Raw genomic sequence first — 144,179 nt, 5'->3', positions numbered from 1 at the left:
CAATAAGTTCCTTTGGTCCAGGCTTCAGCTGCCAAATTAAAATGAAAGGAAGAGAAGACAAATGATCTTTTTTTTTACAAGTAAAAGGAAAGACAGAGGAATCCTACCATTTAAAAAATATTTGAACCTATCTACAGTGTCAGAGCATATTATTACTACATACTATGTGCTCTCTTTTAATTGTAGTTCAGTTTTAACTCAATAGGTCACTGTACATTTAATGTTCACCATCAGTCCTTATGTCATTGTATGTCTAATTTTGGATTTCTAAAGCCTGTTCTCTAGTGGATTTCTAGGAAGGCCTTGTGGGAACTATGCTCCCTAAGTTCTGGAATGTGGAAAACAGTTCAGCTGTGGGTCTTAATGCTTGAAGTTAGTGAGGGATACAAAATCCTTGATTCAAATTTTCTTTCTTTGGGTATCTAAATATATATTTCTATTGTTTTATGCAAGTACTACTGATGAGCAAAGTCTGATGACAATCTGATTTTCTTTATAAGAGAATAAGCCATTTGATCTTTTTGACTAGATGCTCAATTAATTTTAGTAGAGTATATCTTAATGTTGGTTTTTCTGGGTCAGTATTCTTAGGTACATGATTGGCCCTTTCATTATGTGGTTTCAGATGTTTTTATTTTTATATCAGAAAAGTTTTCTCCAATTATTGTTATATTGGTTTAATTTCCTTTATTTTTCTTCTTTAGGACTCATTCATTATATGTATGTTGGATCTTCTTTAAGTATCGTTGATATTTGCCATTTTCTTTCTAATTTTTTGCCTTTTTCATTTGTTTTAGTTAAAAAATTGTACTTTTTATGTTCTCTTTCATTTACACAGCAGTTCTGTTGTGTTTATTAACTCTTTGTTCTAGTTTAATTCTTCTTTTTTGAATTGATTTTTCCATTTCTTTTTGTCTCCTGAGTTTTATCACCTAAGCTATGGGTAGATAATTTGGGGGGGGGGGTTAATTCTAATTTATGTTGTTCTTTTGTATTGTGAATAATTTTTAAAAGTCTTTTCAGCTTGTTTAGAAATAGTAGGTTATAGTGTTTACCTATTTTGTTGGCAGGTCTTTGTGGTGTGCTTTCATTGTGTTCAGAGATTTATCCTGTTCTTTTTTTTTTTAATGTAACTTTGTATCAGATTTCACTTCTATCATTTTCTTTTATTCATTTTTATGTGAAGTTAGTTAGCCTTTCTAAATACACAGAGATCTTCTCCAGTTTCTGTGTAATGTTTGAAAGTATGTCACCTTGCTATATAAGATCTCCTCACTCCTTTCTCCTTCCCCACTTTATCTAGAATTTCGCTTTTCTTTTTTTTCTATTGCCTCTCGTCTCTTCAGTTTGGATCCTGTTCCCAGCAGTTTCTCCTTGGTGTGACTTTGTTCTGGAGGAGAACTTTGACTGATTAGTTTTGAGAATTGTAGTGACTGGATGCCCTTAAGAGTTTATTGTGAACCCTTTCAATCATATGCTATTGTAGTGAGCAAAACCCATTCCTTTTTATTCACTTTTCTCATTTTCGCCTGCTCTGCTTCATAGAGAGTCCCTGTTGGCTATTTTGCAGTTATTTTGTTCTGTGGACTGGTAAAATGCCCTGTTACTGTCCTCTGCTTTTTCCTGCACAGATGATACTACCCACATAGATCTTGTAACTATTGGTGGCTTGTCCCCACCTTCTTGTATTTTGGGATTTTGTACATGAGGTTTTGATTTTGCTGTCTAATTGCTCTAATTTATGAGGTTTAAAATGTAAGCTGGGGCTTCCCTGGTGGCGCAGTGGTTGAGAGTCCGCCTGCCGACGCAGGGGACGCGGGTTCGTGCCCCGGTCCGGGAAGATCCCACATGCCGCGGAGCGGCTGGGCCCGTGAGCCATGGCCGCTGAGCCTGTGCGTCCGGAGCCTGTACTCCGCAACGGGAAAAACCGCAATAGTGAGAGGCCCGCGTACCGCTAAAAAAAAAAAAAAAAAAAAGTAAGCTGTTGTCTTCCCAGAATTTCCACAAAATTTTTCATATTAAAAAGTTGTGAACTACTACCCACTAGACCGTGCTGGCTTCTGCTCTCAAGGTTAATGTGATTGCATTAAATATGATCTAAACTATAGTTAAAAGTTAACTATATGTTATTCTTATATTGTTAATAACTACTAGATTGGTGTCTAATTAAGAGCCTTTCTGTACCATCTACAGCTAGATTGTTATAAAAACTGAATATCGTATGTCTTTGGTGACCTCTTGAATGCGTTAGCTAGGAAAAAGATATGGAAGAAATTTCTCATATGTAAAATATTAAGAATAATTATCGGGAGTTCCCTGGTGGTCTAGTGGTTAGGATTCAGCAGTTTCACTGCTGTGGCCTGGGTTTAGTCCTTTGTCGGGGAACTGAGATCCCACAAGCCGTGTGGCAATGACAATGCTGGATTTTAAAATATATATATATAACAGCTTTACTGAGATGTAACTCACATACCTTATAATTCATTCAATTAAAGTATACCATTCAGTGGGTTCACAGAGTTGTGCAACCATAACAGCAATTAATTTTAGAACATTTTCTTCATCACAGAAAGAAACCTCATACTCACTAGCAATGACTCCTCATTTCACCCCAATTCTATCCTTCCCTCCCCAGTAACCCTTGGCAACAACTGATCTTTCTGTCTCTGTAGATTTGCCTATTCTATACATTCCATATAAATGGAATCATACAATATGTGGTCTTTTGTGACTGGCTTTTTTCACTTAGCATGTTTTCAAGGTTCATCCATGTTGTAGCATATATCAATAGTTCATTTTTTAAATTGTCAAATAATATTCCATTATATGGACATATCACATTTTATTTATCTGTTCATAATTTGATGGACATTTCAATTGTTTCAACTTTTTTCTATTATTAGCAATACTCTTATGAACATTTGTGAACCAGTTTTTGTATACATGTATGTTTTCATTTCTCTTGGGTATACACCCAGGGATAAGATTGTTGGGTCAAATAGTAACTATATGTTTAATCTTTTAAAGAACTACCAGGTGATTTTTCAAAGTGGACATAGCATTTTACATTACCACCAGCAATGTATAAGGGTTCCCATTTTTCCATATTCTTGTCAACACTTGTTATTGTCCATCTTGTTGATGATAGTCATCCTAGTGGATGTAAAGTGGTATCTCGTTGTAGTTTTAATTTTCATTTGCCTAGTGGATATTGTTGTGCAACTTTTCATGTACTTATTAATCACTTGTATATCTATTTTGGAGAATGTCTATTCAGATCCTTTACCCATTTTTAATTGAGTTTTTGGTCCTTTTACTATTGAATTGTAAGAATCCTTTATATATTCTAGATATATGTCTCTTTCAGATATATGATTTTGTAAATATTTTTTCACATTCTGTGGATTGTCTTTTTACTTTATTGATGATATTCTCTGAGGGGCAAAAGTTTTCAATTTTGATAAGGTCCAGTTTCTCTGTTTTTTCTTTTGCCACTTTACTTAATTTGTCAAATCTAAGAATTTTGGACTAAATCAAAGTCACAAAGATCTACTCCTATAGTTTCTTCTAAGAGTTTTATAGTTTTAGCTCTTACATATAGGTGTGTGATCTATTTTGAGTTAATTTTTGTGTATGGTGTGAAGAAGGGGTCCAGATTCATTGTTTTTCATTTAGCTCTCCAGTTGTGCCAGCACCATTTGATGACCCACAAAATCTGATATGTAGTATGTTCATTTTTCTTCAATTCCACTTTCTTGTTTATATTATGATTGTTTCTCTGATACATGAGTTTTTCTAGACTCTTCTCCTTTCCAACCCATTTGTGATCTAGTTACATTTTTGTAATTGATTTCTCACTTAAATGCATTTTGCTCAGAGATTGTAGTATATTATAATACTAATTATTTGAGATTTGAAGAGGATAATATTATGGTCTAGTTATAATGTAGTCAATTTTCATTCCTTGTGTGCCTGTAAAGAATGAATATTCACATTTGTTGTATATAATTACTTTATGTTTCTTAGATCAAACTTGATAAATTAGAAGTTTATGTCATTTGTATCCTTAGTAATTATTTAATCGACCCAGTGTCAGTTTTGGATTAAAAGTGTGTTAAAATCTTTTACTGTCAAGGTGGGTTTCTCTGTTTTTTCCTTTTAGTTCTGTTGATTTTATTTTTTCAATGTTTAGTTTTAACTCATTGTGGGAAGTTTCAAGCATACCCAAAAGGAGAGAAAATAGTTTAATCAGTCCCTCCCACCCTCCCATCTTTAATCATTATGAATATACATGGCCATTCTTATTTCATATATTCTCTCTACCCTCTTCTGTGCCTCTCCAGTATTTTCTAGGAGATCCTAGACATATACTGTTGCTTTATGGACTCAGTTTAGATTTACTCACACATTACCACAGTGTTTGCTCCACAGTATTTGGACCTCATGATGTCCATTCCCTTTTACATCTCAGCCTGTCTGCAAGCATTTTCCTTTTGTTCAAAATATTTTAGTATTTTAAGTATCTTCTAGTGAAATCTTAGTGGTAAATTTTCTCAGTTTTTGTTTGCTTGAAAATGTTTTTATTTTAATCTTATCTAATTTTCAGAAAATTAATGCAGAACTCAAGTTGATAGTTATTCTCCCTAAGTATTTTGAAGATATTACTCACTTAGCTGCCATTGTTGCTGCTGAGAAATAAATAGGAAGTCTAATTTCTGTTTCTTTTTAGGTAATCTCATTGGCTACTTTAAGGACTATCTTTTTCTTTGGTATTCTGCAGTTTCACCATGATGTGACAAATAAAAGTATGTCATAAGTTATTGGATGATAGTAATTTTGAGTTACTAACATTAAACTTCTTAATATTCTACTTCTAAATGGTGATCAGTAGTCTGTCAACAGCTAAGTACATAAGGGAATGCTTGCTATTTATTTTAAAAGACCCTATGGTGTATCTTTCTGAAGTACACAATTTGTCAGCTTTAAAACTTTTTTCTCAAGACCATGTGTATGTAAACAGAGATAGAGATAGTATGCTTTCTGTATCTTTCCACAGCGCTATTGGAAATAATTATGAAAAATGGAAGCACTGCTGGAAATAGCCCTCATTGCCGAAAACCGTCAGGTAGTAGTGATCAAAGCAAGCCTAACTGCACAAAGGACAGCTACTCTGGTAGTGGTGAAAGTGGAAAAGGCTACACCAAAGACCAAGTAGATGGAGTTCTCAGGTAGGAATAAATAACTTATGTGTCCATTATAACTGATACTAATATAAGTTTAATGTCGTAACACCTAAAAAATGGGTTTGGATTATAATTCAGTAGCAGAACAGACATTGAGGAATTGAACTCTGGGTGTCTTATGCTTTATATTCTTTATAAAATCAGTCTGTAAATTACCAACTCTGGAAGTTTCCATCTTTTAAAGTAACTATAAGCCACAAAGCTACTTACAGAAAGAAAATTTTTGAGGCAAATTGTTTCAATTTTTGACACAGTACAGTGTTTAGATAACAATATTGAAAGAGGATAAAGAATTGTTTTGTCATATATATATGTATATATATGAAAGCAGGAGAATTTCATATGAGAAGAAGATTGAGGGCAACTGCAGCAGCATTTTCAATTTCCTACTTATATTAATGAAGGATAGTTTTTTTTTCTGTTTATATTCTTTCTTTAAGGCTATCTTTATACATATGCAAACACTATAACGTCCTCTCCTTTTAATATTTTTCTTACTCTGATCATTCTGTCTCAGTGTTTTAGTTTTACTTCATGATACACTTCTACTTAAAGCAGAAGAATTAGGTAGAATTGGAAAATTATGAACTGGGTTTTGGAGATTGACTTTATTAATTTTATAATTAAGAAAAGATTTTCTGGAAAGAAAATGAACTTCTGAATATGAAACACTAGAGAAAATACTGTTATGGTCTCCTGCTGTAGCTTAAGGAAACTGTATTGATGTTGTACTGAAATTGCTGTCTAAGGAAACTAAAGTATAAGGATGAAGGACTCTGAACAGTGATTAATCGGATAATTCAACATACAGAGTGAATAGTACAGTGAACTAGCTTAAGTGAAAAGTAGGTAAAGCTAGTTTTCTTTCTCTTTTGCCCTTTCTTACCTATTTCTCTTTTAATCTTATTTTCTTTCTTTTTTCACCCTTTTTTTCCCATTCTTATTTTTAGTTAATTCTTTTTTACTCACCATAATTTGGAATTGAAGTTATTTTTAAATCAAGTATCAATGTATTTATATTTTGCTTTTCTTCATATATATTCAGATGCTAAAGCTTGAATGTAACATTTTATCTGTGTGACCACAATAAGAAACAAAGACTCCATAATCATGGTAAAGGATATTTGGTTAGTCTGAATGGTAGTGAAGTACTTTGAGAATTATAAATAATCTTGCTAATGACTTTTATAACAGTAGTATTGTGTCAGAGGTGGCTGAATAAGTGAATAAATGAGAGACTTGCTTTTGAATTTCTTTAAGAAAAACCTTTAATTAAACAGTGTGCTAAAATGTGTTTCAGGAAACCACATCTCTCCAAAAACAAATTTTATTTTCTTGTAGAAATTACTTTTTACTGGGAGAACTTGTTCTCAGTAAAAGACCTAAATAGAGTGAATTGTGTGAAAGATGAAAGATGATAGTGGGTGCAGATCCCCTTTGTATATGGCCAGAATTGGACAGATGGAAATAAAATGTTGAGGGAGTTCCTGTCTTTTGGGTCTGTGTTCTCTATGAAATTGGAGTTGAAGTTATCCTCTGACAGTTAGAAGAAAAGAGATGAGATTGAAAGCTTGAGAAGAGTGGTAAAGGTATAGAATATTTGCAGAGGGGAAAGGCAGATGGAATGGGAGGATTGCTGGCTAGCACTGTGGACCCAGCCAAGTTTGATACTGAATTTTTATGGAGTACAAGTATTAGCTTAGTAGTATACCTGTATTAGAGATTGTTTCTCTTATCAATAATTTTAGCATACCTTTTTTAAATTAAATAAATGAAGTTTTTGTCCTTTGAGGATAAATATGATCAGAACATTCTTTAATAGAACCCCTAAGTTATTCAAAGTATTTCTCTTGGTACCTTATACTGAATAAGAGTTGCTTAGCTAATCATGTAACACTTACTCGTTATATTAGCCTTTGTAAGTGTCACTTTAGTGAGGTAACAGATCACCAGCAAACACTTACATGCTGTATGTTTTTGTTTTTGTTTTACCTATACACAGGGGATTTTTCTGAAGAAAGCCATGTTATCTTGGTTAGCACGATTATGCAAACAAGTTGCGCAGTGACAGTTTGGCTCAATGGGAGAAGCCATGCAATAATACTGCATCCATTGCATAAGTAAGAGCTAGGTTACAGTAAGACTGAAGAAAAAGTGTGTAACTTTGTAAAAACTCATATTCTGTGAAACTAAGCACTGTTTGTTGTCTTTACATTGAAATATATTGAAAAATTACAGAGCAAAAGGTGTCCTGGATCTAATTTAAAGAGACTTTTAATATCTCATAGAAAAAAAGCCCATCTTTTATTTTAAAAATTTACAAGATCAGTGAGAAATCATTAACTGGCCATCATTATATTTATCAATTAGGAACACTTCTGTATAACTGTTAAAATTATTTGAATTATGGGGATTTCATTAGGATTGGATTTAAGCTGTAGTTCTTTAAATGAAAAGAAAATAAACCATTGTGCTAAATTTATAAAATAAATAATCCTTTGTCTCAGGAGTAAAGAATTATTTTCCTAAACACCAATTAAATTTGAAGTTTATTTAAAAATCATCTATAATATATGAAAAAAAGAATAGAAAGAGACCCCTCCTTCCATGGCCAGAATGCTTTCTCACACATAAAGGAAGACATAAAAGTTGAGCCATGCATACATGTCCCCTGTTGAGCTCCCAGACATATCTTTCTGGCCTTTTTACACAATATTTTCTTCCAGGGCAGGTAATAGATTACCTCTTTTTTCTTTTCTTTTTTCTTTCTTCCTTCCTTCCTTCCTTCCTTCCTTCTTTCCTTCCTTCCTTCCTTCCTTCCTTCTTTCCTTCCTTCCTTCCTTCCTTCTTTTTTTATTCTTTGGTGAGGATGGTGAAGAAGGTTTGAATCTTTCAGTAAGGAGCGAACTATAAAAAAATGTGACAAAGCAGTTAGTTGGTGAACAGGAGTATAATGAACAATATATAGAATAAAATTAATTTGTGAATGGTAATTTCTCATTTAGGTGTGAAAAATTAAGTAAATGAGTATATTTGTAGCGTTACTTGAGATACGTACTCTACAGCTTGTCCATTGGTAATGTTGACTTTATACCTCTCTGCTAGCTTCTCAAAGAATTTCTTCTCTAATATTATTTTAATTACAGTTGAAAATTACAGATGAAAATTACAGATGAAAAATTCAGTGCAAGGAAGATATGGTAGAGCTAGATACAGCTAAGAGTTAGTGAAATAATTGTTTTTCCTACCTTTTTTCTCTTTGTGACAGTACTTAGCTTTATGACCCATCTCTAGAAGACTGGTGAATCTCTAGAAGGTGAATTCCAACCTAATTTCCCTATACTATCCAGCAGCCCTCTCCTAGACTGCCTTTTTCTATTGCCTAGCCTTTTGTGCTCAGGAAATAATCAACAAAATAATTTTATAGGATTAATCTGGTACATAAGGAAACATCTTACGCATTCAAAGCAAGTAGTAATGACTTTAGGATTGTTCAGTGTTTTGTTTATCACTGCCTTTTGTCTTTTGTGTTCAGATAGTGTCTGTCATATTTTTAGCTCTGGTCCTTGTCCCACAGTCTTCTATTCCAAATTGATTTTTTGGTGCCAACTATATTTTTCTTACAGCACTTAGTATCTTTGGTCCAAAAATGACTTTTAGATCTTCACCATTTCTGCCCTCAAATTGTACTAGTCATCCATCCATTCAACACATACAGTGAACAAGACACAATCCATGCCTTCAAGGGGCCTAATAGTCTGGAAAAGTAGGCGAACCTGTAAACTGATAGCTGTGGTACATTTAAGATAATTGCTGGGATAGGGCTAAGTTCAGAGAGCTTTGGGAGAATATAGGAGGGTCACCAAACTTAGTCTTGAGGAATCTGAGTTCTTGAGAAACGGAAGAGCTCAGCTGAGGTCTGAAGACATTGTAGAAACTAACTAAACAAGAAGAGAGGCAGAGAAGGCATGTTTGGGGCACCAAAACCAACAGAGAATCTGTTTAAACACTGATTAGAAGAGCAAATAGAAGGAAGTGGTTGGTCTGGAGTCTGAATGGGCTCCTTTTCTTCTTTATTCTGATTCTGAGACAGCAGGATTTTCAAGTCAGACAAACTGAGGATTGAAGCTTCACTTGTGAGGCCTTTCCTAATCACCCTATTTAAAATAGCAGGCCTCTCTTTCCATTCACTCTTTCCCTTTGCCACTTCATTTTTCTCTAAATATATTATCACCATATGATGTCATATGATGTACTTCGTATTTTACTTCTATATTTGTTAATTGCTTGTCTCTCTCCCAATTGTAAATTTAATGTGAGGAGGGAATTTTTGACTGCTTCATTTACCACTATAGTGTCTGAAACAGCATCTAGCAGAAAGTGGATATTCAGTAAATTTTTGTTGAAGAAATAAATTCTGGTTTCCATCTGTTACTTGGTTATATGACATTTGGCAATTTACATAACCACTCGAAGCCTTGATTTCCTCATTGGTTAAATAGGAATAGTATCTACCTAATGAGTAAATGAGATAATTTGTATAAAATAATCAGCATAATAAGATTCTACGATTCTTTACGTGAAATTTTTGTGGACCAGATGTAGTTTGGAACTCGAGATCTTCATATTTTCGAAAAGTAATAAGGAGCATATGTTATAGATTACATAATGTCTTAGCAGGGTCTGGTAAGCAGCCCTAACCTAATAGTGCCATTCCTGCAGCAAAAGGTACAAATATTACACTTAAATGTGATAAATGAAGACTCTATAGCAGCTTCACATCAGTTCAGTTTTGCCTTTGAAATTTTGCTTCTGACAGTTTCCAAGTAAGGTTTTTGCAGTCAAGTTAGTTATAGAGTAACTTCCATTTTTCAGAACTTTATGGATGTTGGAACATGGATATGGGGTTGTGGATATGTGCCTGACACACAGTAGGTGTTCTGTACATGTCGTTCTTCTCTTTTTTTCTATCACATAGTTTCTTAACATATCTAGGAGAATGAGTCTCTACACAGGCAGTGATCGTTCTCTGTTTTGTTCTCTAACAGATCTCAAGTGCCCTGGGATGTAGTTCATGCTCAATAAATATTATTGACTAAATAAAGGAAATGTCATGTTTATGAAATGATATTGACTTGTGTTCATATTTATTAAGTATCTAAAGTAGAAAAATCTAATTTTAATTATTACTCTGAAGAAGACTGCCTAACAGATTTTTGTTGTGATTATTAAAAAATTCTATAATATTTTCAGTGTGTTCTTTTTTTCCCCTTGTTCATATAACAAATGATGAATGCTTTCATTATGAAAGGAGAGCTAAGGTTCATTTATTCCATAAATATTTACTGAGAACCCATCATGTACCAAGCACTGTGATGGCTAATAGGTTTAGTAGCGAAATAAGATCAATCTTGTCTCTTTTCTCTGAAAATTTCAAGTCAGCCTTTGCAGTTCTTTAGCTGTCAAGGAACAATTGTGCCTCAGATCCTTTTACTTCTTACTACTTCTGTCATCAGGGCTCTCATACATGGAACACATTTAAAGTTATATAGTACTCAACAAAAAATATTTAAAATGTAGCTGTATCTTAGTGAAGAAAAATTTTTAGGCCATGGGACAATGTTAGCATACAAAAGGATTAGTATTCTCTGCTCCATTCAGAGTATTTCTTTTCCTAACATACTTCAAAGACTCTGGGCTTAAATATATTTAGGATTATAAACATGTTTTTAGGGTTATAAACCCATATTTAGGGTTATAAACATGTAAGTAATCATTAAGAGTATGTTCATCATAATGAAAATCAGGTGTAACAAATATTTTTGAGTCCATGATGTATTTTATTATGAGATTTTATCTTTCATAGAGACTGACACAAATGAATTTTCTTTATCATTGCCTAGCTGAATTAACTTGCCTTGACATTGAAGCCATAGGGTACTGTAATTGCCTACATGCACTAAACTGTTGCTTTGATATTTGGTTAGGTTACATTATGCAACAATAAAACTCTTGGAATGCAATGCACATTAATCTTTAGCTGTGACATACTTGCGAGGAGTTTTGGAATTTATTTATGCACTTAAGAGTACTATAAAATTGTTCTTACTCTCTCCTTTTAGTTACAGTGTGTGCTCTGTCCTTCATCCACATTTGTTATGAGCTTTGCTTTACTTCTCTGTAGTTGTGATAAATTGCACCAAGGACATTCTTATGGTCAATTCTTCTTAGATTGGGAGAGGTTGGAAAAATGGTCTGTGATTGAAAAAAAGAATGGAGCAATAACCCTTAATGGATAAACTATAACTTGATGTCGAGAAAACAGTCCACAGACAGTTCTTTATACTATTCTAGTAAATTAAAAAATAGAGGTATTACTCGAAGCTCTTCGTTGAAGTTTACTTACAATGTAACACATTCTCTTGTTCACAGCATAAACAAATGTAAAAATTACTATGAAGTACTTGGAGTTACCAAAGATGCTGGTGATGAAGATTTGAAAAAAGCTTATAGAAAGCTTGCTTTGAAGTTTCATCCAGACAAAAACCATGCACCTGGAGCAACAGATGCTTTTAAAAGTAAAGTAAACCTTTTAAAGCAATTTTCTAAGCCCTTTTCAGAATCCGTTTTACAGTGTTTTAGAATATTAAATTCTGCCTTTAGACTGGTGCATTTAGAGGCCAGCATAAGCAAGCCTCCTCAAAATCCTTTAAAACTTCACTGTTAACTTGTTATACCAAGAGCCAAACAAATGCTGTTTGGCTTCACAAAAGCAACATGTCAGCTTTGGCAAAGGTCTAAGTAACTTTTCTAGATACCCGTGCATGCCTTCTAGTTTACTACACACAAGTAGTGTGATGATTATGCATGAGCTTCTAGCATGTTACCAGCTGGTTCTAAAAGAACTAAAAGCAATATATTTTTTATGAGTTTTTAAGATATTAGAGACTGTCTAGAATTGAGAAATTACTTGGAATCACTATTTGTCCAGTATTCTTCTATTTCTGTTAACTCTGGCCACTTTTTGCATATTTTATATGTAGTTCTAACTACTGTGATTTTTTTTTCAAGAATGTTTCTTTTCTCTTGGCTAATATTTTCTTCATTTTCTTTCTTATTATTTCAGTTTTTTTGCCAATTTAGTAAATAAGTGTGAGAGAACTGATTTTATAATTCATGTTTATTACAATTTATTCATAATAGTTAATTTCTGATTCATAGGAAAATGCTTAAATTTGCGATTATTTGTTCTCGTGAATTTGGCATTCATAAAACCAATGTATGATGTTTACAGTGAAATGCTGGGGTCTTGGAATAACAGGAAGGAGATAATCATTTTAAATGTTCCTAAAAGATAGACGACTCAATTGTCATTCATAAAAATACTGTTAACATTGTTTGCAAAACAGTTTTATTTTTTAAAAGAAGTTGGCAAGCAAAATACATTTGGAGATTATTAATATTTTCCAGCAGAAGCAGCTGCCAAAGTGGTGCTGGTGAAAGTAGACCGTCTCTGTGACAGTGAGAGCCTTCTCTGTCTCCTTAGATTAGAAGTGGTGTGTTGAAAGCATAGGAAAAGCTGCTTTACTCAAAAACACTAACTTTAGCACATATTCCTCCCCCAAAGTTAAAAACCTTTTTTTCACTTTCTGAATTAAAATCGTTTAATTTAAAATTTTTTGTGTTTTTAAGATGTCTAAACACATTCGGCAGTGAGTTATTTGCATGTTTGTGATCTGTTAGATGATTTCAGTATTAATTCTTCATTAATGTTAAGGACATTTAACTGCTTCTTTCTCCCATTTCTGTACTGAAGTCATGTTAGCATTATCGGTCTTAGAATAACAGTAAGTGAACCTACCAATATTTTACAGCCTGTGTTGTGTTTTGAAGAGGTGAGCAACATATATGTCACCCCACACAGACACTTAGAGGAGTTTAACAAAGGTGATTGTTCTTTGGTGTGGTACATTTCAGAGTCTAATACTACACTTTGCAAAACTAGAAACTTAATATTTATCAACATGCTTGGCGGTGATTCATCTCTAGAGGAAGGGCGCACATTATTCAATACATAGGGGGTTATTTGTAAGTCAGAATGCCAATTTATTAACTCCAAAGAGGATCATAATAGGGTGGTGGCTGATGAACCCATATATCATTGAGTGGAAACTACATAGAAAACCAAGATTGTTGGGACTTCCCTGGCAGTCCAGTGGTTAAGACTCCACGCTTCCACTGCAGGGGGCCCGGGTTCGATCCCTGGTCTGTGAATTCCACGTGCCGCGTGGCATGGCTAAAAAAAATAAAGAAAAAAAACCCAGATTGTAAGCCAGAGATGCTTGGTGAGCAAAGGTAGTTAATTAGAAAATATTACTGTTAGTGTGTCAGCACACAGAAATGGCAGGTTTCATTCATTCAACACATAGGACCTTTTCATTACCTTCTGAATCGTCTTATTTTATTTTTAAGCATTTGATCTAAATTTCTGTGTTTGGGATACCAAGCTGTTTATTCTAAGTAAAGACTATAGCTTTTTGTTTATATGAGAGGTAAGTATAGATTTATTGCTCTGTAATTGCCAAAATACTTTTTACAGAAAATGGAAACCACTTGTTTTTTATATCTTTCAAGAATAGAAAAAGAGGAGATAATTGGTTACGGAATTAAATTAGATAGAAGAGATATTTTCATTTGTGTGTTTTGTAAAACTTTAAAAATAAAAGTTTACTATCAAAGAGAGTAGACTAGGGGCTTCCCTGGTGGCACAGTGGTTGAGAGTCCGCCTGCCAATGCGGGGGACACAGGTTCGTGCTCCGGTCCAGGAGGATCCCACATGCTGCGGAGCGGCTGGGCCCGTGAGCCATGGCCGCTGAGCCTGCGCGTCCGGAGCCTGTGCTCCGCAACGGGAGAGGCCACAGCAGTGAGAGGCCCGCGTACCACAAAAAAAAAAAAAAAAAAGAGAGTAGACTAAATGAACTCTTAACTTCATGTAGCTCTTTCTTTGTTCTTTAGTTAGGTTTGTGAGTTTCTCAAAGCAGAGAATATTTTATTTACATATAGACAGTGACTTGCATAGTATATATAAACGTACCTTAAAAAAATATTTGAATCAAATGGATCCCTTTTCTTCTGTCTGATGTGGATATCTTCAAAACATGTCCAGTCTACCTTGGCCTTCAAAGACTCCCAAGTATTTCACAGTCTATTTGAATAGTACATGTGCCTGTTTACATATACTTGAATATAATGACAAGGGCATTGATTAGCTGTTTATATGTTTGCTTGATAAATAATAATGGATCAGATGCTACTGCCTGTGTTAGGTTTGGTAGTTCAATATTCTTAACATCTAGAGTGAATCTATAAGAACAGAGATATCAGTTCTACCCTATGGGCTAATTCTGAGAGATATACAGTAAGAAAATATGAGATACCCTCTTACTCAAAGAATGTGTAATTTTTGAAGAGGAGACAAGACTCACACAGAACATTTGGAATAATGGTAATACCTAACATTTGACAAGCATTTTATAGTTTTTTCATTCTTATTTTTAAAAATTTAATGCTTATTAACAATCTTCTGAAATAGATGGGAACCAGTGTCATTCTTTCACAAATAAGAAAATTGAGGCTCAGAGAGATTAACTGATTTACCCAGGATCTCCCAGAAGACTGAATGTAATTAAATTCAAAACATAGAATAAAGATGTCTGAAGAAAAGTCAGAAAGATAAAGTAGAATTATAATGAGTAATTGGAGAAGCCGTCATATAATTGGTGAGAATTAAGAGTTTACACAAGATGTGTATGATTTCTATGGTTAGTGAAGAGAGAAGATGACAGAAACTTGGATATGAGAATGAGGGAAGTGATATAAAAGTCAGTGACGGGCTTCCCTGGTGGCGCAGTGGTTGAGAGTCCGCCTGCCGATGCAGGGGACACGGGTTCGTGCCCCGGTCCGGGAAGATCCCACATGCCGTGGAGCGGCTGGGCCCGTGAGCCATGGCCGCTGAGCCTGCGCGTCTGGAGCCTGTGCTCCGCAATGGGAGAGGCCACAGCAGTGAGAGGCCCGTGTACCGCAAAAAAAAAAAAAAAAAAAAAAAGTCAGTGACAACGTCCACTTTCAGGAAGATGGAAGAGATATACTTTTCCCTCTTCCTCACACTAAAGTGCAATTGGATATTAGTTATAAAATAAAACAAACATAAGAAAACTGAAACATAGAGGGAAGAAGGTAGACCAGCTAAGGACCTTGGGACCCAAAGAACAACATGGCAGTGTGTTGCTTGGGTTGCATTTTGCCTTTTATGTCTTAGACTGGGTGCCGGAGAAGCAGATAACCCAGAAACACCAATGAGCACAGACAAACAATTCCCAAGAAAGGCCTGCTGTCTCTAGCCAGACAACCCGGAAAGGGGCAACATAGCAAGACAGAAAACTTTTAAGCAGTAGCCGTTCTACCGCAGCCAAATACCACAGAAAAAACTGTGGCCCCACCCACACCCACACCAGCGGAGGCTGAGAACCTATACTGTCACCCTCTCCAGGCTGTAATGAGATGCTCTACCCTCCCAACTGGGGTGGTAACATAGAAGATTGAGTAGGGAGCTGTCACTTCCACTGCTACCAGCAGTAACAAGGTATCCCTTCCTCTCCCCCACCACCCGGGGTAGTGTTATAAGTGGCCTGGAATTTCACTGCCATCCAGAGGTAAGCAAAGCCATATCATTGTGGTGTCATTAAAGCCACCTGGGGAGCAATAATGAGGCACCCCTCCTCTTTCCAGCCAAAGAGATATCAGTGGAGGCTTGATTGGGGACTGGAAATCCCATCCCTGCCCATCAGTGATGAGGAGCCTCTTCTTTCAGACGTCATCAGAGGCCAAGGGGGAAACCTCAACTTCTGCTCCCACCTTGGAGTAACAAGATGGTATCCTCACTTCCTGTACCAAACAGGACAATTAAAACAGAAGCTTTAGAAAGGTCGACAGCTTTATAAGATAATACCTCAAATGATCACAAATCAATTGAAAACCACTTACCATACTAAACATTAGGAACACTTCAAATCAAATTTAAAAAGTCAATCAACAGAAATGCACATGAAGAAGACAGAAGAGTTAGAATTGCCTACCAAAGGCTTTAAAGCATCCATCATAAAAATGCTTCAATGAGCAATTACAGATATGCTTGAAAGATTTAGAATAAAAGTCTCAGCAAAGAAATAGAAAGTCAGAGCAAATAAACAAAAGGTATAAAGAATCAAATAGAAATTCTGTAAATTAAAAGTGCAAAACCAAAATGAAACTAGCAATGAATAGCATAAACAGCAGAATAACAGAGGAAAAAAAAATCAGTGAACTGGAAAATAGAAAAATGGACATTATTCAGTCTGAACAGTGGAGAAAATAGACTGAAAGAGAAAAAAGGAACATAACCTCACATACAAGTGAGACTATAACAAAAGATTTCACATTCTTATATGTTTCCTAGAAGAAGAGGAGAAAGAGGGCATAGCTGAAAAAGTACTAAAAAAAAATAAAGGTTGAAAACTTCAAATACCTGACAAAAGATATAAACTTCCATAATTTAAAAAGTTGAGTGAACTCCAAAAAGATAAGCCCAGTGAAATCCACACCAAGACACATCATAGTCAAATTTCTGAAAACTGAAGATAAAGAAAAAACCTTGAAAGCAGCAAAAGAGAAGTGACACCTTACCTATAGGGGCAAAGCAATTCAAATGACAGTGGATTTCACATCTGAAATCATGCAGGCCAGGAAGAAGTGGCACAGTTTTCAATACTGAAAGAAAAGAAACTATCAACCCAGAATTCTATACCCAGCAAAAATATCTTTCAGGAATGAAGGGGAAATCAAGATATTTTCAGATGAAGGAAAAGTAATAGAATTTGTCATTAGCAGACAAAGAATAGCTAAAGGAAAATTTCTAAACAAAAGGAAATAATAAAAAAAAGGAATCTGAAATATCAAGAAGGAAGAAAGGACAGCATAAGCAAAAATATGGGTAAATGCAATATACTTTGCTTCTCTTGAATTTCTAAATTATGTTTGACATTTGAAGCAAAAATTTTAATCTGATGTGGTTCTCAATGTATGTAGAGAAAATACATAAGGCAGTTACATTATAAATGGGGAAGAACAAAGGAAAGTAAAGAGAAGTAGAAGTAAGGATTTCACAGTACACTTGAACTAGCAAAGTGATGATATTAGTAGGCTGTGGTAAGTTATGTATATATAATGTAATATCTAGAACAACCACTGAAAAACTGTACAAAGAGATAGAGTCAGAAAACACTAGATAAATCAAAATGGAATTCCAAAAAGCATATTCACATAACTCCCAGGAAGTCAGGGAAAAGAAAACAGAACAGAAAACAAAAAATAAAATGGTAGACATAAGCTCTAACTTATCAGTAGTTACATATAAATGTAAATGATCTGAATATATCAATTAAAAGACAGATCGGCCGAGTGAATTAAAAATATATGACTCGACTATATGTTACCTATAAGAAACTCACTGCATTTATAACAATATAGACAGGCTGAAAGTAAAGAACTGAAAAATGATATATCATGTAAACATTAATCAAAAGAAAGTGGAATGGCTGTATTAATACTAGAAAAAGTAGAATTTAGACTAAAAAAATTACCACAGATATTATGTTATGATAAAGGGACAATCCTTCAAGGGGATATAACAATATAAATGTGTATGCACCAAAAAACAGATGCAAAATATGTAAGTCAAAAACTAATATGACTGGAAAGAGAAATAGGTAAATTCACAATTATAGTTGGAAACTTTAGCAGCTCTCTCTCAACACTTGATAGAACAAAAAGACAGAAAATCAGCAAGAATATAAAAGAATTAAACACCACTATTACCCAAGAAGATTTAATCAACATTTATAGAACACTCCACCCAACAGCAGACTCTAAAATCTTTTCAAGTGCTCAGAACATACTCCAAGTTAGACCATGTCCTGGATCATAAAATAAATTTCTACCAAGTTAAAAAACTGAAATCATACAGAGTGTGTTCTTTGACCACAATGAAATCAAAATAGAGTCAATAACAGAAAGATAATTGGAAAATGTTCAATCACTTGGAAACTGAACACCACACTTCCAAATAATCTATGGGTAAAAGAAATCTCAAAGAGAATTTCTAAAAAATACATTAAACTGAATAAAAATTCAACATATCAAAAATTCGAGGGAACCAGCTAAAGCAACACTAAGAGGAAACATAACACTTAGTGCACGTGTTAGAAGAGAGGAACAGCCTTAGTCATCTAGGCTTCTCCTCATGAAACTAGAAAAAGAAAAGCAAAGTAAACCTAAAGCAAGAAGAAGGAAGGAAATAAAGGTGAGAGTGGAGATCAGTAAAATTGAAAACAGAAAAACAATAGTGAAAATCAGTAAAATTGAAAACAGTGAAACAAAAGAACTAGTTGTTTGAAAAGATCAATAAAATTGACAGACAGACAAAGGGAAAAAAGAAGACAATTTACTATTATCAAAAATAGTATCAGAAACAAGGATACAAACTCTGCAAACATCAAAAGGGTAAGAGAATACTATGAACAGCTCCACACACATAAATTTACAACCAATTTTTTGAAAATTGAAAATGATCAGAACTCACTCACTTTGAAGTAGGTAATATGAACAGCCCTATAACTGTTAAGTAAACTTGTAGTTAGGAAACTCCCAAAAGGAAATCTCCAGGCTCAGATGTCTTTATTGGAGAATTCTATGAAACTTTTCAAGAAGAGTTAAAACCAGTTCTACAGTCTCTTCCTGAAAATAGAAGAGAAGGAAATATTTCCCAGTCCATTTCACAAAATTATTATTACGCTGCTATCAAAACCAGTCAAAGGCACTGCAAAAAAAGAAAACTACAGGCTAATATCCTTCATGGAATAAACCCAAATATCCTTAATAAAATATTAGAATTCAACAATCTTTTAAGGGCTTCCCTGGTGGTGCAGTGGGTAAGAATCTGCCTGCCAATGCAGGGGACACGGGTTCAAACCCTGGTCTGGGAAGATCCCACATGCCACGGAGCAACTAAGCCTGTGCGCCACAACTACCGAGCCTGTGCTCTAGAGCCCGCGAGCCACAACTACTGAGCCTGCGCGCCTAGAGCCCGTGCTGCACAACAAGAGAAGCCACCGCAGTGAGAAGCCCGCGCACCGCAACGAAGAGTAGCCCCCGCTTGCTGCAACTAGAGAAAGACAGCGCACAGCAACAAAGACCCAATGCAGCCAAAAATAAATAAATTTTTTAAAAAAACAAAACAAACAATCTTTTAAAAAAATTATACATCCTGACCAAGTAGAGTTTATTCCAAGGATGCAAAGCTGGTTCACTATTTGAATATCAATCAGTGTGATCCACTGTGTTAATAGGCTAAATAAGAAAAATCTTATTTTATCAGTCAGTGCAGTAAAAGCATTTGAAAAATTTCTCCACTCATTCATGGTAAAACTGACAGGAAATAAAACACTGATAGAAAAATAGTAATTCCAAAGGAAACTGCCTCAAATTGATAAAAGAGCAACTATGGAAAACCTACAGTTAACAGTATACTTAACAGTGAAAGACTTAATTCTTTCCCCCTAACACTGGGAACAAACAAGAATGTCCCCTTTCACCACTCTTAATCAACATAGTGTTGGAAATTCTAGTCAGTGCATTAAGGTGAGAGAAGGAAATAAAAGGCACACAGATTGGAAAGGAAGAGATCAAACTGTCCCTATTTGCAAATAACATGATCATGTATAAAATACCCATGGAATGTACCAAAAAAAAAAAAAACTCCTAGAACTAATAAGTGAATCCTGCAAGATTTCAGGGTACAAGATAAACATACAAAAATTAATTTCTATTTAGCATATTTCTATATACTAGTAGTGAACATGTAGACACTGAAATTAAAAATACATTACTGTTTACAATCACACACACACAAGAAATACTTAGCTGTAAATTTAACAAAACTTGTATAAGATTTGTATGTTGAAAGCTATACAATACTAATGAAAGAAATCAGAGTATCTAAATAAATGGAACGATATATCATGTTCATGGATTGAAGGACATGGTAGTAAAGATGTCAAGACTCCCCAAGTTGATAAACACATTTAATACAGTTCCTGTCAAAATCCTAACAAGACTTCTTTGTAGATAAGAGCAAGTTTATTCTAAAACTCATATGGAAATACAAAGAACCTGAATAAATAAAAATGGTTCATTAAAGGTAAGGAGTAGGAGTAATTAGTGTACCTGATTTTAGGACTTACTTTATAGCTACAGTTAGCAAAACAGTGTAATATTGGGAGAGGGATAGACACATAGATCCATGGAACAGGGCAGGGAACCCATACAGTATGACAAAGGTGCAAAATAATTCAGTGGAGAAGAGATAGCCTTTTCAGCAAATGGTTTTGGAGCAATTGGACATTCATAGGTAAAACAACAACAACAAAATTTAACCTTGACCTAAATCTCATGCTTTATATAAGAATGAATTTGACATGAATCTTGAATATAAATATAAAACAACACTTTAACTTTTAGCAAAAAATCATGGAAGCAAAACTTTAGAATCTTAGGCTATGCAGTGACTTCTTAGACTTAACCTAGACAGTTTATAAAACAAAAAGTGGATAAGTTGGACTTCATCAAAAAATTTTTTGTTTGCTCCACAAAGATGCTATGAAGTAACAGAAAAGACAAGCAACAAGATAGGAGAAAATATTTGCCAAGCACATATCTGACAATGGACTAGTGTCTAGGTTATATAAAGAACTCCCCAAACCCCCAATCAAAAAAGCAGACAACCCAATTAGAAATTGGTTAAGAGACATGAAGAGACATTCCACAAAAGATTATATACACATGGTAAATAAGCATGTGAAAAGGTTTTTTAATACATTCATTAGCCATTAGGGATAATGCAAAGTAAAACCAAAATGAGATATCACTACACACCTATCAGAATGGTTAAAGTAAAAATTAGTAAGAACACCAAATACTGGTATGGATACAGAGTAACTGGATCACTTATACGTTGCTGATGGGATATGAAATGACACAGTCACTCTGTAAAACAGTTTAGCAGTTTCTCACAAAACTAAGTATTCAACTAATAGACAGCCCAGCAATTGCATTTCTGGGAATTTATCCCAGAAATAAAAATTTATGTTTACACGTACATGAATGTACATAGCAGTTTGTTGTTGTTGTTGTTGTTTTTTGCGGTATGTGGGCCTCTCACTGTTGTGGCTTCTCCCGTTGTGGAGCATAGGCTCCGGACACGCAGGCTCAGTGGCCATGGCTCACGGGCCCAGCCGCTCCGCGGCATGTGGGATTTTCCCGGACCGGGGCACGAACCTGTGTCCCCTGCATCGGCAGGCGGACTCTCAACCACTGCGCCACCAGGGAGGCCCACAGTTTTGTTTGTTTTTTTTAATTAATTTATTTTTGGCTGCGTTGGGTCCTCGTTGTTGTGCGCAGGCGTTCTCTAGTTGTGGCGAGCGGGGGCTACTCTTCATTGCGGTGGCTTCTTTTGTTGCGGAGCATGGGCTCTAGGTGTGTGGGCTTCAGTAGTTGCAGCACATGGGCTCAATAGTTGTGGCTCACGGGCTCTAGAGCGCAGGCTCAGTAGCTGTGGCACACGGGCTTAGTTGCTTCACGGCATGTGGGATCTTCCCGGACCAGGGCTTGAACCCGAGTCCCCTGCATTGGCAGGCGGATTCTTAACCACTGCACCACCAGGGAAGTCCCTATGTAGCAGTTTTATTTGTAATAACCCAAAACTAGAAACAGCCCAGATGATGTTCACTGGGTTATTAGTGAAACAAACATCCATACCATGGAAAACAATAAAAAAGGAATGAATGGCTTACATAACAGCTTGGATCCATCTCCAAAGAATTATGCTGATTGAAAAAAGCCAATCTGGGAGGTGTCATTCTATTTATATACTGTATTATTCCATTGATATAACATTCTTGAAATGCCAAGATTTTAGAAATAGAGAATAGAGTGGTTAGTTGTTGTGGGGATTTGAAGAGGGGATGGAGGGGAAGGAAGTGGGTGTGGTTTAAAAGGCAACCTGAGACGGTGATGGAAATGTTCTATATCCTGATTATATCAATGTCAGTATCCTATCTGTGATATTTTATATATAATTTTATAAGATATTATCATTGGGGAAATTAGGTAACAGGTAGAAGGAGTCTCTTTGTAATATTTTTTACAACTTCATGTGAATCTAAAGTTAACCTCAAGATATAAAAAGTGTGATTAAGGAAAAATGAATAAAGCAGAAGGTATCTTTTAGTGAAGTAAATAACACTGAGATGGAAATGTATCTTGTGAGGCTTTTGAATACCAAAATAAATTTTGGGTTTAATTTGTAAGATAATAAGGACCTGAAAAAAAAATCTTGATTATAGGTATAGCACAAAGTAAGTGAATAGAAAATTAGTCACAGTAGATAGAATAAATTGTCTTACATATACAATTATGAATTATGACAATCTTTCACAAATATTTTATAAAACATCATAATGTTTGGAAGTCATTTTTTTAAAAAGCAAAGCTTTAAAGATAGAATTGGGTTGCCAATATATTATTAATATAAAAAGTAATAGCATTGTGAACCTGAAATAGTCCTTTTAGTGCATAGAGGTTAAATCCTAAAACTAATATTATTACTAGAAGTACAACTTTGGCAGATATTGAAAGATATACTTCTTTTTTAGGTATGTGTTAATACCTTGATGGTGTTTGTAAGTACATTGCTGGGGTCTCTGATTATGCTTCTCCATTGGAGCAGCATTATAAATGATTGCTATATTTCTGAGTCACAGATCTATTTGCAAATCTGAAGAAGGTTTTGGACCATCTCCTGAGATAAATGGACCATCCACCTAATTTTTCATACCATAGGGTTCACAGACCACCTGGAAGCTATCTCTGAATCAGAAGAAAGGGTCTAGAGTATCTGTATATGATTAATTTCAGTGTGCTATGTAGTCCTCCAGAAACAGCTACCTAATGAGCATGTATTTGCTTGCACAGTGCCTATGGCAGCCACCACATGGGATCTCAAACATATTTTTAAAATAATCCCATATGCAAGAGGTTTATGATCCAGTTTAAGAAGTAAGCTGTTCTTATAAAATGATTAATTATTAGATGTTTCAGAATGTGAATAGAGTAATTCTTGCATTTAGATTAAAGCATTACAGCTTTTGTAAATTACCTCGAGAAGACATTTTGGTAATTAATGTGCTCTTTTGGACATGGGAGTATGAGGTAGGCAATAGAATTCTTTATGAATATCATGAAAGTAGCAAAGTGAGATAGGAGGACTAGAGATATGGATATATGGATTCATTCAAAACAAATTCAGTCTCTATGCTCTACCATGGGGATATTGCAGTGAAAACTTAGATACAGTCCCTACCCTCATGGAGTTGACAGTTTAAGAGAAATAAAATTGTTCAGGAATAAAATGAAGAATAGCTTACTCTGGGCTGGAGTGTGCAAAAAAAGGTTTATGGTGTAGGTTGCATAGAGTTTACTTACTATCCTAAAATAAATTTGATCTTGAACAAGTTTCCTAACCTTTTTGAACCTCAGGGGGCTCATCTGTAAAGTTGAGATACTAATGGATAAAGTAATAAGATATTGGGGTCAGAGCCTGGTAGTTGGTGGCTACTGCTATTATTATTGGTTTGAAGGGCAGTAATGAATGACTAGATTGGGATACTCAAGAAAAGAAGCAGGAAGTTAGGGGAGCACAATGGTAAGAAAGCAAGATGAGCATTCCTTTATGTTCAAGGCAGTAGGGAGACTTGCCTGGATAATATAAAAAATTGTATTGGGAGGTAATATGTGTAATTGTAAGTAATGTATAATACCTTTAAAAGAAATTGTTACTGTCTTATTATTTTTTTGATTAACCTCAAGTCATTTTTTGTTGTTGTTTGACAAGTAGCCTTTATATGGGGCAGCCTTTTATAATATAAAAGCTTTGCTTATCAACTTTTGCTCATTACTTTTTCAGAGATTGGAAATGCTTATGCGGTTTTAAGCAATCCAGAAAAACGAAAGCAGTATGACCTCACAGGCAATGAAGGACAAGCATGTAATCAGCAGAACAATGGTAGATTTAATTTCCATAGAGGTTGTGAAGCTGATATAACTCCAGAAGACTTGTTTAATATATTCTTTGGTGGTGGATTTCCTTCAGGTATTTTAATGTTAGTTATAAATATTTGTACTTTATGAAGCTAGAGATCATCACCTCCAGTTAGGCTATTTAGAGATTTATGTACCTTCTCCCTGACATTTTCTTATAGTATTATGATCCTGTGATGGTTTTTCATGAAGATAGGAGAAAATTGTTAGACTTATTACCTTTATTGTAAGTCTGTCTTTTTCCTAGAACATACTTTATTTTTTAAAAGATGTTGTGTATTTTACATAGAGCTGAAGAAAGGATCTGTAACTAGGAAATCCAGTGGCAATGCATTAGTTAAGTGCCAATACAATTGTAGGAAGTAACCTGTACCTTGAAAGACTATTTGACATTGGTTCTTTGAAGATCTTTGTAGATTTCATTAATAATATTGTAGATTGTTAATATGGATGTATGTGGAGGTACTGTCCATTGAAATGTCTGAATCATAAGTTACATATAAAGTAAGTGGGTTTTAAAAAATTACATTAAGATAGAAATAATTTCTTGAACTACGCTATCAAAGTAAAATACTGTAGAAGTACTACTAAATGAATAGATTTTTAGTACCAGCATAAGTAGTACTGTGTTTTACTTACATTTACTGTAAGTTGCTTGTGTGGAAATTAATTTTCTTTAAGAGTAGCTTCTCTAAGGTGTTTAAAATTATAGCTCCAGTCTTGTTTACAGCAGTAACAAAAGGTGCTAAGTTAAACATCCCATTCAAAATTAGGATAGTCTTTATGAATGTAGCAATATAATTTGGCCTGGTAGTCCTGTCTGGATATTATTGAGAAAGATTGTGATCATTGATAAGGCATTTTGTAAAGCATCCTTGAAAGAAAGAGGATGTGTAAATACAAATTAATGACTGAAAATATAACCTGCATTTTGACATACTAGGATACATAATTACCTCTCACAAAAAAATTATTCAGACTAATAATTTTGACTAAAAATATGCTGGGAACAATTAGAAATCTTTCAGACAATAGTGAATTTTTCTGATAGTTGATTTGCAGTTCTTTTGCTTGTTATAACATAGTTTACTTTATCAGTGATAGCCATTTCTGGTTGGTCACCTTTTTTTTTTTTTTGCGGTACACGGGCCTCTCACTGTTGTGGCCTCTCCCGCTGCAGAGCACAGGCTCCGGACGCGCAGGCTCAGCGGCCATGGCTCACGGGCCCAGCCGCTCCGCGGCACGTGGGATCCTCCCGGACCGGGGCACGAACCCGTGTCCCCTGCATCGGCAGGCGGACTCTCAACCACTGCGCCACCAGGGAAGCCCCTGGTCACCTTTTTTGAAAACAACTTGAATATCCATCAACAAGAAAATGTTTGAAAATTGTGGTCCACTTGTACCATAGTATATTATACAGCTGTTTTTTAAAAAATGAATTAGAGCACGAGCTTTTGATTTCTAGAAGTACTTGTGATTCATTGATAAATGCAGAAAGCAGAGTTTCAGATTAATGATCCAAGGTTTGTAAAATCAACCAACCACAGCAAAAGTCCTCTCTGTATGCAGTATTAGGAAGGACCTCTCATTCAAGTTTTCATCAAGAAAGAGCTTCTCCTTAGTTTAAGGGAAGCAAAGAAGAATCATTCCTGGTTTTGTCCACCCTTCACTCACAAGAGGAGAGGGCAATAAGCATTCATTACTCAAACATGCATTGTTTTAGTAATTAAAAATAAATAAAAATATAAAGGAAAATATGATTTTTCTGATGATAATTGTTCTCCCTAATTTAACCTTGCTTTTAATTTTCTAGGTAGTGTACATTCATTTTCAAATGGACGAGCTGGCTATAGCAGTCAACATCAGCATCAACATAGTGGACATGAAAGAGAAGAAGAAAGAGGAGATGTATGTTTATGATATGATTAGAAATCAGAAAATGGCAAATTTCAGCTCAGGAAAAGCATAGAGTTGTCTGAAAATAGGGCAAGTTGTTTTAAAAGGAAGTGATGAGTTTTCTTTTACCAGAGGTGTTCAATAGAGACTAGAGAATCCTTAGGGATATTGGGGGAGCAGGGGTAGAAGTCAAGGTGAGGGGTGGTTGGGCAATATGACACCTTCACATTTGGTATTCTATGATTCTAATGAAGGTAAACTTGCAGTGTGCATGTTCTGAACGTAAATTCTTATTGTTGGTTCTAAATAATTTAGAATTAATACTGAAAAAATTAAATTAGAAGTAACTTGCCTTATTCTAATGCAGTTATACCTAATTGCATATAGCTGTTAAATTACGTGAGGGAGAAAGGTAAATGGAAAGGGCACTGGACCAGAAATTAAAAGGTCTGGTCCCCAGCTGTGCCACTCTCATCAGTGTCCATGTTCCACCCTCAAATCCATGATAAAAATAGTTTTGCAACCTGCTGCGTATTGATAGAGTCTCTGTACGAAGAAAAAGAGGGAGACAGAGAACTTCCTCATCTGTAAAATGAGATCGGGTTATACCAATGTTTTCCAAATCATGATCAGGATCTCTAGGTGAGGCACCTAAAAAGTTGTATTTTTAAGAATCACCCCAGGACATTGGTATGATCAGGCAGATTTGGAAGCACTGAACCGATTATCTCAAATGTCCTTTCTTCCTCTAAAAATGTTTGACAATTGTTGGATTATTGACAACTAAAGTTATATTACAATTTGTTATTCTTTGATGATTTTTTTGTAGGGAGGTTTTTCTGTGTTTATCCAGCTGATGCCCATTATTGTATTGATCCTCGTGTCATTATTAAGCCAATTGATGGTCTCTAATCCTCCTTATTCCTTATATCCCAGATCGTAAGTAGCTCAGTGAAGTTTTACAAAAAAAGAACTCTTGTTTCTTACCTAACTAACTTTAAAGGGCCTTGTGCTCTTTTAAACTTTGAAGTGCCAAATATTCTATTACTACATGTGTACCTGATTTTAAAATGTCTAGTTTTAAAGGTAGTTTACTTATGCAATAAGTTTGTATTATGTTAGTTTACATTTCTGTTCTATTGTGGATAATGACAGAAGTGTTACTTTGTTGAACAGACAAAACACAGAAGTGTTACATCTGTCGAACTTGATGGCAATTTAATGTAATAGGTAATGTGTTGACATCAAAGACAAAAAGCTTTAGAAGACAAAACGACTTTAAAGACAAAAGTAGAGTTGTGATTGATCTCACATAGGATTTGTGTCGTTAAAGAGGATATGACTTCACTCTTCTGTTTATAAAATATTGATTAAATAAAAGCAAATATTACTTTTTTGTTATGTGAGGTATTTTTCCACAATATACTTTATATATAAGCGATCAGGACATATAGCAAATTGAATGCAGCATACCTTCCAAAAAACTTTAGTGTAATACAATGAATATAATGGAAACTTTGTAAAATCATATTGCTAGTGATTATATAGTATTAAAAACAGATTGGTCTAAAAATAAGAAGTGATTTATTTTTTCCAAATAAGTTTTTTATTAACTAAAAATCGAGAGAACTTATAGGAACATAATGTATTAAAATATGATTACTTTTTTATGACATAAATGGTGGTTTTAGGTAATTTGAGATATTAAATATTTGATTACCAGTATTGACTTTTTAATTATTTTTATTAGCTTGATTTGTAGAAGCAGATCAGAATGTACAATTTTAATTAAAAAAATAATGATCAAGCATTTCTTTTACAGTGGATCAGGGCAAACGATTAAAATGCAGACAGAAAACTTGGGTGTCGTTTATTATGTCAACAAAGACTTTAAAAATGAATATAAAGGAATGTTATTACAAAAGGTAGAAAAGAGTGTGGAAGAAGATTATGTGACTAATATTCGAAATAATTGCTGGAAAGAAAGGCAACAAAGTAAGTTTATCAAATATTTAACATTTAAAAACTTATTCAGAGTCTTTGGAATTGATTACTGTAGATTTCCCTACTCAAGGAATGTTCTAGAATTGCCTGGCACATACTCGGAGCCCAGTACTTAAATGAGACAATATGTTTTAATGTACATGTGGTCTTATAACAATATTTGGCACATGGCAAGAACTTAATAAATGGTATTTATGTTATTGTTCTTAATAAATATTTGATGGAATAAGTAGATAATATCAAATTTCATTGTATTTAAGATGTTGTCAGTTGTAACATGCAACATTATTTTATGTACCACTAAGAAAGAAAAAAATCCTGGTATAAACTATGTCATCAGTTTTAATATGTATCCTGTTTCAGAATTAAATTTGAAAGTCTTCATCAATTTAGCTTCAACAGGTAACACTTAATGTACAATGAGTTTTGTTGACATTCCACTTTCCTTTAGTTATTTTGTAGGTAGAGAAGTTCTTGTGAACACTTAATTTGTTTAGCCTCTTCCAGCCTCAGCTTCCTTAATTTAAGCAGTTATATCTATAAAAAGATTGACTATTGACCATAAGAATCTGCTGAGATACTCCATGTGAACTGTTATTATAGTTTTTTGTTTTTCTTACTGTTCCAGATAATAATATAGACCATATAGTGTAGACATTGGAATTAAACAGGCTAAAGTTGAATCCTAGGTCTGAAATTTTTAGCTGAGTGATTAAGGCCGAATATTCTAACCTCTATGAATTTATTCCCTCGTGTATAAAATGGATGATGATGATGATGATGAGTGGGTACAGGAAGTAACTATAATTTATATAATGCCTATTTTTTCAGTCATTGTCCCAAGCCCTTTATATATATTAACTCATTTAAGCTCCACAATGACACTGTGAGGCGATTATACCCACTCTACATATGAGGAAACTGAGGCATAGAGAGATTAATTAGTAACTTGCCCAAGGTCATTGAGGTGATCTGTGATTCAAAACCAATTTGCTTTCATAATCTAGGCACTGTGCTTCACAGTCTTCTCTCTAATACCTAACTTTATGGGCTTGTTGTGAAAATTAAATCAGGCAATAGTTGAAGTGTTTCACATGTAGTAAATACTCAGAAAATGGGAGCAATTATCACCTCTTATCCACTAGAGAAAATTTGATAAAACATAACCATTGTATACTTCTAAGAGAGTTCTTATCTCTGGCATTGGTTTCTTCATCTATATACTGATAGTTAGAGGAGAAACCTCCTTGGTTTCTAAGTCTCTGAGTCTGTGAATCAGTATGTTCTCAAAGTGGAGAAGGTTACATAAGACCAGTGGTTTTTCAGCTGGGAATGATTTGCCCCTGCCTCCCAGGGGACATTTGGTAATGTCTGGAAACTGTGAGCGTCAACACAGGGTTGGGGTTTGGAAGGGATTGCTACTGGCATCTGATGGGTTAAGGCCAGGGATGCTGCCTAACATTCTAGGATGCACAGGACAACCTCCACACCAAGAATTATCTAGCCCCAAATGTCAGTATTGCTGAGGTTGGGAAACCGTGCATTAGCCAAAGGTCTTAAGGGAAGTATTTCCCAAATTTTACTTATTTAATTTTATTTCACCTAATTTTTTGATCTGTAGCACCTTGCACAATTGTTGGTACAACATAGGCAGAGTAAATTTTTGATGGATATATGAACAGTTGGATGAATGATTAATGAATTCATATGAGTGAATGTATGAAGGACCTGCTTATTTTGTGCTAAAAGAATGATGAGCACATTAGATATCTCATTTTCAAATACAAGTCCTAGTCCCCAGCCAAATACGGGTGATTTGGGGGTTATGCATACTTACATTCTATTACCTTAAATAAAAATTGGGAATTGACTGCATAAACAGAAAGAAAGAAGGAAAGATATTCATGTTTATGAAGGAGTGTAATGTTATGTTTAAAGTGCCGGCTCTGGGACTGCCTTGCAAGATCCTGTCTTCACCAACGCATTACCTAGTTACTTAACCTCTCTAAATCTTAGTTATCTTGTCATTAAAATATGGACCATAACAGATAATATATGGTAACACTTAGTGTAATGTCTTGTACCCATAAGTACATAAGTATTCTATATTATTATTTTTTATTATTATTATTTTTTACTCCATCCCTAGCATAAGCCAAGTAGTTTTTCTGGCATAATTTAGTTTAATCTTTTAACAATCCAACAAGATCAATATCAATAGTTTCACAAAATGTGAAGAATTGGTCAATCAAGGTGAGGGGTTTTAGAGTGTTTATTGTGGTACTCAACTTGTGTATGTTTAAAATTTTCAATATACAGTTCAACAAATTCAGTGGAGTGGGGCTTACTCTTTTGTTGCAGTGCGCGGGCTTCTTGTTGCGGAGCACCGGCTCCAGGCGTGCTGGCTTCAGTAGTTGCAGCACTTGGGCTTAGTAGTTGCGGCACGTGGGCCCTAGCGCACGAGGGCTTCAGTAGTTGTGGCACACGGGCTCTGTAGTTGTGGCACACAGGCTTAGTTGCTCTGCAGCACATGGGATCTTCCCAGACCAGGGCTCAAACTTGTGAACCCTGCATTGGCAGGCGGATTCTTAACCACTGCACCACCAGGGAAGTCCCTCTGTGTTTGTTTCACATGGTAGGATTCCAAATGGCTTTTAGGTCTAGTACTTGGATTTCTTTAAAACAAACAAACAGTTAATAGAAATATATTGAAGGACTTATATGAAAACATCTTTGAGTTTAAACAACTAGTTGATCTAATTACTATTTACTTAGAAAATTTTTTGGTTGTTGTTAACAGAAACAGATATGCAGTATGCAGCAAAAGTATACCATGATGAACGACTCCGAAGGAAGGCAGATGCCTTGAGCATGGACAACTGTAAAGAATTGGAGCGGCTGACCAGTATTTATAAAGGAGGATGAACTGGAATTTTATTTATACCTTTTAGAGTACTCTCTATTTTTTCTGTAAGTAAGTTTAGTTTCATCATGAGAGCTAAAGAAAAAGATTTGATGTTGAAAACTAAACTGAACAGTTGGTCCCTGAAATCTTGGACTGTTTATGACCTACTGGCTCCTTTAAATAGTAAGAAACTGAAAACTAAAATTAATATTTTAGTTATGCTTCTGCAATTATTTTCACTTTAAAAGCTTATATGATTCCTAACTAAAAATGTCTTGAGAAAGGATTATCACACCTGTAGCCATTTCTGGTTTTAGATTCTCAATTTTTTTCCCTTGTCATGTAAATATTTATGGAATGATCATTTTCTGTATATACAGGTTATTGCCTTTTTATTTAAATTCTTTTGGTGTTTAGCTCCATGAGACACTTTAGTTTAAAGTGATGGAATAAATGTTTTATGACGAAATTACATTTTCCTTGTCAGATGTCCAGTGTGTGGAGGTTGCAATGAAACTTTATCAAAAAGAAAAGAAAAAACAAAAGTTGTTTAACTTCATGTAAAATCTTGTAGCATTATCAGCGTAGAGGGAATCGATATTTTTAATATTGCCATTATATTCTAAATTATATATTGAGATAAATGAACTGGTGTAAAGTATCAGTTTGCTATTTATTTAGTTTTATGAATTGCTAAGCCATGCATAGAAATGAAATGCTATACTGATAGATTTTAAAGAAAATATGAGGAAATGGCTATATAAACATTAACCAAAAAGGGTCTTCAACAGTAAATTGCAGTTATGTCATTTGCAATTCCAGTAACTAAAAGGCCCCCAAATGCTCATATATATACATCTTTGAAGGCTGCTAAAATTTATGAAGAAAAGGGCCTACCTGTTTTACCCCCCATGGAAATTTGCAGTTTCTTCTTAGTGATCAGGATCCTTAGTAAACAGGATCCGAAACTAAATGAGTTCTTAATATTGTCTAAGTAATAGGAAAAATTACTACTGAAATGAAGCTTTGTGCCTTTTAACCTGATTGCCAACTCGTAAACATATAGGTAGATTAACATGAGACTTACTTGATCAGAGCATGATCTGTTTGGCCATATACAGCAGTGAGCAGAAACATAGCAGTAGGTAGAATAGTGATTTATAGCAAGTTATCCTTACAAAAATTTGAGCTAAAATCTATTCACCATTGAGTAATTCAATTAATCCTATAGGAATAAGCTCCTTATAATTAAATCCGTAATATAAATTGGAAAAATCAGCTGGAAATTGAAGTTTTTGGTGCCTGTATGTTGGATGTGAAACTATTTGATTTCTAGTCTTCTATGTTTTTTTTTCTTTCTTCTATGTTTAACAGTTGTATTTTAATGATTTTGCTTTCATACTCATTTAACAGAACATGAGCACATCTTTGGTTAGGTTTTTTTGTGTGTGAGAGAATGCTAGTTAGAGTGCAGTGTTCTTTTATTTAAAGATTTTTTTCTGAATGTAATTTATATACCATCTGTTGAATAGAACTTCTGAAATGACCATTCTTTTTTAAATGTTCTCTTGTATCCCCTTTTCCAGGTAAATCAATAGAAATGCTTGATTGAATTAGTTGTTTAACTAAACAGCATACTATCCTAGGAAAACTGGACAGCTTAACCAACTTTCTTTAGAAATGCAACCTTAAAAAGAAAAAATATCGTGCTTAAAAGAAAATACAATTTAAAATATTTTCTTCAGCCTATAGAATTAGTTTCTTAAAAACAAGGTCATAGCATTCTAACTAACTTTGAAAGTTTATATGCATCAGAAAACTTATACAAATATAAATGAAAAAATTTCATCCATTATTTTTCCAGTTTTAATGGGATATTTACACTATTGTGATTGATGCTTATGTGAATTGAACTCTTGTTGACTGATTCTTTTTCCCTTAATCCTGACTTTAAGGGGATAGGTGAAGTTATCAAGTTAAGTGAAGTTATATATTGTGAAGTCATACATGGCTTTTGGACAGTACTATATTTCAGTTGCATTACATTTCATTTCATAAAATGCATTTGATAAAATTTTCAAACAACTGTGGGAAATGACTGGTCGAGTGCCTGACAATTTAAGCCACATGTAAAGTATGCAAGTAAAAAGTAAGTCCTTAATGTTACCTATATCATGGTGTAAAGGCCCGTCTAAGTGTCTTAGAATTTTGGGTTAATTCTACAAAGTAAAAAGACTTCTACTGTCTTTTTGTTTTTAATCAAAGTGTATGATTTACAGTGTCAGCTATCTTGAGATGTAAGATTTTCACATTTGCTGCTCTTCTAACAAAAATTCCATTTTGCCATCTTATTTTTAGCTACCTGAGCTTTCCAATTTAATTTGATAACTTGTCCTCTTCATTTTAATCATTGCCTAAAAGCCCTCAATCTTTGAGTATTGATTTACTAGCTTTTCTAACTGGTATTTTAGAAGTTTGGCAGCAATTATATTTATTAGTGCTTTACATTTTTATCCCTTTTTAAACACATACACAAACGTCATTGTCTTTGCGAGGATTTGGGGGAAAGTAAATAGTACCTTTTATCCTCCTCTTTTAATTCCTTTGTTTCCAAATAGGTGCTAGTCATTTGTAAGTTTTGGAATTTATTGTGATCAAATCTGAGAATTTAATTCTCAACAATGAGAAATAATAAGTGAAAACAATATGTTTTGGGAACAGACTGCATTTGAATGCTTAAATAAGTATTTGTTTCATAATCATTACATTCTTATATATGATAATTACAAAGATTTGGTAGAGAAGAGTAAGCCCTTAAGGTATATATATGCCAGTGCATTAAACCACTTTGCTTTTATGCCAGCTCAGGTGTTATTAGGAACAGGAAGATAGAATTCCAGCCCTTTGCTTTAATTGCACTTTCATGCTTAAGTGTTCTTCCTGTTAAATCTTTAGTTATACTAGTATGTAAAATTGTTACTGAGAGAAATGGTTAACCTCTTGATTTCCCTTTGTTGATTTGTAATATTTTTAAATGCAGCTGTTATTTAACAGATGTGACATGTTAGTATTACTTAATAATGCATTCTAACGTATTTCATTTAAAAAATATCCCACCTGTGAAATATTTCTAGATGTTGGCCTGAGGACCAAATGAGCCGTCTTTTTAGTTAAGTAAGAATTATGTCAAAAGACCAAATGATTCAAAAGGAGAATTTGTGCACTTATTTAGCTTTCCCATATGAAGCTTGTGTTCAGTATTACTCTTACTATTATCTGTCCTCATACTGAGTGAACCAACTGAAAAGGCATTCATAATCTTTTTTTTTTTTTTTTTTATGTGGTACGCGGGCCTCCCACTGTTGTGGCCTCTCCCGTTGCGGAGCACAGGCTCCGGACGCGCAGGCTCCGCGGCATGTGGGATCCTCCCGGACCGGGGCATGAACCCATGTCCCCTGCATCGTCAGGCGGACTCTTAACCACTGCACCACTAGGGAAGCCCCATAATCTTTTTTCTTAACTGAACAGAAAATCTTCTGAAAATGAACAATAAATCTTAATTTTAATCTGTACTAGATAGCTGAAAAACCTTGTCTCTTGGCCATATTGGACTACTGCCCAAAGTCCATAAAATTCTCCATAAACCCATGAAAAAGAAAAGAGAGTAGTCTCACAATAACTTCAAAGTTTTTTTAATTCTAATTTTTAAGTTCAAAGAAGAAGTGGGTAGAATGATGATCTTCAATAATTCTTGCACATTCCTTTAATAATCTGGCAGGCAATACAGTCCTCGAATTCAGGCTTCCTCTTTGTTTTATTACTATTAAATAGACAGTTTCGTATAAATGGAAACATTTTCCCTCAAAACACTAGTTCAAAACATATTCCTTATATTAAGGATTATGTAACCACATTTTTTGTAACTTCCTGTATGTAACTTTCCTGTTGATATGTGATTCCTTTTCATTTATTTAATTTTATTATCTGCTGGTTTGGGGGCCAATAGATTTGTGAATATTCTGTGGATGTGTCCATGTATACGTGTGTGTGTGTGTGTGTGTGTGTGTATATATATATATATATATATATATATATACACACACGTATATATATATATTTTTTCCAGCTAATACCTCAAATATGTGATTGTTTAATATATACCACATTATATTTGCACAGAGCAGGGCTTCCATTAGCAGTGGATTTTCTTATTTCTAACTTTGAAAATCAGTCCACAGAATTTCATTGGTGTGGATTCTTTCTGTTGATCTTTCCCATATTTTAACAGAGATTCCTATTATAAGGCCCATACTTCAAATATAATTGTATCTTTCTATAGCAATCTGGAAGTATGTAGGGGTAAGAAGTGTTTCTTGGACTGTTTTAGTAAGTTACCATAAAAAATTGGAATTACTCGTTGCCAAGCTGTCTGGTAACTGCATAACAGATGACATCTGGCATGAATGTGAATGTCTCATTCACTTCAGTCCATGAGTTGGGACATTCTAATCTGATATTCTACTTTGCCATTTAAAAGCACCACTGAAATAATAGAGATTTTTAATGACATCGGAGTATTTTAAGCATCAGTTTAAAAATGAACTGCTTTGGACTGTATATGGATGGATGACTATATCAATGAGAAGAAAGAAACTCACACATAAATAATATTTTTATAATTTATTTGTATTAAGAAATGCTTCTTACCTTTTTTGTTTAATTTTTGGGTTGTTACATAAGACTTTCTTTCCATATGAAGTTTAGATCATGTTTTTTAAAAGCTGCAGGTAATTTTCAAGGTGTGATGGAATTTTACTGGAAGCCTTGTGTAAGTTAAATGAAGTGAAATTGGTAAAGGAGATCTTAACTTTATTTGTCTATAGTGCATTCAAGATTATACAATTAGATTTCAAAATGAAATGTCAATGAAATGTCTGATTTGTAAAATATTTAATGTTATATCAGACTTATATAAAATAAAATTTTCTGTGTGAGAACTCTGTTAAAGAAAATGCATTTGATTTTTAATGAGTGTTCTGCTGAATGATTTATGATGAATTTTTGTCTTTCAGTCTCTGCAGTTTATCTCAATATATGAATAAAAAGAAGGTCTGTTCTCACTGTAAAGGATTTGTTTTTATCATGTTTTATATTCTTAATATGGCCTTTCCTTCATTCATTCAACCATTCAACAAATGTATGAATGTTTGCTATAACCCAGGCAGTAATATGGAAATTAATCACTGAACAAGGCAAAAATCCTTATGAAGTTTACATCTAGCAAGGGAAATAAATGTCAAGTAAATAACTACTTATAATTATGATGAATGCTACAAAGAAAATTACAAGGTACAACAAAAGCATATATCTGGAAGGCTTAACCTACTCTGGGAGGATTAGGGAAGGTTTCTCTGAGGAAGTGAGCTTAAGCTGAAACCCAAAAGATGAGATAAGTAGGAGTGAGGTGAATGCTAGATCAATATTTCAGGCAGAGTGTGCTAAGTTGATAAAGTCATAGAAACCTTACAGAAGAGAAAACAAACTTGTATGATTATGACACAGGAGGCCAGGCTAAGTTAGAGAATTAAAATAAGATAAGGGCCAGATCCCATGAGGCTATATATAAACCATGATGATTTATGTTCAAAGAAAAACTTTGAGATTTTTAATGAAGGAGTTAACATGATGAGACTTGAGTTTTTAAAATAACATTTTAGTTGTTGTGCAAAGAAGACTGGAGGGCAAAAGTGAATGTAGGAAATGATAGGAAGTATTGTCAAAGGAGAGATGATCATGGTTTGGACCAGAGTAGGAATATAGTGATTGATTTTGAGATACAGTCAGGATGTAGAATCAAGAGAATTATTTGATTGATTGGATTTGGGATAAATGGAGGCAGCAATTAAAAACTTTCCAAAAATTTGGCTATGAAAAGAAGTAGAGAAAAGGGGTGGTAGCTGAAAGATGTGGTTTCTAAGAAGGTTTTTGCTTTTTCAATTATTATTTATTACATGAAACCTTACTACTTATTACATGGGAGACCTTACTAATTCTTTTTATTCTGGTGGAAAGGGGCAAGTAGAAAGTGAAAGAATAGAGAAAAAGAAGGATAATAGCATTAAGTACCTGATATTCCAGAGGATGTTGGAACCACTGCAAAGATGGAATAATTACTTTAGGTAAGAGACACCACCAGCATTCTTTCAGAAAGGAATATATGGGTTATGGCTTGTATTTTCTTAATAAGATAAGCAGTTTATGGAAAATTAGGGGGTGGAGAGGATGATAAGCAGACACTTCAAAAAGAATGAAGACAATTTGAAGGAATCATTTTCACTGAGTCATCTGACTAGTGAAAAGTAGGATTTCTTTGGATCCCACAGTGGTGACAGAATTTACAATCTGTTAAATTTTGTGTATTTTTTCCAACTTAGTCCAGCAGCCTTGGCATAGACATGTAGAATACAACTCATTTAACTCTTCCAAATTTGAGGTTCTGGTAGGCAGGAAAGATGGTAGGGGCATTTAAGATGTTGACAAGTGAGTGGTTTCACTGACTATTAGATGTAAGCCAGAGATCGAGGGAATTAGTGATTCCTGAGGTGACCACCTAAGTCTAGAGAAAGTTATTGTATAGACCTTATAATTGACTAGAGAAAGTTATTGTATAGACCTTATAATTGTATTTTCAGTGGGCCAAATCCCAAACCAGAGCCAAAATCAAAATTTGTAAGACATTTTCCAACTTGGCCAGTGTAAGTGATAAAATTTTCATTTTTGTATGTTGGAGAATCAGCAAGACTCTCCTCCCCATACGAGTTTGAATACCAATAGAATTTTCACACAGACAGCAGAGCCAGCCTAAATCCAGATGATTGATTGTTGATTTTTTGATAGGAAACCAGAATCTAAAAACAAAAACAAAAAAATTGAGAGCTCTGCTGTATACAACAGCTAAGAGAAATTTAAGCTAAAGAGAAGCAGAAACAAAGGCTCTGATATAATAAACTCAGAACTTTAACATGTGTGTTTGTTGACTATATAATGTACTAGTATGCTGTGTACATAGTAGAACAAAATAGCAAATTTGTATAATGAGATAAAAATTTTGTGTGCATATGCATGTATGTGTATACTATCTGTTTCTTTCTGAACCTCAGAGATCATCTGTTAAATCCCAGTTTGGAGAACTGGCACACGGTGCTGATAATCTTTTAGGTCAGTAAATATTTCCCTTAGTCCTGTACCAACAGCAGTGTTATTGATGGGTAAATGCAAACAGATCAATCTGAGTACATAAGGAACTCTCCTATTGACATGCCATAATTTGGAAACCACCACACTTGGAAATTAAAAATCTTACTAGATTTTTCAATTTGTAGACATCGTGGTATTTGGAGATCTTGGAAAGCTGTGCTCTCCCTTTTTGCCACTCAAGAGGAAGAAAAAAATCAGCAATATTTTCCAGATCAACTACCATACAATAATGTCATTAAAATGGATAATTATGTTAAAATGAAAAGTAGTGCTTCCAGAAATTAGAAGTTCTTGCTAGAGTTCATATTTTTATTTGCCTCCAAACTTGGGGGCAGATGGTGGGGAGGTACGGGGGAAATAAGGAGTTTTAGTTTTAGTCAGGGCCAGGACTAATGGTTTCTTGTAATCACTTTCATTCTACAAATGTTGAAATGAGTACCTACAGAATGCAAGAAACAGAGGCATTGTAGGAAACTGGAAAAAATCTAAACCGTGACCCTTCTTTCTAGACCTTATGGTCTCACTGGGTAAACAAACTAAAACTATGACACATAATTATGCACAAATAAATATCAACCATTCTTGGTAGTATATAGGAGCATTCAAGAGAATGCGATGGATGAGAAGGTGTTATAAGGAAACAAGATTTAAATAACTAAGGCAGAAAATGAAGGGGTTTAGAACATGCCACCCTGAAATATGCCACTTTAGCATATTGATTATTTTGATCTGAAGGCACTAGGAAACAGCAAATGCAGGAAGGGCTCTCTGACCTCCTACTTTCTACTTAAAGGCCTGTCATAAAACTTCCCATGAGAAAGGTGCCCTCCCTCTACCAGGAAGAGAACATTCTTATCACCAGAGATGGAACTGACACTGAAATGGACCTGTGCAAACAAACCTACTAAAATAACCCTTATCTTCCATTAGTTTATCCCATACGTTTAATAGTCACTGTTGTACAATCTACTGCCTCTAGCCCAAGCCCCCTTGTCTGTCTCATCCCCACAATTTGTTCTTTGTGTAAAAAGGTATATAAACTTTGGGCCTAACGGCTTTGGGTCTTCATTTTCCTTCTGAAGACTCCCATGTACATGTAAAAATATTCAATGGATTTGTATGATTTTCCTCCTGTTAATCTGTCTGTTAATTTCATTGTTAGACCCAGCCACAAAATCAAAGAAGGTAAAAGGAAGTTTTGCCTCTCCTACGAGAGAAATGAGCATTTCAGATTCGGGAACCTCCATAACTAGCATGGGAAAATAAGAGTCATTTGGATGGAAGGGTGAGGTAATCAATTCGGCTGGCAGTATAGGATTCACAATAGAGTGCATTTAGAAGTAAAATAAAATGACATGTTAGTGCCAGATTAAAGACTACATCAACTATTGTCTGCAGTGGTATATCACTAAAGATTTTTTGATCAGCAATAATGTACGTTATTTTAGAAAGGTTTAACTGGCCATTGTTAAGTGGCTATTGATACAGTCTTGCAGAATGGAATAATGGTTTGAAGAACTGAAAAAATCTAGATGTAAAAAAGCATTGTTAAGGAAGAAAAGAACATGAGGAAGGAAAGAGAGCAAACATGATACCTGATGGAATCTTGGAACCAACATGGACATAGATCAGGAAACAGGTTTACTGGCGTTTTTAGAGCCTTTGAGTTAGAACTGACAGACATATGTGTACAAATATTCAACATCCAACAAGCAGCTGAAAATGTGAACGTAGAACTCAGATGAAAAGTGCAGATTTAGGACTCACATTCTCAGGACACTGTGGAAAGGGAAAAACAGCAGAGGAATGAAAGACAAGCTTTAAATGCCTTCATTTAAGAGGCTAGAGTGGGTGAGGAGCTAAAATAAGAGCAGTGTCCTAGAAGCTAAGAAATGAAAGGAAGGAAAAGGAAGTGATCTTCAATGACGTCAGTTGCTATGGAACCGTCAAGTTCACTTGTAATGACAAGGAGGTCATTTGTAACAGCTGGGAGCTTTGTAGTTTACCATTTCATCCTCCTAAGGATAACTAGGAAATAAGTATCTTTTCACCACGTCTTGGACTATGGTTCCTTTTGCACTTCTACTTTTTGGGATTGGAGTTGACAATCAGTCGAATACAAGTTCCCATAGACCTCATTTTCCTACCACCTACTGTAGGTTTTCCTTAAATGTGCACACAAGCAATGCACCAAACAAAAAGTAATGTAGGCAGTCCTTAAAGGTATAGCCTTCTAAGTCAAGAGCCAATGAAAGAAAGTTGTTCAATGTCTGCATATGTAGAGGCTTGAGGTACACACATAACTCATCTCCAGAAAGCTCATGGATCCTCGATTCAATCTAGACAGGGCCTTGAGTCACATTCCTTGGTAGCACCCATGGGAAAGCCAAAAGAGACTAGTAAATTGGGGTCCACAGAAACCTATGGACCTGGGACTTCTAATCACGGGCAATCTGATGTTTGCTGTTCAGCGTGTAACACCACCCCTTCAAATTTCTCCATCTACAAGAAGAGGTTTTAAGATAACGGGCCCTAAAAAAACTAATGAGATTTTTCCACCCTCTCCAAACAAACACGTCTTCTTGCTTGCGTTTTCCGGGGTTCTTCACGGCTCAGCGATCTCTTAGGAATCTCGATCCAACAGCCGAGGTCGCGACGTCCGGGTCTCTGTGCAGGCGCAGGAAGCAGCCCCCGGGTTGGGGGGCAGGGGTCGGGCTGGGCGCGTCGCGCGGCTGCGCGCTCCCTTTTGCCGAAGCACCTCCCCGGAAATCCGGCGTCCCCGGGGTCGGAGGTCTGGGAAGTGCTTCCTGGAGCACGGAGGCGGTTACAAATCACGTGACAGCGGCTTTTAGAGGAACCTGTGTCAGTAGCTGTCGTCTGAAGTGACAGCTCAGGGAACCGGGCAGCCCAGAAACCCAGGTAACTGGAGCCAGTTTGCCCGGTGTTAGGCTTGGGCCCGCAGGTGGCGCGGGCGGTGAGACGGAAGAGAGGACGCCCCTTTCGCCTCCCCTTTAGGCCTGAGTTTTGGGTGTGAGAGGGTGAAGTGGGCTGAGGTCAGGCATCTCGGTTACCAGTCTGGGTATGTGGAAACTACGAGTGCCTTCAGCCTCCCTGTCACGAGCCCTGGAGTCGCGGATCCTTGTCTGACCCTGAGGAAAGCTGACCCCGCGTATTGGGTTGGAGGTGGGGAGGGCGAGGAAGTGGTGAGAGGAGAGTCATCAGGAGTTTCTTTTTCAGGCGTGGAGACTGATCCTGCGAGAGGAAGGGGTTCATCATGGCGGATGTGAGTTTACACAAGAGGAAGGAGAGAGTGGGCGGGGAGAGGTAGCGCTTCCCAAGTACAAATTTGTTTCGTTTTAGCGCTTCCCTCCACTTCATTATTTTCTCTAGGATCCGAAGTGAGAGATTAATTTGAGTAGTTTGCGGGGTCCCGAGTTTCTGCCTGGAATGGGCTTGGAGGACTCTAAGGTGCCTGAGGTTGAGAAGATTTTTTTTTTCCCACGCCCCAGTTCTGCGGGCATGAGAGAAGCTCTGCATGTCTACCATTTCGATTTCTAAATGATGGTTTGTTGCTCTGAATCTTTTTCCAGTAAGTGTTACGTCTCTCTGAGCTTATTGTAGCAATTGCAGATGATTTATAACCAACACCTCTTTAGCACAGCAATACAAGCAAAATTCTAAATTTAGAGAACTTTACTCCTAGAAACAGCAGGTAATTAATACTGTTAACGTCTGTGTTTGTTTATAGTTTACATACTGTTATTTTGCTGACATACATGCTAAACATTCTTTGGAACCTTGAACATACACTCATTTAATTCTTACAGTAACTTTTATGAGGTAGGCACTATTATTATTATCCCTGTGTTATAGATGAGGGTGCTAAGGCACAGAAAGATCAAGTGACTTCCTCAGGTTACACAACTAGGAAGTTGTGGAGTCAAGATAGCAACCCAGGCAGACTGGCTCCAGAGCCCGTGCTCTTAACCAGCACACTAAATGGTCATTCAACAGCAATATGAATCGGATTTTTCTGTTTAGGTTGCAAGATTATGTTTTTCAACAGTTAGCAACTTTTTATGCCTTTATCACTCCATTTTTGGGTGTCTTCCATTATATTTTTGAGGCCTTATTCTCCAGGCATAATCAAATCACTAAATTCTTTTCAGCATCTCCCTTGAAAAGATTGCTGTAGTAAGGGCTGTGAGAGAAATAAAGATGACTAAGGTATGATTTCTTTCCTTAAGGGTTTCTAAAGTTAAAAAAAAAAAGTATAGTAAGCAAGTGATCATACATGTGCATACATTATTGTGTAAAAATTCAAAGGAGAGAGGGATTGCCTCGGTTTGTCTTTATCAGGAAAGCTGGTTTGGAGTATTTGGCGGTTGAGATTAGCTCTAAATGATGAGTAGCAATTTTTTTTCTTTAAAGGCCGAGAAGGTATTACTAGTAGAACGAATAGCATAAGCAAAGTTAGAGATAGGAAAGGAAAAGATGTATGTGGAGGAGCTGTGAATAGTCCATTTCAGCTGCGGCTGAGGAAGTGTATGAGGGAGTGGTAGGAAGCAGGACTGTAAAATTAGTCGTAGACCATATTGTAGGGAGCCTCAGATGTCTACAGAATTTGTACATAATTTGGTAAACAGTGGAGAGCCATTCAAACATTGATTCTTGATCTTGGCTGCACAGGGAATCATGTGGGGAGCCCCTCCAAACCAGGCATCAGAGTTATTTTTATGCTCTCCAGGTGTTTTCCATAGCCAGGGTTGAGAATCACTGCAACTATAGATTTAGAGAAGGAGAATAATACGATTATTGGCATTGTGTAGAAATGTGTGGGGTAGAAATGGTAGACCGTCATACCAATTGGGAGGCCAGTGTAAGTCATAAACAGTAAACTGAACCTAAACTGTAACATCATTTGGAAGGGAGAGAAGAACACCAGTTTAAAAACATTTGGCTTCACAAGTGATTTTTAAAGTGATACATGTGAGTTTTGGGTTAAATATTACTTTATGTTTCAAAGCTGAGTAAGTAACAGGGATTGGTAGTGCCATTAGTGGAAACAAGAAGAGATTGGGGAAATCTGGATTTCGGATGAAAAGTGATGAGTTGAGCTTTGTGATAGTGTGTGCAAAGGTAAGCTGATGGTGATTACATGAAATAAAGTGAACGTCCTGGTTTGGAGAATAGTAGGGATTAAAGGGCCAAAACGGTCTGATTTACCTATGTAGAGCTCATGATTGATGCCGGGATTGTCAATGAAACTCCCCAGATGAGAGAGTGTAATGAGACAATGTAGTCTTCTGTTTCTTTAGTCGTTAATTGTGTTCCATGCTAAACACTTGACACACATTGTGGTTTGTCTTTAGCCATGCGAGGAAACTGAGTTTCAGAGAAGCTTGTCAACTTACCCAAGACTGTTCAAGTGATGTTAGAAAGTCTGTGGATATGGAAAGATGTTCATAATATATTCTCAAGTGAACACAAAGTTAGCAACAAGAAGATGTACAATAGTATGAAAAGTGTGATCTAATATTACTGCTAATATGTATTTGTGTTTCCACTTCTGGATATGCTAATCACTTTACATGCATCGTATCAATAAAGTTCAATAACAATCTTATGATGTAGGTTCTATAATTATCCCTACTCAACAAATAATGAAACTGAGGCTTAGAGAAAAAGGTTAGTTAACTTGTTGGAAATCACACAGCTAGTTAAAGCATCAAAATCAGAAAGAGAAAGAACACAAGCAAGAATGGTTATGAATGAATACTTAAGTTACCTGAGTTGTGGATAGGGCGGTGTCTAGAGAACCAGTACAAGGCATTATTATTATAATACGATTTTTTATATTCTCTTTCAGGACCTAAAACGATTCCTGTACAAAAAATTACCAAGGTAAAAAATTACTAATTTGTTAGTAAATAAATTCTGCTTAACATATGTTAATTTTATGTAGTATTTTGTTTCTGTTTATCTTAGACTAACATATGTGTATTATGCTATTATTCAGCACTTTCAAACACCTAACATAATCTTATGTAGCACAAGTGATGTGCTTTGAGTTTGCAGATAAACAACATGAACCCTTAGAGAAGTTACATGACTTGTCTGAGGTTAAACAGCTAGTGAATGCCAGAGGGCTAGAACCCAGATTTCTTGCCACTTTAGAGTTCTTTCATAGCGATTTACTGGATTATACTTTGACGTAGTTGGAGTAATTTCAAGGGGAAAAAACCTGAGAATTTGCCTTTATTTTTCACATTGCATGTAAGACCTAATTGCTGAGTCTACATAACCGGAAAATGCTAGACTTAGCAGCTCATACTTGGAAAAATCACAAGGCTTTCTTCTACCTGCCCACAGTCCATTTGATGTACCATTTTGTAAATTAGGCTCTTGTGTTGAGGACAGTGACTTCCTTTTAGGTATTTTACTGATTCAAAGGACTTTGTCACTTTAGTTGAATTAAAATTCACATTTAGTTTAATGTAAAATGATACCTTAGAGTTAAGGGCTTGAAAGAGAGGAATATATTGAGACATCCATTCTCACATTCCAGAAGAATTGAATAACCTTTGAATTAGTATAGCAGAATATGTAGTGAGATCCTTTTTTTTTTTTAAATTTCTTATTCTCCGAATCTGTTTGATGTTAAAAAGGTTTTAGATGTCAATTTACATAGGTGGGGAAAGAAGAAAAAAAACACTTGTTTGGATTTTTGCCTAAATTGGTTTGTGTGGTTTGCCTAGGCTTGTGCCTTTACTCTGATTACAGAGCAGTTGAAATTAGTATTATCTTCTAGTTTTGATTTATCTATATTCTTCTCTACTCAGAAGGAAATCACTACTGAAGTGTTATTTGTTACCATTGACTTTATGTTAATATGATACTTAGATTCATTTTTACTGTCTCCCTCCTAGTACTGGCAACTGTAAAGACAAGCTGCCGATTCTGTTCTCAACCTAATGATCAGCAGTACCAGTAGCCTCAGCTTTGCACAGTAGGGCAGGGCCATAAAAATGACCATCCAAGCTGGAACTGTCCAAAGCAGTTTTAATTATCAAATTTCTAGATTTTGACTTAAATGAGAGATGTGTGACTCTTCCTTTCACTATAGCACTTAGAGGCTATTGTAGGGTTACTAACTGGCCTAATTTCGATATTGTTATGTTACAGGGAATAGGGAGAGAGGTGGGGAAGCCGCCAGTCAGTGGAGCAGTCACAATACACAACATTCATCAGATAAGTTCACCATCTTGTATGGACATGGTTTGTGGCACCCCAAAATAATTACAATAGTAACATCAAAGATCATTTATCACAGATAACCATAGCAAATATGGTAATAATGAAAAAGTTTGAAATACTGTGAGAATTATCAAAATGTGACACAGAAGCACAAAGTGAGCACATACTGTTGGGAAAATGGTGCCCATAGACCTGCTCGGTGCAGGGTTATCAAAGCTCAGTAAAGTGCAGCCCAGTAAAATGAGGTGTGCCTGTAGTTACAGGACTGTAGGCTTTGTGTTATACTTAAGGGGCTATAGGTCCTTTGTAAATGATGAAAGTTTGAGGATGTTTCCCCATTATAATTTTTAACATTTTTGTGCTCTAGGGATTCTCACTAATAATTTAGTATTTAAACTGCATGGATAAATTATGTCATTCTCAGTGTGCACAGGTGACAACATTGATGTTAATTAATATTTTTGAATGTTAATTATGTACCAACCACCCTCTGCTTTACATGCATTATTTTTTAAATTTCACAGTAGCCAAATAAGTACACTTATCCCCATTTTCAGATTAACTGAGACTTAGATAGAGGTTTTGTAACTGACGCAAGGTAGCTTAAACAGTAAGCACCAGACTCTGAACTGGAAACCAGGTCTTTCTAACTTCACAGCTGTAGACTTAACCATTCTGCTTACTTTTTGTGTAGGCGTGGCTGAAAGGATTGCTGTATGACCTCCATTCTTTCTGTCCTGTTCCCTCAGCTTACAATGATCTTTCTGCCCCTCTTTTCTTAGTACCATAGCATCTCAGCTGAGATACCACTTCCTCAAGGAAGCCTTCCCTGACCCACCTGTCTGAATCAACCCCCCTTTTATAGGCTCACGAATCCCCATATATCTCTTAATGGCACTTCCCAAGTTGTAGTTTTATATTTGCATGAGGTGATCTGAATGATAGCTGCTCTCCTTTTAGATTATAAGTTGTGTGAAGGCAACTGTGTCTCTTTTTGCTTGTTATGGTGGAAGAGTTTTGGCAAACATGTTATAGGAGCTTATATCAATAATTGAGTTCCCATGGTTTTTCAGAAATAATACATGAAAATTACCATTATGACTTTGAAGGTACATATTTTGAGAAAATGTTTTATAATATTTTAACTTTTTGTTTTCTTTCTAGTGTTGAGGGGCTCCATGCTATTGTTGTGTCAGATAGAGATGGAGTGCCTGTCATTAAAGGTAAAATGGAGCAATTACATGCCAGTGTCCTGTTTGCTTTTGAATAAAAATGTATTTATATCTGAGTAATATAGAAGGCAAGCATAAAATAACCCATTTCAATACATTCAGGAGATGGTCTTAGTGTGGGAGGAAATGTTTGCTTTTGTGTGTTGAAGGCTGGGTTGGAATCTTAAGTAACTTATTATATATCAAATATATCACAATATCGTCCAGAGTTTAAGCATGGATTCATCACAAACCCAGTTTCCCATTAAAGACATTTTATGTAAACGATTAGTAAATCTAAGTGATGAGAGTGGGCATATATGCAGCTAGATATATTATACACACAGACTCCCCCAATATATGTTTTTTATCAGTATTGCTAGTAGTTTTAGGATAAACATCCATACATTTGAATTAACATAAATTTATTGTTTTGTTTACTCTTTCTTGTTCTGCTTCCTTACTGGAAGTAAGATTTTGAAAAACTTTTAACTGCACAATTACTTTAGTTTACCAGAATCTAACAATAATTTTTGCCTAAAGAAGAACTGGTTAACCTAAGGAAAAAAAAAAAAAGAAAGAAAAGGATTTCTTTTTGCCTGAGTTTTACCTTATTTTTAAAGTATATATGTCACAGAAAGAGTAAATAATGTTCTGCATATTTTGTTTACAATTTATTTTCCACCTGGGGTTATCATATATGTCAGATAATTTCAGACTTTAGAATTGAAAGAAAGTTTAGAAATTAGCTAATTTAGTTCTTTCATTTTATAAATGAAAATGGTCAAGCACAAAGAATACATTGTCAGTCCAAAGTTGCACATGCGTCAGTGACAAGATAGGCAAAGAACCCATCATCTCCTGATGTGTGATCCAGTGTGCTTTCTAACCCAGCATAGAACATAGGTAGCCAGGGGCAAGTCACTTACCTTTTCTCAGTTCTGTAATGAGGGCTTTGAAGAAAGTAATCTCAGAGATTTTCCAGTTCTCATGTTCTTTCTGAGGATCGCTGTGTTAAAAGCCCTTAAGCTCAGCACTTACTGGTACAACTAACTCCACTTAGACCTTTTAATGAGTGAAAGAAACTTAAAACACATGGCCAGTTGTAGAATTATTATCATCTACAAAAGATACTTCTGTGGGTTTTATAAGAGCAAAGGTTTTTGAAGCTTTTTTTTTTACTATTCTAGCTTTGCTCTCAGTTAACCAAAACATTCAATTTATTAATTGTACTGATAATCATAATCTGTGTTTTAAGTTAGATATTAAGAAAATGGAAACAATTAGTATTCATTTGAAAATTTTAAAAAATTGTGAGAACCAGCATTTCTTCCCTTAGATATGATCACTTAACTTCTGGCTGAGTGGTTTTTCCCACCTAAATTGATGAGACCCAGTTAGTAATATGATTTTCTGTATTGTGAAGCATAACCATTGTGCTCCATTTTTTACAGGTTTATGTTAAAAAAAAGTGCTCTAGATCTTTTCCCTACCATATTTCCTGCATAATTTTTACTTAAATCATTTATATTTCCAGTGGCCAATGATAATGCTCCAGAGCATGCTTTGAGACCTGGTTTCTTGTCTACTTTTGCCCTTGCAACAGACCAAGGGAGCAAGCTTGGACTTTCAAAAAATAAGAGTATCATCTGTTACTATAACACCTACCAGGTAAGTTCATAATTATCAAATGGTTTGCTGATGATTTCAACTATTATTATGTCTTCTGTATAAAGTAGTTTGTTTTATAATTCTAAATTTTAGTTTCGAAGGGGATGGAATTATAAAATCTTAACCTTCAAATTGGTTATGTTAAACTGTAGTAATTTTTTTCACATTTCAGGAATTAATTAATATAGAAAATTAGATTAGAAGATTTAGTAGTAAAGTATATGTTATCCTAAAAAGGGTAAGTCAGGTCACTATTACCTCCAGTAGATGGTGCCCTTAGCTTATTTAACAACTGTGATTTCTCAAATGACACACCTTTTTTTTTTTTTTTAATTAATTAATTATTTATTTATTTTTGGCTGTGTTGGGTCCTCGTTTCTGCGCGTGGGCTTTCTCTAGTTGCGGCGAGCAGGGGCCACTCTTCATGGCGGTGCGCGGGCCTCTCACTGTTGAGACCTCTCCCCTTGCGGAGCACAAGCTCCAGACGCGCAGGCTCAGTAGTTGTGGCCCACGGGCCCAGTTGCTCCGCGGCATGTGGGATCTTCCCAGACCAGGGCCCGAACCCGTGTCCCCTGCATCAGCAGGCGGACTCTCAACCACTGCACCACCAGGGAAGCCCCACACTTTTTTAATTGTGGTGGTGACAGATGCAGAATTTTCCTTGAAAGTCAAATGATAAGTTATTTAAATTTGTTATCACTACTAATTCCTTCATTTGGTTTGAAATATATAAAATAAGTGAGGTTATTATTTGTGGGAAAGAAATTAGTTGCTACATATCTCTTGACCTCCAGCTGGATTTTCTTCTTTAGAATAAATTAATCACTTCTACTTTAGAACAATGTTTCCCAGAGTATGTCACGTACTACTGATGGTACATAAGTGACATTTTTTATTTTAAAAGTTATATATTTTAATGTCTTTTAGGCAAGAGATAACCAGCCCATCTGACCTTTAATTTAGCCAATAAGGGTTAGGTTGAAGCTAAATTTTTTAAAAAGATAGTTGATTCAAAGTTAATTTAAATTTAAATTAATTTAAATTATAGTGGTTCAGAGGAGGCAGAAGATCATTAAGTTATAACCACTTGAATGACTGAGAAATACTGCTTTGACCTATTTGCTTATCAAATATTTATTGAGACCCTATTATGTAATTGACACTCTGCAGGGCTTTAGAAGATAAAAAAAGATGAAGACACAGCCCCACCTTAAAACTTTCCAGGCTAAGTGGTATTAATGTCTCTAGGAGATAATCAGTAAGCCTGTTTTATGGAAATACTTATTTTCACTGTTGCATGTTTTCATGATGTAATACCATGATGTTAGGCTAGTATCTTACACATTGACCATTTAAAGTTTTTTGGAAGATTAAGATATTTCATCTGAATTACACTACCTTTTCACTATGTAACATATTATTTAGATCTTGTTCTCTTTTTAGGTGGTTCAATTCAATCGTTTACCTTTGGTGGTGAGTTTCATAGCCAGCAGCAATGCTAATACAGGTGTGTTTTAATACGGCTTTTAATTCTTTATAATACCATATCTGAGCAGTCTAATATGATAGGAATAGCAGATTTAGAGTAAGAAAACCTAAATTCATGGCCCAGTCTACCATCTGTTCCTTGATCTCTGGAAGTGTAACTTCTCTGAACTGTGTTTTTCATATCTGTGTAATGGAGCTAATGTCTGCTTTCTCGATCTTGTGCGCTTATTTTTTAGTTCAAATGAGACAGTGTATATATAGGTAAGTGATCGTTTAAGATAGAAAGGAAAACTAAATGTTATCTTCACCTCTTGAATGCTATATCTTGCTCGCGTTACAACAGTTTAAGAAAACAAAGAAGAGTAGAGAAGATAACCAAACAGAACACGTAAAAACGATCAAGGATGAGTTCAGTTCCATATAGACCAATCTATAAAATGTTGAACAATAGTGGGCAAGATGAATGTGATTGAGAATTTAAAGAGTGTGACTAGGATGAATATACTCATTCTTCTTTAGGGTGGAAGAATTTGAGGACGAACACTGGGAAGCTGTACTTTCTAAAGAGGATAGTAAGATCTCATTGTATCCAGTAGCCTTCACTGTCTATTTTCATGTAAAATAATGACAGTATTCAGTTGAATTGTAATTTTTTTCCTCTTTTGGTTAAAGTGGAATTTTTTTTAAGGTCTGTCTCCTTCAGCTTTCACCACTGTTAGAACTGTTATGCATTCCTTTTCTGTTTTTTCTCTTTCCAAGCTCTTTGAGCCTGCTTTGTTTCCAGCTATGTCACTGAAGCCTGTATTTAGATTCCTCATCTTTAAAATGAGGGGTTTAGATTTGATAATCTATTGGGTCTCTTCCATTTCTAAATGTTTTGAAGCTATAAAATATCATAATGTGAAAACACTTTATAAATTGTATAGGATGGGAGTGGTGTCAATATTTTAAGTATATTAAACCTCAGTTCTGATAAATCAGTCATGTGATAAAATCATCAGTTGTTATAAATTATGATAATGTGCAGAACTGTATTTTAGTATTGATACTTAGAACATTTCCTTGAGAATCCAAGATGCTTTTAATGCTCTGTGAGACAGAGGAAGATCTTTATTTGAGCATAAAACAAGCAGTATTTAAGATATATATAGCCTTCTACTCTGGTAAACTAAGGAGAAGCTAATTTCTAGACTAGTTTGTTTCTTTCAGTGTATGTTTTATACTCCTACCAAGCATCTTTAAAATTATTGTTTTCATTTGAAATACCCATTTATATCTTAGCTTTATTGAATTTATATAATAAATATTTGATTATTCCTTTGCTATCTACCTATCTTGATAAAGTTCATTAAAATTGGCTCAGGAAAAAAGTATACCTTTTTTTAGTAAAAATCATGTGTATTATTCCTGAATCAGTGCAGATTTTGAAATAATAAGGTATAAATTAAAGTTTTCCTTTCAAAACTAACAAAATTATAGCACATATGTAATTCATTTTACATCTTCTAATACATATAAATATTTTCATTTATTTATGTTAATAGATGATAAAAATAAACTTCATAATGAATATGGGTTTTTGATTATTTAGAATTACAATATTTTGTTTTAAGTATGTTTTAGTAATGGAGAATGAACTATGTCTCACTTACTTTTTTAGTATTATACATTTTGATAAACATTTTTCTAATGTTCAAATTTTCTTAATCCCTTTGTTTTAGGACTAATTGTCAGCCTAGAAAAGGAACTTGCTCCATTATTTGAAGAATTGAGACAAGTTGTGGAAGTTTCTTAATCTGGCAGTGGTTTCTGTGTATACCTTATCTTCATTATATCAGACAGTATCAATCCAGCAATCTTTAGACCACAACAACACTTGTATCCATGTACTCAAGAAAGGGCCCCTTTTTCCACCTTACACTAGAGAAAGAGCCTATAGATAGAATTTACGGACAGATTGATTCTTATCTTTTCTTGTGTAGGGCCTTTTCTTATTTGTGAGATCTGGGGATTCCACAGAAATGGTTCAATCTATCACAGCTCCTATGGAGTTAGTCCAGTCACCAAATATGCATGAGATTCTATTCGGTGGCTCAGAATCAAAATGATACTTTGATCCACTTGAGCCATGAAGTGCTCCCTATTGTACAATATGCCAGGCCTGCAGAATGAAGCAGACTCTTTTTATTGTGAATGGTGAGGACATATTTTTCTTCATATTATTTTATTTGCATTGAGAGGAAGATAAAATGGCTTAGTAAAAGTAATAGAATCAGTACAATCACTAACTTTCCTTTGTATATATTATTTTGCAGTATAGGTGAGTATTACTAACTGATTTGATTCTTCTCAGAGGGTGCTGCTCTTTAATGGAAATGAAAATGATAGCTAATGTTTTTTTCTTCCACTCTGCTTTCTGTAACCAATCAGTGTTTTTTAATGTTTGTGTATTCTTTATAAAATTTAGATGTGATTCATTATTGAATTGTTTCCAATATTGGTATGTATGTAAACATGGTAGTATAGCCCTTTTTTTTCATACATGAGTATAAATAAAATAGTATTTTTAGAAGTACAGTTTGAGCACTATGTAGGTTTTTTTCCCCCAGACTATTTTCAAACGTTTAAAGACTATAATTAACTTAATTCACTCTTTCAGCCACACGAATAAGTGACTGTTTCACATCTGGTTTGGAGACCGTTTTACCTAACATAAACTGTGAGTTGGAAAATAAACCTCATCCATGAGCCTAATTTAATCTCTGAAATTGGTATCACAGTTCTAGCATGTGCTTTTCATTTTCAGGAATGCAGTCCATTCAAGGTTGTTAATTTCCTCCTAGGATCTTTGACAATCAGAGTTTGTCACTGGTACCTGGCATTGAGCACCTACTGTGTGCCATTCACTAGCGCTACCACATTGCAGAATTCTAAGGAGCACAGTGTACATCATATTTCTCTGCTCCAGGAGTGCATTTTACATGACGTGTACGAATGCAGTCTCTCAAGTTGTACAGTAAGATCAGCCGGGCACTGTGCCTGCCTCCTCCTTCTTGCCTTCCTTTCTTCCTCCCTCCTTCCCTCTCTTCTCCCATCCTCTACAAATATGAGACTAAATTGTGGTATCTATCTTTTTTTTTTGTTTTTTTGTTTTTTTGTTTTTTTGTTTTTTTTGTTTTTTTTGTTTTTTTTCTTTCTGCGGTACGCGGGCCTCTCACTGTTGTGGCCTCTCCCATTGAGGAGCACAGGCTCCGGACGCGCAGGCTCAGCGGCCATGGCTCACGGGCCCAGCCGCTCCGCGGCATGTGGGATCTTCCCGGACCGGGGCACGAACCCATGTCCCCTGCATCGGCAGGCAGACTCTCAACCACTGCGCCACCAGGGAAGCCCTGTGGTATCTATCTTTAAAGAATGTACAGCTTAGTAAACGGAACAGGTATAGGAAGTGCTGTGATGAAGCTGTGCACAGGATGCTATAGAAAACACAGAATGGGGCATTTAAATTGGGCAAGAACAACAGCCTTTACAAAGAAATAGAGGCAGGAGATATGTTTTACCTGCAGCATGCTATAAATAGTTAATTGTTATAACCTAATGAAGCATTAGACACATCCATTAAAATCTAGAATTCCCATTATCCAGATTATTATTTAACAGTGTCCAGGAAGTTTTTGCCAATGCAGTGATGCATGAAGCAAGAAAGTCTTTTATAAATGAGGTGACCAAAATTGTAATTACTGGTAATTTTATATGTATACCTACATACATTCATACCCACCACAGGAAAGAGAACTAATAAATGGAGATATTTAACCTTTGCATGGTGAACACTGCTACTATTAAAATTTCTATTTTAAGGGGTATAATAGTTAAATTATTCTTTAGTTCATCCAGAAAAATAAGTTGAAACTTCTAAGGAATTTTTGAAAAGGTAATATAAAAATAGATTATTTTTAAAGGATAGTGTAAAACTACATCAGGTGCACAACTAGACAGATCAGTAGAACAACCCAGAAACAGACTTTAGTACATACATATGAGGAGTTAAAACATTGTGAAGATGACATCATAAGTCAATTGGGAAAGGTTTATTAAAAAATCAGCACAGGGCTTCCCTGGTGGCGCAGTGGTTGAGAGTCCGCCTGCTGATGCAGGGGACACTGGTTCGCGCCCCGGTCCGGGAAGATCCCACATGCCGCGGAGCGGCTGGGCCTGTGAGCCATGGCTGCTGAGCCTGTGCGTCCGGAGCCTGTGCTCCACAACGGGAGAGGCCACAACAGTGAGAAGCCCGCGTACTGCAAAAAAAAAAAAAAAATTAGCACAGACATTCTTTATGCCCTACTGATGGAAGTGTGAATTGTTATATCCTTCTAAATAGGACAACTTGGCAATCTCTACCAAACTCAAGCGCACATAACCTTTTACCCAATGTATTAGGATTCTCCAGAGAAAGAGAACCCACAGAGACAAAATATTTAATTTGGGCACCCCATGTTGAGTCAAATTGACACAAAAGCCCACAATTCCACTTTTAGATATTCATGTTACCGATGCATATGGATGTGTGAAAAGTATATACTTATAGTCATTGCAATTTAATAACATTAAAGGATTGGAAACAAGTATCCATCATAGATGAGGTGACCTGTTTTTTTTTTTGTAACAATGCCATTTTATACCTGCTGTTCTCGGTGTAATTATTAGTGCTCCTTTCAACTCTGAAGGGTCCCACTTTAGATAGATTATATGTTCACCCTAATCATAGAGGGTTGGTTAAAGAAATTTCTACATTTGCCCAATGGAAAAAAGAACGAAGAAGACTTTGGGTACTGAGATGGAATGATCTCCCAAACATAATGTTCAGAAGAAAAAGCATGGTGTGAAACTGTGTGCTATGTTACAACTTATGTATAGGAAGAAAAAATATAGATGTATATTCATATTTGCTTGTATATGATAGGTATCTCTGAAGATGCACAGAATGTGGTAACGTGGGTGGAATGGAACTAGGTAATTGGGGGACAGGGTTCCCAGGAGCGACCCTTTTCACTGTAAACTTTACTTATTGAATTGTTAACTATCCAAAAGTGATAAAATTAACTAAATAAAATATTTCAGCAAACAACAAAATTTATAATAAAATGGTGATGAGGTATTTGGGAAAGAAAGTTGTATCACTTGGGGTTCACCAAAAAACAACCAGTAGGATATATACATGAATTAGACTTAATTCAAGGGACTGGTTACCTGATTTTGGAAATTGGCAAGCCCCAAAATCTGCAGGGCAGGCCAGAAGCCTGGAAAATCTCGGGCAGGAGCTGAGGCTGCAGTCTACAGGGAGAATTTCTTCCCCATGGAAACCCCAGTTTTGCTCTTGAGGCCTTTCAACTGCTTGAATGAGCCCCACCCATGTTATGGAGCATAACCTCTTTTATATAAATTCAGGGGAATGTAGATGTTATTAAGCACATCTATGAAATACCTTCATAGCAGCATCAAGATGAATTCTTTCTCAAGAAGGCTCTTGCTTTATTTTACGTGGCTGTCCACTAGCCAGACCTACTTGAAATGTCCACAGACTGGACTGTTCTGTTTGTTAGTACAAAATAAGTTACAGAAGTTGAGGGTTAAGGGTTTAAAAAACAGCAGACATACTACGTCTATTGAATTTGATTTAAAAACTGGGATTGTGATAGTTGTATTTTTACTTCAGTGTTCTAATAACGTATTGGATTTTACAAATTCCCAGTCTGTGATAGAAAATAAATTTTAAAAGAAAATTAATCTGGCCCTTTTCCATAGATAATTTAAGAAGCTCTGCTCGACGTCATGCCCAGACAGCCTGAATCGTGGTGAGCAGAGTGTAGGCTCAATGTGGCTGGGAAGACTTTGGCAAAACTACAAGTTTGCTGCAGTTGACCTGAAGTAGCAGTAGAGAGGAGGGAAGTAGAGTTTATATTCATCCTGTAATAATTCTCTTGCTCTCTGCCTGAAACAGGGACTCAGTGTAACTCCCTGACCTGCACCCCGAGTGTGAGTGAGAGGGAAGGACCAAAGAGCCCAGTCTCCCGAGTGCCCTGGGCTGGAGAGAGAGGCCTGTGGCCTGCTGAGTGTCCTCCTGTCCAGTGGCCCAGGAATAGGGACGGGTTTCCCTCCGAGGCAGTAACAGCCATCTTACCGTTGAGCGGGGCTCTCCTGGTCCAGAGGCAGCAGTGCTTCTGCGGGGCAAGATTTTCCCAGGGTTGGGGGGTTTCTGAGAATAACTGCTAATCCTTCGGCTGTGTCTTGAGGTACTTTATGATGAGCACATACTGTTAGCGACAGAGCTTGACACAGACAGCTATTCTCCCAAACAGCCCCACTCCGATTTGGCACGAATCATCCTCCCTCATCCTAGGGCCCTTCCCTGAGATCCCTCGGGGTGAAATCATGATCACTTTTCAGGGCTGAGACAGGTAAAGAGAGCAGGTAAAGCATCTGGGGTAGTACTAATTGCATGGTGTATGTTAGATCGCCCTTTTCATGTCAAAACCCTCCAAACAATGGCTTTATCCCAGCTGAAGCCCACTCCATCATATAGCTTTGTGTGCCTCACTTGAAGTATTTATCGTATTTACTTCTGTACGTCGTCATGGATGTATTTCTTATCTTTTCCATATTCAACTGAAAACTCCTTGAGGACGGGGACTATTTCTTCAACTCTGAATCTTTCAATCCTTTGTAGCTCATAGTCTAACCAAAGTGGACTCTTCATTGCTATTTATGATATTAATTGGTTATATTTCTTTTAAATTACAGTTATTAAAAACACTTCAGTAGCAAAATATTACAGGCACAGCAAAATCATGCTGTTTTTAATAAACATAACCAAAGAATGTAAATAAACATGACATATTTTACAAAAAATGAAAACAATGTTACCTACACAACACCCTTGGATCTAAGAAAACAAAACAAAACTGTACGTCTCAGTGAAGATTTATGTCTAACTCCTTACTTTGCAAACTTGACACAATACTTTTTTTTTTTTTTTTTTTTGCGGTACGCGGGGCTCTCACTGCTGTGGCCTCTCCCACTGCGGAGCACAGGCTCCGGATGCGCAGGCCCAGCGGCCATGGCTCACGGACCCAGCCGCTCCATGGCATGTGGGATCTTCCCGGACTGGGGCACGAACCCGTGTCCCCTGCATCGGCAGGCGGACTCTCAACCACTGCGCCACCAGGGAAGCCCAACACAATACATTTTAACTTGACATTTGCTATATTCCGTATGATACAAACATTACAAAATACATTAAAAACCTTGTTGAAACATACAAAAATTTAATGTAATTTCTGAGTCCTAGATGTTTAAATAACAGAAGAAACGTATTCAACAAGGTAGCCCTTTGGACTGCAAGAGCAGCGTCATATCATAGCTTTGCTCCACAACCTTATTTTTGGGCTCTTCCTCCACTTTTGTCTCCCTTCAAACTTCAGTCTAAAAAAGCAGTATTAATAAAGATAATAGAAGGAGTTAAAATCTATTTAGGAGCTCTGGATGCCAGTATCTCATCCCCCTATTTCAATCCCCTTGTTCTGGCTTGAAAATGCTATGTAACAAACACAGCATTACCCTTTGCATGTGGATTTAGTGTTACTCCCTCAATAGACAAAAGAAGTTCCTCTTGAATAAGGTGTAGGGTGCTCCGTGCAGTGCAGGGTACATCTTTCTTCTCTTGGGCAAATACCTCCCTCTCACTCTGGGGAAGGGATTGTTATAACACACTCTACTTTGAAAGTTTCTTTCAGTCTGTTTGAGAAGTGTTGGATGAAGATAACTTAGTGCTTACAAGTGCTCTATTATTGTTATAATAATAATTATCGTGATAATTATTATTAAACTACAAGTTACTACTTTATCACTCTTCCTCAATTTATGTTTTCTCACTCTTTAAAGCATTTCCCCCAAAATGACTAAAAGATGCTTTTTTAAGATTGTACCTTCCATTATCCTTATCATCTTACCCAATAGCCCATAGGAGATTTAGTTCTCACAGGTTTATCATTAGAGGGGAAGAAAGGACCCGGTAGATATCTGAGCCTTTTACAAAGAGAAAATAAATACTACAAACATTTTCCATTTTAGTTTTGGAAATTGTTTTGTTTTTTGTATAAAGGGGAAAAAAAGTAAAAACAACACTGCTCCTCTGCCCCAGTCTTGGACATTTGCTATCCCAATACACTTTCTGAAAAGCCGTCTAAACCTCGGGCTACATATATAGCTGTTGGATAATAGCACAACTTGGAAGTCAGACGAGTTGACCCTGGTGCAGAGTGGGACTTTGGGTAACTAATGTCAACCAGCCTGGGGACAACAATGAGGGAAAACAAAAACCAACTCCCATCACGTGTTCTAAGATCGAGCACACCTGGTCGCAGTGGTTCATCCGTCTCCATCAGAACAAGGAGCCTTCGGTATTCTCAGGGACATGGCAGGATCTTGAAGGGCAGCAGTCTTCTGTGAGTCAGCGAATGTGGTGTCTTCTGAGAGGTCCAAATCCGCATCTGCTTTTGATTTGTTTCTACAGAAAAATCCTTAGCTTTCATCTGAAACCTGCTGTGGATCACAACATCAGGAACATTCCACCCTGCTCCTGGGTCAGGGCATCCCTCATCGAGGAAGGTCTGTCTATTTAAAGATGAATGACCGAGATCGGATTGTGCCTTCCCCTTGATCAAGCTGTTTTCTTATTTGAGACTGCAAGAAAGCACACCCATGTGTATTTATTATTGAGCAACTTTAAGATAACAAACTTTGGCTTTTAACAAACATTAAATAAGAAATGCTGACTAGTAAGAAAACTGTGCAACTACAAATTAATTATCATGTCCCCTCCTCCCCAAGTTTTATTCTGGTTTTCTGTATTTTTCTCAGGAGACTATACTGTAAAGTGGTTGCTAAAACATGCACAAATTGGGAACTGGCCTAATACTTTTAGTAATCCATAAAATGCAATACTATTCAACGAATCAAAATGAAGATATAGATCTAACTTTATTGATTTGGAAAGATGTTCATGATATATTGTTAAGTGGAGTTAGCAAGTAAAGAACACTGCAGAATGATGAAATTTTGTTTCTAATATTTATTTGCAGAGGGAGAAGTCTGAAAGGATGTGCATTTGATATATTTTTACTTTAAATTTTCTATAATGATTGTGTCACTTGCATAGTTACAAAATAGAAGAAATAAAAAATGATTTGTATTTGAGCAAAAGCTTCATATGGCAGAGTATTTCCCCATTGAATATCAAATACATTGGAACTGTCTCAGAATGAGTAGTATATTGCTTTGGATCTCAAACTGAAAAGATAACCAAAAGCAAAAATCCCAGTATTTGGAAAGGAATATTCAATAAGATTGTATATATCAGCTAATTTCATTTAAACAATTAGGAATAATTGTCTGTAGTTGAAAACATGAAGGGTTTCAAGATGGTATTTATAGGAAATTTGAGAAAGCTTTAAGGACAAGTTCTTGGCTAACAACTCACTAACTTGCGAACACACAAAAAATGCATGAGACTAGAAAATTCTTATAAGCCCTTTGTCTTCCTCCTGGGAGGTACATAGAAAGCAGATAAATTAACACTCCTTTGGTCCTTGACTGGCACAAAGTAACGCTTACACTGGACATTAAGCTAAGTCTCTCTGGCAAGCCTCCTTCTCTGACAAAATAAAAGGATTTTCTATTATAGAAATATGTCTGCTTTCCTCTGTCTGGCCTCTGGTCCCACATGGCCTCCTCCAGGCAAACTTGGACCAGCCCACACACTTAAAGGAAGCCTGATAGACACCAGGGTGCGAGGCTAGGCTCTGGGGCTGAGACCCCAGTGCATTTTCGTTCTTTTTCTTTTACTCCTTTCTCCATCCCTTCCACATCCCAGAAGAATGAACAGACTCTTCCCTAAGTCTGCAAGTAGACCTCCCGTCCGTTCTCGGGGGTTGTCTGACTCTTTGAATAGAAATACGTTTGAAATCATCAACATGTGATTTCTGAGTGCTAGGTAGGTATCCAGAGACATGAATAACTCACCAACTTCCAGCGTAATATCTTGATCCACTCGTCAGCTTCTACTCCTGTCTTTGCACAGAGATAAAATGTCCTGAATGGAAATACTAAGCTGATAAGACAAAAGAAAGAATGTAAGACACTCCAGATTGTTGGTTGAACATCTATTAGTTGAGCACTAATTAGAGTATTCCAAGGGGAAAAAGAATTGACAAAGAACCTGGGTGAGAACTTAAGGAGTTGGTATATATGGAGCTAGTCCTGCCAGCAAACGCAGAAATGTTGAGGCTGCAGATTCATATTAGTATTACAGGCCAGATTTGTATTTTCTAATGAGAGCCCAAAGGAAAAAAAAGGTCCAGGTCACCCCCAGATCACTTTATTGTTCATGTCTTAGACTGAATACACATATGTGTTTATTCAGCTGATCTGTTAAATGACTCAGAACTTGTGCTATGATTCAAAGAACAAGCAAGACAGATAAGAGTTTATTGAAGGAGCTCATTTGTGTTAGCTGACTTCAGCGAGGATGACACTGCCCTCTGTGGATGAAGACAGTTTTAACTTTTCAGGGCAGGAAAAAGAGACAATAAATCTCTTCAACTATTTATTTTGCCCACTTCTGGCCATGAGTTAATCTTTGCTGAAGGGAAGACAAACTTGCCTACTGGCATGAAAGACTGTTCTAGGAATAGAGTTAACTCCTTCTTTGTCTCTTTGGCTATAGAGTCAAAATCGTCAGACTTATATCTCACCCACACCTCCTGTCCTTACAGTTGAGATGCCAAACACTAAAAATCTTTTTGTCCTTTTTGTGAAAAAGGAAAAAAAAAAAGCCTTGGACTTCCCTGGTGGCGCAGTGGTTAAGAATCCGCCTGCCAATGCAGGGGACACCGGTTTGATCCTTGGTAGGGGAAGATCCCACATGCCGCGGAGCAACTAAGCCCATGCATCACAACTACTGAGCCTGCACTCTAGAGCCCGTGAGCCATAACTACTGAGCCTGCGAGCCACAACTACTGAGCCTACGTGCCACAGCTACTGAAGCCCGAGCACCTAGAGCCTGTGCCCCGCAAGAGAAGCCACCGCAGTGAGAAGCCCGCGCACCGCAACGAAGAGCAGGCTCTGCTCGACGCAACTAGAGGACAGCCCGCGCGCAGCAACAAAGACCCAATGCAGCCAAAAATAAAAAATTAATTTAAAAAAAAGCCTTAAAGTGAAATCAGAAGGGTTTCTATATCCTAAAACCAAAGCAGCACATCTGGTTATACCAGTAATTAATGTTGAATAGACAAGAGGTAAGTCCCTGTGTATAAAAGGTAAACCCTGATGTGAGGTCCGGTTGGGCAGTGAGTAGAGAGAGGGGGAGCTGGGGGGAAGGTGTAACATTGTGTACAGAACCAGTTGCTGGAATTGTCATTGTTTGGTTCTCCCTGAGAGAGACATGATTAATTGCCTGTTAATACAGATAATTTTTCCTCTCTTCTTGCTAACAGAACCCCACGTGATAAATTATAATTAGTCGGAGCCACTTATGATCGTACTATACTGTTTTCTAGCTTCCTCTGCTGCTAGTGATGGCCATGGGACTCAGTCTTGGCCAATGAGATGAGGAACAATCCGATAGAAGAGTTTCTGGGAAAATGTCTGCTTTCCTGATACAAAGGGCAGACCTGGCTAATACCATCCCAGCATCTTTCTTTATGGCTTACATGAAAGTGTGAGGCCTACAGTTAGAGTAGCTCTCTTGGACCCTGAAGTAGTTAAGCATGAGGAAAAGACCAAGAGAATTACAGAGACATTGGACCTGACCTTGTCAAGGTAGCTGCCTATCTCCCAATTGCTTGTTATATGAGAAATATAACCCCCTGTTAATTCATATGGTACCTTTATGTGAATTTTAAAAAGATTTCCATTATTGGTTGATACTATACAATCATTAATTAATAGTAGTTAATGTTAATTTTCTTAGGTGTGACAATGGTATTGTAGTTCTATAGGTGATTTTTTTTTCTTAGGAGATGCAAATTTAAGTATTCAGGGATAAAGTGCCATGATGTCTGCAACGTACCTTCAACTAGTTCAGGGTGAGAAATAAAGACACTCTTTTCTCAAGATACTTTACTTCTCCCAGTTAGAAAATTGTCATGATATACTGATTGTGACAGAACAAAACACTTTTGTGCCATCTGCCAGAATTGTCATCATTATACAAATCACTCATTGTTGGAGTCAACAAGGTTGTAATTGAAATTGAATAAAACACCTCAAAGGAATAAAAGCTGTCTAAGATGTGAATGGCATCCTACTTGTGCAGTGCATCATACTTGTGCAGTGTACAACCTAAACAATTATACCCAGGAGATTTTCCTACTTGTTTAAGTCACTTTAAATGAGGTATTATGTCACACTCGGCTGAAAGCACTTCTGACATACATGCCCTGTGTGACGGTTAAACCCACTTGCCTCAGATCAGAACATTTGTACACATTAAGACATACAATTTTTTATTCTTCTGCTAAACTGTCTGGCAAAAAGACTTTTAAAAACATTTACTTTATAAAACAACTTACCAAAAACAGTTCACCCTTTCCTGTGAATAATCAAATTGTACAGCCGAACATTCTGTTAAATCTAGGCTCCGAATTGGTTCTGGTGACTTAAAAAAATAAAATAAAAGGGCAAACTGTGTCATCATAAGAACACACATACAAATCTGTACATCACTTGTTCCCCTAACAAGTCTCCACTATGAGCGACTGTCAACTTTCCTTCCACTACGGGGACTGATTATAGAAAACCTTCCTAAGGGAAGTCACATGCTCATCTGGGCATTGGCTTTTCATGAAACTGGACATTAGGAAGAGATTTTCTTTGTCAATTTAAATTTGGTGGAGATGGATTTTTAACACGTGGAAGGGAGTCATATTTGTCTCCCATGTTTTTAAACATCCACTTACTCAGAAATTTTGTGTAGGAGAGATAAGAGATGAAATAATTTTAAATTTGTTTAATGAAATCGGCATGAGAAATGGACATATTTTTAATAAAGGGGGACACTGCTGAAAGAGACAGTTAATACTGTGGCAAGAGAACAATTCCACTGCCTTAGACGGAGGGAATGATGTCCTCAGTGAGCTAGAGGTTAGCCAGCCTGAGAGAGCCGTGTCTGGGATACACATCTCGTCTTTGCAAAAGAACACTGCTCATATCAGGAATCAAGAATTCACATCTCCAATCGTTTATAGGATGTTTCAGGTGCTTATAAAATTTCAGGGATTTTGAAGGCAGACATTTCATCTACAGGGCTCTTTTTTTTTTTTTAACATCTTTATTGGAGTATAATTGCTTTACAGTGTTGTGTTATTTTCTGCTGTATAACAAAGTGAATCAGCTATACATATACATTTATCCCCATTTCTCCTCCCTCTTGCGTCTCCCTCCCACCCTCCCTATCCCAGCTCTCTAGGTGGACACAAAGCACCGAGCTGATCTACCTGTGCTATGCGGCTGCTTCCCACTAGCTATCTATTTTACGTTTGGTAGTGTATATATAAGTCCATGCCACTCTCTCACTTCGTCCAAGCTTACCCTTCCCCCTCCCCGTGTCCTCAAGTCCATTCTCTACATCCGCCTCTTTATTCCTGTCCTGCCCGTAGGTTCTTCAGAACCACTTTTTTCTTTTTACATTCCATATGCATGTGTTAGCATATGGTATCTGTTTTTCTCTTTCTGACTTACTTCACTCTGTATGACAGACTCTACGTCCATCCACCTCACTACAAATAACTGAATTTCATTTCTTTCTATGGCTGAGTAATATTCCATTGTATATATGTGCCACATCTTTATCCATTCATCTGTCGATGGACACTTAGGTTGCTTCCATGTCCTGGCTATTGTAAATAGAGCTGCAATGAACATTGTGGTACATGACTCTTTTTGAATTATGGTTTTCTCAGGGTATATGCCCAGCAGTGGGATTGCTGGGTCGTATGGTAGTTCTATCTGTAGTTTTTTAAGGAACCTCTGTAGTGTTCTCCATAGTGGTACAGGGTTCACTTTTAAAGGGAAAATATATGACCATGTTTCTTACCATCTGGTCTTTGAAGTATTTCAGTTCATTTCTGTGCAAAGTGAACCACCTCGTTTTCCAGGTCTGAAAAAAAAAAAATTAAAACATGTAGGTTTTGAATACAGGACCACAATATTTGAACTAGATAATTTCCTTTTGTTGTAAAAATACCTAAAAGATTAGATACAATAAGATATTCTTGTGGTGGTGTTTCTGAGGGAAAAACTTTCAAAATAAAACTTAAAATTTTAAAGTTTCAAAAATTAAAATGATTCCATGCATTAAGCTCACAACGAAGGCAAAGATATCAACATTTTTAAACAAGTGAAAAGAAATAACCTATCATAAACATTCAAGGTGATTTATAACAAACTGCTGAAATTTCCATCTTAATAAGACTTAATAATCCTAATAAAACTCCATAATAAAAACAGATATCATTGTTCAGCACCTACTGAGAGCTACACACTATCCTTGGAGGTTTATATACATTATAGCCAATCCCCAAACATTGCCAAGTATTGGCTTGGCCGAAAAGTTCGTTTGGGGTTTTCTACTAGCCTATGGAAAAGCCCGAACGAACTTTTTGGCCAACCCAATATTATTATTCTTGTTTTACAAATAAGCAGATTGAGGTTTAGGAAGCTCAACCACATGCTATTCTAAACCTTGCCTAAGAACTCCATGACATTGGTGGAAAAACAGCGGTTACCCACTGCCTCTTTCTTATGTACTAACAGAACACTAATGATGTTGGGTGGCAATGTTCCCGGTTAAAAGAAGTAACTGGATTTAAACATAATGCTATGAACATGAATACTTCCTCTCCTTAGGGAGCATCCAGTCCAGTAGGGTCACAAATAACTAAATACTTAGGTTAAATTCAAGCAGGCCAGTACCCTTGAGAGGTTAAGTGTCCTGACTCTTAAAATGGGAAAGAACAGACACATTCCATGAAGGTCTTCTTGGCATGTGAAAATGGAATAGAGTAACTTTAAAGGTATAATCACATAAATAGAGGATACCCCCCCAACTAGTAAAGTCCTAAATTTTGTTTGACTTTATAATATAGTTACATTCATGTCAGTGACGGGTCTTTTGGGGCCTACTGTTAGGTAAACATTTCATCCAATTTTGACTTCTTTTTTGTTAAAAAATCTTAAAAGGCCAAGATATGTGCTAGAGTTAACTTGCTACATTCATCCTCAATCATTGCATCAACAGGATTATATGTTTTCTTGGGTATTAAATGTAGGCTATTCTCATACATTCGGCTTTGCCAAAGAATAGTCAAGTCATTTTCCAGAATTTTGACTAATATTGGCCATAAAGATGAACTCTGGAAACAGGTAAATACTATAACTGGGTCAAAATAAGTAGGTTCTGCTTTTTAAAAAGTCAAAATGAGGGTTGAGCCCCCATGACGTGCTCTCTTTCTTTGTGGCTGGCAGCAACGTGCTTCCTTACCTTGACGAGCCCCCCCTGTTTGGTGAGGTAACCTTCTTTGGTGCCCAGCTGAAAAAAGAACGAAACAAGTGAAGCCCAGAGCTATCACAACTTTATTTTTCTATTTCTGTCCTATTTTAAAATGAAACACAAGTTTGCCTTTGATCTTTAAGTAATTGCCTCTCAGTTTTCATCTAGGCACTTGAAAATCCTCCCTGTGTTGTGAGAGACTGTTTTCAGACCAGATCATCTGGTGTGATTCTGTAGCAACAGGCAACAATGGACAGATTCTCCTCTAACACGAGTTCGCAGTTTGCAAACAGTCAGCCACATCACACCACTCATAAAAGTCGGCATCGGGCAAAGTGTGTGTGTGCATCCCAGCTGCTTGCATTGTTGGTGGGGTGTTATGCACATAAATATGTCCACACACACTGACATGGGGTCAGTATCTGGGAAACTCTGGATTAAGAAGGATTTTAATCCTTCAAAGAAGGATTTCTGTACTTCCCGGAGTCTGTTTTATGCTAATGTGCTTCATGAATTGTAAAGAAGGAACATTAGAAATAGCATTTTCAACATTTATTTTATCATGTAATTCTCCTTTAAACCCCCTTTTATTTTTTTGCAGACAGCCTCTTGAGACCTATAGTCCATGGAACAGATTTTCGTGAGTGCAGATTTATTTACACGGGATTCATCCAAAAGGGATTTGAAGTGAGAATGAGTCATTCCTTTTAACTCACTCATCATTAATTTCAGAGTAACAACATTACACACTTAGCTGGCACCTACAAAATGTAAGGAATGGTAGGGAACTGTGTGAATAGAAATTTGCATAAAACCAGGACCCTCAGATGAAAAATATTCTAAGTTCATAAATTTCCAAAGAAATTAAATTCCTGGTAAGATGTTATGTTCCAATATAATGTCATAATATATCTTATATTAGTAAGAAAAAAAATGAATAAAAACTGGGAAATGACTTGTTGATGTCAATGTTTTTTTCCTGGGAGTTTCCCTGAGGTGAATTCTCCCTACCAAATAAAAAGAGGAGCAACAAAGAGAGTGAAAACTAGAAATAATATATGACCACTTCCTCTACAGTTCTATGGCATTTAAGTAAGGATGAACTTCCCAGGCGTTCATTTAAATAATGCTAAATAATATTGGTGAATTTGATATCAAATAATCAGCTTGATTTATTTTGACACTAAACAAAATTGAACTGACTGAATTGAGTTTGGGTATTATATTATGGAAATAGAAAAAAGTTAACATTTTGGATTATTGAGTCTGCAGAGGCAAAATAATTAAGGGTAAATTGTTTCATAGAAGAGTCTGATAGAATTATTTACTAAAATCTTACTAAGGGATATGCTATTCACTCCATCTTACCTCCATCCAAACAATATATTATAAGTCTAGTATCTTTCTAAGGTTTTGATAGATAAATAGAAGTTTGCAGAGAAAGAAGCTGAGAATACCAACTTTATTCATGGCCTCAGGAGGTAAGAAAGGAAACAACTATACAGCAGATTTATGTTTTTAAAAATATATGATCTGTAATAAGAAAGATGTTTATAATAGCCCCAAATTGGAAACAACCTAAATATTTTAAAAATAAAGCATTAGCCTGCCTACCCTTCTTTCTACCTGCCTCCCTACCTGCCTTAAATTTAGTCCAAAACCATCAGGTGGGATGAAGCAAGGCAGGCATTAGGGTGAGTGTGTGCAGGGCACTGGTGCACCTTAGCACAGGGTGGAGTCAAATCAGGGAGCAGAGGGCATCTGTGGGGACAATGGCAGGGGTGGCAGCTCGGTGCCAGGCGTTGAAGCCTGGCAGGGTGAGGAGGGCTTCCACCCCAGATGCGTGGAGGTGCCGGCCAGGGCACAGTTTCAGAGCCAAGTCAGGCTATGTGGGCATCTGCGGTAGGGGAGGGAGTGAAAGTTGACAGGCAGCGGGGTTCCTGCCTGGCTGCAATTGGAGATTGATTACATTTGACTGATCAACAAATAAGTGAATGTATTGAAGATAATGGAATCCATGTTCCTCACTGTGGGGAAAGAGACTTACGACTATGAAAAGTGAAGAAATTAAAATAAGCCTTGTGGGGCTTCCCTGGTGGCGCAGTGGTTTAGAGTCCGCCTGCCGATGCAGGGGGACGCGGGTTCGTGCCCCCGTCCGGGAAGATCCCACATGCCGCGGAGCGGCTGGGCCCGTGAGCCATGGCCACTGGGCCTGCGCGTCCGGAGCCTGCGCTCCGCAATGGGGGAGGCCACAGTGGTGAGAGGCCTGCGTAACGCAAAAAAAAAAAAAAAAGCCTTGTGGAACTGGAGTAGGATTGGAGGTATGGGTGCAAACCCATGGTTAGATGATAGATAGATAGATAGATAGATAGATAGATAGAAATTTAGATAGATAGAACTAGAAAGAAATACAGACAGCAATATAGATAAGTGTACACATGTATAGACATATTTTCCCTAGCTCTGTTCGCAGAGTGGGCTGGGAGAGTGACATTCTGCTAATAATGCAATTGTAGCAACCAGATCTGGATTTCTAAAGTACTACTCTCCAGAAATAGCTAATTGTAGAGCTGGATACAAGAAAAGTACAAGATAAGCCTGGAACACTTTGCTGTACCAGAAATTAAGAAAATTCTCAAAGAACTATGAGGTTGTATGGATACAAAAAGTCATGTGGAAATAGCTCTTATTGGCCAAAACTGGGGAAATTTGAGGGATGAAAATAAATAATAACAGTCATGATTAGAACCCATAATATAAAAACAATTGGATAAATTCAAAGAATAAAAAGCTTTTGTTTTCAGTAGAATGACAATCAATAAATGTAAAAGAAATAAGACAACCACAGAATCACCCCTTGGCAACAATCACAGAAATAATTAAAGCAGCCAAGAAACATCGATGGATGATAAAATTGGTGGATGCAAGTTTAATGAGGAACAGGATACCTACTTAGTCTCAAATAATCTCCCCCCAAAATATTTATTAATGACAAAGGGAATAAGGTGACTTCAGAGTGAAGAAACCTGGCAGACACCGATTAATCAAGTCATCAAACACACTGGAATAAGACAAACTGAAATCGTGTTCCACTTGACAGGATGCAGTGAGACATGCAGAGCATCACTTTTGTGGTATTTCTACCAAGAAATGCAAAACCCGAATCTAATCACAAGGTTACAGTTGATAAGTTAAAGTTGGGGAACAGTTCTCAAAATAATTAGCCTTTAATATTCAGAAGTGTCAAAGTCACAATATCAAGGAAAACCTGAGGAAGCGTTCCAGAGTGAAGAATACTCAAGAGGCAGGACAAATAAAAGCAACTTGTGATCTTGGATTGGATCCTTTTGCTCTAAAGGGCCTTACTGGGAAAACTGGTGACGCCTAAATGAGATCTGTGGATGGGACCATGGTGCTGTATCAATGTGAGTTTCCTCATTTGAATGGCTCCGTGTGGTCATGAGGCAAATGTCCTTGTGTGTAGGGAATACACACTGAAGTACTGGGGTGATGGCATCATGCAGGCAATTTACTTTCTTTGTATTGTTCTTTCAATTTTTCTATAACTTTGCAGTTATTGAAAATAAAAAATAGCATGTAAAATATAATAGAGAATTAACAAAATAAATTATGATATATCCAAATAATGAAATGTTAAGGAATTTGTTTTAATGATGTTTTAGAAGACTATGTAGTGACGTGGAAGATGTTCACAATATATAATTAATTAAACAAGCATATTATAACTCTACAGTGAAGAGTGGGGGAAGACGCCATAATGAAACTGGTTAGTCAATGTTGTCTTAATATTGTTGACAATTCTGTAAAGTTCCTTTTTATGAATACTTCTATTTAAGCCATTTCACCTTTGTTTTGAAATCCTTCCCATTTAAGGAGAAAATGTGACACTTGCTGAAAAGCTTGTAAGAAAACCTCTCTTCTGCCACCCCCTTTTTTTCCTTTTAAACCTTCTTTAAATGACAAATCTTCTAGGTTATTAAGGTTCTGAGTTTTTATTTTTGTTTGTTTTTAATGAGCATTTGTCTTTTAGAATAGGATTGGGTGATAATGTTTAAATGGACAAAACCAAACATGACTTTGTGCAGTTAACAAAATATATATATTTATTCAAGAAAAAGACTAGGATAGACACCAAAACTGTGAGAAGAGCTTCAAAGACAGAATACTGGAAAGGCCAGCATGCAAGGGAGGTGTCTAAGAAGAGGAACTGTAAAATGTGCTGAAAAGATAACATAATAAAGACAGAAAGAGGTTGCAGGAGCAAAGGAAACAGAATTTTTAGAGGAAGAGAGTTCTTAAAAATGTCAAATACCACAAAAGGGAAGCTAAGGAAGCTAATGAGCTAACGTTTGAGATAGGCTCTGGTCTATGTCAAGCACTTGACGTATATTATCTCCCGTAAACTCTACTAACAAAACTAACTGGTGGTTTGCAGTCCCCAGGTCCAAAACTACACCTCTTTCCCATCCCCCATTCCTCCACAATCTCAGCCATCTCAGTAAACAGCAGTATTTACTCCGTTGCTCTTTCCTTCACACACTACATTCAATCCATCAGTAAGTCTTGTTTCTTCTACATTTGAAACACATCGTGAAGCTGACCAGTTCTTATGGCTTCCTCCTGTTCTAACTACTATTCTTATTCCCCTCTCTGGTTTCAACTACCACGGTCTCTCACCGGGACGGTTGTCACAGCCTCCTAACTGGTCTCCTTGCCTCCAACTTTTCCCCGACTCCATTTTCAACTTAGTAGTGAAAATTATCTTTTTAAAAATTTTAAAACTTAAACAAATTTTGTAACTCAAACTCCCATGATTTATTTTATCAACGCTTAGAAAAAAAATTAATTCTCTACTTTATCCTACAAGGCCTTTCGTGTTGTGTAAGGAAAGGACAATTAGCATTTTGGGTAATTCTTCATCATGTGTTGTGGGATATTTAGCCTCCATGACCCCTGCCCATTGTTGGACAATTCTCCAGGGGTCTCTTGTGTTTCTCCATGTCTTACGATCAAGGCACCGATAGCCCTTTGTCCCACACCAATTTTTAAAGCATATTTGTATAGCAGACAGCCTGAAAAGGTAGAAATAGCGCTCCCTTCAGAGGAAAAGACAGACATGCAGAAGCCTTTTGTGTCTTTCAACACCTGTGAAACTGTGGCAGGCGAACTTGTTAGCTGGCAAGAAGGGTAAAGTCCCAGACCCTTCACAGCTCCAGACACCCACTAATGTTGGCAGTGCTCCAGAGCATTGTGACAACTGAAATGCTCATAAATTTCCAAACACTCAGCTGGGTGGCACTGCGTTTTGAGAACTCCATTGGCTACATGATCTGACCCCTCATCACCCCAATAATCTCATCTCCTACCACTTTCCCTCTAGCTCACTCCATGCCAGTTGCTAGATCTTCTTACTAGTCTTTAAACGGCCTCAATTTAGTTCCCACCTCGAGGTTTTGTCCTGATCTCTGCCTGCAACGCTCTTCTACATCCTGACCTGAGTCATTCCTTCCCTTCTATGAAGGCTCTGCTCTAATGTCACCTCCTCCTAGAGGCCTCCCTTGCTTCCCTCTCCTACCCTTATCCTACTTTTTCTTTTTATGACCTATTAGTATCTGGGTTTATAATATTCTGTTGATGATTGTCTGTGTTCCCCCTACTACAGTGTGAGCTCAGTGAGGGCAGAACCTTTGCCTAATTTATTCCCAACTCTCCAGTGCTTAAAACAGTCCTGGGTGCACTGTAGGCACTTTTAAAAAAGTTTGTAAAATAAATGAATCAGTTAAATTTCATCCTATCTCAGAAGCCCGATCCTATGTTGTGTATAAAATATATAAATTGTAATTTCCCCAAATGTGGTTGCCAAAGGATGGTAAACAGTTTTGCAGAAACATCTACATTTCTGGGCAATAAGACACCTCGTTTCATTTTCACTTCAAGCAAGTTCTTTTTCCTGTAAATAGCACTTAATCCTCTTCCTCCACTGCCAGAGCTTGTGCAAGAACCCCATCCCCAAAGGAGAAGGCAGATGTCTAGAAGCCCTCAGAGCTCTCAGGTTGGGGTGGAGGGGCAGTATCATATGTGCATGGGAGTAATCAATCAAGGCTGTGAACTCTTGTGCTCAGCAAGGGACGAGAGCTTCTAATCAGACTAGAACTGGTTCCCCAGCAGGCTGGTGCCGTTCTCAATCATTCCTTAGTGAGGAATAGTGTGACTGCAAAATCCACTAGAAAACCTTTAGAGTTTGCTGTCTATATCAATACACAATAAATCCATGGACCTCTCATTATACAGTGTGAGTGCAGACATTTTCAACTATCCACTCATCACTGTTTTAAAAACTCCATTATACAGAACCTTTTGTGTATATTCATATGTGAATACTTGGGCAGGTGAATCCATCTGATACCTGGAGCGAGCAAAGAAGGTAAGCAATAAGGCTTGCAGAATTTGATCTCAAGAGGGCTGTATCTACCTAAGTATGCTGTTTCATGCTTACACCAGCTCCACAAATTAGGTCTTATCTGCATTTTACTGTTGAAAAATGATGTACGTAGTAGGGTATGGTTCGATTGACCTTGAGTGGAGATCTTTAGGGGAAGGTAACAGATGAGAATGTAAACTTTAACTGAGAGTACAAATGAAAACGCTGTTAAAGTGATCGGGGGTGGGGTAAGGATCGTAAAGAGGAAGGTTAGGAAGAGTCCCGTCGACGGGAAAACAAAGAATTGGTTAGAGGGTAGATCTTAATGTGTTCTTTGGTCTGTTTTGACGTGAGACTATTTATTGTCTTGCTTTCCTAAATTTCTCTAGTTCTGAGGTCTTATACTTGCCCTTCTAACTCTAACAAAGCTAAAACATCTTTCTCAACCAATTTCCAGAATTTTTATTTTTGAGTAGATGTAGCGTAGTAACAATGTAATATGTCGTGAACCTGGCTAGGCTATAAAGCTATGAAGACAGGCGATGATTCCTGTCCCGGGAAGTGTCAGGCTCCTGGAGAGGGCAGACAGCGTGCAGGTAGTCAGGCCCTAGTATGATGATTCCAGGATAAAGGTGAGCCCAGGGTGCACAGAGGAGGGGCATTTTAGAGGAAGCTAAGAGGGATCCAAGAAGGCTTCCTGGAAGAGGCTGATCCCGGATGCAAGTCTGTAAGGATGAGGGGACAGTAGCAGTGTTGGCAGCATTTCTGATGCAGGGAGGGGAAGAGGAGAACAGTTGTGGAGAGAGGTGGGGTCAATAGCGTGAGTGTAGGAGGAGCATGAAGTCAGGCCAGAGGGGTGAGCAGGTTCCAGGCGGATGAAGACAGTGGGCACCACCGAAGGATGTTAAGCAGGGAGGTCACATGGTAAATCTACTTCTTAGGAGAGATGTCTCTGCTGGCGGGGTTGAGAAAGTACCGCAAAGACAAAAAGGTCACGCGTGTTTTAACATAATTTGTAACTGAACATCTTCAAGCATCATGGTTGCTGTCTAGAACTAGGTCTTGAGATTTCATTTGGGTGTTGTCCCCTTTATCATCGGCACACATCCAGATGTCTTATACCAGAGCATGTAGCCAACGAGGAAGAGGGAAAGAATAGCGGAGCGCTGCGCATGATGAAGGGAAAAGGGTGCTGGAGAAGAATCTTTGCAGGGTCACAGCTCCCAGAACAAACGTAAACGGACTGAGGAGAACAATGAAAGTCCCAGTTACACTGAAACTGAACAGTGGCTCACACGTTGCAAAGAAATGCAAGTGTCTTCTGTCCGTACCCTTCATTCAGTGAAGGAAGAAAAGGCCAGGAAAAAATAACATCCTGAGAGATTGCGGCCAAGGTGGAGAATCTTTTTCTTCCATAGAAGGTTGAAATGTAAAAGAAGATTTTTCTATTCTTAATTTAAGAAATTTGTAGAATAACAGTTTAGCCAACTGTGTGACCATAAAGATCTCTGGCCCATTCTACCACGAACTTCTTTGGTGAAGTAAGGCCGGGATTTAAGTGCCATTTCCGAAGTCTTTAAAATCCTATCACTGAAGGGAGACCTTCAAGATGGTGAAAAGGTAAGACGTGGAGATCACCTTCCTCCCCACAAATACATCAGAAATACATCTACACGTGGAACAACTCCTACAGAACACCTACTGAACGCTGGCAGAAGACCTCAGACCTCCCAAAAGGCAAGAAACTCCCCACGTACCTGGGTAGGGCAAAAGAAAAAAGAATAAACAGAGACAAAAGGATAGGGACGGGACCTGCACCAGTGGGAGGGAGCTGTGAAGGAGGAAAGGTTTCCACGCACTAGAAGCCCCTTCGCGGGCGGAGACTGCGGGTGGCGGAGGGGGAAAGCTTCAAAGCCACGGAGGAGAGCGTGGCAACAGGGGTGTGGAGGGCAAAGCGGAGAGATTCCCGCACAGAGGATTGGTGCCGACCAGCACTCACCAACCCGAGAGGCTTGTCTGCTCACCCACTGGGGCGGGCGGGGCTGGGAGCTGAGGCTCGGGCTTCGGTCGGAGCGCAGGGAGAGGACTGGGGTTGGCGGCGTGAACACAGCCTGAAGGGGGCTAGTGCGCCACAGCTAGCCGGGAGGGAGTCCGGGGAAAAGTCTGGAGCTGCCGAAGAGGCAAGAGACCATTGTTTCAGGTGCGCGAGGAGAGGGGATTAAGAGCTTCGCCTAAACAAGCTCCAGAGGTGGGCGCAAGCCGCGGCTAAAAGCGCAGACCCCAGAAACGGGCATGAGACGCTAAGGCTGCTGCTGCCGCCACCAAGAAGCCTGTGTGCGAGCACAGGTCACTCTCCACACCCCCGTTCTGGGAGCCTGTGCAGCCCGCACTGCCAGGGTCTCGGGATCCAGGGACAACTCACCCGGGAGAACGCACGGCGCGCCTCAGGCGGATGCAACGTCACGCTGGCCTCTGCCGCCGCAGGCCCGCCCCGCACTCCGTGCCCCTCCCTACCCCCAGCCTGAATGAGCCGGAGCCCCCCGAATCAGCGGCTCCTTTAACTCCTGTCTGAGCGAAGAACAGACGCCCTCCGGCGACCTACACGCAGAGGCGGGGCCAAATCCAAAGCTGAGCCCCTGGGAGCTGTGAGAACGAAGAAGAGAAAGGGAAATCTCTCCCAGCAGCCTCAGAAGCAGCGGATTAGAGCTCCACAATCAACTTGATGTACCCTGCATCAGTGGAATACCTGAATAGACAACGAATCATCCCAAATTGAGGCTGGGGATTTGGGGAGCAAGCATATATATATATATATTTTTTCCTTTTTTCTCTTTTTGTGAGTGTGTATGTGTATGCTTCTGTGTGTGATTTTTGTCTGTATAGCTTTGCTTTCACCATTTGTCCTAGAGTTCTGTCTGTTTTTTTGTTAGTTTTTGGGTTTTTTTTAGTATAGTTCTTAGCACTTGTTATCATTGGTGTTATCGTTGTTATCATTTGTTTTTTTGTTTGGTTGCTCTCTTCTCTCTTTCTTTTTTCTTTTTAATAATTATTTTTTATTTTAATAACTATATTTTATTGTTTTTTCTTTCTTTATCTCTTTTTCTCACCCCTTTTCTTCTGAGCCATGTGGCTGACAGGGTCTTGGGGCTCCAGCCGGTTGTCAGGCCTGTGCCTCTGAGGTGGGAGAGTGGAGTTCAGGACATTGGTCCACCATAGACCTCCCAGGTCCACATAATATCAAATGATGAAAGCTCTCCCAGAGATCTCCATCTCAATGCCAAGACCCAGCTCCACTCAACAACCAGCAAGCTACAGTGCTGGACACCCTATGCTGAACAACTAGCAAGACAGGAACACAACACCACCCATTAGCAGAGAGGCTGCCTAAAATCATAAAAACGTCACAGATACCCCAAAACACACCACCGGACATGGACCTGCCAACCAGAAAGACAAGATCCAGCCTCATCCACCAGAACACAGGCACCAATCCCCTCTACCAGGAAGCCTACACAACCAACTGAACCAATCTTAGCCACTGGGGGCAGACACCAAAAACAACAGGAACTACGAACCTGCAGCCTGCGAAAAAGACATGCCAAACACAGTAACTTAAGCAAAATGAGAAGACAGAGGAACACACAGCAGATGAAGGAGCAAGATAAAAACCCACCAAACCAAACAAATGAAGAGGAAATAGGCAGTCTACCTGAAAAAGAATTCAGAGTAATGATAGTAAAGATGATCCAAAATCTTAGAAATAGAATGGAGAAAATACAAGAAACATTTAACAAGGACCTAGAAGAACTAAAGAGCAAACAAACAATGATGAACAACACAATAAATGAGATTAAAAATTCTCAAGAAGGACTCAATAGCAGAATAACTGAGGCAGAAGAACGGATAAGTGACCTGGAACATAAAATAGTGGAAATAACTACTGCAGAGAAGAATAAAGAAAAAAGAATGAAAAGAATTGAGGACAGTCTCAGAGACCTCTGGGACAACACTAAATGCACCAACATTCGAATTATAGGGGTCCCAGAAGAAGAAGAGAAAAAGAAAGGGACTTAGAAAATATTTGAAGAGATTATAGTTGAAAACTTCCCTAATATGGGGAAGGAAATAGTCAATCAAGTCTAGGAAGCACAGAGTCCATACAGGATAAATCTGAGGAGAAACACGCCAAGATACATATTAGTCAAACTATCAAAAATTAAATACAAGGAAAAAATATTAAAAGCAAAAAGGGAAAAACAACAAATAACGTACAAGGGAATCCCCATAAGGTTAACAGCTGATCTTTCAGCAGAAACTCTGCAAGCCAGAAGGGAGTGGCAGGACATATTTAAAGGGATGAAAGGGAAAAACCTAAAACCAATATTACTATACCCAGCAAGGATTTCATTCAAATTCGACAGAGAAATTAAAACCTTTACAGACAAGCAAAAGCTAAGAGAATTCAGCACCACCAAACTAGCTTTACAACAAATGCTAAAGGAACTTCTCCAGGCAGGAAACACAGGAGAGAGAAAGGACCTACAATAACAAACCCAAAACAATTAAGAAAATGGTAATAGAAACATACATATCAATAATTACCTTAAATGTAAATGGATTAAATGCTCCAACCAAAAGACATACACTGTTGAATGGATACAAAAACAAGATCCATATATATGCTATCTACAAGAGACCCACTTCAGACCAAGGGACTCAAACAGACTGAAAGTGAGGGCATGGAAAAAGATATTACATGCAAATGGAAATCAAAAGAAAGCTGGAGTAGCTATTCTCATAAAGTCACACAAAATAGACTTTAAAATAAAGACTATTAAAAGAGACAAAGAAGGACACTACATAATGATCAAGGGATCAATCCAAGAAGAAGATATAACCATTGTAAATATTTATGCACCCAACATAGGAGTACCTCAGTACTTAAGGCTAATGTTAACAGCCATAAGAGGGGAAATCGACAATAACACAATCATAGTAGGGACTTTAACACCCCACTTTCACCAATGGACAGATCATCCAAAATGAAAATAAATAAGGAAAAACAAGCTTTAAATGATACATTAAACAAGATGGACTTAATTGATATTTATAGGACATTCCATCCAAAAACAACAGAATACACATTCTTCTCAAGTGTTCATGGAACATTCTCCAGGATACATCAGATTTTGGGTTACAAATCAAGCCTTTGTAAATTTAAGAAAATTGAAATCGTATCAAGTATCTTTTCCAACCACAATGCTAAGAGACTAGATATCAGTTACAGGAAAAAAATGTGTAAAAATACAACCACATGGAGGCTAAACAGTACACTACTTAATAAGAGTTAGAGATCACTGAAGAAATCAAAGAGGAAATCAAAAAATACCTAGAAACAAATGACAATGGAGACACGATGACCCAAAACCTATGGGATGCAGCAAAACCAGTTCTAAGAGGGAAGTTTATAGCAATACAATCCTACCTCAAGAAGCAAGAAACATCTCAAATAAACGATGTAACCTTACACCTAAAGCAATTAGAGAAACAAGAACAAAAAACCCCCACAGTTAGCAGAAAGAAAGAAATCATAAAGATCAGATCAGAACTAAATGAAAAAGAAATGAAGGAAACAACAGCAGAGATCAATAAAACTAAAAACTGGTTCTTTGAGAAGATAAACAAAATTGATAAACCACTAGCCAGACTCATGAAGAAAAAAAGGGAGAAAACTCAAATCAATAGAATTAGAAATGAAAAAGGAGAAGTAACAACTGAAACTGCAGAAACACAAAGGATCATGAGAGATTACTACTGTATGCCAATAAAATGGACAACGTGGAAGAAATGGAAAACTTAGAAAAGCACAACCTTTCAAGACTGAACCAGGAAGAAATAGCAAATATGAACAAACCAATCACAAGTACTGAAATTGAAACTGTGATTTAAAATCTTCCTACAAACAAAAGCCTAGGACCAGATGGCTTCTCAGGCGAATTCTATCAAACATTTAGAGAAGAGCTAACACCTATCCTTCTCAAACTCTTACAAAATATAGCAGAGGGAAGAACACTCCTAAACTCATTCTACGAGGCCACCATCACCCTGATACAAAAACCAGACAAGGATGTCACAAAGAAAGAAAACTACAGGCCAATATCACTGATGAACATAGATGCAAAAATCCTCAACAAAATACTAGCAAACAGAATCCAACAGCACATTAAAAGGATCATACACCATGATCAAGTGGAGTTTATCCCAGGAATGCAAGGATTCTTCAATATACACAAATCAATCAATGTGATACACCATATTAACAAATTGAAGGACAAAACCATATGATCACCTCAATAGATGCAGAGAAAGCTTTCGACAAAATTCAACACCCATTTATGATCAAAACCCTCCTGAAAGTAGGCATAGAGGGCACTTACCTCAACATAATAAAGGCCATATATGACAAACCCACAGCCAACATCTTTCTCAATGGTGAAAAACTGAAACCATTTCCAGTAAGATCAGGAACAAAACAAGGCTTCCCACTCTCACCACTCTTATTCAACAGAGTTTTGGAAGTTTTAGCCACAGTAGTCAGATAAGAAAAAGAAATAAAAGGAATCCAAATCAGAAAAGAAGAAGTAAAGCTGTCACTGTTTGCAGATGACATGATACTATATATAGAGAATCCTAAAGATGCTACCAGGAAACCACTAGAACTAATCAATGAATTCAGTAAAGTAGCAGGATACAAAATTAATGCACAGAAATCTCTGGCACTCCTATATACTAATGATGAAAAATCTGAAAGAGAAATTAAGGAAACAGTCCCTTTTACCACTGCAACAAAAAGAATAAAATACGTAGGAATAAACCTAGCTAAGGAGACAAAAGACCTGTATGCAGAAAATTATAAGACACTGTTGAAAGAAATTAAAGATGATACAAACAGATGGAGAGATATACCATATTCTTGGATTGGAAGAATCAACATTGTGGAAATGACTATACTACCCAAAGCAATCTACAGATTCAATGCAATCCCTATCAAACTACCAATGGCATTTTTCACAGAATTAGAACAAAAAATTTCACAATTTGTATGGAAACACAAGAGACCCTGAATAGCCAAAGCAACCTTGAGAAAGAAAAACAGAGCTGCAGGAATCAGGCTCCCTGACTTCAGAGTCTACTATAAGCTACAGTAATCAAGACAGTATGGTACTGGCACGAAAACAGAAATACAGATCAATGGAACAGGATAGAAAGCCCAGAGATAAACCCACGCACATATGGTCACCTTATCTTTGATAAAGGAGGCAGGAATGTACAGTGGAGAAAGGACAGCCTCTTCAATAAGTGGTGCTGGGAAAACTGGACAGCTACATGTAAAAGAATGAAATTAGAACACTCCCTAACACCATGCACAAAAATAAAGTCAAAATGGATTAAAGACCTATTGGCTTCCCTTGTGGCGCAGTGGTTGAGAGTCCGCCTGCCGATGCAGGGGACACGGGTTCGTGCCCCGGTCCGGGAGGATCCCACATGCCACGGAGTGGCTGGGCCCGTGAGCCATGGCCGCTGAGCCTGCGCGTCCGGAGCCTGTGCTCCGCAGCAGGAGAGGCCGCGGCAGTGAGAGGCCCGCGTACCGCAAAAAGAAAAAAAACAAAAAAACAACCTACAATGAGGTATCACCTCACACCAGTCAGAATGGCCATCATCAAAAAATCTACAAACAGTAAATTCTGGAGAGGGTGTGGAGAAAAGGGAACCCTCTTGCATTGTTGGTGGGAATGTAAATTGATACAGCCACTATGGAGAACAGTATGGAGGTTCCTTAAAAAACTAAAAATAGAACTACCATACGACCTAGCAATCGCACTACTGGGCATGTACCCTGAGAAAACCATAATTCAAAAAGAGTCATGTACCACTATGTTCATTGCAGCTCTATTTACTATTAGCCAGGACATGGAAGCAACCTAAGTGTCCATCGACAGATGAATGGATAAAGAAGATGTGGCACATATATGCAATGGAATATTACTCAGCCATAAAAGAAACAAAACTGAGTTATTTGTAGTGAGGTGGATGGACCTAGAGTCTGTCATACAGAGTGAAGTAAGTCAGAAAGAGAAAAACAAATAATGTATGCTAACACATATATATGGAGTCCAAAAAAAAAAAAAAGTGGTTATGAAAACCTAGGGTCAGGACAGGAATAAAGACACAGACGTAGAGAATGGTCTTGAGGGCACGGGGAGGGCGAAGGGTAAGCTGGGATGAAGTGAAAGAGTGGCATGGACATATATACACTAGCAAATGTAAAATAGCTAGTGGGAAGCAGCTGCATAACACAGGGAGATCAGTTCGGTGCTTTGTGACCACCTAAAGGGGTGGGATAAGGAAGGTGGGAGGGAGACGCAAGAGGGAGGGGATATGGGGATATATGTATACGTATAGCTGATTCACTTTGTTATAAATCAGAAACTAACACACCATTGTAAAGCAATTATACTCCAATAAAGATGTTAAAAAAAAAATCCTATCACTATCGCATTGTAATTTTTTACAATTTACCCTGGACCAGATGAACTGAGTCATAGGCTTCGAACCTTTCCTTTCGAAGGAACCTTTCCTTTCCCTTCCTTCGAACGTTTCCAGCTTTTATATCCCAAGTTAGAACTCTTATGTGAACAAATGTATTTTTAAAAGTGTGTAACTGTTACCGCTTTTAGACAGTGAGCCCTGTGGGTAGATTGACGGCCACTTACAGAAGGGGCAGTGGGCACGAGGTCGTTTTCTGTTCTTCCCGTCTGCATTGCTGTGTGAACCCGGACGGATTCATAAATGGATGGTTCTTCCACTTTTCTTGGATAGGGATGTTTCAGAACAATCAGAGTGCCTGAATGAAGACAAAAAACCATAAGTAGAATCCCCAGAAATAAGGTCCAAACACTAACAACTGGATAACTGTGGCTGAATTGTAAAGTCTCTTGTTTTTTCATGGATTCACTTACTCATGTTCTCAACATGTATCTAGTACGAACTACATGCCAGGCACTTAAGCCAGTTGCTGGAGATACAAAGCGGGATGAGACGATATCTGGCCTCCTCGTGCTGGGACAGAGCCAGCAATGAACATAGTCATTTAACTGAACGGGGTGATAAGACCAACGTTGGCCACGTGAACCAAGCATGCTGGGAGCCTATGTGGTAACTGTGCTTTTTAGGTGAGATGTCACTGGTGGCAGGGTAGAAAAAGTACCACAGAGACAAAAAGATCATGCATAAGAAGAGCCTTTCTATGGAATGCTTCAGAAACTCTTTCCTAGGGGAGGCAACACCGTTCTAGACCTTAAAGCTGTAACTGGAGGTTTTCCAGGTGGGCTTTACAAAAGCCATGCAAACAAAACGAATCAAATACTCTGGGTATAGGAGGATTTATTCCATTGCCCTACTTCTCACTGGTTTCAGAACAACTTGCAACAAATCAGTGGACCTGAAAAATATGAACTCGTAGCATTTTCCGTAGTATCTCCTACCACCCAATAAACACTGGAGGAAATGAAATCTTTGCTTTTCTTTAGTGAACGTGAAGTAAATAGGCTGGGGCTCCTGTGTGATTACCTTCACTTCCATCTGGAGGAGGGGGGTCCCGGCAGAAAAAGGGTCCCCCCAGGCGCCAGGCACTGGGGGCTTCGGCGAGTCATTCAGAGGGCTGAGCGCTTTCAGCTCAACATTGATATTTCCCCCTTCTGCATCCTTCCCTTTCCCCAATCAGTCAGTCAGAAATTAGAAACTGACTACAAAAAGACTAAGTTAAGGGTTTTCTCCCCTTTGCTATGGCTTCTTGCTTTTTAAATTTCACACAGGTCTTTTATAGGCAGACCCAGACACTGGGGGAGATGCAAAGAATTCAGTAATTCATTCAACAAATATTTACTGAGCTCTACTAAGTGCCAGGCACTTGTCTAGGCCCTGGAGATACAGCAACAGACAAAGGAGATGTAGCGTCTGCTCTCATGGCAGGAGAGACAGAAAAATATTTGAACAAAAGAATATGTCAAGTGAGAGAATCGTTATGAAAACCCTAACAGAGCAATGTAAAGGAACAGAGAGCGAAAAGAGGGTTTGGGGAGGGCGGTATTTATATCAGGTCAGGGAAGCCATCTTTGACAGGGTGACAGAAAGCTCATAGAAAGTATAGACCTTGAATTGCAGTAAGAGAGACAAGGAGGAAAGGAAAATACCTCCTCTGCAGTTAAAAAGCCCTTAATAATAACGATAAACCTACAAACAAAGCAAAACTTTTCTATGAGGCTTGAGTACATACAATGGACTGACTGCAAAACGAGAGCCGGGCCTTCTGATATCTCTCTGTACCCGATTCACCTCAGGAACCCTGGGAACACAGTGAAGAATGGCTCTTGCAGTTATGAGAAGCTCCAGTACTGTTCATGCACCTTGTCTGTACTCCCTTTTGTCAATGTGATTCTTTCATGAGAACAGATCCAGTCATATCAGGACAAGGGGCCAGTTACAGGTTTACAGTCATAATGAAAGCAGCAACAGCTAAATCAAGAGCAGCCGTTATGCAGGCTCAGGGGCATTGTGGATGCACCTGTGACACGGCAGATGCTTGGTGAATTGGAGGCTGGCTTCTAAGTGACCTACCCCAGAGAAACGCCTCCTGGCAGCCACCTAGGCATCACGGAAGGAGCAACCATGGCCACTCAGCACCTGTGGACTTTGGACATTCTATCACAAGCTTCTGTTTCTTCCTCTGACAAGTGAGCATAATTACGCTTTCTTCATGAAGCTGCTTTAAGCACCAAATAAAGAAGTGTTTGTGAAAGGATTATAACAATGTTCGATGTTGTCATGCTTTGATATAGAGTATTTTTAAATCCTTGAGTGAAATTCCAATGAGTGCCATCTTTGGGTGTGGATTTTAAAATAAGAAAGATCTAAGTGTAACGATGTGCTAATAATAAAAATGGCAGTAGTTTAGTAGGCACTGATGACATAGCACTAAGACAAACAGGTGCCTCTTAAACATTTCATCTGACAGTGGAGGAGAGGGGGACGGGAGCTCAGGGCTCAAAGCAGCTCACAAATAAGAAAAAAATGCGAAATCTTGTGCTTCATCTTCAAAGTTGATGCTAAATTATCCTCCTTTTCCATATGCTTAATATGAAAATAATATTTAAAATGATGCCCAAGAAAGATGCACCTGGTCAATCCTCTGTCCTTTTGCAGAGAACCAAGCACACCCCAGGTATATGCCTACCTATACAGGTTCCCTACTGCAGCTGTAACAAATCGTCACAAGTGTAGTGACTTAAAATAACTCAAATTTATTATCCTACAGTTCTGGAGGTCAGAAGTCTGAAATGGGTCTCACTAAAGTGAAAGTATCAGCAGGGCTGCTTTCCTCTTGGAGGCTCTAAGGGACAGTCCATTCCCTTGCCTTTTCTAGCGTCTGGAGGCTGCCTGCATTCCTTGACTGGTGGCCCCATTCCTCCATCTTTAAAGCCAGCAACGGTGGGTCAAGTCCTTCTGATGCTGCTCTCTCTCCAGTTCTCCCTCTTCTACCTCCATCTTATAAGGACCCTTGTGATTACTCCTGATTATTCAGGATAATCTCCCCATCTCAAAGTCAGCTAATTAGTAGCCTTAATTCTATCAGCAAACTTAATTCCCTCTTGCCATGTAACGTAACATTCACATTTCCGGGGACGGATGTGAATGCTTTTGGGGGGGTCATTACCCTGCTTACCACGGTATCAGTTTCTGGGAGGTAAGCATAGCCATAGGGGCCCGTTGTGCTGCAGTGTAAGGATCTCTGGGCCAGGGTTGCTGCCTGAGCCTGCAGTGCCGTAATCACTTGGTACTGTAAAGCCATTGCCTTTCCAACACGTGCATTTCCAAGCCCTGTGAGTCCCTTCAGAGCAGGTATGGTGCCAAATTTATCTTTGTAGCCCTACCTCCTGATAGAGTTTCTGACGTAGGGAAGGTTTGATGAGTGAATGGATGAATGAATGCCACAGTAATTCACATTTAAGGCAGGGAAGAGTCTGAGATGAACCAGGCTCTTCCAGGTCCATGATTACCCTGGTCTGGGGCAAGGACAGGACAGGACAACAACTCCACATTCGGCTCTCCAAATCTCCATTGTGGGGACCCAAATTCCATTTTGAAACTTCCTCTGAAGTTTAACCAATGAAGAGCTAAGCTAAGGTAAATGCTATTGAGTCAACCAGGAAAGCAGAATTGACCATAGATAGATATTAACTAGTAAGACCATGAATGAGGCTAGATTGAATGGTGGAATGAAGAAAATGACAAACTACTTATAAAATGATAACTCCAGGACTTCCCTGGTGGTCCAGTGGTTAAGACTCTGCGCTTCCAATGCAGGGGACATGGGCTCGATCCCAGGGCGGGGAAGTTTTGCATGCCACACGGCGCAGCCGAAAATAAATAAATAAATGAATAAAATAACTTCCACTGATAAAAGTATGGCCTCTTGAGAAACAGGTCTCCTTAGCCAACTATTCTGCCCAAGGAAGGGCCAATATATGGACTTCTCGGCATGGCTGCTAGCCTTACAATGATTTCCCCTTTTGTAGAAATCGTTCCATCCCCTTACCCAGAAGTAGACCCCAAAGACCCTGGCCCTCCTCCACAAACACCTAACCTGGACACACTCGTTGGACCAACCCAGGGATCTGCTTAGTCACTTCTCTGGGAAAAAGGTCCACTAACTTCAGTTTCTAAGTTCATGAAGAAGACTTGTTTCCTGCCTTTGACATGAAAGCTGGTTTCAGAAACGCTCAGTGGAGGTACGTTTTTGAGATGATCAGAGCTGGAGGAAGACAGGCATTTCAATTTGCTGAAAGCTACAGAGTTGCCATGATCGCTGGGCTGATCACTTACTGTCTCTCGTGGTTTAGCTTGCCCTTAAATTCTGAGCGGATATATGAATATCCTTCCAAAAAATTCCACTTTTCTTCCTGTATCCTTCTTTTCCTTTTTTTTTTTTTTTTTAATTCAGCTAGCCAGGGTTACTTTCTGTCATTTACAGTCAAATGAAACTTATCTAATGTTGCCACCACAGACTCATTATATAAGTTCCACCCAAGGTTCAAGACAGCACGTTGGCTCCATAAGAGAGAACTCTGGGTTAGTGATATTCAGACAAAATTAACCCCAGGACTTGGTTTGAAGATTCAGATAAAAGGCAACAGGAGACAAGGGCTGGTAGAGGGAGAAGAGACACAGATCTGCAAGCACAGGTTGGAATGCTCGCTGTAAGTTTCATTTCAGTTTCTAAACTACATGAAGGAGGAGACTGCTGTTTCCTGCCTTTGACATGAAACCTGGTATCAGAAATGCTTGGCGGAGGTATATTTTTGAAGTGATCACAGCAGGATCGAGGCACGTATTTAAATTTGCTTTGGCTGTACTGTAACTTATAGGACACCTACTCAGTGTGTAATACTTTGAGATTGCATTGAAGGACTCCTTATCTTGTATCCCAGCAGGAATTCAGAAAAAGTGTAAGGGCAGTCTCAAGCCTTAGGCATTGGTTTGATATCTAAAACAGAGAGTAGGGCAGGGCACATAGAGCTCCTAAAAAAAAACCACTTTTGTTTAGAATATTTCTTTTATGCACTAAAGCTAGTATTCAATACTTACTCAGCCAGGTTGCCCACCTAGACTGTAAGATGTTTGAGGGCAAGGATGATACCTGTTTTATCACTGTGTTATCAGTGGCCAGCAATGCCCAGCTCATAGCTGGCACTCAATACGTATTTGTTAATTATGAATTAAATTAAAGTAAGATTATATCCATCCATGTTTTATTATTGCCCTCAGGTTCAGAAAGCAAACTTTCCAACTGGCGTATGCATGGTGGGTTCCTCTATCTCCTCCCACCAATGGGAAGTGACTTTCTAAGGGGGTTTATAAGAATATTTAAGATCTTTCTCTTTGCTACCTTTTCTGCAAATAAACTTGAACTCATCATAAAAGGGGGCTATTAAAACCACATTCGTTTATAGATGAAGGGGTTTTAATATTGGTTTTAATATTAAAAATAGTAAGAGAAGAGAAATATACTGAAGTAGGAAAAGCAGACCAGTTAGCCAGAGAAAAAGAAGAGTCTTAAACATCCAAGTCAAATCAGGTCACTTTTTTTGGAGCACTTGATTCTACCTTTCAGATGAATGCACTATGGAACTGGCTTAAAATCTGAAGAGAACATTACAAAGATTTGATAAACACTAACCCAATTGTCCCTAAACCAACTCTTCATGATATGCCAAAGAATATACAGCTCTCGCATATAATTATTGGAATGAATTACCATAAAAGGGCTTCGTTAAATAACAGTAATAATAAGTATTTATGCCACGCTAAGAATGATTCTAAATATCTTACATGCCTAATCTCATTCAATCTTCACAGCAAGTCATTAAGATATCAACTACTACCATCAGCTCAGTTTTATAAGATGATGAAACTGAAGCTCAGAGAGGTCACATAACTTGCCCGAGGACACACAGTTAGCTGATACATGGCAAAGGCTGGAGTTAGAACTGGGAGTTCACATATTTACTCATTATACCATACGTTTTTCTCAGCCTTGGTGATAATGACCACCATGGAAACTCTGTACGGCCTGTGAAATGTTGTTCTTGGCTATTGTGGGCCAGAGATCGCATGTACAAATCAAAATTCGAAGAAGTGGTTTCTTTAAGAGGAAGCTTGAGGAAAGAAGAGGAGAGTTTTTGCTTCAACATTTCTCACCAGGCCTCAGTTTCTTCACTCGTAAAGGAGAAATGAAATGGTCTCTGAGCTCCCTTCCAAATCCAACATTCTGTAAATCTAGTTAAAAGCACAGGCCCAACTGAAGGGCAAGAAATATTAGGACGCTTAGTAACAAAATGTTTATCCTGTTTCTGCAATATTCACTTGATATACTTTAGTCCTGATGTCATTTTATTTTTGCCCTCATTTTTCTTTTCCTCCACCTTCTCTTCAAACTTTAAATTTTATTTTACTTTACTGTAATTATGTAGGCTATTTTATATCCTTTCTGGAGAGGCATGAAGGAGATGGGGCTAAGTATTTGGGGGATGTTTCCTAGTCAGCCTTCTTTTGTTTTATGATTTCCTAGTATAGTTTCTCCAATGGCAATTTATGTAAATAAATTAAGAAGAGCAATAAACACGAAGACAGAAGTTCAAATTGAGTCACATTCTTTAGAACAGTGGCTTTATATCACATACCAAAAATATTAAAGGTTTTAAAGAAACTGAGGACTAAAACATGTATTGTAGGCCTGCCGTATCCTGCAAGCATTCTGTTACATCATGTGGCAGGGATTCTTCCCATTCAAATCCGTTCAAGGCCATGCTGTGATGTGGCGATACTGTATTTCGGTGTCACTGTGACACCAGTTTCAGGAGACAGCAAAATGAGTGGAAAGCACACACACTTTAGAACCAGTTAGCCCGGATTCCAGTCTCAGCTCTGATGCTTTCTATGTGTGCAGCTTGGGCAAATAAATTAAAATCTTTGAGTTTTTATTTCCTCATCTGAAAATGGGAGCACTTTACACATTATAGTGGGTAGTCCAGAAGATTAAATAACTTGGTATATGTGAAAATATCTAGTAACATACCTCAAACTTAGTAAAACTCCACAAAGATTTGTTTCATTCTCTTCCTTGCCTGCTTTTTGCTTTTTCAAACACACCTCCTCTACAAACTAAGAAGATTTATATTTTTGGCAAACATAAACTAAAGAAATGACTCTTGGTTGTGGTTTGGCAACGTTCCAAGTTGTCACCAATTATTTTCAGAAGTGTCACATAATTCTCAAATTTAAATTAATTTTAAATTAATTATTTTAAAATGCTGGCTGGGTAAAATGGCTGGTGTCGCAAAATAAAATAGTAACTGTAGCAGTTATTAAAAGGTTGGGAATCCCCACATCAAAACAAAAAGAGAAGTGGAAATTTGACATTTAAGAAAGAACCAGATAGGATCTTCAAAATTGAGAACCAATTACTATAAAGGGTAAAGCACAAACACAGCACACTTGACTTATACCATATTTTTTCATGCTAGTTAGGTGATTAAAGTAACAACACAGTAATTCCTATAATAAATTGTACAAGACAATTTCATGTACAAAAGTATTGCAATATAAATAAAAGGTAATGGGAAAGGCGATTTTTGTTTTAATACTATTTGGACATTTAAGCGTAAAGAGAAATGGTATCTACATTTTCCAAGATGACACTCAGTCCGTTACAAGAGGAAACAGTAAAAATTAATAATGGACCAAACATATTCATACTAAAAAAAGTCTCAAATTTCCAAGTCTATTTGAGTTGAATTTAGAAGCCTTGTACAAATATGAATAGAAGTTTTACATAACCTCTTACTATTACAAATGAAAGGCAGAGTCTGAATTTGATCATTACCGAGCGTACATACAACGCAAATCATCATTTTCAAATTATGCTTTGTATACACTTTGGAAGTAAACATTAATTGTCAGTAGCTTACTAGTTGCGATGCTGCCATGAAAGCTGCAATGCGGGCTTTGGTAATGGGATACCCACCACAGAATGTTGTGGATAATGATTAGTGTTTATTCTTTTAGGTGCTGGGACATAACAGGGAAAGAGAACTGACAAAAATCCCTCTTCTCATAGAGCTTACATATGAGTGTGAAGGTTTTAAAAAAATAAGTGAATTAAAAATATGTTAGAAGGTAAATGGGCCATTGAAGAGAGTAAAGCAAGTGGGTACATTGTATATATCTCTATGATATACTTGGGAGATGACTGGGTTTTGAGAATGAGAAGTATCTTAAGAGTGTTTGTGGGTATTCATAAGGAGAAATTAGAGTGAACGGAAACTTTAATGCAGATTAGAGAGATTAAATGTAGATTACAACAAGGGAAAGGGAAAATTATAATAATAGAATCTTAAAGTTGTCAGGAGGGTTAGACCTTGCTTACAAGATCTTCATTCTTTAGCTTAGGAGGCAGAAATCCTGGGAGTTTAAATAATAGGAATAAAATAGGAAAAAGAAATCTTAAAAGCGTATTCATCCCTTTAGGTTAACACTTTTACCTATCCTGAGAGCAAATATTTTCTTATGACCCAGGACCAAGAATGCTGGTTTCACTCTACTGAAGACATTAAATAGATATAAAATTGTGAGGCAAAAGTGTACGGTTGTTGTTTATTTGGACGTCTTCCCTGTTGCCCTCAAAGGTGATGCCATTCTTGCCAGTGAATGAGTGTGAGAAAGTCTCTCTTAAGTAAACTCACTCCCCAGACCCTGGAGGGTGAGGCTGGCCTGAGTGGGTCTGGGCTGGTCTGCAGAGTGGCCTGAAATACCCAGTTCTAGCCCTTCCCATTCTGGGGATCTGGAGGTCAGAACCCTGGCAGGGCCTCATCCATCGTGCAGACAAATGCTTCCCCTGGTGATCCTTAACCGATCAAAAGTTTTAATAAGAATTTACACTTCATCTGATGGTGAAGAAGGAATCATCAGCCTGGAGGTCTCCTGATCACTGGAAGCCAATTCTTTTTAAATTTTTAAATTTTTAATTGAAGTACAGTTGATTTACAAAGTTGTGTTAATTTTTGCTGCACAGCAAAGTGATTCAGCCATACGTCTATATACACTCTTTTAAAAAATACTCTTTTCCATTACGGTTTATCCCAGGAGATTGGATATAGTTCCCTGTGCTATAAAGTAGGTCCTGTTGTTTACCCACTCTAAATGTAATAGCTTGTATCTACCAACCCCAAACTCCCAGTCCATCCCTCTCCCTTCCCCTTGGCAACCACAAGTCATTTCTCTATGTCTATGAGTCTGTTTCTGCTTTATAGATAAGTTCATTTATGCCATACTTTCAATTCCACATATAAGTGATATCATATGGTATTGGTCTTTCTCTTTCTGACTTACTTCACTTAGTATGATAATCTCTAGGTCCAACCATGTTGCTGCAAAATGGCATTATTTTGTTCTTTTTTACGTCTGAGTAGTATTCCAATGTATATACATATGGACCACATCTTCTTTATCCATTCGTCTGTTGATGGACATTTAGGCTGTTTCCATGTCTTGGCTGTTGTGACTAGTGCTGCTATGAACGAAGAAGTGCATGTATCTTTTTGGATTATAGTTTTGTCTGGCTATATACCTAGGAGTAGGACTGCTGGGTCATATGATAGTTCTATTTTTAGTTTTTTAAGGAATCTCCATACTGTTTTCCATAGTGGCCGTACCAGTTTACATTCCCACCGACAGTGTGGGAGGGTTCCCTTTTCTTCAGGAGCCAATTCTTTCTTTTCTTTTCTTTTCTTTTCTTTTCTTTCTTTCTTTTCTTTTCTTTTCTTTTTTTTCCTTCCTTCCTTCCTTCCTTTCTTTCTTGCTGCATTGGGTCTTCATTGCTGTGCACCAGCTTCTCATTGCAGTGGCTTTTCTTGTTGCAGAGCACGGGCTCTAGGCACACAGGCTTCAGTAGTTGTGGCTCGCGGGCTCTAGAGCTCAGGCTCAGTAGTTGTGGTGCAAGGGCTTAGTTGCTCCGCAGCACGTGGGATCTTCCTGGACCAAGGATCAAACCCATGTCCCCTCCATTGGCAAGCGGATTCTTAACCACTGTGCCACCAAGGAAGTCCCCAGGAACCAATTCTTAAATGAACAAGAAGAGATCTGTTTTTAGAAGATGGAATCCCAGTTTCCATTCACTGTTATTCATAGGTCACACTGCTGACTCCGTGACTTCCAAGGACCATCTGGGCTTAAAAGCCATCATAGCTTCAGCAGGTTATCTTGTTTCCTGAGGTCTATTACTCTCAGGGGGCATAACGGAAGCTCCTATGTCATGGGTTTTGCCCCTTGTTCCCAGCTTTGGTGGCTTTGCCTTCAGCTGGCAGGGACAGATAAGAGGAATATTTCAGAGTTACTGGGATCTAACTCAAGAGCCGGAAGCCAGTTTGTCAAGTACATATCTATTGGCACTCAGGGTCTGTAGCAGGGGTTTAAATAGCAACAAATTCCCAACTGGGTAATGAATAGAACAAAGGAGAGGCAATGGAGAGCAAAAATCTCAGTTTCCTAAGTTTGCAATAAATAAAATAACAATTATAGTGATGATAAGGCTACAGCAAGTTTCAGCTTTTTTTTTAAGTTTTGAATTTTATTGTATTCATTCTTTTGTACAGCAGGTTCTTATTAGTCATCCATTTTATACATATTAGTGTATATATGTGAATCCCAATCTCCGAATTCATCACACCACCACCACCCGCCCTCCGTCACTTTGAAGAAAACTCCCATAGGTGTCTGGATTACAAATCTTTATAATTCCTATTGCATTAATCACAAACCTTCTTTCGTCAGATGAATCTATTTGCTGGGAAGCTTAATATTGACCCAAATGTAATCTGAGGAGCCTTTACTCTGGTGCAGTCTTAGGTGATCCTTTCACCTAGTGATTGGATCAGTGCCAGAAAAGCTCAACCGGAAAGTGCTGCATTCACTTTGATCTCAGAGATGTGGTACATACATAGACACACACGATGAAATACTACTCAGCCATAAAAAAAAGAAATTTTGCCATTTGCAGCAACATGGATGGATTTGGAGGGCATTATACTAAGTGAAATAAGTCAGACAGAGAAAGACAAATACTGTATATCACTTATATGTGGAATCTAAAAAATACAACAAACTAGTGAATATAATAAAAAAGAAGCAGACTCACAGACATAGAGAACAAACTAACGGTTACCAGTGGGGTGAGGGAAGAGGGGAGGGAGAGTATAGGGGTAGGGGGTTAAGAGGTACAAATTATTGTGCTTAAAAAATGCTACATGGACATATTCTATAGCACAGGGAATATAGCCAATATTTTATAATGACCATAAATGGAGTAAAATTTTAAAAAATTGTGAATCACTATATTGTACACCTGTAACATATAGTATTGTACTTCAACTATACTTCAATTAAAAAGAATTTAAAATAAAACAAAAAAACTTTTTTAAAAAAAAGGGGGGGGGGGGTTTGAAACTTGCTAGCAGGCAGAATATGTACTTTTTCCTAACTTGGAGAAAGTCTGGAAAGGAGTACGGAGAATGACCAAAGATACTGAAAATAGAGTCTAGAGGGAGAGTTTAAAAGAAGGGAGCTGATTTTGCTTGGCGAGAGAAGAGGAGGCTAGAAAGTAACGATGGTAATGGCTTTGAAGGATACAAAGAGTTGCAACTTACAGTCATCATTCATTCATTTATTCATTCACTCACCCAAAGCACCACGCACTGTACCAGGACCTGGGAGACACAGAGAAGGACAAAAATTGAAGTAGACAAAACAGAGTCCTTGGCTTCAACATCTCCTGTCCATTGCCAGTGACCAAGAATTGAACGAAAATGAGTGTAGATTGGGATACAAGTAAGAAATAAGTCTGAAGGGAAGGGATTTGAAATTGAAATGCTTGCCAAGACCAAAGTAGCAAAGGAAATAAAATCATTACCACTTGCCCTTTGTTTATGAGAATTATTGCTGGTTAAATGATAAAGTAATTTTCAGGGTTGATTAGGAGAATTTCCACCAGAAACAAAAAAGATGACTGCTTCAATTTTATGCTTTGAAATAATCTATCAAAGACCTTGTATGGTCAGTATAAAGTAAGTCAACTATTTTGTGGTTTCCACTGTGCTTTCTGTCTTTCCTTGACTCTGTGTGAGTCATATCAGGGTCTATTCAGGCCACAGAAATAGCAGAAAAGGAAAAGGCACTGGTGGCATCTCTCCCAGTGTGATCAACAAAAAGCCCACTCACCAAGTTTACCACGAAAATGAGTGTGTACAAATTCGCAGCAACTGACTCTGCTATTAAGGTTTGAATTCCTCTTGTGCTTGGTTCTTGGAACTGTCCAACTTTTGATTAACTGAGAATCATCAACAATTCAGGACATATAAAATTGTGATTCTATGTCACAAATACAGAGGAAATCCTTTACTTTATTTAAATAGTATAGACAAATGAGTTAGATAATTTAAATACCAAGCGAGTGTGTTTGTTTTTTAACTTGAATTTTCTGGTTTGACTCTAACCAACCAGAAAGGAAATTTTAAACTATTTCCAGCCATACTTAAGTGCCATGTAAAAACTTATCAGAAACCAAGACAAGAGAAACAGAATTTTAGGAGGAAATTAAGAAATTGTTCAGGAGAGTAATTTCTAGTCAGTATTTTTAATATTCAATGATCTTTGGGAAATTGCATTTCATTTTAAAATGCTCAAAAACTGCTCAAAATGATCATTTTTGGGTCTCCCCAGTAAGCAAACTTCTCATACCTAAACTTCTGAGGAATCAAAAAGTTGTTCTTTCCTTTGTTCTTTCTTTGTTTACTGTATATATCATTATAAAACAAATAGGTCATTTTAAAGAAATGTGTGCTTTTAATCAATCCATTAAATAACACATTCTGAGAAAAATACCTATTTTGCACAAGGCACATTGTTTTCTCCTAAAAATAATACTAACATACTGACATATATATATATATATACTGAAATATAATATACTGAAATATATATATAATATAATATACTTCAGTATATAATATACTGAAGTATATTATATACTGAAATATATATATATATTTTAATGTAGCATATGGCACTGTAATTGGAAAAAAAGTTCCTAAACATATCCAGTTGCCTATAGTATGCACATAATTCAACAGAAGTGACAACTATTTAATTGAAACCCGCTTTGTCCCGCCTCCATCCTGAAACAATATCTCACAGGTCAAGTATCTGTTCATAGCTTACCTGTCTCACTTCCAATCAAAGGCTGATTTGCAAAATGCTTGACAAAATCTTTCAAAGATGAGAATTCATTAAAGCCAAATTTAAATGAATATCCAGTATATTCAACGTGAAAGTGTTTGACGGAGTCTTTGGCTCTAAAAGGGAAAAAAATGTTTAACATTATTTAAGAAACGAGTATCTTTTTCGAAGGGGAATGTAACCTTAGGCATTAGCATTACCATTAAACCTTCTAAAAGCTGAGAGTTATGACACCATCACTGAAACCACTGGCACTTAAAGAACAGCGCTGGTTTCTTCGGGCAGAGAGTGCTCTCAATTTTTCATTCTAATGAAAGACAAGAGCCGGTGCTCCCTGTGAATTCTCTGACTTGCCGAACGAGTCTTTGAACATTAACCTCTTAAGGGGCATGAGTTTAAGAACGGCAGGAAGAGAGATGATAGAAATGGCAAGTCACTCCCTCCCCGTATTCTTCTCTGTGCCTGGCCCTCCTCCCTTACTTGTTTGGGAGTCAATCCAAATTCTGCTTCTGTCACTTAATCAGTTATGTGAGCCCAGCCCTTTGCCTCCCATGCCTATTCCACTGCCTGCTGAATAAAATATCAGATTTCCTACATTGTCATTCTCCACTTCATTTTTGGAATAAGGCAGAGAATTAAATTTTTAAAAATTTATATATATATACTTGATTTGACCCAATCCTATCTTTCAAGCCTCACTTCCACTATTCCTCTCTTGCAGGGCATGCTGCAACTTTAGCAAGCATCAGAATCACCTGCAGCGCCCAGGTTTCTGGACACTACCCCCCGAGTTCCTTATTCAGTAGGTCTGGGGTGGGGCCTGAGATCTGTATTCCTAACCTGCTCTCTGGTGATGCTACTGGTCTGGGGACCACACCTTGGGAACTGCTGCAGTGCCACCACGCCTACTGTTCTCCTAGGAGTTTCTGCCTTTGTCCCTTAGCTCGTACAGCTCCCTTCACCTGTGACTTCTTCCACTTTGTTCCTGATCAAGTTTCAGTTCAAATGCCACTTACTCTATCAAATATTGCTTGCTACTTCCGGCTTGAGTTACTTGCCTTTTCTCTTCTCAACAACCCAAGCGCTTACCTTGTTTTCTTTCATGGCATTTACAGCGCTCTACTTTGTAGTAAGGTATTTGGATATGGTCTTATTGCCCCTGTGAGGCTATACTTCCTGATGTCAAGGTCTTTGAATCTTCTACAGCACTTATCAAAGTGGTAGGCACAGAGCGGATGCTTTGAAATATTTATTATTAAGGAAGCGAATGACCAAATGAATAAAAACAATCATTCTCCTGAGCTGGTCTGTGATTCCTCTTACTTTTGCTGGGGGCTATTATTTTTTAAAGCATTTCTAAGTGCTTGTAATGGAAATTAATATTTTATATTTTAACTTTGTATATAGATGTAATATATATATCATCTCTTTGTAAGGAGCTTATAATTGTTCAGGCAAGACATACAAAAGTGAAAAGTTAACCTTCTTTTAGCCAACAATTGCACAGATTTGTTTGAGATCTGGGGGAGATCCATGCGATAAAGGATCAACCATCTAACCACTTTAATGCAATTTTAACATTTGCTGTTGATCTGAGAAAGCACAATTCCTGTTTCCCCCAAAGCAGAATTCTATTTTTGGTGAATATTTTTCCCAAAAATGTTTTTTAGAAAATTTGTAAATAAAATAAAACAAGAATGGTTTGAGGTTATTGGCTGGGTGGCCGAGGGCAATTACATGGAGTCCTCACGTCACCATTCTGACCCAGGGGCAACTCCCTGTGAACCCAGAAAGACTTGCTACATGTCAGTGGACGCCAAGGTGACAGATGCTGACAGCTAACAAATGACTCCCCCCGATTATCACGTGACTAGGTCACCTTCTCTGAAAGGGAGGCCAACCAGGAGGAAGGGGATGGGAGAGAAACCCTGGAAGGACAATCACTGTTTTGAGCAGGGCATACATGGTGGGCACTAGATTAACTTTCTTTTTCTTTCTTTTTTTTTTTTTTGCGGTACGCGGGCCTCTCACTGCTGTGGCCTCTCCCGTTGCAGAGCACAGGCTCCGGACGCGCAGGCTCAGCGGCCATGGCTCACGGGCCCAGCCGCTCCGCGGCATGTGGGATCTTCCCGGGGCACGAACCCGTGTCCCCCGCATTGGCAGGCGGACTCTCAATCACTGCGCCACCAGGGAAGTCCTAGATTAACTTTCTTAATAGGTGAAATGGAAATTCAAGAAAGAAGGTCAGTCCATTTATAGAAAAAAACTAAAAGTTGCATACTGCCTGCTTGAGTTTGTGATTATGAAAACTGCACAGCCACAAGTCATTCTGATTTTCCAGAGGAAGCAAGGAATAGTGAAAGGGGCACCGGGCCAGGTTTCAGGGATGTGATTCTGGTGCTGTTTCTATCACTGATTTATTGGGTGGAAGACACTTTACCACTTCAGGTTTCAGTTTCTTCTTCAGTCAAGCAAGAGTTCTGGGTTAAACAATTCATAAAATCTCCTTCAGCTCTAACATTTTTTCTCCACCAATGGAAGGGGCAAGAATGTTTTTTGCAGGCTCACCACTCAGAGCTTGGCATCCTGGGACCTGCTGGTCTAGCAGGAATCAAGAGAATTCGGTTCTCTGGCAATCTGAGTGTGACCATGGAGTCAGTGCCCCGATAAATAAGAGGTGGGACCCCACTGAATTTATAGAGTTCTTAGGCATCCTACCTCACAGAGAGAGAGTACAGCCCTGTCCTTTCATTGCTGTTCCGCAGAAGGTAGCTCCCGTCGCATCCATTGGAGAGGAGAAGAGCCTCGGCTGCATGTCGAGTGAGGTTACCATGGTACCACCTGTGGAGGAGAGAGCAGCGCTTTCACTCAGGGTGAACCACAGGGGGACTCTTCCTGCACTGGCTTTTCCTCTCAGCAATATTCTCCGCTCTGGGAGGCCCGAGACCAAACTCTGAGCCAAAACATCAAGAAAAGGAAATTGCTGGATGAGGCTGAAGGGGAAAGGAGAGAGTTGGCTAATCGCAGAGTGTTATGGGTTGAATTGTATCCTGTTGAGGTGCTAAGCCCCAGTACCTCAGAATGGGGCCTTATTTGGAGATAGGGTCTTCAGTGAGTTATAATGAGGTTATTAAGGTGGGGCCTAATTCAATAGGACTGGCGTCCTCTCGTGAAAAGGGGACTTCTGGAGACACACTTGCACACAGGGAGAATGCCATGTGAACATGAGGAAGGCCACCTGCAAGTCAAGGAGGGCGGGCTGGAGCAGATCCTCCTCCACAGCCCTCCAAAGGAGCCCACCCTACTGACACCTTGATTTCGGGCATCTAGCCTCCAGAACTGTGAGATAATCAGTTTCCGCTGTTTAAGCCACCCGTTTCGTGGTACCTCGTCGTTGCAGTCCTAGCAAACAAACACACACTTTACTTTGTAGACAGAAAGTTTTTTAAAAATCCAAGTCAAAAATAACCATAAGAATAGATTTTGGCCAATTTTCTCTCTTTCTTTTGGTCTCTCTCTCACACTCTCTTTCGAAAGTGTGGTACCACCTTTTGCAGTGTAGAACACCACTGAGCTGTTATATCAGAGTCCGTTGTCATGAGGGAAATGAAGTTGAGCACAAGGAATTCAGATGTTTTATACTGAGATGCAAGCCCCATCCAATAGTGTTTTAAACTGACAAATATCTGCACAGCTGGGGAAGTCCCAAGGACATTCAAACTGATGTGTGTGTTTTAAAAAACAAAATACAGGGCTTCCCTGGTGGTGCAGTGGTTAAAAATCCACCTGCCAATACAAGGGACACGGGTTCGAGCCCTGGTCTGGGAAGATCCCACATGCCACGGAGAAACTAAGCCCGTGAGCCACCACTACTGAGCCTGCGCTCTAGAGACCACAAGCCACAACTACTGAGCCAACGTGCCACAACTACTGAAGCCCGCACGCCTAGAACCCATGCTCTGCAGCAAGAGAAGCCCCCACTTGCCACAACTAGAGAAAGCCCATGTGCAGCAACGAAGACCCAATGTAGCCAAAAAAAAAAATTAAAAAATAAAAATAAAAACCAGAAAACAGAAACACATCAGAAAAGGTAACATATATTCACAGTAGGAAAAAAAAAATCTACGTAGTTCAAAAGAAAACATAATGAACATAAAGCTTTTTCCTCTCCCTTAATCCTCAGTCCCCCATTCCTTTCCCCAGAGGACCCCAACATTAACCATTTTTTGTGCTTCCTCCTGAGAGGTATCCCATGCATTTAGACGCATTCAGGCCTGTCCGCTACCGCAGTTCTATGGAAATAAGAGCATTCCAGGCACACTGTTGTGCACCTCACTCCTTCTTCCTAATGACAGTTTTTTCCTGTTCTTTTTAATGAGCGGTAGAGAGAGTTCAGTGTGGTGATGAGGACCGTGGGCTCTGCAGTCAATCTGCCTTAGTCCCGATCTGGGTGGCACCTCTTATTAGCTGTACCACTGTGGGCAAGTTACCTAACCAATCCGAGTCTCCGTCTTCTCACCTCTAAAATAGAATTAGTAACAGTTGTACCCTGTGGGCCAGTTGTAAGTTCTGTTCACATTAACACATATGAAATGGTCAAAACAGGCTTGGCAAACAGCAGGGCTCAAAACACATTAGGAGTTTTCACGAAGCCATTGAGATCCACAAAGCCATAACTTGCAATGTATCTTCTGGGACGTGATTTTCTTGTTGCTCAAATATAATTGTTGATTACTTTCAACTTACTGCAGATAACAGGAAGCTAGGTCCTGGGGACAGTAGCTGCTGCAAGGGACCCACAGTCCAGGGCAGTGGAGGGGAAGGGGACACAAGCAATTACACAAATATTGGTAATGTCAGTGAACTAAGTACTGTTAAAGAAATGTGCATGGTGTACAAGGAAGACCCCTGCTCTGGGGGTGAGGGATCCTACTGGGATGTCCCTGTGGCACGATATTTTCACCTGATAATAAAAATTAAACGTAAGACTAAATGTAGAAGGAAGTTTCTACATAGGTCTCCGAGCTATCTGTTTTCTAAATCTGCATTTGCTAATATCTGCTTCTTTAGCACATTTCCTCTTTGGGGCAGAGATGCCTCCACCCTGTGTTAGAAATGTGCTTGCTAGCTGAAAGCAATGGCAAGGTGAAGCATTTTATAAGAAATCCCATTGACTTATTTACCCATTCATTCGACTAATTCCCAGACATGCTCAAATCTTCACGGAATGAAATTACTATAAAAGACAATTGGAACCTAAAACTAGTATGTTGTATGTCAATTATACCTCTTTTTTTTTTTTTAAAAAAAAAGGACAATTGGAGGAGCTAAAAGTGAGGCTCTCAAAAACGTCAGGTTTGTTTACGGACAAAATTCTAATTCCTTTTGATAAGTGAAATCTCTACAAGGTCACAAGTTCTTAAATACATTTTGCCTGTAATTATTTTTTGAATGAACATTTCAGCAAACCATTTAGTTTGAGCCAATAGATTACTTATTTGAAGCAACAAAAATTTTTTATTTGTTTATGTATTTTGGCCGCACAGTGTGTGGGATCTTAGTTCCCCAACCAGGGATCAAACCCGCGCCCCCTGCACTGGAAGCACAGACTCTTAACCACTGGACCACCAGGGAAGTCCCTTGAAGCAACAAAATTTGATCAACAAAATTCTAAAATGTAAAGAATTTGAACATTCCTTGGGATTCTTTTCAACAAGATCTGATGTCTATCTAAACCATTTACAGAACTCTGATCATTCCCGCTTGGCAGTTTTTACTGAGAACTTTTTTATGGTAATCTTTTAAACAGTAGCTATATATCATAAACACATAAGAAATCCTTGAATATAAAGCAAGAAGGATCACACTGTGCTCTAATTTGGAACATCTCAGGGAGTGTTAATTTCTGGGTGAGAAACATCACTTGGTTGAGTCAACATCACTGTCACAGTTTTCGTGGAGTCCTGGGCCTGGGCGAACCTAAGACAGAGGCTGCCAGGCAGCCACCTACGCTTCATGATGTCTGCAGGGCAATGAGGACCCTCATTCCCCAAACAACTCTTCCACAAATACCTAAACTCCCTGTCTTAATTGAGTTAAGCATCCTTTCCTAGGAACTTCCGATTAGCATATCTTCCAGGGAAGTGACTATAAAGCCAAATAACATTACATACCCTTTGCAGGAATATGTCCATCTTTGGTAAGGATGGTTCAAGACTGTGTACATAAAGAGTGAAAGGTTGAAAATACAGTCTTATTCAGCTGGTAGTTTTCCCACAGTCAACCTTCTCTACCTTCTATCATTTAACTTTATAAATCTTTATCTATTAAGCTCAAATCTGTGCAAGGCATTGTATTAGGCAGGTCAAAGGAAACACAAACCCAGGCCGAGCCTCAAGAAACCATTAATCTAGTCAAGAGGGTAAGACAAGTACTTTGCAAACTACATCCAAGAGAGAGTAAAGTATCCAGCGGGGGTTATAGGAAGAAAGATCAAGGCCATTTTTTGAATGACCCAACATCTAAGTAGGCCTTGAAGAATATGTAAGTTATTCTTTAAAGTGTGCATTATTTTTTTCTGATTATAAAGCATATGTAGTAAAAATTAAAATATGTACACGTACAGAAGAGAAAATGAAAGTCTTTCACAGAAGAAGAAATATGTATTTCAAATAAACAGTCTCACTATTAATCAGAAAAATGCAAATTAAAACAACAATGCAGTACTTTTGTAATCCACCAGATCTGCTAAAATTGAAGGATTAGCATTAAGTACTGGAGAATTTGGGGGCCCTGGATATTACCATCTACTGTTGGCAGGTGTTTAAGTTGGAGGGGAACTTAGCACATCTAGTGTAACTGGACATGCACACATGACCAGCGACTCCACTTCTGGTGGCTTATTAGTGAAACACTCACACGTACACAGAAGGAAGTGTGAATTAAGGTGTCTACTGAAGAGCGTTTGTGAGAATAAAATTTAGGAGCCATCCTAAATATCTACCAACAGTGAGATGACAGATAAGTGCAGTGCACTGAGTGCTCATAGGATGAGATTATGTTAAAAGTTAACCGAAAGAGTTTGAAAAGCTAAGAGCGTTGTTGGTTGCCAAATGCTAAAGGCAGGGGGTTGGGTGCTACCAACACATTGTGAGGGGGCACCAGGAATGATTACCACCCTCTGATGGCCGATGCAGTCCTGAACAACTGAGAATTGTCCCGCTCAGAATGCTAATCACTCCCCCACGGAGAAACATGGAGTGAATATTTGTGTCCGCGCACATCCAAGTTGACAGATCCCAAAACATATTGTTAGGTTAGAGGAACTGGTGGCAGGTATAGTCTGAAACCACTTCATTTTGAAAAATCTCTCTCCTTCCCTCCAAACAATACAACACATACAATAATATATAAAAGCACAAAATAGAAGTCTGATAAAATACACACCAAACTCATAAGTTTGGTCCTTAAAAGAAGGAACCAGCATTGAGGGTGTTGTTAGAGGGAACTTTAGCGCAATCAAATTTTCCTAATTTCGCTTGTTCTAATGAAAAATAAAATAAAATACATGCATATATTCATTGGGTAACTAAAATTGGAAAAAGAGAAAATTGTATGTCTACCTTGATCCAACCTCCAGGGCCCTGTTAATGTTGGCTTTATTTAATTATTTTACTTAATTTACTTATTCAACTATTGTTTATTGAACACCGGAAATGACCTAGCATTTGCGGGGAGGGAGAGAGACTTTTTCTCTATTTAAAGTCTGGTGGGATACGGAGTGACAATCGTTCAGGGAGCTATTTTGTGCAAAGGGAATAACAGGAACAAAGGCCAAGAAGCAAGAGAATGCCAGGTATGTACAGGGTCAGAGCCCTGCATGGTGGGGTGGGGTGAGTAATTCAGGTGAGTGCCAAAGGGCAGCAGTCAGGCATGGCGAGACGAAGCTGGGGGGAGACTGATGCTGTCTTATACTGGGCCCTGGACGCTGACAGTTCCCTGGCTGATGTCTACAGGGCTTTTTATGGATTAATACACATATACAATAGCTCATTACATAGAGTCCTAATTGCATGGGCCTCAAGTTCCTGTAATTGGGACTGTGTTTAACATTTTTTTATTTTGTTCTTCTGATTATTAGATGGAAGAGTCCAATTTTAAGGGGCTTGAAACTTACAAAATTTGAAAGTCTCTTTATGAAGATTAATGTAAAATTACCAAAAAAAGAAAAGAATAATTATTTAGAATGAGAAATCACAATAGATCACAAATTTTAAAAGCTGACATCAACAAAATGAAAAGGCAACCTACTGAATGGGAATAAATATTTGCAAATCATATATCTGATTATGGGTTAATATTCTAAATAGATAAAGAACTCATACAGCTCAATAGCAAAAAACAAATAATCCAAAGCAATCCGATTTAAAAATGGGCAGAAGATCTGAATGGACATTTTCCAAAGCAGACACACAGATGGCCAACAGATACATGAAAAGGTGCTCAACATCACTAATCATTGGGGAAATGCAAATGAAAACCACAGTGAGCTACCACCTCGCACCTGTTAGAATGGCCATCGTCAAACAGACAAGAACTAGCAAGTGTTGGTGTGGATGTGGAGAAAATGTTGGTGGGCATGTAAATTGGTACAACCACTATAGAAAACAGTAGGGGGGTTTCTCAAAAAATTAAAAATAGAACTACTATATTGACCCAGCAATACCACTCCCGGGTATTTATCTGAGGAAAATTAAAACACTAATTAGAAAAGATATATGCACCCCGATATTCATTGCAGCATTGTTTACGATAGCTAAGACATGGAAACAACTAAATGTCCATTGATGGATGAATGGATAAGGAAAATGTTTTATATATATATATATATATATATATATATTCATTCAGCCATAAAAAGAGTGAAATCTGGCCATTTTTGACAACATGGGTGGACCTTGAGTGCATTATGCTAAACGAAATGTCAGACAGAAAAAGATAGATACCGTATGATCTCACTTATATGAGAAATCCAGAAAACAAAACAACCAACCAAACTAAACTAAACTAAAACAGACTCAGAGATACAGAAAACAAATGTATAGTTGCCGTAAGGGAGGGGGGTGTGTGTGAACTATGTATAGGAGATTAAGGGGTACTAACGGCCAGATATAAAATAAATAAGCCACAGGGATGCAATATACGGCATAAGGAATACGGTCAATAATATTGTAATAGCTTTGTAGGGCACAGATGTTTACTAGACTTAGCATGGCAATCATTTCATAATGCACACAAGTGTCAAGTTACTAGGTAGTACACCTGAAACTAACATAATATTGTATGTCAACTATATTTTGATTAAAAAAAGAATAAAAATTCACCAAGCTTTAACTATGAAAAGATAATAAATAAGTAAAAATAAAAAAACAAATGAAAAACCAAGTTCATGGATATAGAGAACAGATTGCTGGTTGCCAGAGGTGGCGGAGGAAGGGATAGTGAGATGGGTAAAGGGTACCAAAAGGTACAAATTTCCAGTTATAAAATGACTAAGTCATGGGGATGTAATGTACAGCTTGGTGACTACAGTTAATAATACTGTATTGCTTATTTGAAAGTTGCTAGAAAAGTGGGTCTTGAAAGCTCTCATCACAGGAAAAAAAAAGTTTTGTTAACCATGTGTGGTGATGGATGTTAACTGGACGGATTGCAGTGATCATTTTGCTATATATACATTATCAAGTCATTATATTTATTTTACTTCTGAAATGAATATAATGTTATATGTCAATTATATCACAAATTAAAAAAATAAAAAACTGACAAATACCACAAACATTTCAAAACTGAGAAAACAACTTATATTCATTAATTAAGTGTTTACATACCCCTATACCTTTTTTTCTCTATACTTTTGGCCATGTCATCTCTGGTTATTTCTTCATCTAAAAACAATTGTATACTACAATTTTCTATATAGAGGATAGAATAAGAAGCCAGTCTTTTACCTATAATGCTTTTTAAAATTATTGATAGCATAGAAAAGTTATTTTCAACTTCACTATGTGATATTGCTAATGAAGTTTTTAGGACCGTTGGAAAATTTGAGAACCTCTATCAAATTTCTTTCATAAATGAGCTGTAAGATTTCAGGGTGTTTAAAAGTGTAATGTTCAGGGACTTTGAGTTGACTACATTTATTTTAACTACATCACTAGGGTCTGTGCAAGGCAGAGGACCTGAAGCTGAAGCTTCACTGGCTTCACTCTCTCACTTCTGGTGATTATAAAAGCCACGTCTGCTTTTTATTTTTTTAAAAATTAAATAATTAAAAATGTTTAACTTAGTAAATAAAAGTCACATATAGTCCCTCATCGCAGAGAAAATCACAACCAGTAGCCTGGTTTATATTTCTAAATTTTGTACAAAGTCTAAACCCTAATAAGACCCTTATTCAATCTTTGTTTACATATTACTAATGATGCGGAACTCACTACTTGTATAGGCAAGCCCATTCCATACTTCCATGATTGATGGTCAGAAAACTCTTGCCTATATATCAAATTACCGTTTCTTGCTGTACGGCTTTCAACAGATGGTCTCAGAGCTACTTCTTGGAGTTATATAGATGATACTTATACAAATAGTTAGAAGCATTTAGAATGTTCCCTCTTTTGCTTCCATCGTCTTCAACTTCTCCTTTCACAATAGATTTTCAGTCCCTTGATCACCCAGAGAACTTATCTCCTCTGAATACCTTCTAAATTTTCAAAATCTATCTTCAAGGTAAGACCTGACGTGCAAAACAAAGCCCCACAAGATCTCCCCATTCTGGCTGCCAGGTACACTGTAAGGCAACCCAAGATTGCATTCGTTTCTTGACAGTTGCATCATGCTGCTGATTCACGCTAGACCTGCTGTTGGTTAAAACCCCCAAGCAAGTCATCTTCCTCTGCGGCTCTGCCACTTCTCCCACAGCTGCATTAGAAAGATGATGTTTTTAGAATTAAGTGCAATAAGAAACCTTTTTGCTCCTGGGAACTGCCAAGCGAAAAGGAATGCTAATAAGCAGCTAACTTGGGTCACAAACACCCAGGCAGTATCAGTGAAAATTTTGTGAGATGAGAGCTGGCCTTTGTCTCCACTCTTTTCCTCAGCAATGAGTCCTTCTGCTCCAATGACTTCTGACGCCTTCGTTATGTGACACCACACGAGTAGCAACCTCTGTCTTTCTCATCTGCCAAGGTGACTCATAATAACACCTGGTAGGAAAACTCTCTTATTTTCATGTTGGAACACTGACTTCTTTAATAAACTTCTTATATGAGTCTTTAACTTTTGCAGAAGAGAACAAGGTAAACACTTTGCTATTTATACAATGTATTATGAATATGCTGGGCACTGTGCTGCGTGCCGGGAATACGACTTCTCTGCTATTTGGGATAGGGTTCATTCTCCTGAAACTTAAAAAAAAAAAAAAAAGCCTTTTTGTCTCATTTTCTCTGAAGAAGTAAAAAAGAGCAAGAAATTACTCTTTATAACAGCACTTTCGAAGCAATGTTGTATTTTCCTTTTCCCCCAAGGTCCACACATCGTCATAAATAAGTCTCAAGGCTACTAGTGAGCAGAGGCTCATCAAGCTTCCAGAGAATATTTGTACTGGGTTTATGAGATTATCAAACCCACAGCTGGCCTTGAAGGAAGCAGTGGCCTTATCCCTCCCATGATACAGTAACAAATCAGGAAACACCCACTCACTAAAGAATTTTCATAGCTGCCTCTCAGTAAGATACAGGAAATAAGATCAACCACAGAGAAGGCAGTCGGGCTTGATCCAGAAAGCTGGTCCTCAGTTCTGCCTCTTCTCTCATTCCCGTGCCCTTTGTGTTAGAACCTTCTGGGAAATTGCCCCTGCCTATTGGAGCCTTCACAGTTTCTTATCCCAATCGGTTTCATTGTCTTAATTTGCTGATACAAGTTTATATCTCATTCTGCTCTGTCCTTTAAAGGAGAGGCTTTCAAACTTTTCGAATTAGTCCACAGTATAAAATGCATTTGGCCTCCCTCTCTTTTGTCTCTCTATACACACACACACACACATACACACACACACACACTTATGTTATAAACGTACAAAAAAACCCAAAAAGTGTTATAGGAAACAACACTATTCTTCTAAACACTATTTACTATATTCTTTTCTATTTTTTTAAACAAATATTGATTGTGACCCACTAAATAAACTTTAAGAACACTCTTGGGTTGTACCTGGTGTTTGAAAAACAATGCGAAGCCTTTCCACTCAATACCCTGAGATTTTGTTAGGAATTCACATTTGCAGGCTTCCTAGACCTGTTGAATTATCATCTGTTTTTATCAAGAGCCCCACATGATTGCTATGCAGTTTAGCATTTGAGAAGCATGGAGCTGAAGAACTCTTGGTCCTAAAAACTTTAACTCATTTCAATAACCTTGATGGTTTGAGTGTACAGAGTGTGGTATCTAAAAGCGGGACAGAGAGAGCAAAGAGTGTACTAAGGAGATTTACAGTACTTAGGAAATAAGTACTTAGAGGAAAAGAGAAGGATCTGTGGCAAATTTCATCAAAAAATCCCCCAATAGCTGCCATCTTAGTGATGGGGGCAGTAAATGGTATAGAAGGAGGAGCCCGTGAGGGGATGAAATGATCAGGGAAAACTTCATGGAGGAAGAATACCATGAGTTGGAACTTGAAGCGTAGATATAGAATTCATCAAGTGTGAGAGAAAAAAGCATTCCAACCGGAGCAGTAGCATAAGCAAAGGCACTGAGGTTGACATATGCATGGTGTATACAGGAAACACAATGCCTACCTGGAACAGAGGGTCTATGTTGAGGAGCAATGCAAAACAAGACTGGAAGAACAAGTGGGCACAGAAATCAGTCTTGCATGTTAAAACATGAGCCATACATCCGTTTACATTACATACATCTTGGGGAGAAAATTTCTTAGTAACCCATGTTTACAGATTATTCATATATTTAATGACACATTTTTCCCCTTCCTGGCAAAGAGAAGTGACAGAACCTAGATTCTGTCCCTTCAGGCTTAAAGAGGACATACATTTCAGCCCAAAGCAATAATAGAAATTTCTAATTGTGTAAAAAGGGCTAACAGGCGTTGGAGTTGAACAGCCAATGAAAGCTCTCTTCTTTGGAGAATTTTCACTTTTTTTTTCATTTTCAAACTTAGTCTCACTTTTGAATGATGCTGACACACTTTCTGAACTCTCTAGACCAAAGATGGTAAATGCGTAACCTATGATGCCATGGATAACAGAGCTTCTCTTAAGGCCATGGATAACATAGCTCATTGATCTGTCTTCTTGCTTGCTAGGTCTGTGCTTGGCCTCAGAATCCTGCTAACACAATGATGATAGAATAAAAAATGAATCTATTAGGCAATCTCAATCTAAGCAATTTTAACTTGGGCTCATGTGTCCTCAGCACTTGAGTCACTCCATGGGATTTGCCTGACTGCTGCTCGCCTTTGTGTACATTTGTTCACAGTGTTGGTGCTAGACACTTTGACTTCATGAAAACATGAAGCCCTTGACTCTTTATACCATCAGAAATCATGGATTAAGGAAGAGGAAATGTCTTATTTAGCTCAAAAACTATCAGTGCGGCAATTTGTATTATAGTCAGGCCGTGGCATATATTATGTGACAACGTGGTGTTGACCACATAAACGTGTTAAGTCCCCTGTTCACAGATGTGGGCTTACCTTTCCATTGATCATAGCAAATGGACCCTGACCAAGGAGAGAACCAAGGAGAGGCTTTGCAAAAAGTTTGAAAGTTCTATGTATCGTAGTGTGATACGTAGGGGAGGCTGGAGAAAGACCATAGTCTTTCCAATCAGGAGGTTTCTGTGATGGAACCAGCTTGTCTGAGGCGTTCCACATTACCATTCTAAATGTCCACATTAACAAATGCTAATAGCAGAGCTAAACGGTGAGGCCAGCTGCCCCAGGCTTTAGGAAGCATCCTGAGTGATGACAGAGGCAGAGTATGTATTTGGTCAAACAATGAACTAAAGGTGGGGCCCCAAGTGTTTTTTTGTGGGAGTCAAGGTTCAGCTACAGGGAAACAAGACTGAAGGGGTATGATAATTCTGTGGGAGTTGGAAACCAGGATAAACTTGTTCTTGAAGGAGCCTGATGAATGAGGCAAGGAGTTCTGAGAGATGGAAACACAGAAAGAGAGAGACTCAGAGATCCAGAGACACAGATGGGCACAAAGAGTGAGAGATACATAAGTCAAAAGCTGTAGAAAGAGAGGTATACAGACCTAGAGACAAGAGAAAGGCACAGCGGCTCATGTAGATAGCCAGAGGCACCTAGGGACAGTGACCTAGGGAACACAAATAGAGACCCAATCAGAGTGGTCCAGAGACAGAGGCAGAGAAACCAAAGTGAGAGAAAGATACAGACCCACAGAGCATGACATGGGTCAATGCACCCAGGGCTGTCAGAGACGTGAGAGACCCGAGGGCAGAGTCACGGATGGGGAGATGGGGGCTGGGAGGCAAATTGCGTCTCATTCCAGCAGAGGTCCTGTCCAGTCCCCAGGTCAGCCTGCACAGTACACAAATGGCTGTAAAACCGAAAGAGCATCATTGCTCCTCCAGTGGTTGGGGCTCAGGGAATGTTTGATTTGGACTGGGAACCAAAGCTCAGAGACTGACTAGAAAAACATTTCATGGATAAGAGCTTGAGGGGGACTTGAACGCCTGGGCAGAGATTCCAAACCAGAGGCTCTCTCAGGAGGGCTCATCTCGGAGTGGAATCAAGCTTGACTCTGCACTTACTGTGGTTACTCTTGCATCCTCTATACATCATAAAATGCTGCTTCAGGGTTATTGTCTTTGGACTGTAGTTGCCATTGACAACCTACCATTGTGGGTTGGGACAGGAGACAGAGAAGGTCACTTTCAGGAAGCTATAACTCTAGGAAAAAGTCCCAAACTTTGGGGGATGTAAAAAAAAGATCTTTGTTTCATTAGTTATTTCCTGTCTATTCCATTGCTCAGATGCTGTGTCTAACCAATGTCAATTTGTCCCAGCAGTAAAAACTTTTGTTAAGAGGACTGAGTGAGTCTGAGGGTAATAAATACAAGTACGTCACCAGTGTTGGTGTGGTGGGCTGAAGTCAGCGACCTTGAGTTCTGGTCTTGGCTTTGACCCAACTTGGGACAATTCAGATATTTAGACATCTGCTCTTTGTCAGGTGCTGAGCTTGGATGGAATAGACAAATACGCGTAACCTACTGCCCTGCCCCTAAGGAGATCACTGTCAAAAAGAGTGTATTGTGCTCAGCCTCGATCAGGTGGCCAAACCTCTTAGGGCTTTAGGACTGACATCTAGAAAATGATTCTAAGATTATGTAGAGAATTAACCCAAAGTACAGACTCAACTGGTGGGGAGTCAGAATCATACGAGCAATCACATGAGACCCAGGCAACTTTAGATATTTACACTGAGAAAGCAAACCATGGATGAATTAGAAGAATTTTGTGCCATTAAGATTTTCAAAACTGCTTTGATGCCATTTTGAAAAACTATACAAAAGCAGAACTCATTCTTATTTGATTGTGAATCACATATGTTTTTAGCTCAGTAGAATTACTGGCTTCCACCCCTGTTCCTTCCTTACTATTCCCAGGTTCTCACTCTAGTTTCTTATACACCAATCTGTAAACTCTCTCACTCATTAGTTTTATTGTCTCTGGACTCATTACTATTGATCATGCTCAACTACCAGATTAATCTACCTTAAAAAAACCCCACGATGACCATGTAGTTCCACGTTCCTATAAACATTCAATGATTACATATTGTCAAATGATGTGTGACCAAAGTCCAAACTCAATCTATTTAAGGCCTTCCGGAATTTGGATCAATCTAAATATTCAAATTTTAATACAGGGCAACAGGATAGCCTGGGAAAGACCAGACCCAGAACCTGCTTTGAGAACGAACAAGAAGCAGATGATGAAAATGTATGCTACTAGAAAGTGAGAGCAAAATTATATGCATGGTACGAGCGCAATTCAATCTTCGTGCACGTGCGTGTGTGTGTGTGTGTGTGTGTGTATGTGTTTACAGAAAAATATTTTTTAAAGACTGGAGAGAAGTTGAGCAATGTGTCATTTTGGGTGTTGGTACAGGGCTGACATTTTTGGTGCTTTTCTTTATTCACCAAATTTTCAATAAGTAATACATTTTATTATTATTTTAAAGTGTTTATTATAAATAATTCCAAATATACAAGAAAGTAGAAAACTGAGTATAAATAATACCCACATTTAAATAATACCCATATTTTAGGTGGAATAATTTTTAACTTTTTGCCAGATTTCCTTCATATATTTTTGGATGAATGTTTTAAAAGTAAGTTACAGATATCATAGCACTTTAATCTTAAGTAATTCAGCATGTGTCTCTAAAAAGCAACATTCTCTTACATAGCTATACTTTTATCAAAACAAATTAAGTTGTTGCCTTTAGGCTTTTTAAATTTTTTTTTTTTTTTTTTGTGGTACGCGGGCCTCTCACTGTTGTGGCCTCTCCCGTTGCGGAGCACAGGCTCCGGACACGCAGGCTCAGTGGCCATGGCTCACGGGCCCAGCCGCTGCACAGCATGTGGGATCTTCCCGGACTGGGGCACGAACCCGTGTCCCCTGCATCGGCAGGTGGACTCTCAACCACTGCGCCACCAGGGAAGCCCAAACTTAAATATTTTTGAGCAAAGAAAGTCTAACAACAGATAACAGGAGCAGGCAATAGTAGTTGGGGAAGCAAGACCACAGGGAATCTGTAGGTGACCGAGTGACAGCCAAGACTTGGCTACGTGAGCTGTGGTTGGGTTCAGACAGGTCCACCTCAGGGAGGAGTAGCCAGAGCATGGGGGCTCAGACTAGGAATTTATCCTAGTTGACAGGATCATTGAGAGGAGTTGGTGGGAGCAAGAAATTAACCCAGGCTTAAAACAAACAAACAAACAAAAAAACAAGCTAAGTGTATGGTTATGACACTAGAAACTAGAAGAGGAAAGCCAGGTGGAAGTTTTCTCATAGAATGTAGCTGAAGGTGGGCACTCTGAGAGGTAAAGACCAGAGCAAGACTGAACGATGAGTAACTGCTGGGTCCCAGGGACTGGGAGGGTCTGAGTCCATGTGGACACTTTTTATTTTCTGAATATTCATATGTTTTGCCACTTTTACTGCTTTATTCATGCCATTTTCTCTTTAGAAAATGTCTTCTTCTCTGCCTTCAACTGACAAAAATCCTACGGGTTCCAAGGCCATCTTCTCCACATCCAATGATCTCCTCCTCTCTTGCCATCTGCTGTGTTCTTTATGTAGACACTGCAATGACCCTCAGCCCCTCTATCCTGCGTTCTAACTCCACCCACTCATGCATTCTCTGTCCTCTACACTGTACACTCCTTGAGGGGACAACCACTTCTTCTTACTGTCAGTAACTCCCACACTGTCTTGCATAATGTCATCATTCAACAGATAGGTCTATGAATAAATGGAAAAGAGAATGAATGAAACAAAGTGACCCCACTCGATGTGGAGAACGTGTGTGGCTGGATTTCCACACGTAAGTAGAAGGAAGTCACCGTTACCCATAGAGGAACAGAAACACAACAACTGAAGAGGAAATTCGCTTGAGTCCAAGCAAGATCAAACTGTACACTAGTTACATACTCTTGCTCGGCCACAAGAGAATCACCTTCCATTTTTAGAGTCCAAGATTACGGAATTGTGCCCAGAAGAGGAACAAGCTTTTTTGCTCTACTTGGTATCAGCTCTGTAAACAGCTTCCTTTAAAGCTTTGAATTTACTACGCTTTTCTGAGCCTATTCGATTTGCCTAGCCCCGAAGAAAGGAATCTACACACAATTCAAATAAGTTCTGATGAATTAGGATATTGATCTGGCTTTGTATATGCATGTCTGTTATGTGAAGAATGTGAAAGAATATCTTTTAGTAAAAAAATGTGTTGGTGGTAGCAATCACAGAACTACTTTTTCTCTCAGTTCTCACTAGCACTAACTGCTGATATAATAAGCAGGAAGTTGTGTTAGTGGAGAAGCCTGTGGGCTCTGGGGCCAAACTCCTGGATTTGAAGGTTTATGAATGTGTCATCTTAAGCATGTGATAAAAGCTCTGTCCTTCATTTTTCTCATTTGTGAGCAGAAATGTCACTAGTGGTAGTAACTCCCTGGCAGTGATGTGTGAATTTAATAAGTCATACAAGCAAAAGGCTTAAAATAGTGCCTGGCACATGGTGAGCATCCAACCCTTACTAAATTGCGGTTCTTAGAAGGTGTACCTTCTTCCATCGGTGGAGAGAGAGTCAGCTCTGGCATACATGCCTAGGCACTCTCGGGGCACCACCTATGAGGTCTGTGACCTGGACAGTTCACTTGACTGATCTGAAGTCGCCTTCTGCATCTATAAGATGAGTATAATCATACTGTATTGATGGTGTTATTGTGAAGGCCAAACTCTGTGAACGACCTGGTGCCGGCCACTGACCCTCACAACAGGAGGTCAACCTGGTTTGGTGGAATAAGCATGGCCTTGGGACCCAGATTCTCTGGGACTCCAGGCAGCTTGATTTCTCTGCTAATGAGTCTCCTCATGTGTAAAGCTGGAACGTAGATACCTTTTGAAGGCCAGAGCTCCTGAATGCAAAATGTCTGCCTCTTCATAAGACCGCGCTTTGGTGATTGTTACTTATCCCCTGGGTCGTCAGCAAACCACCATGTGAGGGCCAGTTCCTACCAGGGTACACGTTTTGGTGTAGACTGTGAGCCGAGCATGGTTTTACGTTTTTAAGTGGTTAGGGGAAAAAAAGAAGAATATTTTATGACTCGTGACAATTGTATGAAATTCAAATTTCAACGTGCTTAAATAATATTTTGTTTGAACACCGTCACGGTCATCTGTTTCTGTGTTATCTACGGCTGTTTTTGCATGACAATGACAGATGTGAGTAGCTGAAGCAGAAATCATACAGCCTGTGAAGCCTAAAATATTTATTACCTGGCTTCTGACAAAAAAAGTTTGCTGATCCCTGATCTGCTCCAACCTTCTCTTATATGGGAAGCAGCAGAGAAATTAGTTTTTAATTAATTTACTTAAATAGCCAGAGCTTCGAGTCTACTTTCTTGACTCTGACAGCTCAGCCAAACACAGACACTTCCTTATAAAATTTGAGACGGGAAAATATATAAAAAAGGGAACATTTATTATATTTCTTGCTTGAAGGAATATGTCTGAGTAGATAATTTGAATATTTAAAGATATGTTAAAATATTTTTATTTCACAGTATCCCTTTTGTGTCTGTAGTTATGTAGTTTGTAGTTACATACAAAACTACATGGTTTTGTAGGAACCTTTGTTAGAATCAAAGAATTGCTGGAATCATCAATTATTAACTGATTAGCAATTCTATCCTAGTTTGTTCCTTAGGGGGTGCCTCAAATATTCACTATTTGTTTCACAGCCCCGTTGCTTCATTTTGGAAGCCACACACAGCCTGCCTTCTGTTCCCAGTACACCTCCTGCTTCTCATCGACCGTTCTCCACAGCCTGTGCCCCTCCCTCCCCCATCCCATTCGGCCAACGTGTACGTGAAGCTGAGCAACCATTGCAAATTGTGTTATTTCCCCTTTGCTTCTGGAAGCATTAATATGTTTAGGATGAAGGAAACTAAGTGTCTTTAAACTGATACTCTGCATGTGAGACACGGAAAAGCATCTGAGTTGCTTGATTTAGGTACTTTAGAAAGAATGTCTTCTGAGCAAGTCGTGTGTGTCCTAGAAAGGCAGGGGATGGATTTGCTGCAATGCAGGGTTTAATCTGCAGAGCTTACAGATGCCAGAACCTGAAGAAAAATGGGACCAAAGAACAAAGATCCCATCTCTTTAATTTAACCACCACCTTGTCTGTCTGTATCTATCAAAAATACAAAGGTAAGAACCTACCTAACTACTCAGATAACCTATTAAAAACGATTTCAAAATGAAGGCATTAAAACCAGCCACTTTTTATCTATCAACTGCTTTAAATCATTTTGTTTTTAGGGAGCGTTTTAAAAACGGAATTAATTAGAAGTTTGGGGGTAGATTATACCTAACCAGTAGCCTAGAGGTTCAAAGAAGAAGTTTCATTTTATTCTGAATTCTGCCAGAGGCAACAGGTCATTTTCAAGTTTGCTCAGATCTTATGACCTATGAGAGGTATATCAGGATTGTCCCAGAGGCACAAGTACTAACTCAAGTCCATTATTAAATTCTCAGGAATTTTGTAGTTAAACCCTTGGCAGCTTGAAAATGCCTGTGATTGGAGTATTTATACCAGGGAAACAGGCAGACTCTTGAATCAGGGCTATCCCTCACCCAGGGGGTTTAACTAACACACCACTGAGTATATTTAAAAAAATGCTTCTGAGGTTTCTTACTGGGGGGATGAAAATGTTCTAAAATTGATTTATGGTGATGGCTGTACTACTCTTTAAAGGCACTACAGGTTACTGAATTGTACACTGGAAATGAGTGAGCTCTATGATCTATAAAATATACCTCAATAAAATTGTTAAACAAAATGCTCCCAAACCCACAGACGAAATGTCAACGTTTATTAATGGCTTTAAGATTCAGGTACGTATCCAACAAATAAGGGCACATTTACTCAGTGCTTCTGTTGGATTTCTATTCTATGCAGTGATTCTCAACCTCGGTCTTGCTCTGAAATCACTTGGAAAGTTTAAAAAGAAAACGCTCACTCCCAAGATACTGATGTCATTTGTCTGGTGTGTGGCCTGGGCAGGAATTTTAAAAAACTCCTTGGGTAATTCTAGTGCACAGCCAAGGTTAAGAACCGCAACCGTAGAGCAATTTCCCTAGACCACTGTAACTTGCCTGTTACAGAAACCATCTTCCAATGTTTAAGACATTTCCAGACTTTATGAAATAGTGAAGTATGGACATAAAAGCACCTTTTTGGGGTGTTTCTGGGTTGAATTGAATGTCCATCTCTGCACATGGAGGGAAGACACAGTTCTGTTTCCTAGTGGGTTTTACCTAAGGTTGCTTCCTGCTACGGGCACTAAGGTGGGGAGAAGAGACAGTGTTTAGCTCATCTTTGTCATCCAAGTGAGTGCCAAGGGTACACAAGCACAGAGCCTAGGCTCAAAGATTGTTGAATTAAAGGACCAGAGCTGAATATTTCCTTTGTCTCTCTTCTCCTCTGTGGTTTCCTACCGATCGTGGGCTGGGAATCCACATAACCAAACACATAAAGAATGATAGTTTAATAATTTCATACGGATCTAAGTGAGAGCCCAGGGTCCAGCTCTAGTGCCTGGACTCTGTGACACCGCTTTGGATGCTCAGGGAACATTTTACCTCTGCAGTTTGGGGATTTGGTCTAGAAGGCTAGAGGTGTCCTGGAGCTCTGACTCCCCATAAGGGGAGTTTACTTTACTGAAAAGTCTAGCTGTTACGTTTGATTTACCTTATGAAGGTAAAGTTCAATTCTGAGACCTCAAGTTTAAAATCTAAAGACAGGACTTATTGAGAACGCTTACAACACCCCAAAATACAATCTCTGCATTCTTGACGCAGAGAGATTTCATCCCTATTTTAGTTTTTCTCTGGATAAGGAAGTAGACTTGGCAGATTGGAATCCTGATTGGTAACTGATGTGTGACCGCAGGCAAGTTATTCAATCCCTTTGGTGCTTGTTTTCTTCCTTTGTGAGATGGAGATGATCACAGCTCTTGAGTGTTTGTGAAGATTAGAGCTATTTAGTGAGACAGCAGGTGCAGGTCTCGCCTCTTAGGAATCACAGGTGTCAAAATCAGCCTCACCAGGCTATTCCTGGTGCTTCAGGGGGAAGGAGCAGTTTCTGTAGGAAATCCCCTACGCCTCTCTTGTGTAACATTTGCTTCTTTTATTAAGTATCCTGATGAGTTGTCTCATCTGGTCCCTTCTTAAAGACAGGACTACAGTGCCTCTTCCTACCTAAATGTGTAACCTGTCTGCGGCAGAGTGTTTATCCTCTTCCTGACTTGTTAGTACTTAAAAGGCTCAAAGTTGCCCTAAAAGACATACATGCATACAAGAGCTCACAAATGCAGTGTCAGGAGAAAGAAACACACATGGGACACTGCTGTAGACACTTCCTCGTTCGTTCTCTTTTGAAAAAGTCCCTCTCCCTTACTGTAGGGTCTAGGCTTTCTGTTTATCTCACCAGCAGCGCAGCCCTCTTACTGTCAGTAGCTTGGAGCTCAGCACTTTTTATAGCACATTTATTCATAGACCAGATCAATAACAAGGAAACCCAGCAACAACCGCGACTACAGCCCAATTCTGTCCCTAAAATCTCAAAGAACGTCCAGCATTTGATTTTTTTGTCCCATTTTCTCCACCTACTTGTTTTCACATGTGGAAAGGTAATCCATACTTTCACAATGGAATTGGGCCCCCACAGACACAGATGAGCAAAGTGGAAAGGATAGAAGATTGGGGTGTCAGAGAGAAGGAGAGCTAAAGAGAATCGTTCATCAAGATGAGCATTTGCGTAGGGGTGAGGAGTTAAGGTTCACCCAATAAACGCCTGGAAAAGGGGACCTGCCCACTTACCCCAAGTCCTGGAGCAGCTCAGCTTCTCCGTCCGACCTGCTCCACAGATCTGAAGGATCCTGGATGCTCATTTTCCCTTCTGGAGATTCTGCTCTGCCCATTCGCTCCCCTCGCGTCCGCTAAGCCCCTGCGAGGTGCTCTGGGTGAGAAGCAGAGAGAGACGCGTTCTGCTGCCCCTCACGCCCTCCCCTCCCCGCTGAGAGAGAAGACAGCTGTAGCTGAGTCTCCAACCAGCAAGGAAGTGAAACCTGCTTACTCCTCCCACCGACACTCCCCACTTAGGTGCTGGCAGGAGTGCTGCCTCCGTCAGGAAACATGCAAAGCTAGGTAGCACCTCTGAGGACACCCACGCTGCATCGTGCCGCACGCAGCTTCTGGCAAAGGAAATAAAGATCAAACTGCTCCAACTGAGAGTGACTCTTAATTCCAACTCTCTTCGTGAGGCCAAAGCATAGTTTTTCCTTAGTGCTATTTGCCTCCGGTTTGTCCAGGAGGCACTCCATCACCTACACCTTCCGTCTCACACACAAACATAAGGAACGTCGAGGAAGCTTCTGGATCTGGAACATCTTTCAAAGGGGTAAAGAAATCAGACTCAAGCCACTAGCTTCCATCAGGAAGTCTGGTTTTTAGCACTTTCTCAATAGTTCTGCTTCAATCACCTAAGCTTTCCAGCATACCCTTGACGTTCAGGTTGAGCACGATTCAGAGACAATTATCGTTCCTCCGTGGAAGAAGGATTGGGTGAGAAGAAGGTAGGAAAAGCTACAGGGGGGCCAGCCGGGTGCCCAGCTAACAGGGCAGGTTAGAACTCCTAGAGTCTTCGAGTTCCACTTCCTTCCCTGGGCTTATTCACAGCTGGTATTGCTCTGGGTCCAGACTCATGTGTAGAGAATGCCAGCTGCCGAAAAGTCCAGAAGGGAAACTGTCATCACTCTGAATGCTGGGGAATTGGACAAAGTACCGTAATGAATGAACAAAGAACATATGTTGCTTCCTGTGTTCTGTGTATGTAGCCTGCAGGAGAGAGTATGCTTCTCTCTCTCGCCTGTTCTCTCTCTGTCTCTCCCTCTTGTCACACCTGACTCACTCAAGGTTCACCTGGGTGCTCTATAACTCACTTCTCCCAGTGCATCTTGAGGACCAGCAGGGTCCCCAGGAGCTTGTTAGAATGCAGAATTTGGGTTCATCCCAGCGCCTCTGAACCAGTATTTGCATTTAAACAAGATCCCCAAGTTGACCCCTGTGCGAGTTAAAGTTTGAGGAGACCGCTTTATAGGAAACCAAGATAGCAGAGCTGTTCCAAGAGGACAGGCTGGTCGGCACCCGGCATTATTCCAGCTTTTCTTACAGTCCTTCCCTATGATCTGTTTGTCAGTGATGTGTGAGACCCTGGCTTACTCTGACTGCCAGGGAGAGATTCCTGAGTGGAGACTGAGCTCTGATTATGGTACATCAATGTTTAAAATTCTCTTGGCTACAGTTTGTTCGGAGAGAAGCACAGTGTCCACTTGCAGCAGAGGCCAGTCCTGGCCAGGGAGGTGCTGAATGTGAACACAGCAGAGATAGGGGGAGAGCCGGGCAGAGTTCTTGTTTCCTTTCTACAACTCTTTGTTCAGGGTTTTAGTATCTATTCCGTTCCTGTTTAAGCAAATTCTGGTTGTTCTTTTGCTTAACTTTTTTTTTTAGGCAAGTAGCAGAATTTACTAAGACAACCCTCATCCCCTTTTCTTTTTTTAAAAAACATATTTTTATTTTTTACTTTTTTAAACATCTTTATAGTTGCTTTACAATGTTGTGTTAGTTCCTGCTGTTTAACAAAGTGAATCAGCCATATGCATACATATATCCCCATATCTCCTCCCTCTTGCGTCTCCCTCCCACCCTCCCCATCCCACCCCTCTAGGTGGTCACAAAGCACCAAGCTGACCTCCCTGTTCTATGCGGCTGCTTCCCACTAGCTACCTATTTTACATTTGGTAGTGTATATATGTCCATGCCACTCTCTCACTTCATCCCAGCTTACCCTTCCCCTCCCCATGTCCTCAAGTCCATTCTCTACGTCTGCATCTTTATTCCTGTCCTGCCCCTAGGTTCTTCAGAACCTTTTTTTTGTTTTTAGATTCCATATATACGTGTTAGCATATGGTATTTGTTTTTCTCTTTCTGACTTACTTCACTCTGTATGACCCTCATCCCCTTTTCAATCTTCCTGTCCCCTCCCTTTCTCATTTTGATATCCCATCTGTTGTCCTTTCCTTTGATGTCATTCTTTCTTTTTGTCACTTATTCCGTGTTCCCCAGGACCCCTCCCACCCCTCTGCTCCACTAAGTCCGCATGCTTTCAGCGTCATAGGGGAACCAGTGCCGCAGAATTACTAGATGGTTTCAGTAAAATGCTGGACAGTCATAAAATATTTGGTAATATTTTTTATATTAGATTGGTCACATGCTACATTATTTCTTTTAATTAAAGAAACTGCTACTTTTGCTTTCAAACACTTTGCAAACAAGCACAAAGAATATTTTTTAAAAGCACATAGTTCACTTCTTATTTATTTCATTATTCTATTTTTCAATGATGCTTGTTCATGGAACTGAATTCTTTCCACACTGTATTGCACATAGAAATGGGCACAAACAATCGAACGTTTTAACAATTTTGGAACATCTTATTTTTTGTTGGAAAAATATTTTTTTTTCAAGAAATGTTATAAATGTTATCAAGATAGTCATCGTCGGGATGACTATCACACTCAAATCATCAATTTTCTCATAAAGAGGCTTCAGGGAGAGCTATTTTGTCCAGATTTTCTTTTCTTTTCTTTTTTTTCTTTTCTTTTTTTTCATACCACGCAGCTTTCAGGATCTTAGTTCCCTGACCAGGGATTGAACCTGGGCCCCAGCAGTGAAAGCACCAAGTCCTAACCACTGGACTGCCAGGGAATTCCCCAGATTTGAATTTCTAACATTTGGGACTACTCTAAGAAGAACTTTTTCAAAAGAAATAGTTCCATGTGGTTTTTTTTCTTATAATTGTTCAAGAAACTTTTTCTTTTTAAAATTTTTTTAAATTAATTTTTATTGGAGTCTAGTTGATTTACAATGTTGTGCTAGTTTCAGGTGTACAGCAAAGTGAATCAGTTATATATATACATATATCCACTCTTTTTAAGATTCTTTTCCCATATAGGCCATTGCAGAGTATTGAGTAGAGTTCCCTGTGCTCTACAGTAGGTCCTTATTAGTTATCTATTTTATGTATAGTAATGTATATATGTCAATCCCAATCTCCCAGTTTATCCCTTCCCTTCTTTCCCCCTTGGTAACCATAAGTTTGTTTTCTACATCTGTGACTCTATTTCTGTTTTGTAAATAGGTTCATTTGTACCCTTTTTTTAGATGCTACATATAAGCGATATTACATGATATTTGTCTTTCTCTGTCTGACTTACTTTACTCAGTATGACAAACTCTAGGTCCACCTATGTCACTGCAAATGGCATTATTTTGTTCTTTTTTATGGCTAATACTCCATTGTATATACGTACCTCATCTTCCTTATCCATTCCTCCGGGTTGAAGACCCTTTTAAATCTTTTCCTAATTTATTCGTCTCTACAGAAAGCTCACATATCACAGCGTTGCTTCACACCTGCTTACCTGGCAAGGGCAGCTCTACTCATGCTCTTCACAGCACAGAGGGAATGGTCCTTTAGCTCCTTTGGTTGGTTAACTGTTAACTGTTACATAAGCATGATCTCTTCTCCATCACTGATGCTGGTGGGAAAGAAAGGATACATTCTGTAAAGGGAAACCATGACTTGGGATTACCATGGACTGAGGTTACCACAGCTTGGGGTTGAGGGACCCTTACTCTGTTTCCCACTGGCTGTTCTCCCCACCCATGAAAAAGAAGAAATTATCATTTCATATTAAATTGGAACAGAGGAACAGCAGAGGAAGAAAGAACTAACCATTGTTTTTCAGCTGCAGGCCGGCTTTCCAAAGGGAAGTCTTCCAGCTCTCCTCCTAATTCTGTGGCAAGCTCACAGCTGCCATATTGCTTTTAAAAGTATGTCAGCTGGAGTTTTATTTCAAGCTGCCACTTCTGTGTTCTCTGCCACAATTATGTGATCACTTACTACAGTATCAAAGGCCAAGGCAATTGGTTGTCTTGAATTAACTGGGACCCTATTTCGTTTTCTTCTCTCGTCTAGATAACCAGTCCTAGCTTCTTTATTGGATAAAGCTGTCTGTATGCGGCTATAACTCGCCAACTTCCAGGTATAAACTTCACTCTAATCCCTTCCTCTCTCAGGAGAGCAGAAAACCAGAAACAAATGAAAGGATTTTCTCTGAAGGGGAAAGGAAGGATATAAACACGTTGGATTTTACTTTCCTAAGCATTCCTACGGAAAATATGGTTTCCTCGGTGATTTAAAGTTCTGAAAACATAGCATCAGCAGACCCAAGGTGTAGGCTCTCAGACGCTCAGGAAATAGTTCATAAAGGTAAATTTTAGTCATTGAGAAATACAAAGCAGCCAAGTGGTGGTGTCAGCTAGGCCTGGGGTAGAGGTGACACTGCATGACTTTTTTTTTTTTTTTTTTTTTTTCTGGTACTGGGGCCTCTCACTGCTGTGGCCTCTCCCGCTGCGGCGCACAGGCTCCGGACGCGCAGGCTCAGCGGCCATGGCTCACGGGCCCAGCCGCTCCGTGGCATGTGGGATCTTCCCGGACCGGGACACGAACCCGCGTCCCCTGCATCGGCAGGCGGACTCCCAACCACTGCGTCACCAGGGAAGCCCGACAATTTCTTAAATCCTTCTTAATATTGTTTGTGTATCTTCTAAGATATAAAATATCACTTCGATAATTAGGAGATATGAAGTAGAAAACCTCTTTTTAAAAAATTACAAAGGAGCGTGCTCTTAGTCACCTAACATTAAATCAGAGGCCAGATAGGGTAGAAAGCAGGGGATGGGGTAGGGTGGGTCTGGGGAGTGGGGATGGCCTACCCCTGCCAAGAGGAGCATCTTATCACTGAGGTCGTTCAGAATTGCTGGTGGCTGGTGATAACAAAAGCAGGCTGACTTCTCATGGGGTTTATCATTGTTTCTCATTCCTTACTGGCTATCCTTGGGGTTGGATTGCTCTCACCCCCTCATTTACCCTGCCTTTGTAGCTACTGATACAAGGATTCTTGTATTTGGAGGAAATCGCTTTTAAGAGTCCTTTAAACTTTGAGATATTCGGACTTTCTGGAACAATCCTGCAGGGTTGCTGAAGCTCTCCCGCCCACAAGCAGTACGCATTATGCTCTGTGTTGAAGCTGGGGACCATTGCATTCAACAGAACACCTCTTATTGCTGTGATCAATATGCCTTCAAATAGAGCGGTGTTTGTAATAATTTTAAGAAAGCACGTGTACATGTGGTTTAAGAGTGCTTTGTTTTATGTGTCTCCGACTAATTTCCTAGAACGGCAGTATGACTTTGTTCTCAAGTAGTGCAAGCAGATTAAGTGATATTATGTTCCCTTCCGCAAAGTCCTTACTTCAGCGCTCTCTGCCATTTTAACAGACTAGGTCTCAAAAATAAGCAAACATCTGCCTTCGAGGGTTAACGGGACAGGTGCTCTTTGAGCTGGTGAAGGGTGGCACCGTCTGTATGGAAAGGTCATGCTTAACTGTCTTTGCACTGATTGCTGAATAGTGAAAGCACGGACTGAAGTGAAACCTCAAACACACCAGCTTTTGTTTTCCAGCTTGCAAAAATTAGCTGCTACCTCAACAAAGTGAAACTATGTCAGGTTACACACCTTTAGATCTTGTGGGCCTTATTTTAATACTTTTTGTCTTGGTCTGAGTTCATTTGAAAAGATTGCTGTACTAACTAATAGGGGCAAATAGCAAAGAGCAAAAATTATTTGACCAGCTGGCCAGCTGAGATATTTCTGAGATATTCTAGCTTCTCTGGAGGCTCCAGGGCAGAACCAGGTTATGAAAAGGGGTCAGCCTTGAAATCACCCGTAATGCTGTGGGAGTGGCAATGGGGAGTGCAGAGGGAATGGAGTAGCTCAGCTATAATTTCAAAATGTTTGGTCCGCCTTAGGGTGGACATTAATCCACAGGAGAGGTCTTAGAACTTTTCATGGAGAGCATCTTAGAGAGAATCTATTTCAACTCCCCTGTTTAACACGTTGGGCAAATGGGTTGGAACATAATAAAGTACTTGTCTGAGGTCCGGCAGCTGGTCAGTGGTGGAGCTGAGTGAATCTGACTTAGCTCACGGTTCTTTCCTTACTGATTCCAGTGATTCCAAAGCCAGCAAACTTCAGTGTTTTTAAGTCACAAAATGCTTTCTGGGCTAGAATTAAATTCATACAAATTTATATTTTATATATGATACGCAAACACACACACACACACACACACACACACACACACACATATGATATATATTATTTGTCCATTTGGAGCCTGCATGGAATAAAGATAAACTCTCAAGTGAAAACCAAGGTTTCATGTCCTTATGTAACTCTTTTTGAAACTGAATCAATAAAAGTATATTTCTTAAAATAGACCTTAAGATAGAAGCTGTAAGAGTTGACATGACAGAAAAATATAACTTTATTCTAGTTACCGGGTGCTTTAACTTGCCGATCAGCCCTGCCATCGGGGAGCTTTCGGGCCTCCCCTCTCCTTCACCTCCACTGGGCCGGACTCCTGTGGTGAGGATATGCCGCCACTAGGTGGCAGTCATACCGTACCGGTTAGGGGGTTCTACGGCGGCTGCTTTATCCAGAGTGGAGATTAGATCCATTGCTTTTTCCTCTTATCTATAAAAGTATGCATAGCTCTTTATTAAAGAAGCCGAATTTAAGCACTACTATCCAACACCTCATTTGTAGAAGATATACTAAAAACCAAACCATTAAATGATTCAAGTATCATTCATTACCTCTCTCATCGGGCTTTAAATGGTTCCGTTCATTATTCTGCCCTCCTTGCCTTTGAAGCTTTCCGACCCTTACCAAAAGGATTTGAATGAGTAAAAAGAGATTTGAACCTAAAACTTCAATTGTATACCTAGAAATGATTTTTGTTCCTGCAATTACAATATATTTTAAGCACTTACTTCCCCCCAGTTAGTAAATATAAATCTTCAAAGCATCTAATTTTTCATGTAAAATAAAGCATGTGGGTGACTATGAAACTGCTAAAGTAGAAGTCTTTTATTATTAACTGTTAACTATTAAACGGCTAGAGCAGAATCCTTTCACTGAATGAAGTTTCATTTCAGGGACTTCCCTAGTGGCCCAGTGGTTACGAATACGCCTGCCAATGCAGGGGACACGTGTTCGAGCCCTGGTCCGGGAAGATCCCACATGCCGCGGAGCAGCTAAAGCCCATGCGCCACAACTACTGAACCTGCGCCCTAGAGCCGGCGAGCCACAACTACTGAGCCCACATGCCACAACTACTGAAGCCCGCGCGCCTGGAGCCCGTGCTCTGCAACAAAGAGAGGCCACCGCAATGAGAAGCCCGCGCACTGCAGTGAAGAGTAACCCCCGCTCACCACAACTAGAGGAAACTTGCACGCAGCAACAAATTGAGAGTGGCGCTCATTGACAGAGAACATGATTTGGCCACAGCAAGAATTTTGAAGTAGATTGTTTGTCACTGCTCCCTTCTGGCCTAGAGGTCTCTGGTTAACTATATAAATGTGAGGTTTTGGTATTTTAAACATTCTAATGATAATAAAGAGAAGTTTCCCTTAAAATGTAATTGTGTTTTATTTTGGTCTTTTTGGTCTATATTAAGGGGACTATTACAAAGGTCATTTTTTTTCTAGAAGGTTAAGTGGAGTGAGAAAGCAGGAGGAAGGGCAGAATTATGAGGAACTAGAAGAGGGTTTTAGAAAAGAAAAATGAAGGGATCAGGGAAACTAAAAAAGAGGGCCCTTGGCTAAATTGATGAAATAGGTGACTATTAAAACAATAATACACCAGAAGTAGAAAGGATGAAGCTGAAGGGAATTTAAGGATCCAAAGGCCATGTAGAAGGAAAAATGAATGGCTCCAGAAGACCCTGGAGGGCAGGGAGCTTGGAGTTAGCACACTGGGTAACCAAGACCAAGCACTGGAGCTGGGCTTCTCCCAGGGTGTCCACAGCCTCAAAATCCTAACCGTGCCCAGGGCCCGGAATCTGCATCCTTGACCATCGCCCCAGGTAATTCTTATACCCTCCAAAAGCTGAGGACTCTTGGAGACTAGGGAAGAGCCTGCAGACCAAGAGTGGTATGGTGACAGATTTGGGGGCTTGCGGGTAAAGGATGAGTGCTGTAAGCCTGGGCCGAGGAAGCTGGGCATGGCGTGCCCGCTGCCCATGTTTGCACCTGTCAACATTCTTCGCCAAGGTAGGCTCAGTCATTCCCTTGAAACATCTGTGTGTGCTGGCTGGCAGTGGGCTGGGGATGGGGAGAAAGGAGAACTTCTAAAAGCAGGAAAGGCCAGGATCTCTTCCTGCTTGCACGGGGGCAGCTAAGTGACCCCAAGTTCTCTTGTGCCCGTGTCTCCCGGCTGCAGCTCAGCTGAGACTCAGCTCTCTGCAGGCGTCAGGGTGTGGTGGCCCCCCGTGAGGATCCTCCCTGTGTGCTCCAAGCCTTCTTAGGGGTCAGGGATTATTCAATATCACTGGTAATTTGCGGGCCCTGGAGTCCCATGAAAGGGAATTTGAACTTTATCCAGACTTAGTGTTCAGACACACACATGCCTGACAGACAGGGGCAGAAGCTGGATTTCAGGGAGTGACAAAGGGGGTCCTCAGGGCTCGATGCAGGCAGGTAGCAGTGGCTTTTCCTGACCTCAGCTCAACCTAACCTCTCTCACCCTCTTGCACTTCGTGTCCTGGAAGGAAAGGGCCCGATGACACTCAGTAGTGTAACTGTTTCCTAGGTGATCCACATCCGTTTTGGGGGCATTCATTCCTTTAATTAATTAATTTATGTATTTAACTTTTTATTTTATATTGGAGTGTAGTTGATTAACAATGTTGTGATAGTTTCAGGTGTACAGAAAAGTGATTCAGTTATACATGTACATGTATCTATTCTTTTTCACTCCTTTAATTTAAAAAGTACCTGTGTCAGCCTTCCCCATCCCATATCCTGTGGCAAACCCAAGGATCTCCCCAAGATTACACTTTCGTAGTTACTGCTCTCCTCCACTCTGGCTTCCACTGAAATCTGGGTCACTTTGCCAGCCGGCTGCCTTCTTAGGTCAGGTGAGGCTTCCCCTCACTGCGCCCCCGACCTCTGGCCACACGTGGTCCTTCAAACTTCAGTTCTCCTGCCAAAGAGTTGGAGACAGCAAGCTTTACTGAAGGTTTGCTTGGAGAGATGGAGAGAGACTCACACTGTAGCACAGCTCAGAGAAAATCTTCACGTTGAATACTAGTCTCTCTCTGCTGAATGTCTTCTTCAGCACCTCCCCAGAGCATGACTTGGGGATCAGTTTTGCCGTCTGATCACATTCTCCACCATCTTGCATGAGGCTCCTTTCTTCTCCCAACCTTCTCTGTCCCTGGCCTCCTCTCCAGAAAAGAGGTGGCCACGTGGATGGAGATGTTCTTACCTGAAAAAGAGGTGAGTATCAGAGACCATGAAGCAGATGGCAATGCGCTCCAGGTGACAGTAGAAGAGAGAACAGCTGCTCTGGGCTTGGAGGTCTGGAACGTGTCCACTTTTTCCATGTGCGGTTGGAGACCTGTGTCTGTAGCAGCGTTAAACTTCAGAGACTGGAAGCAGAGACTGCCCAAGAATTGAGCGGCAGCTGGAGCAGTAGGTAGAGACCCGAGTGTCTGTGAGAGACTCCCTTCCCCTTCCAGGACCCTCGAGACAGACACAAGAATGGGGAGTGACTTGGACCGGGCCACTGGCGGGTGGAGGGTGTGGGTCGAGTCAGCACGGGGACAAACTAGTAAAGGGGCTTTACCTAGGACAGCCAAGCTGATGGGCCTTGGAGACATTCAAGTAAATCTACCAGGGAATAGAATGAGGTCCACTTTCTTGTGTCCTCATATCCTCTTTCAACATCCAGAAATGGTCCATTGTCTTTCCGACAGGCAAACCCCAAATAAATAAGTATACATTAGGGGCTTCCCTGGTGGCGCAGTGGTTAAGAGTCCGCCTGCCGATGCAGGGGACATGGGTTCGTGCCCCAGTCCGGGAAGACCCCACATGCCGTGGAGCGGCTGGGCCCATGAGCCACGGCCGCTGGGCCTGCGCGTCTGGAGCCTGTGCTCCCCAACGGGAGAGGCCACGTACCGCAAAAACAAAAACAAAAATAAGTATACATTAAGCTGCGAGTCAGTGCTTCCTAAACTTTAATATGTGTATTTGTCATCCATGGACCTTGTTAAAATACAGACTTGAATTCCAATTCATTAATATTTCATTTCTCATCAACATCAACCCAGGTGATGGGCCATGGGCCGAACTTTGAGAAGCAAAAGTGTAAGCAACCTGGTGTTCTCCTTGCCGGCACCCCCAGCCCCTACATCTGCAAACAGCAACCAAAAATAGGCACTCAGGGAAAAAGACAATTCTTAGCCCAAAGGGCTAGACATCATGGTGGATTGTAGGCTCTAAGGTAAAGCAAGGGCCGTGAGAGTCGGGGGGTCGGGGCAGTGGCTGTCCTGAGACTCCTCATTGGATGTCCTTAATGAGAAAATCTATTTCCTCTCATTGGACTGGCCCAGGGACAGCACATATTCATAAATTCCCTTCTCCAAAGCTTTTCCTTCTAAGGGGACTTCTAAAACGTCATGGCGTCTCCTGTGACCGTTCCCTGACCAGTTGGTGACTCTCTTATAAAGTGGCACACTGTGACTTTAGCAGGGTTGTTTAGATTCCACACTTGACCTTTTAATTATAAGATGAAAGGCTTGGACCATTTTCAGAGAACAAGGTAGGGGGATTATTTCCGGGGACTCCTTGGTGCCCCTAAATCAGCTGGGAGAGGCAGCCAATTTCACCTGAATCAACAGTGCTACAAAATCCTTCCTTGAAGAGGTCTCCTTCCAGGCACCCAGGAAAATATAACAATGTATCACAGCAAACCTTTGTCCCAGGGTTACTGGCTGGGGCACGACCTGCGGCAGCTGTGCCCAGCCCCAAAGTGACACGTCTGTTTAATCCTCGCCGGTGTGTCAGGTCATCCTTCCAGCTCTTCTTTCATACAGCCGTGTGCAGAGAAACTCCCCAGAGGGTTCTAATTAGAATTTTTCAATCACATCGACAAAATTCAACCAATAGAAATTCACCACCCCGGCCTCAGGAAAGCTAAAAGTCTCCAAGTAAAACTTCGTTTTTAAAAAGATTTTACAGGAAGAAAACAAAGGAGTAGACTTGGGTGGAAATAAAAACAGTCAAACAAAAAAAAGGGGCCAACTGGTAGTGGCACAAACTGTTTGTTTATTGAGGATTATATTTAAATGCACAAGTTTGAGAGGAGAAAGTGGCTTTCAGGGACCGGGAAACTCAGCTTGCAGGTTGTGTGTCTGGAGAAATCTCTCAGCAGAAAATGGTCCCACGTGAGTCCAATGTTACTGGATGAAGAATTCACAGAACACTAGAGAGTCACTAGCTTGGGGAAGAAGAGAACAACAGATGTGGCTACGAAGGCTTCTGCTTTTCAGGAAGGGAAAAGGCACACGACAGTATGGAGGATGCCCGATAGCAAATGTGTAACAAGGAGCCAGGTCGGCATAGTTGGGCCCCGGTAATTCACTCACCTTCTATCCAGGAAGGAAATTCATTTGACTTTAAGTGGGTAGTCAAATAAAAAAAATCAGAGGACATTTGAAATACCAATTAAGAAGAGGTCTTGGGACCTCCCTGTTGGTCCCGTGCTTAGGACTTCACTGTGCTTCCACTGCAGGTGGCACAGGTTTGATCCCTGGTGGGAAACTAAGATCCCGCATGCCACACCACGGCCAAAAAAAAGAGAAATAAAAAAAATTTTTAATTTTAAAAAAAGAAGAGGTCTTCCCTCTGTATTTCTGATAGTCATAAAATAAGTTATTCTCTGCAAGTTATCCCATGGAAGCACTGCCACTGTAAAACTGATGCTGGCCCCAGTATTCTATTCCCAGCACCGAACCTTGTTTAACAAAAGTGTTTTAGTCGCACTAAAAGTAATTGCGATTACCTAAATTGTTCAAGGTGATTATTTAGATGCTAAGCAAGGACCCCTAAAAGTGGACTGACGGTATCACGTGTCAGGCCCTTTGAAAGCCACCCTGTACCATTCCCTCATCTGATCTCGTGACCTCTGTTTGAAGGTTGGGTATTTTATTATTTCTGAGGTAGAAACAAAAACCCAAGGCTTGCCATCTAGAAACAGCAGTGAGAGTGAAACCCTGCTTCAAACTCTGGGTCTGTCTGGCTCCAAAGCTCCTGTTCATTCCCACCCTGTTCTCCTGTTGCCCCCAAGGAGGTTAGGGCTCCCCAGGGAGTGGAGAAGGCACCTTGCCGGCCTATTGGTGGGTTCACTTTTCCCTGCTTAGGGCTGGTGCCCCAGGCTGCAAATAGACATCTCCGGAGGTGAGATGGTCAGACCTCAGGCAGTGAGGAATCACAGATTGACAGGTACATTTCTCGGGCTTCTGCACAACAAAGAGAATACTGTAAACAGCAAACACAATAGTTGTCTGTAAGACATTTTTAAAAAGAAGATGAAAAAAAATATCGATTTTCAACATCATTCCCCAGCAACTCGTGGAAGGTACCTCCTCCAATTTCCAAAGAATAACCTACTTCTTCTTTCTCTTCCTCACCACTACCTCTTTTCATCCTGATTTTTATAATGATAATACAATCAACCCTTGGAGCTAGACTCATTGAAGGTTTATTTTTAGGCGAGCTTTAAAAGAACTATGCAGCCCACCTGTGGCAATTAAGGATCCTAGAATGCTCCCGTGAGGCTGGTACCCTGCGCGCTGGCTGTCCTCCAGTTCGGGTCACTATATTTAGCCGGACTAAAAGTCCTCCCCTGCCGTAGAGCTTGAGGCCACATTTTCACTTCCTGAGTTTGCATGTGGGGTGACCCATTTTTTAGGGGGGCCCTCCTACCTTCTGAACCTGGCTCTGCCTCTGCTCTGTTTTCAAAGGGCAAGTCATTCACTCCTTGGGATTCAGCCTGACCATCTATAGAGGAGAGTGGTTCATGGACGCCTGCCATGAAACATAGTGAATTCCTGGCAATGACTCTGGAAGTCTGGAGTATTACATGTCAGCAGCGTCTTCCAGCATGGAGGATGGGAAGTAGCATGGGCAGATGATAAGTTTCCACCGAGTGTAGGACCCGGTGGAGCTGGCAGATTTAAACAAGGTTCCACATGAGAGGCCATGGGCTGGGAATGAGCCAGAAAGAGGCCTGGGGCAGAGAGGACTTGACCGGAGAGGGTGTCCAAGGCTCTGAGAAAGGGTCTGTACTTTCCATGCCTAAAGTCACACTGCCCCTGTGTCATGGGAATTTGCATCACGGCTAGCTGTAATCACCAACACTCATTCTTATTAGTGGCAAGACGGCATTTTTACAAAGAATGTTATTGTTTGTTTCCCCTTGCTTGGGAAGTTCGTGTCTTGAGAATGTTTGGTTTTAGGATCATATACAGCGGTACAACTCACTCTTGTTAAAAACATCTTCTCAGTCATATATTTGTTCATTTCTTTTGGAAGAGAAACAGTCACAAAGAAAAAACCTCATGTCAGCTTTGTGGAAACTGCCTAAAAAATCAAAAAGAGGCGTAGCGAATTTCCTAAGCACGTTTTTCCTTTCAGATGACGTTTTCATCGTCCTCAAAACTGTAAGGTAATGATATAGTACAGGAATCAAGAACTCTTTGTGGACAAAGAGTTTCCTACGAGGCAAATTTATGCAAGTCTTCTTCTGTAAGTCGAGGCAAACCTCAAACACGCACAAACTCACGTATACACACACACAATTACTCTGAAATCCTACGCTGTAAATACTCCTTTGAAGGTAACAATGATCATAATTGTCAACTGGATCAACACACTGCTCGATAATAACTATGAATAAACATATCAAAATGCCCACAGCTGGGTACCAAATTTGCTTTATATTTCTGTGTTTCTCATTCGAGAGTGTCTTTTCCAAATCGTGTTTTACAAGTGTTTTCGAAGGAGTAAAAGCAAACGTTATTACCGAAGTTGTTCAAGTTGATTATCTAGATGCTGGGCAAGATCACTTAAAGGTATTAATTCCAGTAATCTGAATCTTTTAAAAGTTTTCAACCAACAAAATCTTTAATAATTGCTCTGGAAATACACGAGCGCATTAGCTTTCTCTCAGAGGAATTTGAAACTCCTCAGCACGAATTCCACTGAATTGCTTTACTTCCGCCATTCCTGAATGAGCTCTTTGGTCAAAGGGCTGCTGCCCGTCCCGTTCCTGAGGCAAGACCTACAGGCTTCTCAGAGCAGAGGTGTGTTCTTGGGGGACCACCTCTTTGGAGCTCCCCAAGATCACAAGTCCCCCTCCTCAGAATCTTTGGGAAAGAGCATGTTTCAAGATGGCATTCAAGGAAGGCATAACGCTTTCTAATTGGCCAAAAGCAATTGCTTATGTAGATAAGGGTCTTAGTAGATGTAATTAAAATAAATGAACCTCATCCCATGCCATCAGGCCAAAGACCTGGTCTCCCCGCTTAAAAGACAAATGCTCGTGGCCTTTGTATCTCTGTTACGAGATTTCCCATAACGTTTGCCTCTACGCTCTGCTGAAGTTTTCTAGAAGAAATTTGATCTCAGAATATTTTCCTTCTTCTTGTCTTTAGTTTGGAAGGTTCACCAGAACTGAAACTTATATTTCCCCAATTGTTAACTTTCCAAACAGAGGAACAGAAAACAAACAAAAGATCACCCTAAATGTCCCCAAATATCCGCACTAGCAGCCATCACCTCTGTCAAATGCTGTGAGAGAACGAGGGAGTATCTCTCATCACCCCTGGGTGACCGCTACCCTGACGGTCACCAGGCAGCTGAAGAGCAAGTGTGTCTCTCAGTGTCTCCCTTCATGACCTGGTTCTGGTTATTTCCCTCCTCCTCATTTGCAACTATTTTTATTCTCCCAGTTACTGGATTTGAAGTCAGATCCTTGGCCAGCCTTAGTCTACTCATAGCTAGTTGTGGTCTGGAAAGTTCTAGAAGGTCTGTAAATTTAAGTTTCTTTACTTGTGAATAGGGTTGAGGTCCCATCCATGAGATGGGATGTTAGCGAAAAGCGTGGTGGAAGATGGCCTTCAAACATCAACTCCAGCTAGATTCGGGGCCATGCTCTCCTCCTCTCTGTACCTTGTACTGAATCAGCCTCTTTTTTAGCCCTTCTCAACCTCTCTGGACCAGGTCAGGCCTCCATCATCTCACTCTAGGAATAAGGTGAATGCTAGTCCTAACTGGCCTTTTTAAAAATCTCCCGTCCAGCATTCCCATTCCTGATAGCATATGTAGGGGAGGGAAAAGTTATTTTCTTTCCACCCATCTTAGGATTATTGAATGGGGCCCTGTAAGTTAGACTGACAAATAAGAGGAGAGGGGGGAGCTTTTCTCGTGTCTGCTTTTTCTCAGTTGCCTTCAGCTCAAAATAATCCACATGCCCAAGTGGCCTATTTTGGGGTGGCATATTCTGCCATCCTTCACATACTAATATTTACATACTATGTTTACATGCTATATCCTCCTCAAAACTTTGAGTCACTCTTTATTATTTGTATATTATTATTTGTATATAGCCAGGCATTCGACTTTCCCGTCATCTAACTTCAACCTACCTTGGAAAACATATTTTACATTATATCCCCTCCAACCACACCAGGCTCCCGATCCTTTCCAAATACCCCTTGCATTTGCATATTCTGGTACTTCTGTTAACACACTTCCAGTATGGTCGAATGTTTCTCTTCCCAGTCAGAATACTGTCTGTTCTGCCAAATACAAGTCAAAAGATACTTATGAGGAGTCATCCCTGATACTTTCCCTCAGAATTAATCACTCGACTCCCTGCTTCCCTTGGCATATTCTGTACCTGTCTCATGGCCTCAGACTTACTCTGCCCTACTGAGATACCAGAGAAGATTTTACACTGTTTGAAGACATCAGTTGCCTCGTTCACCTTTGTGTTTCCCTTTTTCCCTCAAACATTTGCAGAGAGCCTTGCACAGACTAAATAAATGCTCAGTAAACATGCTTGACAAATTGAAAAAGTAATAACACAGCAATAAGAAAGCATAATAAGTTGTACCTTTGCCTGACTTACTTAGAGTTACACAGGAGCTCAGAGAGACCCAGCATCGTTCCAAAAGTCATTGAACCCGGGACAGATAGCCTGGAGTCACTTTCTCCAGGTCCTGAGCTCAACGGCGTTGTACTATTATAACTTCGTGTTTCTTTTGGGACAGAATATCAGGTTCAGATGTAGCCATCGACTGTGACAGTTAATTAAGTACAGATGTCCTCAGAAGCCATCTGTAGAGAAGGTGATCTTGGGCCTGTCGCGCTCGCTAATCCCTGAGGCTGCGGAGGAAGACCGTGTCATTTTAAATCAGTTTGGCTAGCAGAAGCTTTTTTGAGACACGTTCTGCTCCTCAGTAAGCAAAGGTAACTGATATCTGTGTGCTTATACGTGCCCAGACAGGCTTCCAGTCCCAAACAGTCAATTAAAATTATCCTTCTTGGGGGATCTATTTGAATCTGACATTTGCTCATTTATTTTTTTCAAAATCTAATGGAAAAACATCAAGAGACTGCTCACAACTATTCTGGAGATAGATGTCCACGTCTTCTCTCACTTGACACACGTGGGCCTCAGTGTTGGGGTGCTTTCAGAGTCCTGTGAGGGCCAGGCACCCACGCATCTTGGAGGAAAAGGCTGGAGGCTGAAGATTTTTCTCCTCCATTGAGAATTCCAGGAGAGATGTCCATGCTTTTGCCTATGCTATTTCTCTTGACTACAGTGCCTTCCTGCCTACCCTATCAACCCTAATCCCAAGCACTGCTAAAGTTCAGTCTAAAATACTGTTTCTTTCCCTGAGGCCTTCCCTGATTTTGCAGCCCACACTTCTGTCTTTTCTCTGAACTGCTCTTACACTTCTCATCAGTACCACCCAATTTGCATGTCTTGGCCTCTCACTGTCTTAAAGATCCTAGTTAGTTTGATCTTCGCTGCCAGAAAGCAGGCATTTTTAGGGCTGAGGTCACGTATCTCTTTTGTCTCCCACCATGGTCTCACTTGGCAAATACATCTTGGAAGCCATTGAAATCAAGTCGGAAGCTTCGACTGCTAGAACAGTCTCTTGATCGCCCTGATTCCTAAAAATCCTTTAGAAACCAAAAATAAAACTGAATTGTTGCTTAAAAATATATTTGCCTAAAGACCAAAAATATTCCAACAACAACTCTCACACCAATGACAGCTTAAATAATTTGTGGATGGTTCCTTACCCAGCATGAGTAACATTCATAGAATCTCAATGGGAGAGACTTTAAGGAAGGCACAGTTTTTACTCTTGTGAGTCACATGATGGAGAGGAAAGTAGCCGCCAGAGAGGTCCTTCAAAAGGGGCAGGATGAGTTCAGGGGCTTTTGGGTACATCTTGAACCTGAAGAGGCTGGATGCTTAAAATCATTTCTGAAACTTCTGCAAGACATATGTTTTAAAATACAGAATTTCTAACTGTCTCTCATCAAGTTTAGAATATGGTTCAACCTTTGGAGATTAAGAAATCTATTACTGTTTATCCTTAGCATCCTACTAAAGTATAACGGTTTTAGTATTGTTTGGAATTTCATTTTTATGTAGAAAGCATGACTCTCTGGATTTACTAGGAAAGCAGACAACGTACATTGGCCACAGCAAGGCACTGAGTACTTTGATTATTAATTCCATTGAGATAAAACCAAAGGAATGGTTGTAGCACTTCAAATTCTGTGAAGGAAGAAGAGATGTGTGGAAGAATAGAATTTCATTGCTGGAACAAATCTTGTTGAATGGGTGTGAGGGGAACCCACACCCATTGGAACAGCAAAGTAATTAGATTTGTTTTACATTTATTAGCTTTATTTTATCAAGGAAAGGGGATGATAAAAAGAGCCATTGACAGGGGAAAAAAAAAAAACTTCTCATCCTCTTTCAGAACTGATTAGGGGTTTTAAATGGTATTATGCAGTGGTTAAATCTGGTGTGATAAGTTAATATTGGGCTGGCCAAAAAGTTCATTCGGGTTTTTCTGTAACATCTTCTGGAAAACCCCGAATGAACTTTTTGGCCAACCCAAGAGCACCAGTAAAACTATCAGAAAAAGTGTTACATTACAGTGTGCTGTAAACTGTGGAAAGGGGAAGATGAAGTTAATAATATCACCAAAGATGTCATTTAGGAAGAAGTGGTAAAGTGTGGGTTCAAGTGCATGGCTGTGTGCTTAACCACTGTGCTCTTCTGCTTCCCAAAGCTGAGAGTCCAGGGAATAAAGGCGCTTCAAGCCATTAAAGATGTATTAGACACGTGGAGGATGGTTAAAGGGAATCTTGATATGCCATTCAGAGGGGATGAGGCAGCAGAAGAAATTCGGAAATCAAAATGTGGAAAAAAGATCTTAGGACTGGATCAGAAAAGTTTTCAGAAAACAGGATAAAATTGGTCACGTGGTGCCTGGTGCCGAATCTCTCTCCCAATGGCCACGTTTTTCTGGGTGGTGGGGCGATCTATAGAGGGGATCTTATTTTGACCACATAGTAGAGCACGGTTGGTGGCTTGTGTAGCCATGTGTAGGCCACCAGAGGATAGCACTCTTTTATTTCTAAGGCAAGAGATGACAACAAGGAAAGCAAGTTTTTCCAGTTCTGCAAAAAGGTGTGGGCAAGGGTGTGTTAATCTAGGAGATTTGCTAACAGAGAAAGGCACCTCTATGAAAGAATCCTAGGAGGTGAATGAAGGACAAGGGTAAAAGTCCCCAAAGAGAAAATCAGGGAAATGTATCATAGAAAAATTGTTAGGATCCCAGCTATAATGACATTTCATTAAGAAGTCTTTCTTGACCATTCTAAGTAGGTCTCCTCTTTTATTCTCCTCAGTGATCCTTGGTTATTTCCTTCCTGGCACTTAACCCAATTGAAACAACATATATTTCCTTATTGCTCCTTGAGATCTGGGATGATGTCTATTTTGTTCATCATTGGATACATAGAGATAACACACCTGTGCCTGGCACATAATATAAGCTCAACAAACAGTATTTGTCAGATGAATGGATAAAAGGAGCTCCAAACAACTGCTTTATACTATATAAAGAAGAGCCTTAGGAAGGAGTGGACTTGAGGATGAGGCATGAGCTCAGGAAATAGAGGGGCTTAGACGGCAGAAATACATGGAAAACTCACATAGCCCTCTGCTGGCTACAGGCAGTGAAGCATTCAGGGCCTACAGCATACTCTGACCAAAAGATGGAGAAGGCTGGAGGAAAGAACAATGCAGGGTCTCTGAATTCTTTGAATACAAATTGGTCAGGTGTGAGCAAATTGAAGGAGGAAAAGAAACACACAGAATCACATTTGCATGAATGGGGTTATTGATCTAGTGGAAATGCCTAAGTCAGAGATTTGTAAAGATTCAGAAGAGCCAACTGGAAGGACAGGACACATTCCAGATGAAATAAAAAGGAAAGGAAAATAGTGAAAACTTGATACTGCAGTTATAGGAAGTGGTTATTATACACCTATGGAAAGTTCTTGGTAATTGGGAAATGTACAGATATTGTAATTAAATAATTTTTGTATTATAATTTACATATTTAAATATGTAATTACAATGTAATTTAATGTAAATTTGAATACAATGTAAATTTAAATACATGTTACATATTTAAAGCTGTGTAATGATGTACATAAAATAACCTAAAAAGCATTATAGAAATGTCAGCAATTTTTTTCTTTTAATTTCGAGCAGCAAGAAAGACCTATCATTAATGTGAGCACTCCTTAGGGAGATGAGGTGCCCTTGCCAGCTGAGCAGGCTTTAGGCATGGGACTCTCTTTCTCACAGAAATATTCTAAGTGAAGCAACAAGGTGCTTGCTCAGGAGAGAAGGGGCACTGCAGAAACAAAAAAGAGTAAAGTTTGAAACTCATCTAGTTACAATTCTTCATTACTTTCCCACCCCAAGCAAGAAAAAGTGCAAATTCTTCAACCTGGAGTTAATACAAAGTTGTCTGTGACTGCCTCCCTCTGACAGGTGGTGGAACCATACGAAATTGTCATTTCTGTAGGTCAAAATGTTTGACTCTAGCAATGTTTTATGGGTAACCTAAAACTTCTCTGGCCTCATCTACTGTCATTTCCTCACTCATACGTCACATGAGGGGGTAAATTCCTTTGCTGGAATGCAGGTGTCCATCCTCTCTCCTGGCCTGATCAATTTCTACACATCTTTCACATCTTAGGTCTGGTGGAGAATTCCTCCAGATCTCTCCAAACTGCAGACTGCTAAATTGTTCCCTCTCTGTGTTCCCATAGCAACCGGTGGGAGGACTAGCTGGAGCACTCCGGCATCGGGTTGAAATGACGTGTTAGTGCTCCAGCTGTCCCCAGGAGACGATCAGGTGTCTGAGGGCATCTTTGTCTCCCCTCTGCCTGGCAGGGCACATTCCACTTGTTGAACTGAGTGGAATGGAACAAAACTAGCAGGCCCTTAACAAATAAGGATCGCTAATCAATTAAGCTGACTTTGGATTTTAATGCTGTGTTTGAGTTTCAGAAGACTTCGGGGATCTGAACCTGGCCAGTATTTTCGTATGCTAATAAATGTGATTTGAGACTGAGGCATTAATTAAATGAAGAGATACTTTTGAGACTTGGAGGACAGAATAAGCCAAAGGCTAGTACTTTTAGCCACAATATTTATATCATAGTAAATGATTTGAGTAAAGGATTTCTGGAGTTGTATTATGGGAGAAGAGCATTTTTATAGTATAAATAATGCAAACATTCATTTCCAAGTTCTCTGAATGTGCAACATTGCTTTTTCCTGAACCTCTGTACATACAGAAATGCATAGATGAAGATGAGATAATTCAGCCCCGCTTTCCTAACAATATCCTTCTAAGAAGAGATTGTAGGCAAAGAATAATATTAATGTAGATCAAAAATAATTCTCTGTTATCATTAGAGCCACCCAGCTGTGAAACCGTGTGTGGTGTGGGAACAGACATATACATTGGTCTGCTGGGAGAGGTAAGCAAGCTTTTCCTCACGCCAGGATAGAATGTTCCCACATAGCGCTGTCCTGCCTGGCAGAGAAGTAGACCATAAAGCAGCCTGCAGACAGGTCTGCTCTTCGGTCGCGTAGTTGTGTGGGGCTCCTGGAGAGGAGAGCACAGAGAGACAAAGAGGGAGGCAGCCATTCACCCACACACTCATCACGGGGGCCGGGCCTGCCACGCTGTAGGCTAGAAACAGGCTCCACAGACTCGAAGAACCGCAGTGAAAGAACAGATCGCGGGCTTAAACGGGGGCAAGTATTGGAACACCGCTCCTAGATCCTGTGCCAGACGGAAGGCTTTCCCAGAGGAAGCCTCACTGTGGCATCTCTCCTTTCCTTGAAACACCCATCCCGAGTTGTAAGCCACTGTGCCCACCCACGTGTGTCAGGATCCTTGTCCCCAGCACGGCACCAGCCAGAGCAATTAGTAAAGATTTTTCAATAGTTAAAACTGCCTTGCGCAGGATGATGAGGAAATGAAGAGAAGAAGGGGAAGAGCAGGCCCTGGGCAGAAGCAGCATGAGGACACCCAGGCTGCAACATATCCTGTGCTCAGAAGGGGCTTCAGGCCTGGATATTGAAGCTACTTTTGTGGAGGATGGTTACAGGATTCATGGCTCTTACAGCAATTGGGAAAATCTAAATATAGCGGACACTATTTTTTTCTCCTCTTCTTCCTCCCAGCTTCTTCCCTCTTCCTTCAGAGTTGTGTGGCTCAAAGCAGAGGAAGCAAGATGACCTTTCTGAATTCAGCTGCATGAAGTCTGATTTTACTACCACGCCTGTCTGCATATCCATAAGGATCCCACATGCACCCCCATTCTCCTTTTACCTTCCCTCCGAGTTCCTTAAGTGTCTGGTTTATCTCCCATTTTCTTTTGTGGCTCTCACTCATCATCTGTGTCATGACCTCTAACAGATTCCTCTAGGCCTGGACCGGGAGTCTTTTTCTAGTTTTTCATACGATACCTTTTCTAATGATGGTGGCGGTGATGGTGGTGGTGATGATGCGTTTTACTTAGCCACTGTTTACTGAACATCTATTCTATGCCACACACTGCTGTGAGAAATTTACATTCATTATTTACTCTTATTGACTCATTATCTAATTTTTATTCTCTGTACATCTCATTGAATTAGGTATTACCCTCTCCATCTTTCAGATGAGGTAACTGAGGGTGAGGGAGAAGTTTGGTCACTTCCAGTTGTCATATCATCAGTAACTAGCAAAGCTGAATTTAATTTGTGTTCTGTGTGACCTCAAAGCTCAGGCTCCTCCTTCTTGACAGCTTTCGTGACAGGTGGTTACATGTGGTTCTCCACTGTCATCTTTTTTAGTTCCTCTTACTTCTGAGTTGGCTTCACGGACTTTTGTTTCGAAGTATCCTACTTATTTCACTAGTACTTTTGTGTGGCCATTTCCAAATTTGCCTTTCTGTTCTAACTCACATTCAGAGTACACCACTACCTAGCACTCTCAGAGGATGTTCTCAGAATATTTTTCCCAGAGCTTTATAGGAAGACAAAATATCTGATCATTTTTCTTAAGCCTGCACTAATTTAGATTTTTTTCTATAACTTTGAAAGTCCTCATAATTTGTCCTGTTCCCTAATTACACAATCTTTATGTCAAATTTCAATCTTTTCTATAGCAATGTACTAGGGAAATACAAATATTATGTGTTTGAATTTTCCTGAACCGAGCTCCCCTATATCCTCCAAAGGAATCCATTTGCTACCTCTGACTGATTCACTTAGGAAGGTTTTGAATTGTAGCATCAGGAATATCAAGAGAAAGAAAGAATTAATATTCCTCTTCTGGCATCCAAAATATGATTTTGTAATGATAATTTTGAAAGCTAGGCATTTTGGAGAAAGAAAATTATAAAATTCCTTTATACTCACCTTTAGCATATCAAGAACCAGGCTTGCTGTACTTGTTCATAAAGATGGCTTTAAGGAAAGTCCCGATCTGATAAAATGAAGAAGGGAGGAAAGCCTTCCTCCTTCTAAGGGGGATGGACTGAGGGGGAAGAAAGGAACTTTCAGAGGGTGACGGAGAAAGAACAACCCAGAGGAGTCCTACATCCTTGAGTGTGCTGGAGAAAAGCTACAAGGCTCTAAGAGAAGCCAACCTTGGGACCACTTCCAACAAGATTTGGAGAGATGGTGGAAGGGTACCAGCAGGAGTGAGCTTAAGAGATAAAACCTCTTATCTAAAATGGTCAAACTTATAAAAGCAGAAAGTAGAGTGATGGTTGCCAGGGCTTAGGGAGCGGGGGAAATGGATATAAAGTTTCAGTAATGCAAGATGAGTAAGTTTTAGGGATCTGCCGTACAACATTGCGTTTAAGTGCACTCAAAATTTTGCTAAGAGGGTAGATCTCATGTTATCTGTTCTCAACACAATAAAAAAAGAGGTAATACTCCAGTTTACACAGATTATTCATGTGGTGCAGATGTGCCCAGGTGCTGACTTATAGGAGCACAGTTGTTCTTAGAACATCATTGATCTGTAGAGCCTGGGGTTGGGAAGAAGCGGTCACTGAGAATGAGGATCCCAGTGGACAAAGACCATGTGGCAATGGAAGACTTTATCCAAAAAGTCAGCTAAGACTCATTGCACCTCAGTGTTCACTGGTCCAAGGAGCACCTGAGACCAGCCACTCTGCAGCAGAGCATGGCAAGATCTAGAGGACTCTGTGTGGATTCATGTCTTACCCACCATTCCCCCAACCATGAGGTCATGTGAGCCAGAGCTCCTTCCTGTAAATGTGAGGCCATCCTGAAAAGGACTAAGGAGAAGAAAAGACACTTGAGAGACTAAGCAATTCTAATTATGAAATCAACTCAGGCCCCTTAGAGGAAAAAAATCACAGAATATATGCACAAAAAGAAGAAAACAACAAAATTCACACAATCCCATACAATCAGAGAGATCAACTTTTAACATCTTGCAGCAGATCATTTTCAATGTCGTATCCTCATTTATCTCTCCCTTCTGAGTTTTCTCTCCCTCTCTCACTCTTTTTTCCTGTGGCTCTGCTGTTGACTATCATAAGACCTTGAGAACACTCATCATTTGTAAAATGAAGGTAATAGTAATATCTACTTCATAGAACTGTTTTAGAGTTAAGTATGAAAATGCACCAAAATGCTAGTACATAGTAAATACTGAATACATTTTAGCTGTTGAGTTTTTTTTAACAGTGTGTAACTTACATATTATTTTTCAAGTTAAGAATGTATAGTGAATATCTTTTAATTGCAATGATACTTTTTCTATAACATCCCTCTAAAGAGTTGCATAATACTCAAGCATATGGCTGGGCTATAATTGATGTAACCAATCCTCTATTGTTGGGCATTGAGGTTATTTCTGACTCTTCACTCTTACAAACAGTTCTCATGCAAATATTCTTAGAAGTACATATTTGGAGCAAATCTTGAACTGTTTCTTTAGGTTAAATTTCCAGAAGTGCAATTTCTTGGTTAAAGTACAGGCACATTGGGCTTCCCTGGTGGTGCAGTGGTTGAGAGTCCGCCTGCCGATGCAGGGTACACGGGTTTGTGCCCCAGTCCGGGAGGATCCCACATGCCGCGGAGCAGCTGGGCCCGTGAGCCATGGTCGCTGAGCCTGCGCGTCCGGAGCCTGTGCTCCGCAACGGGAGAGGCCACAACAGTGAGAGGCCCACGTACCGCAAAAAAAAAAAAAAAGTACAGGCACATTTTAAAACTTTGAATACATATTTTCATATTGCTTTCCAGTAAGTGCTGAACTCAAAATTGAGATGCTTTTTAACAAATTCAGCAAAACATGTCTGAGTATGTATCATTCTTCTTCCTTGACAATGTAACTATGATTCAAGGCAAGGTACAGTTCTGCTGTGAATCTTAGAAACTCTCCCTGGAACAAGAAGTGTGACACACCTTTCCAGGTAGAGTGAAATCTGAGAGAAGCAGGGAAGGAGGTTCTCAGTTACCCCTGGTCTTTGATTGCCAGATGTCATCATTTCCTTGCAGATGCAACAGACACACCTGTCTTTTCTCTGTAAATCATTTTGTAAAGGTTCTTGTTTGAAAGATACCTGTGTTTTAATACCTGCTAGCATTCTACATCATTATGTTATATTCTGACTTAAAAAAAAAAACCTATTACCCTGATAACCCCTCTGGTCTTGAGTTTAGCTCTCAAGCCCACATTGATCATCACGGCTATGACTTCCTTAGGGAGTACTCACAGGAGCAAGAACAGTCGGCTTTGTGCATGGAAAGACTGAAAGTCACTAATCTACAGAACTTAATTTAGCAACAACCTGCAAAAGATATTTAGCAACTAATGAAGCTTAACTGAACCCTCCCTGGGGTTGGTTCTCCTGGCTTAGCTATATCTGTGCAAAGCCTTTCTTTTGCATCTGTTACACCCAGGAGGCCAGAGAGAGAAAGACCAACATGAGACAAACAGAGTCAGCTCTTCTGCTGTCTCCCTGCTGCCCTACTTAGGAAGGTAGTGCCATTCAGTCTCAGAAATGAACACACACTTTCTCAGACAGACATTTATGGTCCTTCTCTCCAGATTAAAGGCCTATGGGATAGCAATTACCAGATGCAACTGATTTAGATGTCTCATGACAAACCTTGACGCAGAAACATATTGTACTCTAAAACAATGATGACTTCTTGATCACTTGATTCAGATGTTTCAATATTAGATTCTAATATTAAATTTCTAATATTAAAAGATTTCTTTTGTGATGTAAGTTGTGCCTTGACGGTATTAACATTCTTAAATGAATTAAGTAGTTCAACAAATTCTTGATAAACATCTCTGATGGGCAGAGTACATTTCAGCAATGCAAATATCTTTCTCTCAAATGAACTCAGAGTCTGAAATAGACAAAATGTAAACTAATAATTAAAATATAAGGTAGAGAATGATGTTGTCATAGGAGACATATACTTTAATTATCCCAGGATGTCAGAGGAGAGGGTGATGGTATCCAACAGGATGAAATCGAAGAGAGCTTGCTGAAGGAAGAGGCATTCTGGATGTGCATGGGCCTGTTGAGATAAAAGCAAAGGCATGCAGGTGGCAGGGAATAAGCGAACCTTGGAACTGTGGGCTGTTTTTTTGATTAACACATGGAATGTGTGAAGAAGTGTGGGGATGTGGTGGGATACAGTTAGGAAGGTATAGAAGCCAAACATGTATACATAGAATGTCAACATTGCCAGGGCCCTTAATCTGGGATTGCTTGTTTCTGTTTGCTTATTTGATGTCTGAGGAAAATGAGGTTCAGAAAGAGTGTTTGGTTGAATTAAGAGTAAGAAAAATCTAGGTTAGAGCCATAAAGGACTCAACCCTGCAGGGAGTGTAAAAGGAGAAGAAATGGGAGGAGAGAGGGTCGTTCAGAGTCCAGCCGCTGAGAACTTCCCAGTGGAGGGTATCTAAATGATTTCTTAATTTAATTTAATTTTTAAATTTTAATTGCCTGAAAAATAAAACCATTTACATAATTCATAAATCCAAATAACATCGAGGACACAGTGAAATGTTGTGGTTCAACTTCTGCCCCATTCACTCCATGGCACACTCCCCCTCACCCCTACCATCCCCACCAGGTAATTGCCTTTTTACTTTCTAGTGCTTCTTTCCAGTACTTGTGCAAATACAAACCAAAAGTAATTTATATTTTATTTTCTGCCTTCCTTCCAAAAATATTTTAATAGTGATGTCTAGTATTCAACTTAAGTTATTTGAGCTGTGAGGCAAATTCTTGAAATTTGGTAAAGTCTGTTTCACACAACAGTGTTGTATGAAGTATTTATGTGTGGTGTGTGTGTGTGTGTGTGTGTGTGTGTGTGTGTGTGTGTGTGTGTGTGTGTCAAGGGAAGGGACAGAGTTCCATATCTGGGTTGACATGATGTGGAACCGTAACAGGTGTGGGATGGAGAGGTAATCCATACCCTGAGTTAATTCAGCAGAAGCAAAATGA

General features: G+C 39.0%; 3 protein-coding genes and 1 long non-coding RNA gene across 18 annotated transcripts in view; 3 read left to right on the top strand and 1 right to left on the bottom strand.

The window, feature by feature from the left end:
- Positions 1-32,991, top strand: part of DNAJB14 (DnaJ heat shock protein family (Hsp40) member B14) — a 43,709-nt gene extending 10,718 nt beyond the window's left edge. Inside the window, exons 2-9 of one of the 5 annotated variants that reach the window (XM_027116994.1) lie at positions 5,057-5,228; positions 7,246-7,363; positions 11,676-11,821; positions 24,358-24,543; positions 26,305-26,399; positions 27,217-27,326; positions 28,210-28,382; positions 31,192-32,562. In XM_027116994.1, the coding sequence (XP_026972795.1) occupies positions 5,216-5,228; positions 7,246-7,363; positions 11,676-11,821; positions 24,358-24,543; positions 26,305-26,399; positions 27,217-27,326; positions 28,210-28,382; positions 31,192-31,316 (966 nt within the window). In that variant the 5' untranslated portion in view covers positions 5,057-5,215 and the 3' untranslated portion in view covers positions 31,317-32,562. Of the gene's footprint in view, positions 1-4,729; positions 4,806-5,056; positions 5,229-7,245; positions 7,364-11,675; positions 11,822-24,357; positions 24,544-26,304; positions 26,400-27,216; positions 27,327-28,209; positions 28,387-31,191 lie in introns of all 5 variants that reach the window. The other 4 variants (XM_027116993.1, XM_027116992.1, XM_027116991.1 and 1 more) reach the window with 4 other exon arrangements.
- An 8,345-nt stretch (positions 32,992-41,336) lies between these two features.
- Positions 41,337-66,937, top strand: LAMTOR3 (late endosomal/lysosomal adaptor, MAPK and MTOR activator 3). 7 transcript variants are annotated; one of them, XM_027116985.1, is made up of 9 exons: positions 41,362-41,472; positions 41,791-41,836; positions 42,723-42,780; positions 44,423-44,457; positions 46,975-47,033; positions 48,559-48,692; positions 50,136-50,199; positions 52,840-52,899; positions 66,386-66,937. In XM_027116985.1, exons 3-9 carry the CDS (start codon positions 42,772-42,774, stop codon positions 66,493-66,495), a joined length of 471 nt encoding a protein of 156 aa, XP_026972786.1. In that variant the 5' UTR covers positions 41,362-41,472; positions 41,791-41,836; positions 42,723-42,771; the 3' UTR covers positions 66,496-66,937. The 7 variants fall into 7 exon arrangements, 6 of the variants coding, with proteins under 6 accessions (XP_026972787.1, XP_026972786.1, XP_026972785.1 ...); XM_027116984.1 differs by lacking the exon at positions 42,723-42,780 and having other exon boundaries at positions 41,363-41,472; positions 66,386-66,916; XR_003434984.1 differs by lacking the exons at positions 42,723-42,780; positions 66,386-66,937 and adding an exon at positions 58,750-59,444 and having other exon boundaries at positions 41,366-41,472; positions 52,840-53,196.
- DAPP1 (dual adaptor of phosphotyrosine and 3-phosphoinositides 1) lies at positions 55,902-117,058 on the bottom strand. 4 transcript variants are annotated; one of them, XR_003434983.1, is made up of 11 exons: positions 116,844-117,058; positions 96,851-96,973; positions 94,115-94,248; positions 92,578-92,604; positions 81,001-81,131; positions 65,776-65,823; positions 64,330-64,392; positions 62,807-62,892; positions 60,258-60,345; positions 58,591-58,919; positions 55,902-56,473 (listed from the first exon to the last, which is right to left on the bottom strand). XR_003434983.1 is itself a non-coding variant. In XM_027116980.1 (10 exons), the coding sequence occupies exons 1-10, from the start codon at positions 116,942-116,944 to the stop codon at positions 58,851-58,853; spliced, it is 870 nt and encodes a 289-aa protein (XP_026972781.1). In that variant the 5' UTR covers positions 116,945-117,058; the 3' UTR covers positions 57,418-58,850. The 4 variants fall into 4 exon arrangements, 3 of the variants coding, with proteins under 3 accessions (XP_026972781.1, XP_026972784.1, XP_026972782.1); XM_027116980.1 differs by lacking the exon at positions 55,902-56,473 and having other exon boundaries at positions 57,418-58,919; XM_027116983.1 differs by lacking the exons at positions 55,902-56,473; positions 65,776-65,823 and having other exon boundaries at positions 57,418-58,919.
- A 209-nt stretch (positions 117,059-117,267) lies between these two features.
- Positions 117,268-121,168, top strand: LOC113625999 (uncharacterized). 2 transcript variants are annotated; one of them, XR_003434986.1, is made up of 2 exons: positions 117,268-117,423; positions 121,063-121,168. It is a non-coding gene; the product is annotated as an uncharacterized LOC113625999 (long non-coding RNA). The 2 variants fall into 2 exon arrangements; XR_003434985.1 differs by lacking the exon at positions 117,268-117,423 and adding an exon at positions 117,462-117,598.
- Positions 121,169-144,179: the final 23,011 nt, after the last annotated feature.

The sequence above is a fragment of the Aethalodelphis obliquidens genome, unplaced genomic scaffold, assembly GCF_003676395.1.
Source record: "Aethalodelphis obliquidens isolate GAN/ISIS:26980383/991018 unplaced genomic scaffold, ASM367639v1 scaffold17, whole genome shotgun sequence".
In the NCBI taxonomy this organism is placed as follows: Eukaryota; Metazoa; Chordata; class Mammalia; order Artiodactyla; family Delphinidae; genus Aethalodelphis; species Aethalodelphis obliquidens.
The sequence above is the reverse complement of the archived record's forward strand: the minus strand, read 5'-3'. Positions and strand labels throughout refer to the sequence as shown.

Coding starts and splice junctions, on each gene's coding strand:
- LAMTOR3 (XM_027116985.1), top strand. Junction 48,693..50,135: donor GTTACTATAACACCTACCAG/GTAAGTTCATAA, acceptor TTCTCTTTTTAG/GTGGTTCAATTCAATCGTTT. Junction 50,200..52,839: donor CAGCAGCAATGCTAATACAG/GTGTGTTTTAAT, acceptor TCACTCTTTCAG/CCACACGAATAAGTGACTGT.
- DAPP1 (XM_027116980.1), bottom strand. CDS start 116,944: ATGGGCAGAGCAGAATCTCCAGAAGGGAAAATGAGCATCCAGGATCCT. Junction 81,132..92,577: donor TACAGTGCGTGGTGCTTTGG/GTGAGTGAATGA, acceptor GTCTTCATTCAG/GCACTCTGATTGTTCTGAAA. Junction 60,346..62,806: donor GAAAGGGTGAACTGTTTTTG/GTAAGTTGTTTT, acceptor TTGTCTTATCAG/CTTAGTATTTCCATTCAGGA.